This window comes from Pteropus medius, unplaced genomic scaffold, assembly GCF_902729225.1.
Source record: "Pteropus medius unplaced genomic scaffold, Ma_sr-lr_union100, whole genome shotgun sequence".
Classification (NCBI taxonomy): Eukaryota; Metazoa; Chordata; class Mammalia; order Chiroptera; family Pteropodidae; genus Pteropus; species Pteropus medius.
In genome coordinates, this window is record NW_024346062.1 from 3052795 (window position 1) to 3196973 (window position 144179).

The 144179-nt window shown below is 34.7% G+C and overlaps 3 protein-coding genes and 1 pseudogene across 16 annotated transcripts in view; 2 read left to right on the forward strand and 2 right to left on the reverse strand.

The window, feature by feature from the left end:
* Window positions 1-12645: 12645 nt before the first annotated feature.
* ZCCHC9 (zinc finger CCHC-type containing 9) lies at window positions 12646-21034 on the forward strand. 9 transcript variants are annotated; one of them, XM_039874961.1, is made up of 8 exons: window positions 12693-12789; window positions 13223-13270; window positions 13428-13564; window positions 13922-14331; window positions 16888-17038; window positions 17277-17369; window positions 19150-19218; window positions 20432-21034. In XM_039874961.1, the coding sequence occupies exons 4-8, from the start codon at window positions 13948-13950 to the stop codon at window positions 20548-20550; spliced, it is 816 nt and encodes a 271-aa protein (XP_039730895.1). In that variant the 5' UTR covers window positions 12693-12789; window positions 13223-13270; window positions 13428-13564; window positions 13922-13947; the 3' UTR covers window positions 20551-21034. The 9 variants fall into 9 exon arrangements, with proteins under 9 accessions (XP_039730893.1, XP_039730895.1, XP_039730899.1 ...); XM_039874965.1 differs by lacking the exon at window positions 13428-13564 and having other exon boundaries at window positions 12704-12789; XM_039874964.1 differs by lacking the exon at window positions 13223-13270 and having other exon boundaries at window positions 12766-12789.
* A 3957-nt stretch (window positions 21035-24991) lies between these two features.
* Window positions 24992-66380, reverse strand: ACOT12 (acyl-CoA thioesterase 12). The gene is given in 22 exon segments (XM_039875184.1): window positions 24992-25099; window positions 25357-25392; window positions 25394-25495; window positions 26799-26877; window positions 26879-26926; window positions 28690-28710; window positions 28712-28821; window positions 33809-33840; window positions 33843-33882; window positions 34525-34588; window positions 34863-34918; window positions 35420-35520; window positions 35523-35569; window positions 36433-36552; window positions 38081-38135; window positions 38138-38230; window positions 46643-46778; window positions 50641-50742; window positions 51293-51353; window positions 56004-56069; window positions 60865-61112; window positions 66360-66380. Coding segments are annotated over 22 exon segments (1746 nt in total).
* A 19549-nt stretch (window positions 66381-85929) lies between these two features.
* The window catches only part of SSBP2 (single stranded DNA binding protein 2), a 245763-nt gene continuing 187513 nt past the window's right edge, over window positions 85930-144179 (reverse strand). For 2 of the 6 annotated variants that reach the window (XM_039874974.1, XM_039874971.1), the window contains 12 exons: window positions 140317-140376; window positions 130347-130413; window positions 129982-130052; window positions 125431-125498; window positions 121505-121553; window positions 110750-110785; window positions 108928-108982; window positions 105236-105306; window positions 102317-102395; window positions 100220-100248; window positions 93478-93576; window positions 85930-86595 (listed from right to left, as the gene is read on the reverse strand). In XM_039874974.1, coding sequence (XP_039730908.1) covers window positions 86566-86595; window positions 93478-93576; window positions 100220-100248; window positions 102317-102395; window positions 105236-105306; window positions 108928-108982; window positions 110750-110785; window positions 121505-121553; window positions 125431-125498; window positions 129982-130052; window positions 130347-130413; window positions 140317-140376 — 714 coding nt within the window. In that variant the 3' untranslated portion in view covers window positions 85930-86565. Of the gene's footprint in view, window positions 86596-93477; window positions 93577-100219; window positions 100249-102316; window positions 102396-105235; window positions 105307-108927; window positions 108983-110749; window positions 110786-121504; window positions 121554-125430; window positions 125523-129981; window positions 130053-130346; window positions 130414-140316; window positions 140377-144179 lie in introns of all 6 variants that reach the window. The other 4 variants (XM_039874972.1, XM_039874969.1, XM_039874973.1 and 1 more) reach the window with 3 other exon arrangements.
* On the forward strand, window positions 127528-127646 carry LOC120612676 (uncharacterized; annotated as a pseudogene).

Below are 144179 nucleotides of genomic sequence, written 5' to 3' on the forward strand. Positions count from 1 at the left end.
GTTATCTCAAATCTTTTTATTCTTTTCCAGTCATTCTATGATGTCTGTAACCTGAAGGGGCATGATAGAAGAGGTAGGAGCAACTAATTCTGTAACAAGCTATGAAATTGCTTCACATACAAAAGAAAAACCTTGTTAGCTTGAATAACAGGAAGTTCTGAATTCTGTAGGTGTTCCAGTTAAAATAAATCTCTACTATAATGTAAGCATTTGTCTTCCCTCCTGCCATATTGAGAAAAATAAAGTATAAAAAGAATGCACTTGTGCTGGTGGTAATAGGCAGCACACTAACTTTTGAGTGACAAATTGATGTGCGGTAGAAATTTAGAAGCGGAAACCACACTCACTGTAATTCGGGACATGCGAAACACCCTAGATGGGGTGGGGTGGAGGGCTGTTCTACAAACAATGCCTGTAGACAGAAGAGGGATCATAACCTCAGGCAGTGACTGGTATTCTGGGGACAGAGCATAGAGGGTAGAAAAGACTGATGTCATGGCCAACCAGGATGACTCTACAGCCATATTGCTTGTATACAAATCTCAAGTCTCCCACTATATGACATTAAATGATTTACTTAGTCTCTAGGTTCTTCAGTTGCCTCTGTATAAAATGAGAACAATGATAATGCCTGTCCCATAGGGTTGTTGAGAGGATGAAAGTAATTAATATTCATAAAGTTCACTTAGAAGTGTTCAACACATTATAAGTACTATGTAAGGGTTTGCTGAATAAATAATAAAAACAAAGGTATATTATAATCTATCTCTGAATATCCATTAAAACCGTCTTTTAGGGCAAACCGACAGGCCTGTGGTCCCTATTCTGAAAGGTCTTACTCATTAAAGTGGTAAAGGAAAGCAAATTCATACAGCTAAAGTAACAAGCATAAAAGAGTTGAAGAGACTAGATAGAGGCATATATGAACATTTTATTTTTTTAGAAGCTGAAAAACAAGCACTGGCTTAAAAATATATAGCTACTGATATAAAAAGAGAGCAAGCCTTGTCCTCTATATCAGTGGCCCCAAACCCCTTGGGATGTGGACCAGGCCACACAGCAGGAGGTGTGTGGCAGGCAAGCAAGCGAAGCTTCATCTGTATTTGCAGCCGCTCGTCAGCGCTAGCATCACCGCCTCAGCTCCACCTCAGATCATCAGGCATTAGATTCTCATAGGAGCACCGGTACCTGGTGCCAAAATGGTTGGGGACTGCTGCTCTATATCATAACATCCCAAGCAACATTATCAACATCATTAACAAGAATTAACTGAATATCTAAGGTACAGAGTACAGCTAATGTCTTTTCCTTTTTCGTTGCATTTTTATCTAATTCGTTCTCATCTTTAATCATTAAATCCACTTATCAGTAACTATACTAACATTCACATTCAATTTTGGCTTGTATACAGACTGTTAGTACTTAATCTTTAAATTATCTTACCTACATTTGAAACTCTTGAGTTGTGGGGCTGTTTGACCTTTATTTTATCACCAGAAATGTACTCATGTGTGACTTTACTCTTTCAGACAATATTCATAACTAAAGACAGTCGTTTAAACCAAGTCTAAAATGGATTCCTAAACACTCAATCTGGCACCTCACTTTTTGTTGAAATCTTCCATATTCATCAAATATCCTTCCCTGACAGCTCGTCAGACAATTTTCAGATCATGTAATAGCACTTAAATTGGATACTAAAATATCTTTTCTCCTCAAGCATTGCCAAGCATTTGAATACGATCCTGTTTGCAGAAGTTGTGGTAAGTTATACTTTGCCACAAGAAACAAGCACATTGGCAGTATTACAGTGAAAATAAAAGATTTTTTTATGTGAAAGATGAGTCAATTAGGTAGAGACTTTTAACTATTAATTAGAATTCTAATCAAATGCCATATCTTTCAGCCAAAGTAGTCATAGCATACAAATAGTTCCTGTTTACCAAGGTCTAGTTCAATCAATATTCAAGAAGCAACGATGTGAACAGAACATAGTTCTGAGTCCTGAGACCTTTCTAATTTGCTATATTCCTTGCATCTGAGGCAGATTGTAGCTAGAGTAGGTTTTGACGGCTGGGAAATCATCCCGGTTCTCTCCCGTGGGGGAACAGAAACATGGTCCTTCTCCTTGACTTCTGCACTGACTTCTGCACTTATAGAGAACTGGCCAAAATTCATAAAAAGCGTGGTTTGAGAGCAGCCAAAGAAGTTGTTTTGAGGTCAAAAGATTTGCCTAAAATTCAGGCTCAGCCACTAAACACCTATATGACCAAGGGAAAGTTATTTAGTGGAGTCTTGGTTTCATTGGAAAAAGGGAAATAATTCCTGCCTTACAAAGTTTTATGGTGATTAAATAATATAAGGCAGTGACTCACATTTTTTTTCTTTTACTGTAACATAGGGGAAGAAATATATTTAATAATAGAACCCTATACACACATAGGATTGTGCAAGAGTGCATGCGATGTATGTAAAACTCAAATTTCACATAATGATATTTATCCTTATTATTTGAGATTCACTCTGATATTTTTCTATTATGTACTATCTATTCTCTTTCAGTTTTAAAAAATGCTGATTGTGACCCAGTAAATTGATTTCACATTAATAGGATGAAATTCACATTTTGGGAGACACAAATTTATTTACCTGGCTCGATAAACATCAAATACTCTTTCTTCTTTTTTCCCTTCTTTCAACTCTTCAAATATTTTTTACTGTCATCTGATTTCTGTAGTTTTTGATGAAAAGTCCATAGTTATGCAAATGTTTGTTCTTCTATATATAATGTGTCATTTTTCTCTGACTTAGAAGATTTTTCGGCAGTTTGCCTATGATCTGCCTAAGTGGTTTTCTTCATATTTATCCAATTCGTAGGCATCATCATGTAGGCATGATTGATCATTAACTCAATCTATAGCCTCTTTCCCCTTCCTAGAGGATGGAGTGTGGGTGGAAAGTTCCAAGCTTCTAATCATGGCTTGGTCTTCTGACGACCAGCTCCCACCCTGAAGCTATCTAGGAGCCCACTAAAAGTCTCATTAGAACAAAAGACACTCGTATCACCTAGAACATTCTAAGGGATTTAGGAGCTGTGTCAGGAACCAAAGTCAAAGACCAAATATTAGAAAAAAGATGCTCCTAGTACTCTTGTCACTTAGAAAATTACAAAGATTTTAGGAGCTCTGTGCCGGGAACTAGGGGTAGAGATATAGATAGATACATATGTTTTCCCTATTATTTCACAGGCTTTATTCAATTATTAAAGTAGATTTCAGGGAAAAAAAGAACAAAGAAGGACATCTCATACGTAGGTACATATAAATTCATTAAGAAGACTTAAAAATTCTAAATATGAGTTCATCTAATAACAAATTTCAAAATACATGAAGCCCAAACACACAGAACTGAACAAGGAAACAGACAAATACCCAAATTGCTCCTTCAGTATTCCATAAAACAAGTAGACAACGTATCAGGAAGAATTCAAAGGACTTAAGAATATCAACTGTGTTTGGATGTACCAAGAAGCAGATACCAAGACAGGATTCAACATGAAAGTGATTTTTGTGGAAAGGGAACAGGAAAAGGCTGATGCATTCAAACCATGGTGCTAGACTGAGAGAGAAGAAAGGAAGATTAGGGAGGAAATGTCCCTGACTATAAAACAGTTCCAAGAGAGTTTCATCTAGGTTAGTGGGGAGCCTTCATGCCTGTTGGAAGAGTCTTGTATCTCCTAAGGCAAGAATGAGCCTTGCTCGTTTATAAGCTGAAAGCAGACTACAGGAAGCCTGGCGTTAGTATGAACATGAAGGTTAATCCATTGGGGCAGTAACTGGAGTTGTCAGCTCAGTTATGCAAGAGGAAATCTCAATAATTCATTTTCATGGCCACTAGAGTCCACTCTTTGCATCGCAGACTCACTTCTGGGAGAAGCTTCTTTGTGGCTCTCATGGATCTTACTTCGTAAGGAAGATCTTAGAAAAGGGGGATTCATGAGATGGACTAAAATTCCGTTGCTACAACTGGTACTCCTCCTCAACCTTCTCCATTTTAAATTTCCCTCATCTTCATCTATCACTTTGACAGACTTGGGTGGCTTACTTTGTTGTATGATCCAAACCTTTAGTCCTGACCTTGTTGGGCCTGGGTTGTTTCACATCTGGTTATAACAGTACAAGCAAGTACTAGGAGATGTCCAAGTCTATCACTTGGTTTTCACACCTATTCCTCCCAGTCCCACTGTGTAAAAGTAGCTTTCTCTCCTCTCTTGTCAGGATTGATGACCCTTTTCACAATGATGACTCCTTTTTTCACCTGCTATTCCCCAGACATCAGAAGTCTATTGTTACTTTTTGAATGTCAAAAATATTTCATAACAACTTTTTATAATTTAAAATGGAATCAAGCCTAATTTTTCAATGTGAAGGGACACATAGCTGCTGTTAATTTTAATGGAGGAAAACTTGGGCAGAAATCATGGAATATCTACTGTATTTAATCCTATAATCAAGGTAGAAATACTTATTCTTTTTTCTCATATATGTAGGGAACTATATAGTGGCTTAAAATTTTATTGGGAAAAAGAACATATATTATTGGGCAACAGAACATATATGACAAAGCCTCAAAATCCTCAAAAAAAAAAAAAGGTAAATAAGACTGCCATCTGAGATTTAAACTAGAAAAATCTGCACATATGGAGATTAGCCAAAAAACAAAATCAAAGAAATGCCTGGAGTCTCAGACTAAACTCAGACAAGACTGGAACCAAATGATTTAAAAAAGGAAGCCAAATAAACTACATTTAACCCTTTTTGTAAAAAACCTATATGAAGTGAAGGTGAATGGTTATCACGGAACCTAGAAAAAGAGGATGGAGAGATCACATGTGGTAGATGAGTCTTTGGCATCACTGGAGAGAGCTCTGCCCAGTTGCTACCAGCAATCAATTCCTCGTTTGTTCCTATGGTAGGGATGGGGTTAGATAGTCTGACCTTCTTGCTTTGGGCCCATATTTCAACAAGTCACTTAACCTAATGCTATGAAATTACCCACGCCAGATCAAGGGTTAAAGCGGTGTACAATAATTAATCATGCATTCATTCTGTATGTATTACCTATATTCGATAATGAGTAAACCTAGTTTGAGAGATGTAATTATGGACTTATAAAAGCAGGATTTAAGAAGAGGGTTTTTAAAAAAAAATAGTTTTATGAAACATAGTTATGGTGGAAATGCAATGAACTGATATTGTCACTTACCTTTTAACATATACATCAGACTCTCTACTTTTCGAAAATTCATTTGATTCATATAGGCTATATCTATAGTCAATCTTAAGGTTCAGGGAAGAAATGTCATATTTTTGCATCTCCACAAACTCTTTTGTTTGCACAAAACTCAGTTGTTCGTATAAAGGCATTTCTGAAAATAGAAATGTCTTTTAAATAATGTAGGTGAGGCTTCAAAAAAGACACTGGGCTCCTGGAATGTAAAAGCTGTGCTGCTGAAGACATGGGCAAACATGCATAGAGTAGATGTAAATAGAGACATGTAATTGGTGATCACTCTGCAGTTATGGCCTGAATTACTTGGAACTCATCAGTACTGATGAGGCACTAACTGCATTCAGGTGCACTTCAATCAGAACTAGATTATACCATTAAAATTAATGAAGCACTAGAAGACTTTAATGAGTAAAAGAGGGTTGGTTTTAAAGTCTTTTATGCATTTTATTCATTTGACAACAATTTGGTTGACAGTGCAATTACATCTCTCTCTAGCAGGCAGGTAAAAAGTTTTGGTTATTAAAGGTTTTAAGTAATATATTATATTCAACACACTCCAAGGCACATCTCTTCAACACTTAAATGGCCTAATGGTTTAGCTTAATTCTAAAAAAAGATCCATTTATCTGTCTTTTGCCGTCCTGTTTTTTATTTTAAATAAAAACTAAACAATTGTTCTCTCTCAGATCCAAACTTTTCTCATTATACTGTTGAGATCTTTTCCTCTTTTAAGCAGCTAGCACTTTCAAAGCCAAACAGGGCCGTTTTTCATCTTTTCTAGGTATATATTCATCACGAATGTGTGTGGGGAGGAGTCCAACCACCTCCAAATAGGGCTTTCCTATGAGATTCAGGAGAATATGAAATTGGGAGGGAAAAATGAATATTTGCCAGGTGTCAATGTGTATTTTAATATTAGCCTAGCAAATAATAGAATGAAATATGGTAGTCTCCCCTTATCCATGGGGAATACATTCTAAGACCCCCAGTGGATGCTTGAAACCTATATATACTGTTTTTTCCTGTATATACATATTTATGATAAAGTCTAATTTATAAATTAGGCACAGTAAGAGAATAACAACAATAACTAATAATAAAATTGAACAATTATAATATACTTGAATGAAAGTTATGTGAATGTGGTCACTCGTTTTGGGGGGTCCTTTGCTGAAGTCTTCATACAAGCTTTTTCTTCATGTCTTCCACCCACAAATTTAACGACTTTCCATCTTAACTTATCATGCACTGTGGCCAACAGCAAAACTAGCTTGAATTTCTTTTTCTTTCTTCACAATTTCAAAGACAGAAGATTCATTCTTAATGTAGATCTTAGCAATTTCAGCATACAATTTTTTTTCTTTGCTTATTAAATTGAAAAGTTTCATCTTTTCACTTAAAGGAAGCACTTTATGGCTTTTCTTTGGCATGTCCGAATTGCCGGCAGCACTACTCTCACAGTCGATCTGATAACCACGACGGCTCCTAAGTGACTAGCTGTCGGAAACATCTGTAGGGTGGATACACTGCATGAAGGGATAATTCGCGTCCTGGGTGGGATGGTGAGAGATTTCATCACGATGCTCAGAACGGCGTGCAATTTAAAACTTATAAATTCTTTACTAAATTTATTTCTGAAATTTTCCATTTAATACTTTCAGACCGAGGTTGACTGCAGGTAATTGAAACTTCAGAGAGCAAAACCACGGATAAAGGGGAACTACAGTATTATATAACCACAGGAAGATAACATGACCAATAATTTGAGCACAGCAAAGGGATCAGACATTTCAAGTTCTCCAGTTTTGATTAATTTAATGTCAGTTAAACTCTCTGTATCTTAGTTTTCCCTAATTGTAAATGAGTATTACTGTTCACACGTAATAGTGGTTATTATTATTTTAAATGCTCTATATTCCACAAATAGCATTTTCTAAACTTAAATTGATAACTGATATCGTGAAAAGACAAATTATATATAGATAACTTGTTTCTTATATTTCAGGACAGCTTCTTAAATAGTAAATAAAGACATAAAAAGTGAGCTTCAAGAGAATCAAGATGAAAATACTACTAATAAAGAAGTTAAATATCAGTTTGTCTATTTTTAAAATTGTGATAAATAAAATTTACCATTTTAATAATTTTTAAGTGTACAGTTCAGTGGCACTAAGCATACTTACATTATTGTGTAACCATCACCACCATCCTAAATGTTTTTAAACAAATACCCAGTCAGGAAAAGCAACAATGCATATAGATTGAAGATTACATTCAGATCAGCTCTTAATAGAAGTCCCTCTATCTGGTTTGGTCTCCTGCTTCAAAATACAGTTTAAATATCTAAAGCATCATACACCCAAGGTAGCTAATGTACTACCTGAAAACTTGCTAGTGATTTCTATATTGAGCTGCCTTGTGCACAACCAGTCACAATTCCAAATTTCCCCTCCTTCATTTATTCTTTGGGGTATTATTGGCATAACTGTCTATCTCTGCCTCTAGATTACTGATTATTCTGGGGTATATACTGTGTGCAATTCATCTTCATAGGCTCACCATCATATACTCATATATTCCAGAATATATACAATATGGCTTTGTACATTTTCCTGGTCCATTAATGTTTCTTAAAATATTTGTAGGACCTCTTTCCCAAGATCATTTAATTTCTATACCTTATTTTTTGGAAGGTTATTTTTTCTCTACTATGTGGCGCTCTTAAATTAGTTCATCCTAAATCATTAATTATATTTTTTTTGCCCAGAGACTTACAAGTAGATTATTTCTTACAGTTACTAAATCTGTACTAAAATTTTAGATGCTTGATTATATGTATTTTCAGCTATTATTATTAGCTTACATTATTCTCTCTCTCTCTGTGTGTGTATGCACACATGCACCTCATTTACACAAAGTATTTTAGCTTATTGGATGCTTATATGGTTAGATTCTTTCCTTTTTATTGATTCCTTCCCATCACTTCCCTTATCTCTATCTTCAGTTTGTTGTGTCCAGAATAACCAGACCCAACTTGAGTGCTCTTAACCAGGAGACAGTTTATTAGCCGGCGGCTGTCCTTGCAAAGGAGCAGCCTCGAAATGCCAAGATACAAGGTTTTTAAGCCCCAAATCCCATTCCTCATTCTGTCTTAAACACAAAGGTCCATCTTTCTCCTATTCACTACCTGTCAACCCACTGGTCAGGTGTGCAAGCGGGAAGTACAGAAGCAGAAAGCTTGTGTTACAATGTTATGTTCCTATGGGTGATTGCCTATGTTCCCATGGACAATAGCCAGTGTTCCCATGGGCGATGGCCAAACAGTAATTTTCAGCTTATATACAATTGATTATTTTTCATGCCACGCAAGCAAGCAGGGTTACACAGGCTAAAATGGGCAGTTAGCGTATGAGCTCATTGTTACAAGTTTCATGATTAACAGAATGTGGTTAGGGGTTCCAGAAACTAGGCCTAAGTTATAGACTTCTTTTGTCCAGTTTCAGGTTTTAATTATTCTTTAACCCTTTCATATTTCAGCGGGCTATTACAAGTTGTCTGCAACAGTCTATTGTGAGGTTTTCCAAAATCTCCCAGAAGAAATGAGTTAATCTGTAATTTGTACTATCGCTGTAATTCCTTTACTTAGTACCTTACTAGTTGTTTACTAGTCTGCATGTCTCATCCTCACAGGCTGTTGGCTGGTTGCTTAAAGGCAAGGACTCTGTCATTTTTATACAGCTAGCATTTAACAAGGTACTGGCAAATAGTAGATATCAAAAAATGCTTTTTCCTCACCTATTCTATTTTTACAAAATTCTATTTGTAACTACAGACTTCCCATTATTCCCTTTGAAGAGACAGTATAAGGCCCATATCAGATAGCATTTCCTCAGACATAAGGAGGAGGGAAGGAAGTACTCATTTCAGAGAAGAAAGCTTGCAAATCTTACCACTTACATGTAATTTAGGTATAGGTACTCATTTGAAGCACTTGACACTCTAACCACTAAAAAGCATGATTAGAAACTTGAACTTACGAGACAAACCAGAAGTGGGTGAGATGAGAGTAAGAAGGCCACATCATTTTTGTCAGGAGTCCCCAACCCCCGGGGCCGCAAACCGGTACCACTCCATGGTCTGTTAGGAACGAGGCTGCAGAGCAGAAAGTGAGTGGCAGGCGAGCAAGAGAAGCTTCATCTATATTTATAGCCGCTCCCCAGCAATAGCATTACCGCCTCAGCTCCACCTCAGATCATCAGGCATTAGATTCTTATCAGAGCACCGGTCCCTGGTGCCAAAAAAGTTAGGGGCCACTGATTTTTATGATTGATATTTCCAATGCTATTGTTTCTCATGTTTAAGAAGAACATGAAAAATATTCAAGCTTTTCCAGGAGAGAACACAAACTTCATATTATTCCTATTTCTTACTGCTTAGCAACCTCAAGCAACTTCCACTAATAGGATTCTCCTGTTAGACACTTTGGATACCATTTTCTTTCACTCCTAAAATAAAGTAATACAGGCACACCTCAAAGATATTGTGGATACAATTTCAGACCACCATAATAAAGCAAGTATTGCAATAAAGCAAGTCGTAATCTTTTAGCTGGTGAAGGGTCTTGCCTTCGGTTTGTAAAAAACACAATATCTGTGAAGCACAATAAACTGAAGTATGCCTGCACTGCTTATAATTTTGTTACTGAGAAAACCAACAATACAAATGAAAGAATAAAAATAAAAAGCCATCTCTATGTGCATGACAGGTAATAAAACTGTCACTAGCAGTGTGTCCTGTGGTAATCGCTTCTCTGACACTTCGTTTACTGACTCCTTTCCTCAAGTGTGCTTTTATTACTCTTCAGACTCTTCAGGTAGCAGTAATTATTTTGTCGGAATTTACAGTTATCAGAATAAGACATGGTTTGTAGAAATATCATAATAACAAACTATTTTTGTTTAAAACATAAAAGTGTATTGCCCACACACACACAAAAAGTACATTAATAATTCTAAACAATATCTGGCATTCGTCAGCTTCTTAAACTGGGTAGTGTTTATGTTAACATTTGTTTTATTATTACTTCATATTTTATATCCTTTTCTGTATGAGTAATACACTTAATAATTTTCTAAAAATGAGGTACCTCAGCCCTTCATCACTAAAACTTTAATTCCTCACTAAACATTTACCCTGTAGATAATATTGTTATGAAATTGTTTTTTACAGTTATGAAATAGATTTATAGTATTTCAATGGCATCTGAATGGAAATATTTAATAAAAAAATAATCTTTTTAACTGCAAAAGTGAATACATTCTAAAAAAATAAAGTCTCACATGTTCAAGGATAACTTAGTAAAGTCCCTTTTAAAGTGGGTTCAAGAAGGCAAACAATCCCCTGTACTATCATTTCAAGGTAGTAGAGCCCACGCCTTTTCTGAGATCTTGATTCAAATCCTGACTCTGCCTCCTACGAGATGTGTAACCTCAGATAAGTTACTTCAACTCTTTAAGCTTGTTTCCTCATTGTAAAATGGAGAAAATAACAGTACCTACCTCTCAGGAAATTGGATAGATTAATTAGTTAATAAATGCAAAGCATTCAGCACACAGTGCGAGGTACCCACAAAATGTTCAAAATTAGCTATTATTAGTTGTAACAGTATTTTCTTCTGATTCGCAAAGAATTTCTATGACTTATTTAGTCAACTACTAATCTTTACTTGATGTTATTCCACAAAAACAAATTGAGATCATGTTCCTTCACTTCCAGGAATGAATGACCTTTTACAGTTTAGCATAACACAGAAAGACAAATTTTAGTTAAATGCACCCTCTAGTGGTGTACATTATGTGCAAGTACTTGGCTTCTATGAAGAAAATTCCTTTATGGAAATATCAGTAGGTTAGTGCTTAGAACTTGAAGCCAGTTGGTTGAGAACATTATGGTATGAACAGCACTATCCTACATCTTTTAGAAAGCTCCCCCTCTTTAAGAGCTGGCAGATTTATCTTTTACAAAATTTCCTCATCTTAAGACCTAGGATATTTGTGGTACTTACCATAGCAAACCCCAATATTTGTACAGTATTGACTTTAATCTTTCCTCTTAAAGAAAATCAGGTCACTTTCTAGTTTGCTTTAACAAACGTGCAAAGTACCTATTCTTCATTTAGTCAACAAAAATGAACTGAGCACCAACTATATACCAGCTAATGGGGAAACAATAAACAACTTATTACATAATTCCTTTTGCCATTACAAATTCAAAATGCTGTAAGAAAGTACAGGCTACCATAGCCACCATAGGGGATTGACCTAGTTTGGGGGTTGGGAGAGGCATTAGAAGGCTTACTAGTGAATAAAATGTTAAAAGCCTTGAAGGGTGAGTAGAAACAGAAAAAGAAGTACCATACAAAGAGTGTGTATAAAGGCCTGGAGATAAGGTAAGATTCCTATGCAAGGAGCTTAAAAAAGAGGGGGGAGATTGTACAAGGCCAAGCGAGTGAAGTAAGCAGGGACTTAATACTGTGTTAAGGAGTTTGAACTTCATCCTAAGAACAATGAGAAACTATGGATGGTATTAAAGCAGGAGCAATAATGATTTGTTTTCAAAAGTTTACTCGACTAAGGCATAGGAAACGAATTAGAGCAAGAATGAATGCCCAGACCAGCTGCCAGAAATCCGGGTGAGACATGGTGAAACCTGCGTAAAGGGAGGTAGCAGTAGAGACAGAGTGGACGGATATTTAAGTGGTAAAATGAATGGAGCATAGCGATGGGGTTGTGAGTTGCGGCCCTGGTGAACTGAGTGTATGTTGATAATGCCATTTTTCCTGTTAGGTACAACTGGTGGTGGTAACGGCTTCGGAGTGCTTGGTGGGATGAGTTGTTTCGGAGACCAGGGTTTCCTTCTTAAAAAGAGGACTTCTTTGGCTACCAAGTGTAATATTTCCATTGAATGCTTAACTAGCATTGGGCAGGTCAATGATGCACCGCTTTCCACCCACTAGTGCCCCCAATATTTTTTAAATAGATTCCTATCACAGTGATCTACTCCCACAGCGCTAATACTTTGACCATACATCTGCCTGGAAAGTCCTTAATTCCCTCCTGCAGCCAATTTGACCAGATTCGATGTCACCTTCTCAAGGAAACGTTTCCGCTGTCTACCACCCCACCGATCCGTCCCTCTCCGCCACTAAACAGTGAGTTCCAGGCAGCACAGACGAAGCACCCTTCGGCTTTGTGCTGCTGGCGTCCAGCGCAGCACACTTCAAACACTGGGTGGTCCACAAACATTTACTTAGCCGCATTTATCCTCCCGGGTTGAGTCCCTCGCGCGAGTAAGAGGCAGGTCGCGCTTGCAGGGTTTGGGCCGCCGGAAATGACGCGCTCTTAAGGACGACGTGATTCCGGTCCCGAGAGCCGCCGCCGCCGGGGGGACGGGCTCCGCTGGCCTGCCAACTCCGCTGCTCTGGAGGATTCACGCGTGGTAAGGAGCTACGTGCGGCAGAGCCGGATGGTGTCCCGGGACCCTCAGGTGCTGGAGAGGCCCTCCATTTCCTGGGACCTCAGCGGGACTGGCTGCTAGGTCCCCGAAAGCCTCCAGCGCCAGGTGGGGGTGGAGCGCCGAGCTACCGGCCTGCCGAGGACGCCGGCTCAGGAACCGGCCTCAGCTGGAGAGCGCTGGCCACTCGGGCGGGCGCGTCCGGTCCCACGTGCGAGTGGCCCTGGCCGACCCGGGCTTGACACCCAGAGCTTCCCACTTTCCACTTCTCACGTGCTCAGGGGAAGAATAATCCAACTCCTCTTGAACAGCTCCAGCCCCGACTGTGACAGTCCCAGGGTCTGCAGTGATGAGTGTGCGCCTGTAGTGTAAAGTGGTGTGCAAAGGCTCACACTTATTTATTGGCTCCTCTCCTCAGCTTGAGTTCAAGGGATGTTTCCGACGTCAGGAGCTGGGATTAACACTGGTTGGTACACGGGGTCCTGCCTTGCGAGGGGTGCGGTTTAATAATTGATTATTTGAAATCACTTGGGCTAGAATTACCTTACTTATCCTCTTATTAGTAAGAGAGGAAACCCCAGTATCATTAACATGACTGTAAACATTTTTATATATTTTACTAGTCATTCTGCGGGAAAGAGTTGTAATGACAAACTTCACACCAAAGGACAGGATTTCTGTATACAATTTGCTATGCAAATTGCGTTGAAAGGGCAGACTAAGCAAGAAGATTGGGAGAAAATAGCCCTGGGAGTTAGAGGTAAAAAATAAACCTCTAGGAAAACTGTAGAATTTGGGAAGGATAATGTCATTCACTGTATTACTATGTGATTTAGATTTTGTGAAATAACTTGGTTTCTCATTTTCCAGTTTTAAGCAAATACGTGTGTGTGTTGTCTGTTTTTTTACTTGTGTGGTAGCTTCTCTGGTAAGAGCTAGATTTACTCACAACCATATCTATGCAGATTATAAAATTATATAGATATATAAATGAAGTAAAAAATGTTTTAACAAAACTTATAACATATGGGCATATGTGGTATAGTGATATAGCATGTATCTTTAGTTTTTTTTTTTTCCTTTTAAATGATGACTAACTGCCATGCTTGTCTTAAAGATTGATACAGCATCTCTGATGAAACCATGACCAGGTGGGCACGAGTTACTACCACACATAACAAAAGACCCTTGCGGGCAACTTCATGGGAGGACATGAAGAATGGGTCCTTTGAGGAAAAAAGCCAAAACCGACCAAAGAGTAAACAACTCGAAGCCAATAGGCTGTCCCTTAAAAATGATGCACCCCAAGCAAAACACAAAAAGAACAAAAAGAAAAAGGAGTACTTAAATGAAGATGTGAATGGATTCATGGAGTACCTAAGGCAAAACTCACAGATGGTTCACAATGGGGACATGATAGCAACAGACAGTCAGGAAGTAAGGGAAGAAATTGCAGTTGCTTTGAAGAAAGATAGTCGTAGGGAAGGAAGACGATTAAAAAGACAAGCAGCAAAGAAAAATGCAATGGTAAGATTATCACTTCTACCACAATAGTACTTTATATGGCTAGAAACTATTATACACACATATATTTTAGCAATCTAATTGCTGTTCCGTACTAAATTTATAAAGTACATTTTGAGGGCTAGTAATAACATTAGGCCTTTTTTTTTTTAACACTTCCTATATGCTAGGCTCATAAGGTACTGTTGTAATTTTTACAATAACACTACAAACGTGATGGCACTGTTCCTATATTATAGGTAGAAAAAACTGACATTCAACCCCTATTCATTCAAGTATGTAAACTTTAATTATCTTGCTGAAAACCACTTAGCTAGTATAAGAGGCAAAATTCAAATACAGGAAAAGGTGTTAATATTTGATTACTTAGAATAGTGCCTGGCACTATGTGAGTATATGTGTTATTAAACATGAACCTAAATGGGCTGCTAACTATGCAGTCCAGCCCAAAATAATTTTTTTTTCAACCCCACAGTTTGTCTTCAAAACCTATGTTCTCAATTCTGCCTGCCATTTTAAAAAGAGATCAAAATAAGGAGGAAGGTTAAGTATAACAGGTTAAATATGTGTGGTTCCTATTACTTAAAAAAGATGTTCTTTTGTCTTTATCCATGAAAAAGACATAAGAAGGAGTTCTAATAAGAATCATACTAGTTAGTAACAGAGCAGAGTGATAGAGTTAACACTCTTTGAGACTCTTCCTAGTCATTGCTCTCCACCTTCCCATATTACTTATACTCAGCAGAATGCTGGTGGCTAAAGGTTTGTTTCTGTGGTGCTTAGCCCTAGATTTTAAATGATGTCAGACATTTAAAATGAAATATTTTAGTATAACTTTTTCCCAGCTGTAAGTAGATTTCCTGTCTTCTAGCAGGATACTACATAAGAATCAGGATTTATTACCAGTTTTACACTTTCTATTTTTATTAGAATTACGAAGTGTAGAATACTGTACCAATGTGGGCTTGAAATGTCATAGGCGCCATAAACGTAGCTTCTGACTATTTGCAGTGTTAGTTCTATGTAGTGTCATATTTAAAGATAATTATTTAGAGAATGATGAAACATTCTTTGTCGATAAATTGGGATAGAAAGATAATCATTTATGTTTAGATCAGGATAGTTTTGTTTAAATTGTACAATTATTTAAAAATATTTTTAAGTCGAGTTAATTTAACTCAAAGATAATTTCATTGACATAAGCATTATGGTGAATTGCATACTATTTGAAAAAGTTTACTACTGTGACTTTTTAAGAGAAGTTTTGTTTGTAATTATGGGGAAAGATTGTTTTTCAAAAATAAAAGGAATGCTTTAAAGTACTTTAAATAGTATTGCTTATTTTAACCTACTTTCAGCTCGTTTTCATAGAACTTTTTTAATACCTCATACTAAGCATCAGTTCTTAATTGCTAATAAATTAAGATACAGAAATTTATTAGTCCACTCTCCACAATCCCATCTACATTAAATTTAAGGATCATTCAAAAAACTTGTATTTGGTGAGGTTTAGGTAAAAACCTGTCAGGTTATGTTAGCGACCACCTTGACTTCACCAAGAATCCAAGACTTATTTATTTTGGTGATCCATTTTTTAGCATTAGCTTTTCCTCCAATTGTAGAATAAATGCATTTTCTTTGTTTGGAACCAGCTCATTCTAAATGTAAAATTCACTGAAGAATAAAAGGACTCATTCTTTTCCAGTGTTATAAGACAGGAAAAAAAGAGTAAAGACAATTGCAAAATGTTATGTTTTATTTTGAATTTGTTGAATTTGCTTTTTTTAAAAAACCTATGCTTGTTTGGGAAAAAGAATTATTAAATGATGAATGATTTGTTATCCAAATACTATATATACCTTTTTCTAGTTTAAATAAAATAATTTAAATATCTAGCATCTTTGATTATGACTGATATTCTCATTCACTGCAGCAAAAAATATCCTCCAAATTGTGAAGTAGTATGTAAAGCAACCAAACCATTGTTCAATGTTATGCTAAATAATTTATCTTAGAATTATTCTTTTAAAATGAATTGTATATACATCTATTTTTTGAATATTAAAGAATATGTATTGAGTATACAAAAACTGTAAGGTATAATTTTAGGTATGAAATATATTTTATGACTTGAATCATTATTTAAATGGAATCATTCAACCCCTATTCATTCAAGTATGTAAACTTTAAAAGTGCAAGTATTAATTTTGAGTGATAATTTTTATGGCCATTCTCTATTCCAGAAAACTCAGTTTTTCTAGTGCAGACATCCCCATTAATGAAATGTATAGTCCATATTTGCTTAACTCATTTAAGCAGTTAAGATACAAAGCCATTTATAACTTTGTGTCTGAGATTGATGGATTCGTTTTCAAAAACACTGAAACACCAATGGATATGACATTTATTGTTTAGGATTATGTGAACCACTTTTTTCCTACAGAAAAATGTTGAGATATCAAAAAAAGAGCTAGATAACCTACCTTAAAATGAAAAATGTTTTAAAGATATTTTTAATAGCAAGAATTCATAAAGTAAACTCACATTTTGTTTTCCTAGGTCTGTTTCCATTGTAGACAACCTGGCCATGGGATTGCAGATTGCCCAGCCGCCCTTGAGAATCAAGATATGGGCACTGGAATATGTTACCGGTGTGGATCCACAGAGCATGAAATAACCAAGTGCAAAGCTAAAGTAGACCCAGCTCTTGGTGTGTATGTGTGTGTGTGTATATTTTCTATCAGTTTTTGATTTGGGGAAAATGGCCAGTAAGTTGCCAACTGGGATTTTTTGGTGACCAGGTTTGTTATGAGTATGCCACTTTTTGAAATCATGTGAGATAAAATTTTAAATTATGTAAAAACAGATGTTTTCTCAGAGCACTTTAAAATAATATGAATGACATAACATACATAACCAACTTAAAAGAAACTGTTTGATCTTTACAGGTGAATTTCCTTTTGCGAAATGTTTTGTTTGTGGGGAAATGGGGCACCTGTCCAGAGCTTGTCCTGATAATCCCAAAGGACTCTATGCTGATGGTAAGTACTATTACCCTTACATGTCAAAAATGATGATCATCATGCAGAGTTGTGATTTAATTTCAACTCTTACTCAGCTCTTGTATAGTAGCAAAACCTCGAGAATTTCATTATTTTTATCTAGTGCTATTCTATATACTGGACTTTTTGTATAATATGATTTGATATATTAATAAACCAAATCAGAAATAACTAGGGTGTATATTTCCAACTCTTTGTGCTTGCTTCAACATAATTTATGAGAATATGTTGTAACTGTCTACTTTTAAACATAACAGAAGCAAAGGGATTATATCTCAAACTAATGTAAGATTTTAAATATAAGATTTTAAAAATAGTTGTAAATTTCATCTCGGCCTAGCATATCATTTTGTGAAGGGCTAGTACAGACTATTCATATTTGTAGTAATTTTTGTTTCTGAATGTTTTCCTTAATTGTCTGGCATGGGATCATGTAACTTTGTCTTTAGCTCAGCTAATATCTAAAGGTCCCCATAATAAAATCACATTTGTTAATGTGATAGCTGGTACTATCAGGGTCTAGACACCTCTTGTGACATGTCCTGGGTTCCATTGGAGAACTTCAGTGAAAAAGCATAGCTTTTGGAGTTAATCAGATCTATTATAGCCTCAGCACAACGTATAATATGAAGATGAAAAAACTGAACATATTTCATTGATTCTAAGATACACATTTTTTTTACATTTTAATATCTCTAAATTCAAGATGTATCTGAACCATTGGTGGATCCCACATAATTGTCAGGTTTTCTTTTTTTCTGAGAGGTATGTTAAAGAATGACATATCGTATCATGGGATCTTAGATTTGATTAATTATGGTATTTATCTTGAAGAGTTATGAGGATTTAAATATATTATTTCACTATGTTCTTCAAACACTAAAGAGTCGTGGGCCTAGAAAATGCTCTGAAGTGCCTTCCAATTTTGAACTCATGAAACAGATCATATAACATGACTCATGAGCAAAGATGGCTTTGGATGAGCAACCAAAATGACTAGATATAAAAAAAGCATGCAGCAAGGGGAGTAGATCAATAGAAGTGAGAGTTGAACCAGATTTATAGCCTGTAGGGTCATTTTCTGAGCAAGTCACTTAACATTATGAGCATGATCATGATAATGCTTGACCATTACACAAAAGACTCATTTTAGAAACCACATGTGTCTTTATTCACAATCTTGGAATGCTGCTTAAACTAGGCAAATGGGCATTTTCATTAGGTTAGGGTGCCTAGCAGAAGGCACTGAAACAAACATTAATTTTCATTTCTTTCATAACTGTTCACCCCCCTCTGACCTAAGGAACAATAATTTCTAACCTTTTGGGGGGTCCTTCATCATTAGAGAATCTGATAAAAAACTGTGAACATCCTTCTCGACAAATGTATCAACACACAAATTTGGCTCACAGGTTCAAGAGTTCAGAAACATTTCCTATTTAATCACGGTTAAGATCCAGTCTTCTGTGCAGTGGCTCTTGCATACTCCAGAGGACAAGTGCCTTCCATTATATCTTTCTTCTCTTTCTCACTCTCTCCTCCCCCTTCACCCTCAAAGGCAAGAAATGGTAGGTAGTACAGTTTAGAGCTCTGTGAGGTCAAGAGGAATAGGAATGGTGGCACCTACCTACGTTCTTGGCTCTAGTTACCTTGACAACTGAGAAGGTTGTAAGGACCAAATAAGATATGAAAGTGCTTTGAGACATTAAAAGTCTTATGTAAGAATAAGAGGTTTTCGTTGACTTTGTTCTTTTAACAGGTGGTTCCTGCAGACTTTGTGGTTCTGTGGAACATTTTAAGAAAGATTGTCCTCAAAGTCAGAGTTCAGGTGAGATCTCTGGGCTTCCATTTGGAAGGGGTGAGATAAGTATTCCTCTATGTTTCTGCTGCATTTTGTTATTGGTAATTCATTGAGGTACTAATTTTAAGGCAACCTGGTTTCTGCTGCAGTGATAATCATGCGTCTGTCAGCAATGGACACAGTAATAACTGCTGTTCTCAGGTGAAAACAAAAAAGTGACCAGTCAGTCCTAAAGAACCCTGATTTTATCAAATATCTTACTGATAAACATTTATATTTGCTAACTAATTTAATAATAGAGCCAATTCTTTTAAAGTATTGATTCACTAAGTGAAAATAAGAAATATGAAAATAACTTTCATGAGTACCCTCATACATGCTTTGCTTTGTGTATATTTGAAGGATAAAGAGTTGGTTGCAAAAACTGCTGAAAATACTAAAATTATGTTATCCCCACAGCATCTGGCTAGTTGTATATTCTGCCTAATGAAGCACCACATTTGGTCATCAGAAGTTTCATGAATCTTCACTATATTTATGGCAGTTTTGGGGGGATGTGAAGACCATTATTACATTAGTTTACTTACATTAGAATGGTAATCCTGTGTGAAAGAAAGCAAGTCAGTAGGATAGCCCAGGAGTGCTTCTTAGGGAAAAAGCACATTTCTTTTTATTTCAAATAGTCACAGTACTACACAAATAAGTCTCCATTCTTACTTCTTAATCCTAACATATAAATTTGAAAACCAAGAGTTCTTGTCTTTATTACATTGTAGTCAGTAAGATTGAAATGATGAAGTAGAATTTGAATTCTCCCTCTTGGGAGGATTGCCACTTCCCAAATGACAAGACTGACAAGCAGATGTTGTATAATTTCACAGGTGGAATCTTGTGCATTTAAAACTGATGCTTCATAAGTCTTGCTGTTTACAGACTCTTGGAATTCATTGACTCTATAATGATGAACTCTGGGAAAGAATGAAAGCGCTTTCTCATCAATTTGTGCATTGCAAAGCAGTGGCTGCGTTTCCCTAATTGGGATGAGAAATTGCCTGTGGTACTCCGAAATCAAGGGTTATAATCAATTACAGAATTGCTCACTTTCCTTTAGTGATGGAGAGTGTTTCCTCCTTATGATTATTCATGTCAAAACTAGTTCCCTTGCTAAACCAGTACCTATCTAGGTGGATATATTTGATTGCTGTTTTTCTTACATTCTGACTTTTCTGTTGGTTTACAGATCGAATGGTTACAGTTGGTCGCTGGGCAAAGGGAATGAGTGCAGACTATGAAGAAATTTTGGATGTGCCTAAACCACAGCAACCCAAAACAAAGATACCTAAAGTTGTTAATTTTTGATAATGATTAGTATGATCATAAGTTACCACCTCATTGTTAAATTCTGAACTGGGCATTCTCAGAAGTTGGAGCTGGTATCCCTTGGAGAAGCCTAGATTATAGATATCTATGTGATCTGGGCGTGGTCAGTTTCTTGACTACTGTCCATCAAGGAGTACTTCTTCCACAGAGAAAATCGCTGAAGAAAAGCATAAGATATTTAAACTGGATTCTTTAAAAGAACCTATTTTTAACAGATAGAACAGGTGTAACTAAGTGGTTATATACCTAAATGTAACACTCATCTTTTTCTTAAAAACAAAATTATGCATTAATCTGAACCACTCCTAAACAAAGAGTAAACTGCTTTGCATTTGGAAATGAATTTTTGGTTATATTTTTTTCTAGGTTCAAAGTATCAATTTATTATTATAGTAGAAATGTATAAGTTGCCACAAAACCTGCTATATTTTAAAAATATTTAATAAAAACTCATTTGCTATTATTTTTCTGAACATTTAATTTTGTATTGAATTAGCCATTGTGCATTAATGTAACAATCCCATTGAAATCACAATCTCTTATGAGTCCTAAATGAGGTTAATTTTGGTTAATTTGTTTTAGTTTTGACAAAGAATTACATATTGGTGAGGTTAAAATTGAATAGTACCTCATGTTGATCGCAGCTCTTTCTTTGCCTTGATTTTCAAGAAAGCAATTCTAGCCAAAATTCATTTTGGAGCATTTAACCAGAATGATGGCACATAACAGATTGTATGTCAAATTTAATAACATTTTGTTCACATGTTTTAGAGGAGTGAGGGTGAGATAAAAGTATCACCATAATAAGAGTTAGAACACTAATCAGAGACCCATTAGCTTCTTTGTTTGATTTGATGAATACATGCATACTTAATACATATATTTCATGAGGCTTAAGGCTCCCATTGTACTGTATAATGGAATGACTCTGGTGGATTGTGTTTCATTTGGAATGTTACCTGATTGGATCCATTTGTAACTAAAGGAAACAGCTGTGATTAGTTACTGATGCTTCAAAAGCAAAATATTTACCAAATAAGAAAAGAAACACTTTTCTCTGTTTTAATGTCTGCACAACTCAACACTTCTAGTCTTAATAGGAACTGTCTTTTATTTTCATTGAGAGAGGAAAACACGACATATTATGGCTCGGAAAATGGGTGCCCTTTTACAGGAATTGCATAAGTCATGCAGCTGGACAAGGACAGCAGTGCTGCCTTAGTCATTTAGTCCAAATGCACCAGATTTTTTTCACTTGCTCGATTGGGAGCCAAAGAAAACCTGTCAGCTGCAAGTTAAGTTTGATTTTTACAGTTTCCAGTGCAGAGATATTAATGTCCATCTTGTCTTCCTTGGTTTACTGTTTACATTGTAATGATCTATAAATTAGATCATTAGAAATAAATTGCAGGTACCGAATATAACATTAAGAAAGTGTATGGATACTTTTTTCAAAGAAATTCACCAGAAACAAATTTTGACATCCTGAGAGGTTGTGTTTCTTCACAGGAATAATGTTCATTTTCTTAGCTAAAAATGCCTAAAGAGGAAGGCAAACTTTTATGTATTCATTATGTTTCCTGAGCACCTGCTATGTTCCTTATACTTAGGCACTTAGTATGTAGCAGTGAATAAGATGGACAAAGCCACATGCATTCTAATGGGACTGAAGAATGAAGAGGTGACAGGAAAAAAATAAGTGTCAGAAATACCAGAATATAAGAAAAGGATATTTTATTACATTTAAAAAAAATTGTTGAATCCCCTAAAACTTAGTTGTTAGCATTCTTTTCTTCCTTCAGTCCTTTGAAAATGTCATCCCTTGTTAAAAGCTTATCTTTTACTTTTTTATGGCTGATAAAATCTAGCCCTAATATCCTGATTCAGTCCCATCTTCTCACCTGCCTGCTGGACATTCCTATTTGGATGTCACACTTACAAATTCAGTGTGGCTTTAAACAATCTCATCCCCCTGGAAAAAAACACCCAAAGACTAATTTCCCTTCTTGTCTTTGTTTTTTTTTTTTTCACTACAATTATATTCCAAGCTACTAGGCTTGAATCTCAGGTTCCTCTTTTCTTGACGGTCCCTCCTTCCAAGCCCATGGCCAACCTCCCCTTACTTCCGTCAGGCTTCTGCTTTATAGTCAGCCCAGTAGTCTTTCTATAACCAGCCTTATAGGAACTAACTCCTTCCTGATCCCAATAACTTTTCATTCTCTTGCTCTCTAAATTTTCTCCATAATACATACCCCTACTTAACACAATTTGTCCCCTTGCCACCAGATTCTAGGTTACGTGAGGGCAGGAATTTTGACTCTTGCTCATTACTCTTTCCCAAGAAGTACTCAGCACATAAGAAGCATTCACTTTTGTTGAGTAAATGAGTAAACTAAATAAGTGATATAAAGGGAATTACCAGAAATGATGCAAATGACTATCTACTTTAGATTGGATAATCAAGGGAAGGCCTCTGAGGGGCAGATTTTTCAGCTGAAATCTTCATGACAAGACGGAACCAGTTGTAAAGATAATGGGAAAAAGCATTTAGGGAAAGGGAATAGTCAAAGCTCCTAAAGGGGGAACAGGCTTGCCGTAATGTGGTCTTTTTGCAACTGGCTTCCTTTACTTAGTATAGTGTTTTCAAGATTCATCCATAATATTCCACTGTATAGGTATACAGGGAGGTATATAGGGAGTAAGCCTTGGATATCCTGACATGAGATAACAGAGAAATGCAATTATACTGAGGAAGGAGTATGCTCCAGTAGTTGAAAAACAGCAAAGGGGCCAATGTGACTGGAAAAGAGTGAAAGATAAATTAGTAGAAGATTAGATAGTTAATAGGGTCACAGTTTATAGGTTCTACCAGTTAGTTTCTGTTGCATAACCACAAAATCTCAGAAGAATACAAAAATAATCATTTACTTAGCTCATGCCTGTGAGTCAGATCTAGGCTGGGCTTGCTCACACCTGTATGAAGTTTGCTTCTGAGTCAGCTGAACTAAGCCAGGGTCAGATAAAGCAGCTCTGTTCCACGTGTCTCTCTTCCTTTTCCTGGAACCAGCAGGCCAGCCCTGACATGTTTTTCTCATGACAGTGACAGAGATGGGAGAGGGCAAGTCCATGTGCAAAAACACTTGTCAAGCCTTTGGTTATATTATGTCTGTTAATGGTCCATTGACGAGTCACATACCAAGCTCAGAGACAATAGGTAGAATAGTGCACTCCATTCATAGAGGTGGGGATGGTGGTAACGGAGTGAACGTTTCTGAAAAATCATCTAATATACCATAAAGGGCCTTATAGACCATTATTGGGTGTTGGCTTTTACTCTCTGATATGCAAAATTGTTCATGGGTTTTGAGAAGAAATCTGACTGCTGAGTTGAGAGTAGAGTGAAGGGAGAAGCAATAACAGAAACAGAAAGATGTAGATTAGGTTGTAGTGGTGTTGATTAGAAGGGCTCAGGTACTAGCTACATTTTTCATATAGAGCTGTAAGATTTGCTGTGCAGAAGGAGAGATTTGACAAACACTAGGATGTATCTATCTCCTAAGTGCTCTAAACTCTAATGGAGAAGTCCTTCAACTTTTAAAAGTTATCCTGTAGAGGAGGCTAACTTGACATATGCTGGTTTGTCTTATGAGTTAAGACAAATCACAGAGTAGAATAATGAATGTTGAAGTCTAGGGAATAAAGTGCTAATGTAATAGTTATGAAAGAAGAGCTCAGTTAATATTCTCTTTCTCTGCAATATCACATTTTGCAGGTACTTTCTGTGTGTATATATAGCAATAGATACAAAATTGGTTAGCCACCTTGAATATATGTTAAATGACACTAGTAAAGTAGTTCCTATTACTAAAATTGATTGGATTCTATTATGTTTTAATGTCTTCCTAATTTAAAGCTCTAAAACATGTAATACATCTTGTCAGATGCTCCTGACATACAGATACCTGATGTAATGGAACAATTCCACACTATTAATCAACTCGCCGACTTATCATTTTTTACTATATAAAATGTCATAAAATTGCAAACAGAATATGTTTCACCTCTGTAGTCTAAAACTATTTGTGATCACTTAAACCAACTATGTACCATTTTACAGAACACACAATATTGCATATGGGCAGTTTTCTATTGCCTGTGCCCCTGGAAGGGAGCTGAGTCACAGATCATCTAAAACATTTTTAAGGCTTTTTTAATGCTAATCTAAATCAATGGTATTTGACCTGAGATATATTTTGTTTTTTAATCTCTTCCTAACTGCATTTTGCTTAGGCCGATATTAAATTATTTTGTGGCCCAAAAGCTGGTCAAGTGTCAAGGCTAAGGGTGCTTGCAATTAAAAGTGGGAAATCATATGACGGATAATTGAAAGTTTGCCATTTAACATGCTTACCAGCCCATCCTAAGTAGCATTCTCTATGAATTACATACAGAAGGCTGCTGTCTCCTTCAGTGGATTTCCAGCAAAGTATGGCAAGATGCTAGTGGAAATCTGGTTAAAATAAGATACCTGTTTCAAAAAGAAAATATAATATTTTAATTTCTTATTGACTTGGAGCTTTTTCAAGCAGAGAACTGAATCTTGTTGACATAGGAGAAGCTAGGTCCCTACTCTCCTGGGGACCTTCTGGAACAGATCTGAAAGGATGACTTTATTCTCCAGGTGTGGACATACACTGCAGAATTACAGTCAGTTAGGAAATCTGAGTAAACGATTTCTCATATCTGTAGGAGCAAAATAACCCACAGATGTTTCATCAAACTTACGATGCACGAACTGCCGTCAATAGCATGGATGAGAAAATCCAGCACATACAATTTCACTTCTGACGTACTATGGAGAAGGTGGGACTGATGGCAGAATAACTGACTTCACTGCCACTGTGTAAGTGTTACAGAAAGATCACTTGTGAGGAATGAAGAATAGTTGTTAGAAAATAAATTCGTATAGTTAATGTAATTTATTTATATAGGTAGAAGTGAAATTATGAAGAGACGCAGATCTTCTAGAAAACATTCTCTAATGGCTACATTCAAGCACAGGAAATAGTATAAGGGCCACAGGTATTTTCTGCCTAAGAATTACATATTCTTTGTATAACTCTGCAAAGCTGGAATCAACCTCCAAACTTATTTTATTGTGCCCAAATGGGTTGTAATTTCAGTCTCTTCCTTTTTAATGAAAAAGTAATACCCATTATTTTGAAGAGCCCTCAAACAATAGGGAACCCTACAGGCTAGAATATAGAAGTTTTACTTCAGTCTACCTTAGTCACAGTGCACTTCCATCCTAGAAAAGATCACTTTTAACATTTTGCATATCCCTCTAGAACTTTTTATAAATATATAACATTTATGTAAGCAAATGCACATATATAGATTTTTATGTAAATATAATAATTTTACAAAAATTGGTCTATAATTTGAGTTTTCACTTAACAATAAGTCTTTGGAGGTTTTTTCTGTATCAGTACCTCTATAATTAATTCATCCTTTTTAATGCTGGCACAGTACTTACTCTGTAGTATGGCTCTACTATAACTTATAAGACAGAGCTTCAGTTAATTTCTAATATCTTTTGCCATAACAAATGATACTACACTGAAAATCCATGTGCATTAATATTTATACATGTGTGGGATTATTTCTATAGGCCAACTTTGACATTAGAAATGATGCTAGCCAGTCCAGGGGTAGACCTTTACTATCCTGGCAGCTACTACTTCCTGTCTCTGAACACTTGCTCTTGGGACCCTTCCTCTTAGAACCTATACGGTGTTCTCTGAGAAGTCCAATACCCATGGAGAACCTATGGAGAGACACTGATTGACAGCCCTAGCTGGCAGCTGCCAAAGGCTAGCACAATCAAGCCTTTGTAAATTCTAAACCAATTCCAGGTATTTTATTTGATTTTTACTGATAGTGGAATGTTCCAAAGGTTTGCTAAATATCAATTTTTTGCAAAGAGCAAAAGGAAAGGGAACTGCTTTAGAAATCTTTCATGGTGCTTTGCACGTGTCTAGCACTTAATAGATTTTTGTTGTTGTTGTCGTTGTTTGTTTTAGTGATAACTAAAGGTGCATCTAGAAAAAACTCAGATGAACATCATTCGAGACCAGAAATGCTTACGTTGACTTCCTTATTTTCATATCTTTTTTCTTTCTACTTTATATTATAAAACATTGCTGTAACACTTAAATTTCTTATACTCACCCATCTTTGTGAGACTTTCTTCATGATAAAAGTACTACCAAGTCTTTGGGTTTGTCACCATTCACTACAGGACAAGTGATATATCTGATCATCTTTACCCGCCCAGTCTGTGACTTCACAAGACCTTTATAAATAGAACAATAAAAGAAAGGTTGTACTTTTCTATCTGATAGAATAAGGCATTCGATTCTTTCATTTGATTGAATAACTTCATTATTGATGTCTATCTTCATCCTTCTACTCACATAATCATCCTTCCAAAGCCAGGACCATTTCTCAGTCTGTCATTAGAAAGCTGTTTAGTCAGCAGGAATAATTCTGCATGTGGTAGAGAGACTGGTGGCCATCTGATTCTAAGGTCAATGCCTTCAATACTTAGAAAAGGCATTTAGCTATTTTCCACAAGATTATTTTTCTCTAGGGTCAAGCAATACGTTAAAGACTAGCGAATTATATGGGTAGTCCAAGGAGGACTCTTAGGTAAAGGAATATGGTATAGTGGAAAGAGCACTAAGTTTGTAATCAAATAATTTGCCTTTGAATCTCAGATTGCCACTTAGTAGCTATGTTATATCAGACAAGTTACTTTATTTTCTCATCTGTAAAATACCTATGGGGTTATTGTGAAAATTAAATGAAAACACCTGGCACTATACCTGAATCTTAGTAAGTGCATAAAAAAAGTAAGTTGAATTAGAATTCCTTCATCATTCCTTCATTCATTCAAGTTCAATTTGGCTAAAATTTCAGGTGGCATAGAAAATAATGGGAGAAACAATTGAAAAGAACACCAAAGGTTAGGCATTGTTCTTGCTAAATCTCTATACTTACAGAAGAGTACACATTTTCATGCAAGAAAATTGTGAAGTATTTCTTCTTCTCTCAGAGTGTTTCATTATGAGAGTGTTAACCATGATGTATCGTTCTAACATTTATGCAAATGTAACATATGACCCCAGAGGTATTTCACTTTTGTGGTATTAAATTGTCCATTACATGGTATTAATCATAGTGAGGTTTAACCATTTTAAAGATGAACTTCTACCTCATCAAGATTAAGATGTAAAGAGTAACACTAAATATAATAGGAAGCCCATCTCACCAATCCCTTCCTTTCAGCCAGGTGTCTATGAGGCCCTGGGTGCTGCAGCCCAAGAGCTGGAACTCCTTGGAGAAGGGATGTGGCCTCAGTGCAACTGGTCCCTGTCAGTGCAGTGGACAAGGTGCACAGCTCCATGTTCCAGAAAAGGTAGGAGAGTAGAGGAGACTGAATTAGGGATGCAGGAGACAGGAAAGTAACAGAAGAGATGGAGACTGACAGGAATGGGCCCTGATCAGACAGGGAGAGCAGGAAGGAATGCGTTTCACCTCAGTTCTCATACAACTTACTTTCAGTTTCTCACCAGGGAGTGCTGCTTCACAGAAAGAAAAAAAAAAAAAGGAAGCGCCAATTAAATATCAAGAGTGGTAAGTGAGAAGAACAATTTGATAATCACTTCCTCGAAAGCAATGAGGTCGTGTATTCAAGTACAAGAGTGTCAATTTCAGAGCCTGATAGACCTGGATTCCAATTTGGATTCTGTCGCTTTATTGCTTGTTAGATGGAAATAATATCAAACTTGAAGAGTTATTGGTAGGATTACAATAGATGTGGGTAAAGCACGTCAGCTCGATATAGATGATAAATAAGCGTTTATAATAATTTTGGTTTTGTGTCTCTCAACAGCACTTGATGCAGTTTTCTCTGCACAGCAAGCTTTAAAAAATACACTTTAATTAAAAAAACAATAAGTCACATGTCAGGCAACAGAGATGTACTACAATGTGGAAGTCATCTTTTCCATGATGTCAGGGTTGATTAAGAAAATATTTTAAATTTATTCTTACACAGAATGGGGGTCCCACAAAGTGCTTAGTAAAGTCAGACAAGAGATGATAAGCCAAGTGTGCCGGTATTTCCACATTCTTTTCAACCCAAACAGATAAAATATCATGCTCTTCCCGAGTATATATTTTTATCTAAAAGATAAGATAAATTACAAAAAAAACATGGATGTTTTTATTTTAAAAACCACAAACGTATGTAGTCATAGGTTGATGGTACTAGCTTAGGCACCTTGGACCCAGATAACAATGAAGTCAAATTATGGCACTTTCACTTCAAATACTTAGATGTCTAGAGCCCTGACCAGGTTACTACACTCTGTGTCCTCCAAATAATATATGACTTGAGGGTGAGTTATTTAGTTTTCTGCAACCATTTTTCTCATGAAAGATAAAGAATGTACACCTTTCTCTGTTTATCTTTTTGCGATATTTCCCTGCCACTGCTCAGGAACAACAGAAAACATGATCAGACTGCTAGGCAAGTCAGTGCCTCATCTCCCCACCAAGACTCTGGAGCCAAGGCTACAGCCTCGGCCACTTTGCCAGGATGTCAAGTGTGCCTCCAAGTAGGTCAAAGCAACCCAAGGAAGTAAGCCGACCATCTCTGGAACCAACTCAATCTCTCGGTGGTGCAGCTGAAGCACCATGCTTCTTCGGCACAAAGTGTTCTTCCTCTTGTGAATCACAAGGGCACATCCTGCTGGCAGGCCAATTCCCGGGTTTCTGTCTATGCTTAGTATTCCTCAGATAAGAAGTGGCCTGTCTTGGGGAGCCGTTTAACATATATTTAAACATTAATGTATCCCTTGTTATTCTGAACTTTCCTTCCATTGTGCTTTTGCCAATAATCAGATATATATGTTCAGCTAAGAGCACATTTCTATCCTGCCCATTTTTTTCTGTCTCTTTCAGGACGCTTTAAAGTTAGTGTTGAAATTTGCCATCTTATAACAATTCCCATGGCAACAAGCTGTGAGAAGACAGACAAACATAGGGTTAAAACTTCACTGCAGGAATCAAGCAGATGGAAAAATCAGGCCATGAGGGAAAAAAAAAACCTTTATTTAAATATAAATATCTTCAAAAAGAGAATGAAGAAATGAGAAACCAACTGAAAGCAGCTTAGAAAGGAAAGAAGTGACTATTTGCTTATGTCATTTTACCTTTCCAATTGACCTCAGTGCCAAGCTTGCCTTTAAATAGAGCCCACAAAGGAGGACATGACATCAGCTCTGGGCACTTATCAAACAGAAAGATTATGGATGGGGCTCCAGTTGGTGGCTGAAACTCACCCACCACAGACATGCCAAACTTTACCTCCTGTATAGTAGGAGTAGAAGGAGGTTCACTGGTGTAAATTCAGAGGAAAGTCATCTTGTCAAAGCTTAGTGGCCATGTGGCTCTAAGCCAGGTTGATTGGGGCTCCACAATCTTAGTTGAAGTGATGGCAGGTGGCCAGGGTGCATTCTGTTCTACAACCTTGGTTAGATTCTAGCCTTGGGGCAGACATGGTCCACTCTGGTGGATTCAGGATGGAGTGGGATATAATACTGAGCTGAGCACTGGTTAAGGGTTGAACTGCACCCCCGCCCCCTCCAATTCATATGTTAAAGTCCTCACCCCATTACCCCAGAATGTCACCTTATTTGGAAATAGGGTCACTATAGACATAATTAGTTAAGATGAGGTCGCACTGCAGTAGGATGGGCCCCTAACTCAACATAACCAGCATCCTTATAAAAAGGGGAAACTTGGACACAGACATGCACAGTGGGAGAATGCCACATGAAGATGAAGGTAGAGGTCAGGAGATACATCTATGAGCCAAGGAATGCCAAAGATTGCCAGCAAACCACCAGAATCTAGGGGTGAGGCCTGGAAAAGATTTACCTCACTCCCTCAGAATGAATCGACCCTGCCAATGCCTTGATCACAGACATCTAGCTTCCGTAACTGTGAGACAATACATTTCTGTTGATTAAGCCACTCAGTTTGTGGTACCGTTATGGCAGTTCTAGGAAAATGTCAAACCACTTTTCCAGGAAACTTCTCCCCAGGTGTCAGACACAGGCTGCTGCTTCCTATCCTGGACCCAGAGCAAACATCAGGCTAAATAGCCACCACTGAATTCTGCACTTATAGATATCCCTAGACTTATCTAGTGCAAAGTACAGTACTGGATGTGTAAATGATATTTTGATCCTTCCCCCAGAAGGTGAAGGTAGCAGAAAGTCCTTCTCATGGCTCTACTATCAGAATCAGTGACACTGATGCAGACAAAGCAGACAAAGAAAGGCAGCTCTCTTTAAATCCTACTATTTTAGAAAACCCAACTTTTGCTTAGTGAAAAAATTCTCCAAGACCAATTCTTCAAGAAAATGAATTCCCTTTCATTCTCAGAAGAACACAGGTTAAATTCCATTTATAACCAATTCATACATTGTACCAATTGGTACATGGAGAATTTTATTCTATGAAATGAAACTTAAAGTAAGTAGGCTCAAAATCTGCCAGAGTTTGCTAACATTTTATGAATATCTCTATATATTTTTCATACTAATATGATTATGTTTAATAGGTTTAGATGTCATATAGGTATTATAAGAAGAAATAACTCAAAATTATAGAATTTTATACTATCTGTTGACGAATATATTATTGAGACTAAATTGTGAGGAACACAAAACTAGTTTTTACAGGGGTCTCAGAGGGGGGTAGCTAACTTTCCTTGGTGGTGCCTGGTGGTTAAGGGGATGAGATTTGGTCAGAGGGAGCTCTGGGACCAGCTATTCGTGAGCTTTAACGAGAATAACTCCCTTTGGTTTCTTTCCTGTACTGGGTTTTGTCCGATATAAAAGTTTTCAAGTGGTCCCTGCCATTCTGACTTTCACCATAACTTTTACACTATACCCTCAGCTACTCCCTAAATAAAAAGCTACTCTGTCAGGCCAGTCTCCTACCCATGTTAATGTCCACTATGAGGATTTGGCTCAAGCTACTCTCTGCCTAGAAAGCTCCCTTTACCCCTCCAGCAATCTACTTCTTATACTACCTTCAGAGTGAAAAGAATCACCTCCTCTCCATAGTTCTAAGTAACTGTCCTCCCTTACTTTAAATTGCCTAAGAGCTGACCTTTATGGTTTAAACACTACAATCTCTCACTTGTTTATACCTTAAAATTATTCTTCAGCTGTTTCATGTATATGTGATTTTTCCAAAATAAACTATAAGCTCCTTTAAGATGAGAGTATACCTTTTGCTCCTTGTATTATAACTATTATTAATTCCATCATTATACATTGAAAATGAAATAAAGGTTAAAATAGCAAGTACTGCCCAATTTCATTACAAATACCAGAAACCTTAAACTTTTGCCATCTAATTTATATCAAAATAAGTATAAATTAAAAAAAATTAAGTATAGATTTTAAACCCTGAAATAAATATGATTCTTGACAGTTATATTGTAAGAATTACTCAACTAAAAGGTAACAGAGAGAAATAATAGAACTGTATTTTCAAATTAAAAGAATATAAAAGCATTAAAAAGTAGAGAAAAGATAACTCAGAAAAAATCATATTTTTATCATAATATAATCTTCAAGTTAAAAAGAGATAACATAAGAATGTTCCTTTAATTATACAATATCCTTTAGTAAGTATCTCTACAAAAATTAAAAATTAATTATTGATGGCTCTCCTTAGACACTAGTAAATATACCATTTATTTGTTTAGGTTTGTTTCTGGCCCCAGCTCCCGAAGAACTGAAGTTTTAATATGTTTTATGACTTCACTCAATACGCTCTCTTCCTCCATTCTAGACGAGTTAGTCTGTCCTTTCCCATGCTGCTCATATGTGTCCAGATGCCAGTAATGACACAAGAAGCGTATTTCATATTACTAAAAGAAAACAGCCTTGTAGCATTTTTCATGACGGATAAAGAGAAAGAAAGAACTGTCATGTTAAACCTGTGTTTTTGCATCACTGAACCAAGCATAGCCAGAAACCTAACAGGATCCAAAGAGCATAGAGAAGACCCCGAAAGGATTCGGAAGTGAGGACAAAGACATAATAAGAGCCAACAACCCAGAACAAAACACAGAGAGGAGGTCAGAGTCAGAGTTGGAAAGAATCAATGAAGTAGCATCTGAGTTTGCTTCAATTTCAGGGTAAGTGACCATATAATTTATTACCCAAAATGGAACACTGAAGCACTGTTAATTATGATAGGACAACCAGGAACTGTCCTAGGAAAATCAGAAAATGCAGTTACCCTATTTTAGAGGCAACTGTTTCATTGACGATGTAAAACAATACACACTGACACAGGAGCACAAAAAGCCAGCATCTCCTGAGTGCCAGCCACTGCTATGTCCTGGGACTGTAAGTGGTGAGCAAAGCAGTCCTCAGAGAGCTTACACTCTAGTTGGTGTGGGCAACAGCTTCAAAGGGTCTAATTTTGCCTCTGAAATTAGATAAATTTAAAATCCAAATGATATATGTTTATTCAAATTTGATGACACACAAAACATTGTAAAAGGTGTTAAGAGAGATACAAAGGAGTCAAGACAAGGCTTCTTTCTTAAGAAGTTTATAATCTTGTACATAACTGCGACCATGTATTATAAGTTAAATTATTATGTAAGACTTTTATCAATTCAATGTAGCTGTAGAAGAAATGTCACAAGATAGTGCATAATTAATTGACAAATTAATTTTCAAGAAGTAATTGCTAAAGGAATTCCTAGAGGGAGAAGTTCCTTCAGTCAGTGGTGATAGGAGTAGCATTTATAGAGTAGCATTTGTCCTGGGTCTTGAAGATCAGGTAGGATTTGGGCAGGTGGAGTGGAAGAGAGAGGTGGAATCTGAGAACTAATCTCAGAGGTTGAAATGAGGAGGGTGTACTTGAAGGACCATAAATCAGCCAGCACGGAGTAGCAGACAGGGCTGGAAAGGTGTGTGGCTTTTAAAAATAGTTTTGTAGAAGATTTTTTACCTTCTTAAAAGCAGTGTCACAAGCAGAATAACCACCACCACCATGACAACTTTCATTTGCGATGGACAATGAGTTGTGTGTGATGGACAATGAGTTATGCATCTACCTGGATACCTCTTACCTTTTCCACAGCACTGGTGACCTCCCAACCACCAGCTTTTTGAGAGCCTCTGCATTGCCATCACTCAGGGATACCTAAAATGCAAATATTTTGAAAGCACAGATATGTGACCAAATATTTGCTACTTAGAAAATGGGCACTGTTAGAGCCAAAGTAATTATGTTGAGCTTAGAATCATGTTACAAGTAACATCTGTCTCAAATCTTAATTCGGAATTCAGATAAGGTAACGGTAGGCCTGTAAGTTTAGCAAAGTAGTATCATTTTAATTGGTGTTGCAAAAAAAAGACAAGATTACCCTTTAGTATGACTTATAAATTTGGATTTCCCTTTACATTTGGTGGTCAAAAACATTAAAACAACTAATACTTTACTGTTGTGTTATAACAATGCAAGCTGGTGGGCATGTCATTCAGCACAAATCATGTTAAGATACCAGACCTCAGTGTCCCATGCTACCTGAATGCATTTGATGGCAGAGCATCTTGAGTCTGTAATTTGGGAACCATACGTATAATTCAAACCCGGCAATGAAGAAACTGGTTGGTAACCAGTTATCGATAGCCTGGTTTTGTTTCATTTTGACATGACTGGTTGCTATAATTCACCTTTTCATGTAATCTGTGTAGGTACAACCTGAATCACTTAAACAAGGGTGTTTCCATTTTTGTAATGATGTGATTTTTACATGAAGAGCTCCAAATCATAAACTGTCACCTGGTTGCTAATATCCCGGTGTACGCAAAGTAGAATCTCTTCTTTGTGAGAAATAACATATTTTCTGGAAAAAAAAATTAAAATGTTAACAGTTTTCTTCTTGCATTTTGCATACAACAGTAACTATGACATTTTCTTGAACTGAAATCAGCAGTTTTAAAAAGCTGCTTTTACTGGTAGAACACTCAGGAAGAACAATTTCCATCACAGTAGCCTTCACAGTCAGAAAGCATCAGACCTTCTCTTTTTATATTATGTGGGAACAGAGAGACCCAGGGAAGGGCGCTTGGTTACATATGGAAACTATTCCATATAATCTTTACACCTCTGTCCCTTACCTGCCTAGGCGAATTCTCTCGTGTGCAATATCTCCATGATATTGTCTAAAATCATCCTTTAATAAAAAAAACAAATACAATCAATATATTTCTAATATTTCATTGTCAGAATCCTTAAGTCTCTCTCTCCTCAGTCAGTTGAAGAGGCTAACTGGGACACGGTGTCTCTGTGTGAACTCTCCCTGGGTGAGAGTTGGCAATAAGGCAACGGTAGGTTGAAGGAAAGGCATAGTTCCGATGAATGTGAAGCAGCACCGAGACTGGATGCAAGGTGAGAGAAGAGTCAGAAATGGGACACATAAGACCATACGCTTCCGGCAGTAGCACGTGGCCAGGTAGAGGTGAGGTCGTTAGGGCCCCATCATTTCCATGAATGATTAGAGTGACTTGGGAAGAAGTCCATTTTACTTTGTGATGCAGAAAAGAAGGAAAACCAAAGGGGAACAGCCAACGGAGGTTGTTGCTGGTGAGAGGAGAGATTCTTGGCAGAGCTCTGTACCCATAGCTTCCCTCAGAAAAGTAGTCTAATTACTGAACCTCATGTGCTAACAACTGACCTCTGATATGGGTTCAATTCTTGGAAATGTGATCAGTTCTTCCTTATCATCAACAGTATTATAAGTGAGAAAAGCATTGTTGATATGACACCCCAGCCCTACCACCTCTCTTGGCAGTCAGAGGCCTCCATGCACACTCTCAATTCGACACTGCGGAAGGGCGGCAGAGGGCAGTGGGCAGAGAACCAGAGCATGGTAGGCCTCCTCTGCCCACTGCCACCACCACCTCCTCCTCCAAGCAAGAAGAGAAAGAGGATCCTGGGTGTTTTCTTTGTTGTCTGCAAATTTATGCAACTGTTAAAATCCATTTTACCAGGTTGATGGATCTAATATACAAGCTCCTGGGAGCATTTCCACTTTACTTTCCCACTTTTAAGTAGGAAAAAAGCCAGCTGGAACTCTGTATACATTCGTAAATATGTTTCGGTAATGGAGAGGGGGTGTTAAATTGTGCCTAAGTCAATTTTTCTCCCCTAAAACACAATAGTTCAGTAATTAAAAAGCATCAAAAACTAAAGTTGAACAGGAAATATAGATTTTTTTTAAAGAAAAGGAAAAATACTAAATTAAGTCTTTTCATTGTATATTAAGAGTAATAAAAATAACTGGGAAGTGGTTTGAATAAATGACGGTCCATTATGAATTTGTTGACTATACAATCACTGGGACTCTTTTGAGAGTGAAAGGAAGAGTTAATAATTACTACAGGTATAAACCAGGACTGTCCTGGATCAACAGAGACATACAGTCACTTTATTATGAGAGATAAAAACCAACCTATCACAATTTACTCAGTGTAAGGGGGCCTCAAGCAGAACACAGGGTTAAAATGTGTGTCTACAAATTTTGAAGATTAAATGAAGTTTCAAAAAAAAAAAAAAAGAAAGAAAGAGCTTGGTCACTTTAAAGCAGTTCATATACTTATCTCCAAATTGAAATTAAAAATTTTAAAAATTTTTATGTGCAAGTTTGAATTCATTTATAGCAGCCTAGGAGCACTAAACATGCTTTACCAGGTCTGAAATGTATTGTTGACAAGGACATTGAAGACAAGATAATCTCCAACTGTAGATGGTCCCGGGAACTTAAACATGTCCATGGACTTCGGAAATGCGTGAACTTGACACAGGCAGCTGATGAAACAAAGGGAAGGAGAGAGAGAAGAAATCTATCATTTTCCAAAATATTTTCAGGAACTGTTGATTAGCTTAATGGGCTCAACAGACCAGTGTTCAGTGTGGTTTTTAAATAAACATCTCTTTTAACTCTAGTAAAATAACTGGATTGTGTGTGTTGAGAGTGGTTCCATACACTACCTGCAAATATTTTTGGAAATACCATGTTCCTAAGCTGTGGGATCTTTACCAAGATGCTGGTGCTTCTGCTCTTGTGGTGACAGTCCTGATCTTGTTTCTTCCCTCATGGAAATCCCTACAAAAAACAAACCTATGTCTTTTGTTCTAATTTGAGGGTTATGTTCACTCTAACAGATCATGATTACAATCACCAGAAACTGTGGCTTGAACTGCCAGCTGGTGCCATTCTCAACAGTTCCTTAGCTTTATAGTTAGCTGATTCACCCACAAAATCAACAGACTAACTTTTCTTACCCACAGAAAAATTACCTGGATTGCTGCACAAATCCTGAAAGGCTATAAGTTACACATATTATAATCTTTGTGCGTGCAAAATTTTGAAATATCTATAAAGAATATTTAATCTTTATAGATAAAATCTTTATAGATAAAATTACTTCTATAATTTTCTACATTTTACATTCCTACTGTAATCATTCAATAACTCTAAAGAATTGTACCAACACTAAGTGAACAGACTCTGCCATAGTTAATTATATTGTAAGCTTTACAATAAAATAGGTTCAAATGCTTTATTGTCATTAAGAATGACAATCTCATTTTAAAAACAAGCTGCCTTATATTTGTGCATAATTTATAGGAAGGATAACTACAGGTTTCTAAGTATAGTCATAACTAGAGACATATTAATAATAAATTTAGTTTTCAGAAAATAAAACCTTAATATTTAGAGGTTACAAAAGTTGTCAGAAGGGCAGATCTTGTTCAAATGTATTTTCAGAGTACACATGTCCTTTATAGCTGCCCAATTACCTACATAGTTCTACTAAGAATAAAATATAACCTTTTTAAAACTGAGGAACATTGAAAAAGGTATATTTCCAAGCTCTATCCTCCTCTTATCTTTCAGTTAATTCCTTGGACATAATAATTCTAACTAGCACCTTCAAAGGTCAGACATAATTGCAAATTGCCTTTAAAAAAGTTTATAACAACTATTTTTAAGTATAAAGGCTCTCTTCTATTTCTATTCTGCATCTACTTTGTTATACTAGCATTAAAAGGCGTTGCAGTGTTACAAGATCAACATTTATAATTCAGAATAAAGTATTAGAACTGTCATTTCATTTTTATTTTTGAACCAAGAATTTAAACATTCGCCTTCAAACAAAAGGACAGATTAACCCTAAGGTAAACAGTAAATGACTTATTGTTTTCTCATTTTGATAAATGCAACATTGTCCTTTTCTTGTCTCCTTGACTTGCCTAATAACTGGGTCTCAGACCCTTTCTATTCTCTCCCCACTGGTCCCAACATCACACACTGAAGGTCAAAACTAAGAACCTTGCAGAAACAGTAACCACCGTCTCCATCCAAGCCATAATCTGGCCATCAAACCATGACGGTTTGCATGGGGTGGGAGGACAAGTTCAATGCTCTGAACAGAGGTGCCCTTCGTGGAAACTATTCCTTCCTCCTCATTACAAGTGAGACCTGAAAGGTGGATGTAAACATTAATGATGGTGGAGTTAACCACAGGACTTGTGGCTACAGCCCTTCCTTCCCAGCAGCACCGTCAACTCAGGATTTTTAGAAAAATTTAATTATTCCTAAAGACTTAAAACTCCTGAGGAAATAAATAGGTTTTATTCTACAGAGTGACTTTAATCTGCATGGTGGATATTTACTATTTACAGTGAATTGGATAACAGATCAGAAAGAGCCTTTTAGAGATTGCATTCCAACCGATCTTATAAATTTATTGCAACTTTGATTAAAAGAATGATTAAATTTAAATTTGAGTTGCTTGGAGCGGAGGAGGGACAGGACAGGGTAGGAAGAGGCAAAAAGAAATTTGGGAATTCACGGATATGTCATTATCTTGATTGTGGTGATGATTTCATAGGTGTATACATGCCTCAAAACTTATCCAATTGTATTGAGGTGATCACTTTGTAAGGTATATAAATGTGTAATCGATATGTTATACACCTAAAACTAATATATTATATGTCAACTGTAACTGAAAAATAAATTTAAAACAATAACAAAAAACACTTATCAAATCGTACATTTTAAATATGGACCAATTATGGTATGTCAATAAAATTGTTAAAACGAAAGGAGTTGGAGCTGTCAAGGGCCACAGGCACTGAGAATCTGGAATAGTTTGCTGTACTGTAAACTTCAGAATGGGAATGTGGCCTCCAATAGTTGCTGTTTTATAATGAACAGAATCATGAGCAGAAAAGACACAGTACATTTTACTTCTCAGTGTCCTTCTGCTGCTTTTGAATCATATCTGCTTCATTTACTGACGAATTGATTTTTACTCTCAACAATGGAGAAATCATTTACTTTGGCTGCAAAGCAGTAAATGTGTTCAGTTATGCTTCCTGCATCATTAAGTGAATCTCCAGTGAGGCTTAAATTTCACGTGCTATTGTTGAGGAGGTGGGGGAAGACTTACCAATCAGGGGTACCATCCCGATTGTACTGTCACAGGCAGAGCTGAGCTTGTAGTGTGAAAGCACAAAAGTACTTTGGTAACTGGGAATGGGGCCATTCTTGGCACAATCACATACAAGTGAGCAGAGAAGTGTGGTTACAAAGACTTTTAACTCTATTTCCTAATGGAGTTTTTAGATTTATAATGAATCGATGGTCTTTTTATTTTACTTTTACCCCCTTCATTCCACTGATCATTTCAGTCCCCTGCTTAAAAACAGGTCAGTAACTTCTCATTGTCCTAGTATAAAAGCCCAAACCCTTCCCATGGCCCCAAGCCTTTCCTTCCTGACCGCCACCAGCGCTCCTCCCTTCCCCATCGTATTCTCCCTCAATCTCTCCCTCCCTTTGTTCCAGCCACAATGGCCTTATGGCCTTTTTTTCAGTTCATACAGCTAAATGTTGTCTTCAACATCAGGGCATTTGCATATGTTGTTTCCTCTTTCAGCAGCAATTCCTCTAGCCACCACCACCACCTTCTTCCACTTACCCTCTCTTCTCTTTTGGCTCATCTCAGTCATCATTCTCTTCAAAAAACCTTCCCTGACCTTTGCAGCTAATCCCCACTCTTATGAGCTCTTATGCATCCCCCCCTCTTTTTTTTTGATTCACAGTTTTAGTTTTATCTTTATTTGTGTGATCTTTGATTATCTGACCCACTACATCTCAAGCTACTTTGGGCAAAGACTGATTTTTTTAATCCTAATTCCTGAATATGGGTGCTCAGTAAATATTAATCGATTGAATGAAGAGATGAATAAACTTAACTTGGCTGATTTATTCCACATTCACAGTCATTATTATCAACAGAATATTTTTAGGTAACAAAATGATTGTCCTGTTTATACTTTCGTCTGTTATTTATTAGCATTTCACTGCTCCCCATTTTCATTTAAACGGTATTGTAGACTATTTTGTGGGTATGAAATCGTATTTCATGTTGGTTATAATTTGCATTTCCCTGATTAATAATGAAGTCCAACATTTTCCATATGTACATTAAACTTTCTTGTTACTTCTTAATGAAATGTCTGTGGTATTTGCTTCTTCTCTTATGTTACTTCTCTCCCATTCTTTTTATCCTTTCCTTCTGGAACTCTGACTATGCTTATTAGGCTTCTGACTCCATTCTCTATGTCTCCTAACCTCTCTTATACAGTTGCCATTCCTTTGCCTATCCATATGCATTCTTGGTAACTCCTCCAGATCTATATTCCATTTCACTGTCTCATGTGCTGTTTAATTTATTCATTGAGTTTTAAATTTTAAATTAATTATTATATATTCTTTTTGTTTAGAAATTCTTTGTCAAATTTCTTGGTCAGATCTCTGAGGTAATTTTCTTATTCCTGCAAAATACTTTTGATACTATTAATATATTTTATTTCTTAAAATGTATTAACATTCTTACTTCATATTCTTTATATAATAAAGCCAATATCTGTAGTCTTTGTGGACCTCATCCTATTGCTTGGTGCTTCTTCTGGATTTTGGTGACTTATTAATTTTTATCTTTTATAATTTTTGACTAGGAGCGCATATTCCTTGGTTCTTTGTGGGAATTCTTGAGGCTGGGTTTAAAGTCACCTGTGCACAGAGGATGTGCGTTTGTGGCTATAGATCATCTGGGGGTACTACAACAGAACACCATTTTACACTTGGTCTATTTCAGGCCAAACGAGTAATGTGAATTCTGACACCAAATCTGCCTGCGAATGTGCTTCTGACTGAATTCTCAAAGGGAACTAGTTTTTTTTCATTTCACCTACTGTGAAGGCTAAGACAGGAAAGCATCCCTTCCAATGCTTTTCAAGGGTCGGCATTTTTCCAGTTGACTCACTTTGTGTATCATCTTTGGGGGGTTGCACCTCCAGGTAAGGTTCTCTGGTCCAACTTTCTACCTAACATGGGCCCCTGGCTTGGCCTCCTGAGTCTTTGCAGGCACATTAAAATATAAGCTGAAGGTCTTTTAGCACTAACAGGAGTCTCCCAAGCAAATGTCAGCCCTTGTGTCTCCTTGCACTGCTACACTTGTGTTTTCTAATTATTTCTAGACTTCAAGATTTTCTCTTATTTTTCTGCCTGCTGAGATGTGTTTGCAAAGATGTTTGTCAATATTTTATCTAGAAATTTAGTTTTATTCAGACACTGAGTCCATCATATTGCTGTAATCAGAACTGGATTGCTTCCTGAAGTGATCTTTAAAAAGCCTATGAAATTGTAAATTCCTTCCAACTTCTCTCTTTTTAATTACAGATTTTGTTAGCTGATATTCTATAAACATCCAAAACTAGTATTGATTGACGTATTTTTAGGTTAATTTTTCTTATTCAAATGGTACTTTTTTTGTTCAAAATAAATTAATATAAACTATCTTTAAAAAAGAAAAAAAAAGAAGGCTGAGTATTGTTTGAATGTTGTGCTACCAGTATGTGCTGTGTGTGTGTGTGTGTGTGTGTGTGTGTGTAACAGTGGTTGTCTCTGAGAATGGGAATTGGGTAACTGGGAGACACAGATGGAAAAACTTACCTTCTAACTTAGTGCTCTCTTATACCATTTGAATTTTTCACCCTGAATTTTTCACACTATTTATTTTAAAATTATTTTTTAAAAATTATAAAATAAAAAATTAATAGAGGGCCTTATAATGTTAGAGACATTGTAAACACTCATATACCTTGTTTGTGAGGGATAACTTTAAAGAAAAATCTACTCGATTTCTATGAAAACATACATGGCATACACCAGGACACACAGAGATGGGTGCAAGGGCAGGTCATGTGTATGTAAGCATTAGCCATGACGTGCATGCAGAAATATACTGATTATAGGGGACTCTGGGGCAGAAACATGCCCATTTGCAAGTAATTGTCAATCAGTGGAGAAAGAGGGCTCTCCCACATTCAGAGACCAATTCAGGCTCACTATTTTGGCTATGAACACAAGTTAGGTACAGTAAACAGGCCTCATCCTTTCTTCAGGCTTCCAAACGAGGCCATACCCATCTAGTGGTCAATTTCAATCCTTGTACTTTGGATGTTCATTAAGTATTGTGTCATCATCCTTCTCGGACAATTTTACATTCATTCCACATTTTCAGGTCATTCTCGCCCTAGTTTTGTTTTGTTTTGTTTTGTTTTTCTCATAACCAAAAAGGATCAACACAGGTCAACAATGCTTATAAAGATTTGATTTCTAAATAAAAATTATAATTAAAATACTCAATATCTTAAGAAAGAAGTTTTTCCCTATATGCCAAGCTTTCACATAACAATGGTACAAGAGCACATTCCAAAAAAGTCTTGCTTTTACATAATCGAACCTCATCTTCCCTTTTCTTCTGAAAGAGTATCATTTGGATTCAACTTTCTCACTGTTCTAATGATATGGCTTTCAATCATATACCGTCTTGAAAAAGATTCCGATCTTTTATGTCTGATACTACAATCAATATAGAACCCTGTTTTTTTCTAAAAACACAGTTCAATAACAAAGATGACCTAGCCTTCTTCCTTTAGAACATACTATCCCATCCAAAACAAATTCCATCAGATCCACGGGTGGACAAACCACCTACTCTACAGCAACTTCAAGTTTCAGTACTTTGCTCTTACATGCTTAAGAAAAATTGTTTTTATGTTCTGTAGTACCCTTGGTAGCATGAAAGCTACTAAAATTTCTAAAAAGGAGGTCAAATCAATAAATTTAGGTTGAAAAGTTGTTTTGTGCAAAGGAATGTAGAATAATTTATTTTAGAGCAGACTAGATGAAACAGATGATAAAAACAGACTTTAAAAAATCTATAATTCTAAATTGAACCAGACATATATATCTGATCTGCCCAACTTCCTAACAAACTGAAACTAAAGTCAACAGCAATCATTCTACCTCTGTATTTGAATGACTGTAGCATGTGCCTGTTACTAATTAATTCAGAATATCTCTAGTATGCAAAGTACTATTGGTGTTATGGAGATGAGTACAGCTAATTATTTGCTACTTGCACAACACCAAGAAAAGCCAGTGCAACCAAGTTCACTTGGCTCACGTGGGGAGTGAAGGAGGCTTAGATAACCAGGCCTAGCTACACTTCCCAGTAGACTGACACTCGTGAGAAAGGCTAGAGTTAACAGAGAACACTGTAAATTTCCTCCTAGACAAAGAGATAACAATTCTGGGGTTTTTTAAAGTACAAGTTTGATACCAATTATCTCTTTCTCTTTTAATCAATCTCTCTCTCTAATGATTTTTATTGATTAAACTTGATCAGCCTGCAACCATGACCAATATTGTCTATCTTGAAAAATATGCCCCTTGGATCTTGAGGGTCCCTTCTAGTTCCGGACTTTCTTCTCCCCCTCACAGCCAAGTTTCTTGAAAGGACGGTCTTCAACTGTTGCTCCAATCCTTCAATAGCACTTTCTGCATGCCTGACACTGTTCTCAGTGATCTATGTTAACTCATTTAATCTTCACATAAACCTATCGAATAAGTACCTTTATTATTCCCATTTAATAGTTTGTTTTGTTTGTTTTTAACCTTGCCTTAGGGAGCTGAGAAGAACAGAGCAATGTCAGTGGTTTGAGTATGGGAAACAAGAGCTAGGATAAAAAAATAAAAGGAGCAACTTCCTGCTGGCCAGGGACCACTGGTGACAAGAGAAAGTAGATGAACCAATGAGTAGGCCAATGTCTAGTGATCTCGCCTTATGTGTAAGTAAGCCATAGGAGGAAGCAGCTATCTTGGCTATGGGCACCTTAGGGTTGAGTGGAAAGACAGAAAAGCTCCTGCTTCCCATGGGAAGAGGCAGGCCCCACCTGTGATGGCTCATGTGCAGGAAAACACTCTGAAAAAATTGAGGTCCTGTCAAATGCCAGTGCTACGCGGGACACTTCCCATTGGTTTGAATGACACTTAGAGATATAATTCGATGCCTTAGTTTCCCCCCAAAAGAAGGTTTTGAAATAGCCAAGTTGTTCTGAGAGCTTTGATATCCATCACCATCTGCATCTACCGCAAAGGATGACATTCAGACTGTCAGGGGCTAGGAGGCTGGTGGCTCTGCTTCATTCGTTATCCACTGCATCCTAATAAACGCGCTTTAACAAAGCCTGCTGTCAAAAGTGTTTAATTTACCAGGTGAATATAACACAGAAATGATAGTAAGCTCTTGCCTATCCCATTATTCCTCTAATACGGGGTCATCAGAATCTCTCTCTCTATACCCTATTTATTGCACTCATGCTTCCACTAACCACACTCTTGCCAAAGTCACCAGTGACTTCCCTATTCCCAATTCAGTGGACAGTTTTTATTCCTCATGTCCTGGAACATAGCTGACCACTCATTTCTTCATATAACTCTACTCCCTTGACTTATGACACCACTCTTTCCGGTTCTCCCTTACTCCTCTGACCAGTCCCTCCAGGTCTCCTTTGTAGATTCATCCTCCTCCCCTGATTATCTCTTAGACAGCCAAGTTCTGCAGGTTCCATCCTTGACCCACCACCTTTGTGTCCCCAAGCGCCCTCCCTGGGTGACTGAAGGTACTATCTGCATTTGAATTACCATCTGTAAACTGTTGTCTCTCAAACTTAGTCTCCCCAGCCCTGGTCTCATTCTTTTGGTTGTTCCACAGGCTTGTCAGATGAAACTGAACTCATCATCTACCTCAACAAAACTGCCCCACCCCACTCTTCATATTCTATATGTAAGTGCATAATACAACCATTAATTAATTGCTCAAACCAGAAACCTGAGCGGTATCCTAGACTCCTTCTTCCTCACCCTTCTCCCCATGTCAGTGACCATGTTCTGATGATTTTAACTCTTGTATATATTTTTTTCCTCTTTCCCTCCTCTCTCTCCCCACTATCATTGCCTGGTGCATCCAACTCTCACCTCTTGCCTGGTCTCTATCCCTCTAGTCTCACCCAGAGTGACTATATTAAGAGCAAACCTAATCATGCATCAAACCTGCTCAAAATCTTTCGCTGGCTCTCAGCAATTACAGAAAAAAGGTCAAGCTTCTTAGCATGGCCTAAGGGAGCCTCCGTGATACAGTTCTATCTTTTCATGTCTCGCCTCCTTCTACCTTGAATTTTCTCTCTAGTAACGCTCTAGTTGTCATGGGTTAACTATCTGATTACTTTAGCAAAAAGCATCTAAAATATATTTTAGTAATGAGACCATCTTTATCTGTTTATTTTTTTGAATTCTTACAAGAGATTATTTAAGCCAAACTGAAAACATATGCCAGGGAGCAAGATCTCAAATGTTCCCTAGACCATCTTTACAAAAGGAGACTTACTCTTCTTAGCACAGTGAATAAATGATAAAGTCTTCATTTCCTTAAAAATAACTTGGTAATGAGCATTGTCTTTAAAGGTCAGCAATGAGTAGAAACCTTTGAAAAACTCTTTACCAACACAGAGGTTGTCTATGGGGTGGTCCCAGGACGGTGACGATGCCACATGGGCAGGATAATAAAGCCCACAGGTGTTAGTCACCCCTGCCTCTGCCTTTCCTCTTGCCTCTGGCCTTTGCATGCACTCTTCCTCATCCTCCTCTTTTCACTTTCTTATCCTGAACCCTTTGTCTTCTCCTTTCCTTCCTCTTTTTCCTGTGTCTGCCTTGGAGCCACTGGGAGGGTGTTGGATTTTCTGTGAGCCTCCTTGTCCTCCTGTCAGTGGTGAGAGAGATGGGCTGGGGCTGGATCGCTCTATTTCCTCCCCTCACCCACTTTGCTCTCCACCACAGGTAACCTCCACTGGGGCTGCAGGAGATGGAGTCAGACAGGAAGTGATGGGCCAGGTGGACCTCCTTTGCCTGCCATTATGGCCCCATGAGGCCATAAAGAGCCCTCTGGAATTATCTGCCAGAGAACAAGGAAACCTTGGCTCATCAAACACAGTGTTACTGTGGAAAAGCTTGGAAACAGGAATAGAATCTTATTGCTTCCATGCACATCCTCTGTGATCTTTAGCAAGGTTCTTCGCTATTCAGAGTTTCAGTTTCCTCCACTGTTGAGATTACATGCAGCTCATATGAAATAACAGACAAGAAAGTGCTTAGTAAACTGTGAAGCACCAGATCTATATATGGCATTGTCATTCCTTTGTTCGTCTATTATCACTGAGGGCACACTTACTAGAACTGCCTGGTCCCTGTCGCCCTTCTTTCACATCTCCTCCCCTGGAGATCCTCTGATTTAAAGAGGTCTCAGGTGTCAGCAGTTATATTCTGAATGGCTGGCCCCTTTCTTCTCCAGCCACTGGGTTTATTGGAAAAGATATCTAGTGTCACCAGGACCGAACTATAATAAAAGGTGAAAATTAGGAGCATTCCTTCACTTATCACAGTCATATAATTAAAGTTCCTATAAGTAGATTTACTGACCATCAAACTTGCTACTTTCCTTTATCAGGTTTTTAATGGTATCTTCATGTTGTAATCGAACTTTTATTCCCTCAGAAGCCAGATTAAGTTCCACATGATCTCGTTCAGTTAGAAGTGTGACTGGTTTTAAATTAACCTAGAGAAAGAAAAAAACATTTATCTTTCATTGTCTTCTTAAATTATAAAAGCACACATGAGTTTTGCAAAAACAAATGATGTGCTACATTGTTTTCTAACTCAAATAAATAAAATATTTATGGTAAATTTTTTTGAGTAAATTTTTTTCTTAAAATATTTTTTAAACTAAAAAAATCAAGACAGACAATTCTTTCTGCATAGAATAAAATATGTCCTTTAGAAAATTTTCCAACTATTACTTTTCTCTGATTTTTAAAATTTTCAAAAGAACTACAAAATAAGATTTTCTTCAAATTAATGAATGCAGAGATAGATTTTGATGCCACTGAATTCTTATCAAGAAATATTTTCTACCTTTTGCAAAATTAAAACACTAAAGAAAGGGAATAAAGTTGTTCTAGAGAAAGCCAGCACTAAGTACTAAGAGATAGTCCCAATTTGAAACTTTCATCACATGGTGAAAACATCTAATAAGCGAATAGAAAGAATCAACGTGTCAGAATTAAGCTTTTTTTTTTTTTTTTTTGGAGTCTGCCGCTTTGTTTTATTAACCTAGATATGATTTTCGTTTGTTTACTTTTTTATTTTTTTATTATTTTTTCAAATTTTATTTTATTAGTTTCAAGTATGCAGTACATTGCTCAGACATTTATATAGTTTATAAAATGATCCCCTAATTGCTCTTTCTCTCCTCTGGCTCTCCACCTAGCCATTACATTAATGCTGACCGCATTCCCTATCCTGTGACCATCTATCAACTACTAATTTGTACTTCTTTAACCCATCACCCCATTCTCCCAGCCCTCCAACAACCCTCCCCGCTGGCCACCACAGATTGTCCTCTATATTTGTGAGTCTGCTTTTGATTAGTTTGTTCTTTTTGTTGCACTTCTGGGTATTTATCCAAAGAAAACCAAAACAATAATTTGTAAAGATCTATGCACCTCTATGTTCATGGCAGCACAATTCACAATAGCCAAAATATGGAAGCAACCTAAATGTCCATCAACAAACAGTTGGATAAAGAAATTATGGTTCATATATACAATGGAATATTACTCAGCCATTAAAAAAAAAAAAGAAATCCTACCATTTGCAATGACATGGATGGACCTAGAGGTTATTATGCTGAGTGAAATAAGTCAGACAGAGAAAGATAAATACAACACGATTTTACTTATATGTGGAATCTAAGGAACAAAATGAACAAACAGAATCAGAATCAGAATTAAGCTTTAACTGACCTCCAGAAATCTGGAAATATGATGCAGTAGAACCAAGGGCTCAAGCTCCTTCAGAAACACCTATCTGTTAACCTATGCGGATAAGGAAGAGACACCTTGTGGCTGGACTGGAGTAGTTCAATGCTTTTTTCCAGGACACCTAAAGACTGGCGCTAACCCTTGGCCAAGATAAGGATGAAATAGCGAATGCTTTATAATATGCTGCTTCAAGTCTATAATGCCCCTGGTCCGCTGTGTCTAATTTGTTTAGAAATGTATAGACTGATAGCTTGCACTGGTTTATCTGCTTACACACTCTTGTTTTAGTTGCGTGACCCACGGGATAGAAAGACCACCTGGTAAACTAATGCTTTGGCTCTCCAATCCGCAGATAAATTATATTTTATATGACTGAAAGGTACCTGAGAGTGATGCCTGGAAGTCTTAAACCTTCCTGATGTTTGCTTGTGCTTTTTTCTCCATTAATGGACATCTGATCTGTCCAAAACATCCATGGAGACATCTGGTCCATGCCAAAAGGTCTTTGATATTTGGTCCTGTCCAAAACATCTACACTTAGAAAATATCCCTGGGTTCAAAGAGTCTATAATTTAGACTTTTGATTTATAGGGTTACTACATTAAAAATACTATCATGTTTTATTGATCCAATAATTGTGTCATAGTAGAATTGCCAATAATAACCCTCTTGCCTCAGTACCTGGCTGGTCATGGCACATGTGAAGGACCAAATATCAAGGACCTTTTGGCATGGACCAAATGTTTCAGTGGACATTTTGGAAAGGACCAAACGTCCTGCAAGATGTTTTTCCAGCTGTACTATTCCCTTTAGCTTGATCAGGCTTTGCAGAAGCATACTCTATGGAGTCTTGTGAGTCCTTCAATGATCTGGCCTGTGCAACGACTGAACTAAGCCTAGTTAATCATTGTTCATCTTGTCCTGGAACAAATTCACTTTGGACCGAGATTCAGGTAGGCCTGTCGCTTCAAACCAACCATGGATATCTTATGGCTCTCTTCATGATGTGTTGAACAAGTATGTTCAGCTGTATGAACTTGTTCAACTGAATAAGAATGTTACCAACTGGAAAATAAATTAGTCTGGGAAACGTGCTTTACAATAAAAGTTACCTAAGCCAAGCAATTAAAGCAGCACCATAAGGCCCCTGGCTTCCTAGAAGTGCTTTCAGGAAAACATTCTTCAGTCTCAGCAGAGACCGAAGTGTGACTATGATATTCTTACAGGAGTGAGAAGTCTAACGCTAGAGGGGGAAAATGATGGCCCTCATTTTCCCCTTTAAGTGAAGGAACAGGATGGTGAGGTGGACTCCTTTCTGTCACTTGCTCTCAGATGTGGAAACTCTGTATCCACCTCCACATTTTCTCATTCCCAAGAGTTTGGAGATTTCTGAGGACTCCAGGAAAAACAGAATTGTTGACAAACCTCTCAACATCTTAAATTTCAGTGAACATAGGATCCCTAGGATGCTTTGTCAGAGTACAGAGTCCAAGTTCTTATACTAGCGATTCTAATATAGTAAGTCTGGGATGCAGCCCAGAAAACGGCATTTTAAATAATAAAATAGTTTATGTGAATTTCAGTTTGAAAAACAATACCTTTAGGCAATGTAATTTGCCTGTGGCCTGTTTAATCTTGGGCAGAAAGTGGGAGAAGTGTCCCAGTGTACAAAACTCTGCAGGGACACCTGCCACCAGACACCATGGTCGGTGAACTTAGTCCATTTCTGTGTCTCCTTGCTCAAGTGAGGCATAGCTGGTGAGTCTGGCGCTGTTTTCACCTCTGTTGGATCCAGTGAACACATTGCTTTGTCCTGCCTCCAAAGTTTGAGGCCGTCTAAGGAAGAACATTTTGGCAGAGTGAGAAGCAATTCTTGTTGCTTCAAAGCAGAGCTAGGAGAAGTCACTGTGCCCATCTCTGGAGCAATCTTTCCAGTGAAAGATTTAAATCCTAAATTGAATTATTACACTAAAAAATACTTAGACTAAATGGGGACCCTCTCTCAGGCAACCTGACCCTAAAAAGGAAAGCCAAGAAATTATAATAAATAAATCTCCAGAAGACTACAAAGAAGCTGCCCTGGGCCAATGGCCAGGCAAGCCCACAGGGCATGCACATCAAGCCAACATATTTCTTTTAAGGGTGTTTTTACCTTATATGCCCTGAAGCTCATTGTCAAACTTCAATAACTTAGCGACTTTGACATTCTTATTCAGGTATAAAATAATACTTGAAACATAACATGAAACTATTTAATTGCTCTTGCTTTTAAAAAATTAACTCGATTTGGAGTTATAGAACCATGAAAGAACTAACTCAGTAAGCAATATATTTTTCAAAAGTGATATGACCTTTGGATCACTTAAAACACTATTTTTTCCTCTTTCACAAACTGGCTACATCTCCTTTTCTCTAAAATACTTAATGCTATGATATTACCAGAGTTGTAACTCTTATGATAAATATTGATGAAAAACAAATCTTGGGAAAGCATAACTCATGGTAAGATGAATGTCCTTTTTTCAATAATAATTCTGATGCAATTATTAATATGTCCTTGAATTACATGCTAGATACCTTGTCACACAGAAAATTTACCTTTTCTTCTCCAACAGGTTTGGCTACAAATGTAGAGAAGGCCACACTAACAAGTTTCTCAATGCCAGTGAATATGTCTTGTACTATGACTTTGATGCTGATCTAAAATGAAAAGAAAATAAACTTTCAGCCTCAGATAACATAAGATTATAGCATTCAAAATTCAGTTATGCACTTCACCATTCTTTTCTTTGCGTTGTGAATGAAACTAGCATTTTAAATTTATTTTAAAGTAATACTGTTAATACTGTTCTTTTAATAATGTTCTATAAAATTGGAAAAATAACTTCTGATTATAAAAAATATATACTTAGGATGGAAAAGTTGGTAAATATAAACATAAATAATAAAAATGGAATCTAACTATGTAGAGTATATATTATCAATTATCAGTAATCCCACCACCGAGATTAATAATTACTAACATTTAGTGAATTTTTTCCAGTTATGTATATGATATCATATATATAAATATGAAATCTATATTATTTATTCCTATATAAAATATGAAACATGTACGTGTGTACATGAACATAAAATTGTACTGTATTTACAGCTTTATAATTTTTTTAAAATTTGGCATTATGTGATAAGCATTTTCTAATTTCATTATTAGCACCAAGAGGCAGAAGTAAGGAAAGGGGCCTCTTACCTCCATGCTTATGCTGAATGCTCTAGTAACTTTCGTTTTGATGGTTATAACTTGTCTAACTCTAGTAAACAAAAACAAAAAAAAACTCAGTAATCCTAGAACACCTCATTTTATACTTGAAGATTTAGTTAAACACGTGCACAATAGTGCAGTTTCACCTTATCATGTTGATAACATTTGTGTGTGAAAAATCCAGGTTGATGAAAACAGAAAAAGACGGCACTAAAAACAGATGTCAATCGTTGTGAACCACACATATGTTAACTGACTACCTCTATTTAAACAGAAAAGAGCCTTGGCAAAGATTGTGTTAAAAATGACTTCCAAATCTGCAACAGATACTTTGACTATGGTGCAGCTGCTTCCTTAAGGAATGTTAAAACAAACACATAAGCAAACCTATACAACTGCTATTTATTTTTAAATGTTAGTTAACAAATAAATGAATAAACATACAAACAATCAAGCCCTAAAATTGATCAGCTTCACCAGATTTATACAGGCTCTCAACGCTGCTTGAAGATCCATTACTGAGTCATGACCAGTCTGGCATTAAGCTAAGACCTGAGATTACAATGATGAACAAGACATGGTTGATGATATCTAGGAGTTTTCACTTGGGACACCAGCATGTCAACAGATGAAGTGCAACATTATAAAATTTTCTGAAAAGAAGGATCAAATATTGTAAAGGCACCCAGAAGAAATGACTAATTTGAAAAGTCAAGAAAGGAGTCACAGAAGAAGTGATATTTGACATGGGTCTTCAAGGATTAGAATTTTGCCAGGCATAGAAGTTTGGGGTTTCATCCCTCATTTGCTTCGCAGCCACTCCCATCTAGCTGTTGCCTCCACATTTTACTCTGATCTCTCCAGTCGCTTCCTCACAACCAAATCCAACATCTAATTCATTGAACAGCATCAACCTCTTTCTTCAGGAAACTTTCTCTCTCTTTGGTTTCCAAACTACTGTTCTCTCCTCATTCTCAGTTTCCTTCACCGATTTCTCTTCTTTAATCTATCCCTTAAATGTAGACATCTCCTAAATTTCTGCCCTTTGTCCTATTCTTTTCTCATTTTACCCTCTTCCTGGAAAACCTAGTTTTCTTTTACTATTCTATCATCTTTAGAGAGATGACTCTCAAATCTACATCTTTAGCCTGGATCTCATTCTTGAAACTCAGAGGCACACTTTCAAACTTCTCTCAGCAGATTTAACTAATAGTTATGGAGGCTCTACTAGGCTCTGTTAGCTGCTTCTACATACATTACTTAATTTAACTTAATCCCCAAGTTTAGCACATGCAAGCCCAAACCAATTTTCTTTTCCCTTATATTTGTTCCTCCTAGACTTCTTAAGTCTGTTTAGTAAGGTTTCTAGCCGAGATTTACAGTAACAACACTAGCCAGCAATAGTACTTTATACTCAGATACTACCAAAAGTTTATGCTTCTCTGCCTGTCAGAGGAGGGGAAGCATCTGCTACTTTTCTTTGTCCCTTTGTGAACTCTGCCATGCCTTTAAAAGTAGGGGAATTCTCCACCAAACCAAACTCCAGACATCGAATTGTCAAATGAATGAAATGACCGATCCCAATTAAATAAAACCAATTTCACAGCATGACATTAAAGGCCTACTGTTACTCAACCTCAGTCTCCAGCAGGGGCATCATCTCTCTGTAAACCAGGTTTTTCCTGAGCACTCTCTGCTCCTTCCCACCTTAGTGCTGAGGCTCTTACCTGTACCTTGTCTTGTGAAGTCCTTTTCCTATTCACCAGATGAAAATCTATATCTCATTTAAGGCCCACATTAAATGCTACCTCTATCATAAAACTATCATTGATTCTCCAGTCAAAATGTACATTTTAACTACCTCATAGAACTGAGTTTAATATCTCATCCTAAGCATGCGTGCTATCACACTTTCTATTCTGATGATTATATATTTGTTTGACTTCTCATCAGACTGAGTGACTGCCACACTCTGGAAGTGTGCCATAATCATTCACATACCCTATTAAACCTAGAAGAGTGCCTTTTGTGTAAGCAATAAATATTTGTAAATTAAAAAATATCTAATAGGGTTTATAATCAAATTATATGGCTTTCTATATGTAACTCATTTTTTTTCATGGTACAGGTTGCATACAAAAAAATACAAGAAGTTCTCTTGATTTTAGTGCCCACAAATCCTTTGATAATACGAACAAAATGGTACAAAATGGCAAAACCAAATTTCAGTGAGGAGGGTACAAGATTAATATACAGAATTTACAATTGGAAAGTCCATAATAGATATTTTACTACAATGTACTGTCGGCATTTCCAAATTTAATAATTGTGCTTTAATCTATTCTCAAATAAGTTTGAATTTACAATTATTTGTGATTTTACTGAGATGCAAATACATGTCTTTTTTTTTACTTCAGGGGAAAAAATCACATAGCTAGTGTGTGAACAGAGTCAACAGACTTTTGTTTGCATCTATAAGATTCTAGAATGTTAAGGACTTTTACAGAGACACTGCAATTACCTGTGAGAACGAGCATCAGGAGATGTTCAATAACAGTAGCTGATCACAAACACAGAGTGATGGGTTGCAGAAAGCACTGGATTAAGCATAAAAAGGTCCAGTTTGTAAGTGTCCTCTGACCCAAGCTGGCTCTGGGCATTATGCCTCAGTTTCTCTTTGGTAAAAAGAGAAGACTGGGCTGAGTATAAAGGTTTCTCCATGTCTATGATTCTAAATCCTGCCAAAAATTTCTTTGGTCAGGTTTGAAGTAATTTCTTTATGCATGTGGTTTTATTTAACTTAATTTTGTTTGTATATAAATAGATAAATGCCAAATAAATAAGTGTAAGCAGTTAAGATTGGAGAAATTAACTGGGCATTTCAGTGGACAAGATTACTTAGGGTTTGAACACTGGTGGCAACTACCTCATGGTCCTCAAGTACCAGTCCAGGACAGAAACAGATGACTTTAAGTCTTCCTTTTTCTTGTAAGTTATGTTCATGTCTTTGAGAATCGAGATATACAGGGGAATAAAACCAAAGAGATACTAAATATTAAAATCAAAGACATTAAATAAAACCATATAATCTTAATTTATTAAAGATTAACATAAACTCTTTAAAAAACTCATAATTCCTAATTCTGTCCACTGAAAAGGCTTAGAAATAATGACCAACTCTGGACCAATGAGCACCTTTCCTGTCCAGACTGTGATCTTTACTTACTATTTCTTTTGAAGAAATTTCTAAGTTTGTGTGAGGAAATGTAAAAGATGAGCTCATCTTGTCATACCAGAAAGCAAAGGAGTTATTGAAGATGTCTAACTTTGGGGTTATGCCCAAAGGACTTAGCAACTACACTAAAGAAGTTCCCCTTGTCCAGAGAGACCGGGCAGTTTTAAGCATCCATAAGAATAATCACATCAGAATTAAAATGTACCAAATACATAAAAATCCATGGGCTCATTATGATACTAAATAAAGGAAAAGAATTAAGCCTATTTCCTGGACAAAGTTTACCTCAGGGTAACCGAGTAATTGGCTAAAAGGTCTACATAGTATTTTAGAAAATAAATGAAGAAGAAATACAGAATTAGCATATTACCATCTTACCAATATCTAATGAAATAATGATTCTAGGTAATTATCATTAGATATTATGCTCTTGAAAGGAAGTAGTTTTACCAAAATATCAAAACTTCATTAGATCAATTTTTAAATGTAATATCAATTTACAAGAAATACAAAGGACAAGTGAACATGCTAAATAGGGATACAATGAACAAATACATATGTGGTAAATTCTATAGGGCAAATGACCAGGTTTGTTTAAAAAATAAATTGTAAAAGAAAAGGAAGGGAAAATTATATGTTAAAAGACATTTCAATCATGCAGGATCCAGATTCAATAAAACAATTGTTTAAATGAAAAAAATATTTTTTGAGACATTGGGAATAATAATTTCTGTTAATGGTATTGTGATTAAGTTATATGTTTTCTAAAAGAGCCCTTATCTTTTAGAAATATATGCTGAAATAGTCACAGATAATGCCTGGGATTAGCATGAAAATATTCCAGGTGTCTGTGGGAGTCTAGAGGGATATTGCTAAAACAAAAGTGTCCATGAGTTAATTGTTGTCATAGGTGGTAGGTCCTTGGAGATACACAGTACCATTCTCTCATATTCTGTGTATGTTTGAAATATTTGTGTATCTTGAAATTTTCTACAATAAGAGATGGTAAAGCACATGCATACTCCCATACATAAAAAGGTTTTAATAATTTAATCTCTCTCCTCAGACGAATTAATGTTTACCCAACAACCTAATGATGAAATTCACCATCACAGAGATACTTATTATTATTAATTATTCTTCTAATAGAGGAAGAAGCCATTAAGAATTAGCTTTAAGAAATCTTGCTATGCTTTATACATCTAAGAATGCATCTAATGCTCAGAGCTATTTCTCAACAAAATCAGGACTGAATTTACTGTTAACAATATTTACTAAAAGTAGGCCTTGGCAATTATTTTTATTACTGATTTATATTGGGTGAAATGTTATTTATTTTATTAATGAATTAGTTACGACTTTAAATGAATAAGCTTACATGTTGCAAATGAACCTATACACCTAGGAGAAAGGCATGATAGAGCAATGCCACTTAGAAAGGCATGATAGAGCAATGCCACTTACCTAGCTGTCTCCTCAAATTGTATGTCATCCACTGAGGCTGTAATACAGGAAACCCCAGTATGTTTTCAGCTTCGAAAAATAGATAAAAGTGTGCTGCATTAGTAATGTTTAAATATTTTGATATAGGGGAGAAAGAATGAAACTTAAGTGGATTTATTTTAATAACTCCTCCTCTCATTCAATGTTAAGACCACTGTACTCACACTTCTGGATAATTTGAATCATAACAGTTCCTTGGCTCTATAAGTTATAGTTCTGCTGCATGGGAATTACTGTACTTTCTTCTAAGTTTTAATTTACATTAACCTTGATTTGAAATTCAATACCAATACCCAGTATATCTCATTATTTAAACAGCAATTTTAGTACGTTGATAACAACTTTAAATATTTTGTCAGGTACTGCCTTCCTTTTGCTTTACAAACAATGCATTAAAGCCGTATCCATTATCTCACATAACCAGTGGCTGAATGTTTTTAAACCAATTAGCCAATGTAAGCACTAAACAGTGTGAGACACCCTGAGATCACGAACACTAAATCAGAGAGGAACTTCTCTGGACATCAGAGACTCAGAGATGAGCATATAGTAGGTATTTGGTCAATGTCTATTATTTATTATTACCAAATTCACCATGCATTAATCATGTTGGAGGGGGAAGAGTATTGATTGAGTATAGCAGAGAGAGAATAGGGAAGTGTTCCAGGTATTTCCATGTTCTATGTCTACATTTAATTTGTTGAGACATTTATTTTGATTGTTGGTTTTACTTTATATAAAAATATCAGAATTTACTCTTTTTTGGGAAACATTTTTATATGTGCTTCTGCCAGAAATTGATTTTGGGGAACGGCCAGTTGATTTTGGGGAATCCCAAATAGATTTCATTGATTTTTTAAGAACTTTTAACTTCATTTTAATTTTTGAGACTTCACTCATGGTTCCACATTATGAAAAAGAGAGAAATAGTGAATTATACTGAATTTGTATTCTTTGTGTGTAGCGGGTTACTTTAGCTGCAACAGGTATTGATAGTCCCAGGTAAAGAGAAGTAAGAAAATATTCCAGAGAACATTTAAAACACTCCTATGATCTAATTCTGTAGAAAATTGGACATTCTGACTTTATTAGTTGGAAGTAACTAACTATTCTTCCAAATATGCATGTATTATAAACTGAGTTACCAGAAAGCTAACCATAGCAGAACTCTGTGTGAATGGAGTGGAGGATGCCCTTCCCAGAGATAAAGTTAAGCGAGAGGAAGGGTATGCAAAGGTATCAGATTCTAGAAATACTCAAAGTGGGCTCAATTTAATTTAGTATATTAGACATATGTTCTCACTGATTTCCAGAGATTGAGCTGAATCAGTCCTATCTTTTAACATTAACATCTTTTAACAAGTCTATTCAATGGTAGTTAGAGATCCAGACATAGTCAGTGCCCTTACGGAGCTTAAGATTGCCAGAGAACTACTGGACCTTGCAGATATATCCTGTTAAACACTGACTAAAGGGTACCTAAATGGACATTCATTCCAGTTACCTGACACGAGGGAATGGGCCATTGAGCTTATCAAATTACTCTTGTTAATAAAGTGTTAAACCATGTACACCAACATGAGTTACCAATTTTAAGATTTAAATGATAACTAAATTGCAATAACCAATAAAAGACTAAGTTTTCATTGTATATATTGGGTATCATGTATATATAGCACTATACTAGATTGCATTTGGGATCAAGGAGAAACATAATCATAATAACAGTTACCATTTATTAAGCATTTATTATTGGCTAGGCGCTGAGCTAAGTATTTATGTATGTCCATTACATGAGGTTGGTACTATTATTAGTTCCATTTTTCAAATGAGGAAATTTAGTCTTAGATTAAATACATTGTTCTAAATAGTGATTTTGATTACGGAAGCAATAGGAACTCTCAGAGAAGGCCACTCAAGGAATGCTCTCTAAAGAAGTCCTTGACTACATATGGGCTTCAGAGGCTCGACAGCCACAGTTTGTATTATAGATTTTCAAGGACCATTAAATTGAAAATAAAAAAATTAAAATATGGAGAACCAACATAGGACCACAGTTTTTACATGTGATTATGCTTTTATTTTTACAAGTGTGTCTGATATGAATTCAATAGGACCAACTTGCCTTGGCTCTTAATTTTGATTGTTGTTCATACAGTATGCCGATAAAAGTGGATAAACCCTAAAGCTATTTCCGATTCCCTGGGAAAACCGAGAGAAGCTAAGGAATAGTAGCAGACTAGCTAAGTGATTGTGATCTTCCATTCATTCATTCCTTTAACTAACCTTGATTGAACAGCTGTGCTATACTAGCTTCTATGTAAGGTGCTGAAAATATAAAACAGCTACGATCCTCATTCTCATAGAGTCTAGTGGAGAAGCCAGGGTTAAATGAATAAATAACAAAATGAATTAAATGCTCTAAAGAAAACATGGATTTTATAAGGGTAACTAAGGAACCAGACCTAGGTGGCTTGGACTAGATGGTGGCAGTCGAGGCACAACAAAATGGCTGGGTTTGAGAGATTTCTTTAGGGTAACATTGATAGGCCTTGGTCCATAGATTGAATCAGTGGAGGGGGAAGCGAGGTAGAGAGCAGTATCAAAGATGGAAGATTCCTGGATTTCTGACCTGTATAATAGGATAGACTGGGCACCATTCCTGAGAGAGCGAACCCTGGAAAAGATTCACAAATAGAGAGGGAAATGTGAATTTGAGATATTTTAAAATAAAAAATGGATACAGAGGATGAAGAATGACTCAGGAATGGCTTTAAGCCCTTAGGCTTAAGGAGCTAAAAGTACAATGGGGCTACTGAAAGAACGAGGTCTAATGCCAAAATGATAGTGAATGTATTTAATTTTTCTTTAAATATTGAGAAGACATTTTGGAATTTAGCAGTGCCTAGGGGTCATGGAAGTGCTTTGGGGCCATGACTGTGATCACTATATCATAGTGGCTGTAAAGTAGTGCTGGTCAATAAGGAACTTTGGTTGGCAAAATGCCAGAAAAACCAGTTTTTGTATTATTCTTATTATATAAACTAAAACACTATGATGGAGCATTTCTCTGCAGCAGATTTAGTAATACCTTGGCTAAATAATGTCCCTTTGCTTATGTGGTGCCTTTTCTTACTATGGAGTGTTTACTACAGGCATTATCCATTATTCCAAGCCAACTTCATCATAAAGGTTTAATATTGTATTACTAGTAATATAAGTATTTGGGTCCAGGGTAATTGGTTATCAATTGAATCATTGTATGGATTGAGTTTCCAAGATGTAAAACCATAGAAATTTTTATGACAATTGCAGGAGGGCAATTATTTCTCCATTACAGGAAAGAGGCACTAAGTGAGGTAACTATAAAAGTCATTTCAATATTCATGTAATATGTTCAACTGCCTTGGCAATAGGCATCATTATTATTAACGACCTCAGTGATTTCTATACTTGTTCTCCTACATGTGGATTAATTTTATATTTATGTTACCATTATCATGGTATAATAACCTACCTAAAATCCTCATAAAAAACTATTAAGACAGAAACCAAACAGACCTGTCAACAAACAGAAGACAAACAAACAGATTGGCATCAGATATATGACTGAATTTTGCAGGTGGTTAACACACAGGAGATTAGAAACTCTATCAATACTCATTGAGAAAAGCAGGGTTCTGTAATCATCTGAGCTTAACTTTTGTCCTCTGTAAGAGTCCTGGGATACATGATTTTTAAAGCTCCTTCCAGCTCTAACATTTTTATCTTAACATATTTTACTTTAAATGTACATTTGCAGAATCTATTAAGTGTCGTATGCAAAACCTAGCTTTTTAGAAATGAGATTTCAAGTTTTGGACCCATCCATCTACTCACCCATATTATCAGGAGGTTTTTATTTAGTGCTTACTAAACTTTAGTTTACATGCGAACCGGCCAGGCAAGAAATAAAGATGTGAACAAATTAATATACAGAGTAATTAGCGATTGTGCTAAGTAATATGAAGGAAGTTGAAAAGGGTATTGTGATGAAGGTGATGACGAAAGGCTGCAAATGTAAACAGGTGGTTGGAAAACATTTTTTGAGGAAACAATATTTAAACTGAGTTGTGATGTACGGAAAAGGCCAAGAGAAGAGTATGACGGCTAAAAGCATGTGCAAATATCCTGAGAGGAGACTAAATAAGCGTGTGGTAGGCGACAAACTGAATGCAAAAGCAGATAGGAGCAGTGAGTAAGCTTCTGTTAAACCAGATATTAAAGAGATTTGCAGAAATGTAAACCAATATCACTCCTCTAAGTACGTTTTTGTTATGTAGTGGGTTCATTCTTGTTCTTTTTAAATGAATTAAAAAAAAAATTAAGATGGTAAATAGGGATAAAAATAACCTACATAAACAGAAGCTCCCGGGATTCTCATTTATTTAATGGAGTAAAGGAACCTCCAAGATTAAAACGTTTGAGAACCACTGGTCTAGGTCATCCCCAGTGTTGGATGAACTAGCACAGGGCTCACAACTCTAAATATTCTCCTCTCCGGGTCCTGGAGTGGCGCGGGGTGGGGAGCCAGGCATCGACTTCTGCGCTGGGGCGCGTCATCCCGGACGCTCCCAAGTCCCGCCATCCCGAACCCCCACCGTTCCTCATCCCCACATCCCAGCCCACCTCCTAGTTCCCAGACACCCCTGCCATCCCGGACACCCTCTCCCTCCAGTCAGGACCCCACATTCCGGACCCCAGGCACCCGACCTACCCTATTCTGTACCCTCTTCGGACCCCCCACAGTGCCCCTCCCCGGCCACCTTGGCCCGCCGCACCTTTACCCGTAAGGCAGGCGGTGGCGTCGATCCACGTGAGCAGCAGCCCCGCGCCCAGCCCGCCGCGGGAGTTGGCGCGCGCCGGCCGGACGGCCTGGCTCACCTGCGCCTCGCCGGGCGTCCGCCGCTCCGCGGCTGTGCTGTGAGAAGGCCGCCCGGCTCTAAAGGGTACCGGGGGCGCCGCGGTCCCGGCCGGGAATCTCGGCCAGGAATCCCGCCCCTGCCGGCCGCCCGGGCCCGCTGGGTGCACCTGGGGTGAGATTCAGGTACCCGGAATATCGCGAGGAGAGCGGAGGCGCGCTCTCCTCTGTTTCGGAAGTCAAATCTGGGGCAACCGAAAAGGGAGGATAGCAGTCCTCATCTAAGAGGGCTGTGCAGATATTAAAAGAGATAATGTATGAAACTCATAGCATGTCCCTGGCTCAGATGACATAGATGTTTAGTAAGCAAATAGTGAAGGCTGAAGAACTTGACAGGTGATGGGGAGTTAAGAACTAATTAGTTAAATGCTGTCCAGAGAATGGTGAACTTTTGCTTTAGAAAATGATTTTGGAGTATTTGACTATTTTTTTTCCTGACTGTTGACTGCCAGGTAGAGAGGGCACCTGCTCCTCAAGCCTTAGTTCAAAATCCACCTTCTGATTCTTGAGATATAATGGCTCCAAAGAACCCTCTGGTGTTGATCATTTTGTTATGAAGTTACCCCCACTGCAAACCGAACCAAAAAAAAAAAAGTGCTGATGTTTGCAGGCACATCAGAGTCATCCAACAAAGAAAGGGAACCTTTTAGTTTTATTCTAGAGAATTTAAGATTAGAAACTATCACCTCATTACTAATTAGCCCAGCAAATCCCAAGGGAATCTCTTTTTTATAGGAGACAAAAATTTAGAACATTAAACAAGAGTTTTCATTCTCGGCCTTTAACACATAAAAGCTGCTACACTTTCCAGAGCTGAAATCAGTGACTTTACGAAGCAGTTCTCATGAAGGAAAGGGTGACATCAGAAAACCTCGGGCATATAACAGATTCACAGATGTTGTATTGTTAGGGCTAGCTGCACCTGGGAGAGCATTTATGGGTGAAGAAATGGAAGCCTGGAGAGCCCAAGCACAGTGTCAGGCATGCAGCTGACTTAATATGGAGCAGCTAAGGTAGTAGAGCACCTGGCTTACCTCAGCAGCAAAGCAGCAACCACAAAACCTAACTGACTACAACAAATTGGTGATGCTTTTTCATCCCTGTGCAGATGGCTTTGATTAATGGAGATTCTGGTAATTTTTCTTCTCCTTTCAAAGATTCTTTTTATGAAAGAGAAGAACTAAAGAAACATGGACTTAATAACCTTCGGGATCCTCTCTGAGTAGGTTTCCATCCCATATAAGCGTAAATAAGAATTGGATGCATTCAGTTAGGCAAGTATAAAGTTTGACTTTTATAAAAAGCACAAAAATAACCTTTTAAACAATCAAATTAATATACCTCTAAGATGATCCTCTTATGTATTTATATACTTATTTCAGTGACAATGTTATTACTATTATCACTTTTAGCACTCCTCTTTGGAAAATGCCTCTAGACTTCTTAGTCCCATTCTGGAAGATTAGATTATCGTTCATCAGATATCACTCCATCTGCTAACTCCATGGGTGGCACTTCTTGATGCTGTGCATGGTCACATGACTTGCTTTGGAGTGTGGTGAGATGACAACAGTGTAGCAGTTCCAAGCCTAGACCTTCATATCTGACCCCTGCCATGAGAAGATTATATGGCTGAATAGCTGCCACATCAGCATCTGGGAGCCGAATTCACAAATTGCAGAGCAATTCTAGGCAACCTGCAGACTTGCAGCTTGAAGCTGAGCCACCCAGTAGATATACAGACTCGTAAATGAGATATGACTACTTAATGTTGTATGTCACTGTGATTTGTGGATTGATTGTTACTCAGCAATAACTGATGGTTACATGCATGAATTCATTTAGCCAGCTTGATTTTAGGAAATTTAAGTTATTAGAAATAGAGTTTGTGTTTGGGTTGGGTTGTAATATTTTGGGCAAAAATGATGACTAAAGTAATATTATATATATGCTCATATATATGGTTTCTTGTAAACTTGAGGAATTTTGAAAATGTTTTAAGCATAGATGTGAGAAGTTAGATTTCCAAAGTGATTATCTGGAGGGGGATAGCTTATATCTGTATATGCATGTCTAGGGATGTTTGATCAAAAAGCAGACACAGTACACAGACTTACTACTGTGTTTTCTTATATGTATTACCTCCTATTTAGATATCTTTTGATTATGGTTTCCTATCGTTTGTTGGTTTCACACTGATTTTCATTTTAATAGCCTCAGCCTAAAACTACTATTCTTATGTTTTTCTGAATGGTCTCTTTTTCTTTTGCACAATGAAAATGTCATCTGCATGTGTGAACATTTGCTATATCCTTTATTTGTCAAGGATTTTTGCTATTATATTTGAAGAAAAGGCTTTCATTTTTCATTTCTGTTTAGAGACATCTTTTGAAGAGCAGAATGTGAAGCCAGCTTGATTTTAAAAGGTCATGCACAAAAGCAGGAAAGCTGATTGAGAAGAGTGTGGAAAGTATGATAATGAGAACATCTTTAGAATGTTAAAGTGGGAAGGAAACTAGACAGTCTAACCCTCTCATTCTGGAGATGAGGAAAAGAAGTGTTTGCCCTGGATCACATTGCAAGGTAGTGGTCAAGCTCTGAGAAAACAGAACAAGGAGCATGAAATATAAGAAGAGAGAAAAAGTACTTCCCCTAGAAACAGACCCTCCAATAGGAATTTGAGAACAAGGAGTTTATTTGGGAGGAAATTGCAGAAAGCGCTTGTATGGGAGTTAAAGTGTAATCCCCAGACCAGTACAATAGGCTTCAGCTGGGAGCTTGTTAGAAATGCAGAATCTCAGGCCCCAGCTAGACTTGCTGCATGAGAATCTGAGTTTCATTAAGATGCCCAGGTGAGTTATAAGCGCATTAAAGTTTGTGAAGAATGGCCTGAGTTATCCCTTTTAGTGTCATGGAAGCTGGGGTTTTTATTCTCTAACTCCCATCCTTCATTGACTAAAGGCTGCTTCCGGGAACATTAACTCCCAGCATAAGTGAGAGCAGGCTCTTAGGTAGAACTTCATCCTAGTGGGAGCTCGGGATGGAAGCCAGTATGATGAGTGCCAAGGGAATGCTGACAAGGCAGAGAGCCTTGATACTTACGTTATTCTGAACATTAGAGGCAGCTGGGAGCCTTTCCATTTTAGGAGATGAATCCCAGGCACAGTGTTTGGCAATTCAAAGTATTTCATACAGAGATGAACTTTATTAGCTATCAGACTCTATCTCAAATTTTGGTATAGGTTATGAAAGGTGTCAGGTCAATGTCTTCAAATTTAAATTTTTAAGCCTCGAAGTTTAAATACAGAGTTACTAGGCAAACATTCCAGAATGGGCTTTCTTATATTTTGGTTGCCAACTTCTTGCCAGGGTCTCTTGCTCTTCTTTGTTTTATTATGTTTTTTTTTCCCCCTATTTTTTTTAAATTAAGTTTATTGGGGTGACATTGGTTAATACAATTATATAATTTTCAGGCGTACATTATAATTTGACGTATATATAGTGTATTGTGTGATTACCACCGAAAGTCCAGTTTCCTTCAGCTACCATATATTTGATCCCCTTTAACCACTTCGCCTTCCTCCTACTCACCCTGTATTTAACCCCCTTTACCCCGTCTACCTCTCCTCTCCTCCCCCACCCCCTACCCTCTGGTAACCACTCGTCCATTGTCTATGTCCCTGAATCTCTGTTTGTCCTGTTCATTTGTTGCTTTTAGGTTTATATCCCATATATAAGTGATATCATGTGATTTTCTACTTTTTCAGTCTGGCTTATTTCACTTAGCATGATTATCTCGAGGTCCATCCATGTTGTCACAAATGGCAGTATTTCATCTCTTCTTATGACTGAGTAATAGTCCATTGTATGTATGTGCCACAGCTTCTTTAGCCAATCGTCTATCATAGGACACTTCAGTTGCTTCCATGTCCTGGCCACCGTGAATAATGCTGCTATTAACATCAGTGTGCAAATATCTTTTTGGATATGGGTTTTCCAGTCTTTTGGGTAAATACCCAGTAGAGGGATTGCTGGATCATATGGTAGATCAATTCTTAGTTTTTTGAGGAACCTCCATATTGTTTTCCATCTTGCTCTCCTTTATTCCTGGACTCTACTCTCAAGATCACTCTGATCTTGGGGAATTAGACACTTGGCACTTAGAGCCTCAAGCCAATCTTTCTCCTCTTTTCCCCATGCTTCCAGTGGCCCCAGCACCCAGACAACAAGTATTAGGTGTACAACCTAGGAGTCATCTAATGTGTATGGAGTGCAGCACTTTATTTTGTTTGAACAAAAGCCGTGTGTATAGAGTCTAATTTTTTCACTTCCCCAACTTTGCTTGGCCCCAACTTCATGCCAGGCACTGCTTAATAGAGTCCCCTGGCTGCCACCACCACTACTTGTCAATATGCTGAAGTACATTGATTGTTTTCAAATGTTGAACCAGACTTGCATCCCTAGAGTAAACCTCTCTTGGTCATGGCATATAATCTTTTTTATATATTGCTGAATTCTATTTGCTAATGTTTTGTTAAGGATTTTTACATCTTCATTTTTGAGAGACACTTCATTTTTGAGAGAAACCTTTGAAGGAAGTTTTCCTTCCTTCCTTCCTTCCTTCCTTCCTTCCTTCCTTCCTTCCTTCCTTCCTTCCTTCCTTCCTTCCTTCCTTCCTCCTCCTCCTCCCCTCCTCCCCTCCCCTCCCTCCCTCCCTTCTTCCTTCGTTTCTTTCTTCCCTCCCTACTTTTCTCCTTCCTTCCCTTCTTTCTTTCTTACTTTCTTCTGTCTTTGTAAGTCTGGAACAAGACTTCATTTTCATGACCTTGCCAGTTTTGAAGGTTATAGGCCAGTTATTTTTGTGGAATGACCCTCAATTTGGGTTTGCCTGCTGTCTCTTCATAACTAGATTGAGTTCATGTGTCTTCGGCAGGGATGACAAGTAGTGATGCTGTATTCTTTGTGCATCTTATCAGGTGGTGCACAAATTTAATCTGTCCATTTTTGATGATGTTCATCTTGGTCATTTGATAATATGGTGTCCCCAGGCTTTTCTCCTCAAAATTTCTTCTCTGTAATTAATGAGCATTTTGCGTGGCAGTACTTTGAAACTATGTAAATACCTTATTCCTCATTAAACTTTTGATTTATTTGTTAATTTATTTTTATCTCTATGGAGTCATATTTTATTCAATGGACTATTCTCTGTTATTATCATTATTCATTTTGATGCTCAAATTGTCCCCAGTTGGGTGAGAGAGAGCCCCCTCAAGCTGACTTGTGTGTTCTTTTGACATGTTTTTATCATTCTTTTGTAAATCCTCATTTTCCAGTGCAACCAGATGTTTCAGGCTCACCTTGTATTTTTTATTCTCCATCCTTGGAACCAAACATTCTAATCACCAGAACATATGAATGAATATTACCTTATATGGCAAAAAATATGATGAAGGGTCTGAGAAGAGCTTATCCTGGATTATCCAGGTGTACCCTAAACACAATCACATGTATCCTTATAGACATACAGAGGAGAAAACACACAAGAGATTGGAGGGATGTGGTCACAGGCTAAGGAACACATGAAACCACTAGAAGGTAGAAGGGGTCTCCCCAAGAGTCTCTGGATGGGATGTGTCCCTCCCCACACCTTGATTTCACACTTCAGGCCTCTAGAACTGTGAGAGAATAAATATCTGTTGTTTTAAGCCACCTAGTTTGTAGTAATTTGTTATATCAGCCCTGGGAATCTAATACACTATCTATAAAACCACAATTTCAGACTGATGCATCGATCCCTATCCACTACTGCAGGGTTCATTCTGTTTCTCCTTCACCATATTTCTAACTCCATTTTCTGACAGAAGCCTGGCTTACATCGTGCTTAATAGATTGCCTTATTTAATCAGTCCCCCTGTCTGTACTCAATCTTCTACCTCCTCGGCACCCTTGCACCTAAGGGGCACCCCCCTCACAGGCTCAAGCTTTGGCACCCAGCAGGGCTGGGTCCTGGGGCCCACCTCCCCACTCAGTGGTGCCTCCCACTGGGGCACTCCCACATACACACACCTTGCTTCACCTCCACTAATGGTCTTAGGGCCTGCATGGCTCAAAAAGACAAGGGGAGGGAAGGGCAAGGGGGAGAGGAACAGCGAGGCCCTGCCTGGTTGTATGCTCCTCTCGTCTCCCCTTCCTGAGTGCCCTGATGCCCACCACACTGCCCTGCCCACCCTGGGAGATGTGTGTGCTCACTCAAGGCAGTGCTGGACTTGGCTGTGACCCTGCAGCGAAGCCAAGCATGTGGCTTACATGAGGGAAAGGCACAGGCCTAACGTGGGCGAGCAGCAAGAGCAGGTACCCACTGAGCAGGGTCACACCCCAGTAGGCCTTTTCACACACATGGAGTCCTCAGCCAGGGCATAGTTCCTGGGAGGGCTGTTGGGAGGCTAAAACCAACTTGGGGAATAGATTATGGGGGAAAAGGTAGAAGAAGCAAAGTTGGGAGACCATCGCAGATCATTATATGTGTCCCTGTACTGTGTCCTTAATAGAACACCAAGGTCTGGGAAGCAAGGGATGGAAGTAGAAATGAACCCACTTATTATCATTTCTGGTGACCCACTTTGGAAATGTGTGATTCCAGTTTTCGCAACTTGAGTTTTTGTGAATCTAGAGCTCCTGATGCCCAAAGAGAGAACATCTGCTGGGGGTCCAGCAAGAGTCCCAGTCAATTCAGGCTCCTTGGGCCATGAGACCAGCAGAAAAGAAAGGTGTCACCATCCTGGCAAGGGTAACTGACCCTGAACTCCAGGAGGAGGTTGCTCTTCTGAGGAAAGGCAAAAATACTTGGGCATGCCATGATTCTTGGGTCATCTCTTCATTCTCCCTTGCCCAATTTTGGCGATAAAAGACCTATGCAGCAGCCATGGCCTGGAAATGGCAAGGTGATCAGGGATCAACCAGATCCTTCAGGGATGAGGGTCTGGTTTACTCAGTAACCAGTAGTGATGCCAGCCAAGAGTAATCTGGAATAGGTAGTTGAGGAAGGTGATTATTAGTATCAGTCACAGTTCTGAAACCAGTTGCAGAAGTGAGAGCTATAGTTTGTCCCACTTAGCTTCCTCCTATAAATTTTCTCTAGGGAAAGAGACCAGCCAGAATTTGGGAGCAGCTATTCCAAGATGGTACAACTTACTACTGTACAAAGCAAGTGGATCTGAGCAGTGCAAAGGGTGGACTTTAGTAGATTTTGTGGTATGCTGCACAGATACTATCTTTAGGACCCAATGATTCATTTTCTTCAACTGCCAAGAGGGTCTTTGCTCTTGGGTTATATCCGGGCATGCCCCCCACCCCAGGAATTGCCTTAAGTGGAAGAGAACTTTAGGTTTTGTTCCCTCTCTGGGGCAGCAGTATTCATTGGCAGCTTAATTTGGGGAGTACAAAGGCCTGGACTCTTGCCTCGATCTGGTACATCTCTGAAGAACATGTCTGGTTTAGACTCTCCATGGGATTGTCTGAGGTCTCTGTTCCATCTACATCACAGTTCAGCTTCTCTCTCTGCCCAGTCCTGCTCCCTTCTCTTCTGTGGTCAGCAGAATAATGGCCTCTCAGAGATGTGTACAGATCTACTCCCCAAACCTGTAAATATGTTATCTTACATGGCAAAAGGAACTTTGCAGATGCGATTAAGTTAAATATCTGGAGATAATCTTTGGTGGGTCAAATGTAATCACAAGGGTCCTTACAGAGGAAATTAGGAGGTCAGAGAAGAGAGAAGATGCTATGTTGCTGGTTTTGAAGTTGAAGGGAGAGGCCATGACTTAAAGAATGTAGGTGGCCTCTAGAAAATGAAAGTCAAGAAAACAAATTATCCTTAAGAACCCCAGAAGGAATGCAGCCCTGCTAATCCATTTTGAACTTCTGATGTCTAAACTGTAAGATGACAAACTGTGCTGTTACGTCACTAAGTTTGTGGTAATTTGTTACATCAACAATAGAAAACTAACACCTTCTCTTACAGATATTGTTTGGGAAAGCACTCTCTAAAAAACTTCCAGCATGTACATCTTTGTTCAGAGTCTGTACCCCAAAGAATACCCCGCTTGTAGACAGATTTGATTAGGATAGAGTCTTGTAGGGGATCAAATCAACTTCGTGGACAAGAGTCTTAAAACTGGACAATAACCCAAATATGACCGTCCCCACTGAGTTTGGGGGCAATCTGTTATGCAGTAATAGTAACCAGTACAGGAATCCAGCCCAGAACACATTCTCTTCATCGCAAGCCTGTCCCTGAAAACTGTGGATCTTAGAGCAAGAGTCCAAATAGTGGCCCACACACCATATGCCTAAATATTTAAGATTATAAGTAAGTGAGCAAATTGTTAAATGAAATATATTCTATCCTCCTATCCTAAAAATATATTCATGATGAAAAATTAGAAAGTTCGCCAAATAGAAAACAACTGAATTTTTGTTATACACATCTGTTGACTGGCTGGTGATGTTTGGATGAGTAACTTTCAAATTGTAGAAAGTTACACAGCTGCTATGTGCCACTGTTGCAAATACTGCCCTGATTCCAAAGCGTCTCCTGCGTCAGGAATTGGAATATGAAAAAAAGAAAAAAAAGAAGAAAGAAGACAGCAATCCGGAATGCCTCAGCATGCAATAGAATCTATTTTATAGAAGACCATCCTGCAGCAAAGTTTTGTTAAGTGAATTAATTTCTCTTTTCACCTGAGAAATTCTCCCATTCAGATTCTCCAGCCCTCTAAAGCAGTGTTCCCCATGGACACTGAAACATCACAAATCTTTACTGAATTCAGACATGCTTCCTTTTGATTGAGAACATACAGCAAGCAAGGTGGGGAGGCATTTCCTTTGGGCCTGGACAGTGTTACCTGTCAGAGTAGATACTTAGGGTTAGGGATGGTGTCATGTCAGTGCTGAGTGCCAGATTCCTTATCTTATGTATGGTTTAATAAAAATTTGGGTGACTGTGCTTATGACACTCGGAGCCCTTTAAAGTATGGGACAAGGGTGGGGGTCCTTTTTGCTGTAAAGGCATTGCCTCTTCATTTTTCCATGATGTAGAGATAGGTATCTGTGAAACAATGGTAGGAATCTAGCTATGCAATTTTACCACCTCCAACCCCCACACCTTCAACGATGGAGAACAATGATGAGGCTGCAAACCTACTGTTTAGTGATTCACATTCAGCCATTGTATACATTCATTCATTCATGTGTCAGATGCTGTTCTAGGCACAGCAATGAGTGAAGCAGAGTTCCTACTCTCCCAGAGTTCACATTCTAATGGGAAAAGGTCAAAGATCAACACATAAACTAATAAGTAAGATAATTTAGCATAGAAATAAGTCCTATGAAGAAAATAATGCATGAAATGGGGTGGGGGCAGGCAACTTTAGCTAAGGGGTCAGGGAAGAACTCTCTAGGGGTGACATCTGGGCTGAGATCCAGGATGAGAGTAGGAGGCAATAATGCAAACATCAGGCAGATTAGCTAACTGGATTTCCTGTTATCAGAGGGTTATGAAGAACCACTTTTTAAAATGGCTATTTAATTAAAATTTTTTTTTTATTAAAGTATAGTTGGTATACAATATAGTATTAGTTTCAGATATACAAACTAGTAATTCGACATTTGTATACCTTATGATGTGATCGCCATACAAAGTCTAATAACTATCTGTGCAGTTATCACAGTATTATTGACTATATTTCCCTTCACCTTTTTCATCCATCCTCCTAATCCCGACTGTAAATGGTGCAGCCATTATGAAAAACAGGATGGAGATTCCTGAAAAAAACTAAAAATTGAACTGCCATATGACCCAGCAATTCCACTTCCGGGTATTTAACCGAAGAAAAAACCCACTAATTTAAAAAGATATATGCACCCCTATGTTCATTGCAGCATTATTGACAATAGCTAAAATATGGAAGCAAACTAGGTGTCCATTGATAGATGAATGGATGAAAAATATGTGGTACATATATACAATAGACTATTACTTATCAATAAAAAACACATTTTAAACTTCAATACTTGATGAACATCTTTCTCAAGTACATTGGGCCACTTTCTTGATGCAGTCTATAATGTAACAAAAATTAAATCTTTCTTATTTCTGGATCTTCCTTCACCTCTATGATTAGTGCACAGAATACAGATGTAGAATATATTGTGATTAGACCAAATCTAACCTGAATCCAGAATATACCCAACAAAACATATCACCTTAATAGAATTTTTATATCAGCTACTTTTCTGCTTCTTTCTCGAACTGCAGTAAAGTAATAAAAAATTAAAAATCTTTCCGATTTCTCTAACTGATGTCAATAGATTTTAATAGAAAAGACTTAATTTATCCAGGTAAGTTTTTTAAAAGCTAAATCAACAAAGAATGTGATTCTCGGAAAATTTAGTCTTATACACATCATGAGATTTTTAATTAATGAATACTTGAAGTTGTAAATTCTTAGTCAATGTACCTCATTGACTGAAACAGAGCAATACTTTAACTTTTTTCAGTTTAAAAAAGGCAATTTACCAGTTTGCTTTAAGAGAAATATGATGACTAATTTGGGATTTTTAAATAAGTTCTAAATATTTTATTCATAAATAGAAGAAATCTAAGAATTGTTTTTGTTTCCACTATTTTCTAATTATAATAATCATTAGATTTTATTAGTAGTAATTATAGCAACATTTATTGTTATGTGTGCCAGACGATATACAAAGTGATTTATATGCATCATTTCACGTAATTGTCAGAAGACCCTGCATGGATTGGTAGAGGGTATTATTAATAATATCTATTTTATATTCAAAAACATAAGTACAAGTTAAGCACCTCTCCAAAGTAACAGAGTGGGAAATGGTGGAACCAGGAATGGAATCTGAGAATTCTGACTTCAGAGTCAACTTAATGCTTGAGATTACGACAGTACTTTTCTGGATATTTTGGACTGTTTTGTTATGCTTTATAATGTCATAATTACATTCTTATTTTCATAATTAATCTGAAATTAATTTAATTCTTGGAGTTTTAAAATAATTTTAACTTCAGAAATTCAGCATAATCAAAATTTTTTTGTAAAATGAAACTTTATTCTAAAATGTATCTCAAATTGCAAGACATGGTACCATTGAAACAGGTAAATGTATGTGTATAGAGAACAGTGAAATGAAAAGAATATAATTTCAGCCTTTTTAAGAAGTCTTCATCAATAAAACCCAACGTAAAGATTTTTTTGTTTCAAAACAATTTAAATTATATACATGAACTCTAGCATAATTCTAAAAACATAGTCAAAGTAAAATACAAAACTACACAAAACTGAATTCAAGTATAAAAGCAACACATATATGTACATTTGTTGAGTCTGTGCAGATGTAGAGTGCATCGAATTAACTGCAGTCTAATCCAGGACAAACTGTACAACCAAGTAAAAAAAAATGTTCACAACAAATCATAGAGTGATGAACGAAGATTTCATAAAATGACTGTCAAAGGATTTACTTCCAAAATCTCCTGTATGATCTGGCAACTGTCTCCTTTTCTTCTTTCCTGCCTCCAAAGTATATCAGGTTCTGTCAAGTCTGATGTTGACCACTGCATGGCTTATTAAGACTTTGGGCATTTTAATTAAGACATTTTCATTAAATTTGCTTTCCTGTGACATTTTTTTCATCAGTATGTCTTCTAAATTCATGTTCTAAACAAATATTTCAGTTACTATAATCTCATTACTACATCAGTGTATATTATGGTAACTTCCTCCCCTCAAGTGGATATTTAGAGTTCTCTTCAAATGAATGAGAAAATGTAATACACAATCTCCACCAGAACAAGATGACTTCATAAAAATATATTTTTATGCTTTAATACTTCAGTTCTTGAAATGTTATCACTTAATCACCAGGTCAGAGTTTTAGAGCTTAGACGTAATAAAAGTTCAGAATGTAGTTCAGGGGACAGAGTTAGTCCTATAGAGATGTAGGCATATTTTTACAATTCTTGTTAAATATGTGAATGGGCTTAATGCTTGGGCAGAGGACATATTTAGTCATTTCACTTCCGACTCTCGACACCTCTTACTTGCTTCTTTCTTTAGGAACCTGAAGTTATCTAAGACGATTGATATTAATTATTAGACTTTTCCTGGCATTTTCTCTTTCTTTCTCTCCTTCCTTCTTTCCTTCCTTCCTTCCTTCCTTCCTTCCTTCCTTCCCCTTCCTTCCTTCCTTCCTTCCTTCCTTCCTTCCTTCCTTCCTTCCTTCCTTCCGTTCTTCCTTCCTTCCTTCTCATTCTTTGTTTCTTCTTTTTCTTCTCTCTTTTTTAATTTTTATAATAATTTAGTTAAGCCTAACTGACAACATATGCAAGGGAGCAAGATCTCAAATGCTTTCTCTGGCATTTTCAATGAGCACTGACTGTTAACATAGGAAACTGAACTCAAAAATAGTGGTAAATATTCAGAAAAATCAGGTCTCCAAACTTGCTCTATTATTAGGAAAAAAAAAAAGATTTAAAAACTATTTTTCAGATTGTTTCTTTACATTACTATTCAGATTATTTCTCTATATTACCTTACATCAGTACAATTTTCTATTTATAGGATATCACCTCAACATTAACAATGTTAGATATTGCATTATTATTACTATCATCAAAATGTAATAACATTAAGAAGAGATATTTTATCATTGTTACTTCCTTGAGAAGTTTATGGTGTTTAGACATTTTTCAAATCAATATTCTTATTTTAGAGCTGCATAAACAGGTTCAGAGAGAACATAAATCAACTGTTTAGAGTCATATATATGGTGACAGCGAGATTATAACCCACATTTTCTGTCTGCCAGTATTGTGGTCTGTCATTCTGTGACACGATTTAAACTGCTTCTAATAAGAGGTCATTTGTTTCTTAAGTTTTTAATAATAAAAAATACCACAATAAGCAAAAGTAACAAAACTTTAAAGGTCAATATCTGAGGTACTTTTTTGTTTTTGCTAGAGGTTATACATATTCCTTATTAAGAATATATCTCCATTTTTCTGTTTGGGATGAGTCAAATTTTTATGTTTTGTTTCATTTAAATGTAAAACCTGAAACCATAACACTCCTGGAAGAAGACATAAGAGAAAAAGCTCCTTGACATTGGTCTTGGCAATGATTTTTTGTTATGACACTGGTAACAAAAGCAAAATAACTGAGCTTATATCAAACTAAAGAGCTTCTGCACAGCAAAAGAAATAATCAACAAAATGAAAAAGCATCCTATAGAATGGGAGACATTATTTTTCAAACCATAGATCTGATAGGGGTTGATACCTGAAATATAAAAGGAACTCCTACAACTCAATAGCAAACAAACAAAAACCTGATAACCTGATTAAAAAATGGGTAAAAGACCTGAATAAACATGTTTCCAAAGACAAGTGGCCAATAGGTATATGAAAAGGTGCTCAACATTATTGATCATCAGAGAAATACAAATCAAAACTACAATGAGATAGTAGGATCATTTGGGATGTCACCTATGAAAAAATAAAAGGTAAGTTTTGGAAAGGATGTGGAGAGAAGGGAACCCTTGTACACTGTTGGTGGGAATGTAAATTGGAAGAGCTATTATGCAAAGCAGTAATTAAGTTCCTTCAAAAATTAATAGTAGAACTACCACATGGTCCAGCTATCCCACTTCTGGGTTTTTATCCAAAAGAATTGAAATCAGGATCTCAAAGAGATACTTGCATTCTCCTGTTCACTCCAGCATTATTCACAACAGCCAAGCTATGGAAACAACCTACGTGTCTATCTACCAGAAGAATAGATAGGAAAATGTGGTATTTACATATAATGGACCATAATTTCGCCTGAAAAAAGAAGGAAATCCTACTATTTGCAACAACATGGATGAACCTGGAGGACATTATATTAAGTGAAATTAGCCAGACGCTGAAAGACAAATATTTATCATTTTAATTATGTGTAGAATCTAAAATAGTCAAACCCATAGAAACAGAGAGTAGAATGGTGATTACCAGGGGTAGGGAAGGGGAAAATGAGAAGATGTTTAAAGAGTAGAAAGTTTTGGTGACCAAAGATAAATAAATTCTAGAGATCTAATATACGGTATGGTACCTATAGCTAATGATACTGTATTATATGTTAAAAATTTTCTAAAAGGGTAGATCTTATGTTAAGTGCTCTTAACACCGATAACATTACACATTTAAAATACTCCAGTAAAGCTCATATATAAAATATTAATAGACACTTGTTTCAGTGTTATAACATGCTATGTAGCATAAAAAAGTAGAGCAAACTCAGGATCTTTAAGCATCATATGCCTACTTAATATGACATGCTTAACATTTATAAGTAGAAACCAGTAATCATGTTCAATAAAACAAAATACAATCAGCTCATTGCTGAGTTCTCATTTTCTACCAGTCATGAAACATTTTGTTTGTTTTTCTCCTTAAAAACTGCTAAAACACAGATAGTGAAGTTAAAAAAAATCCCCTAAACAAAACCAAGATGACACAATGCAAACTATACATTCCTAAATATATCTTAATAAAGAATTAGAAGTTGGAAGTAAATTTACAAGTTTTGTGGTTCTCTGCGGGGGGAGAAGGGGGGTCTGGTGCAAGGGACGCTGTGATGTCATCCATTCTAAGGAGCCACTAAGAGTACTGTATTGACTGGAGAGATCACCTCCTGCTGATAAGTGTTTACTAACATTGCTCATATAATAGGACTCTAGGGACTGCTGGGGAGGGATACAAGTAGGAACCAACTGAGAACGATTATTGTCAACAAGATTGAATGTAACAATGGATCTTGTGGTAGAGATGACTAGCACAGTTAGCCCCAAAGCAAAACACCTTGAAAAACTGCTTAATGGATAAATGAATTCTTTTATCAAAATGTAATCATTCACTATGGGGAAAGATTACAGAAACTGTGTATGTCATTACCACTTGTCACAGGAGCTTAAGATCTGTATCGACTTGAGTTTTAGTTAATTATGTTTTCCTGGAGGTTTTTTTGGTCTTAATAATGTTCCAAAGAAGGTCGGACTCTGTTTTTCCCAGTGCCTAAGCCACTCCTTGAGAAATAAAGTAGATGTTTCAAAAGCCACATTAATCTTTCTGTGCTACTTATGAAGGCACATTAACTTTTTAATAATTCTAAATAGTACCTTAACTACAAAGACTAACTGTAAGTACTAGAGATAACAGGACTCCTGAATTCTCTCTAGAGAATGGGGGGAGGGGTGTGGGAAGAGAGTGGAAATTTAATGCCATTCAACTCACAGAAATTGTGTATTTCTTATTAAGCAAGTTTTTTAATTGATCAAGACAATGCATGATTAGAAAACTAATTTCTTCATAGACCTGTAAGAGTGTTTTCTATGTACTCTCCTATTGTAAAAGGAAAAATAAGCTTTTTTTTTAGTCTCTTTTTGAAGTTTCCATCCCATCTCCCCACCTTAATTCATGCTTGCCTTAAACATGGCTTGAGAAATAAGAGTGCCTGTGATGCAGGCAGAAGCTGTCAAACTTTCAGCCACAGGAAAAAGAGTATTGTGCTCAGGTCAGGTAAGCAAATGGAATTCATTCAAAGAAAGACAGAGGAACCAATCCTGCAAATAAATGTCCCAGTTCTTTGCAATAAGACTCCTCCTGTGGCCACATCTCTTCTGGAATGTAAAAATCAAAGGAAACTTTCCACATCCACCTTCACATCTCAGCACTAGCTAAATATTTCAGGATAATAAAGATTTCCTAATGGGAAACTAATCTTACAATTCTGTGTTTGCATTCCACAATTATGCAGACTATGCTTTCCAGTTGAAATAGTTCTACATACATTCTCAGAAACCAATTCTTTTACATTTGATTGATTTGTCTTATAATTAAGGGTCTGAAAAATATTTCCATACACTGTTTTAACATAATCACTGAAAATAAAAAGTAGTAGGCAAGTAACTAAATAAGAAATGTCTTGAACTCTAAGCATATTCTAAATATTTAAGTTGATTTTCATCTTTTAAACAAATGGTAAAATATAAATTCAGCTAATGAAATAAGAAAGCATTTACTCAAGAATTGGAACGTTAAAATATATTAATAAATCACTATTTGCACATATATACTCTCTCTCCCCATTGTCAAAATTACTTAGGTATGTTTCACAACTCTCTTTTGGTTAAGTCCATAGTTTCCCAGCTCTATAGATCTTCTGTGTAAGGTTTTTATGCCAAAAATAGATCTGAAGTTTTTTAAATGTTGGCATTTGCATCTGAAAACAGTCGGAATCATGTGGCTTATTTTTGGCAAGCAGAATAAAGATCACCACAGAGATGTATAATATTAAGGCTATCATATACATTTTCATCTTCAGCAGGAAGAACCCCCTCCCACAATAGGTTAGGAATGAACTGTATGTTTTTAATTTCTGAACTGAAGTTTATGTGGCAGTTTAGTGGTCAAATGGAAGATGATTTAATCATCTGTCAGCTCCCAAACTCCTCTTCAGTTGGGTAAACTTATACATTTCCAGTGCCACTTTCATGCATAAGTGAGATTAACAGAATCTTCTTTTTTGAGGCCCAATGCAAGAGCTCAAGTCATGACAAATTGGATGAGAAGCAATACTGCCAAGTAAACCAGAAAGATATTTTTATTTTAAAAAGATTTCAAATGAACATCAAAGTTTTCTGGAACATATACTTTTCCCATCCGTATTTTATGTTTCCTAAAGTGCCTACTGCCAGAGCAAAACGAAGTATTCCTAGTTACTTGAAAGAAAAAAATGTTGATATTAATTACTCATTTTTTGCAAATCATAGTTCAGTAACTTTCTTTTACACAGAAACATTATGCTAGTCTTTCTAGAACTTGAAAATAAGGTAAGGAATATCTCCCCAAACAAGGTTTTAAATCATCTGGGAAGTGAAGTAACCAAAGATGACTTGCCAGACCATTTCCCACCCCCCCCCGCCCCGAGGTGATTTAAGAGGCTCATTTTAGAGATAGTCACGTCATACAAATGCCACAGAGATTTGGTCTTGAATGCTTTACATTCTAACGAGAGCTTCACTGAGCCATGTAATTTTGCACCCAGAAATCTTTCAGCAAGATTACTATTTTTGAGAAATGCCTGAGGTTATCGTGCTGCCCGTTTCACATGATATTTTTTGCTAAATAACCTGAATTTTAAAATCAGATGACTCACATTGAGGATTTGGTTATGGTCTGATTTTGTGGAGATAATTATCTTTGAAATACTGGCAGTGGATTTACTAATACATCTTTGGTGCAAATTAGATATGGCCCCTATGTTGGTTTTGATTTGGTTATTTATTTGGTCCAATAAATTTCTATTAGTAACTGTTATAACTGAGCATTCTGAGTTTGAATTTGGATATTAGTTTGAGAATTGTAATAGTGAGATGAATCTCCTATAATTGTTAGTGCTTCTATTTCATTTAACACATTCATATATGGCTTATATTTTAAAAAATGTTAATTGGATTCTCTTTTTCCAAAGGATATAAGTTTAGCTCTATGGGTGTTTTTTATTCAATCAAAAAGTATGTATAGGTAAGTACTTCTCAAATAAAGATGAGGTAAATATATAAAAATTTGGCTAGTAACTGTTTATTGTAACAGAATGCTGAGTTCTCAAAATTAAAACTAATATTACTTTCAATGATTAATAATGTGTTCCATTAAAACAATTTTGAGACCATTAGTATCCTTTCAGTCATTAGTGAATGATTTACTCGACAAAATGGTGAGTGCCATAAAAGACTACATAGAGAATACATTTGACTTTCCAATTCTTGAACTGTTTCTTTCTCTGAAATATTTACTAAACAAGCAATATCGAATTCTTTTATACAACCTATTTGTCATATACAATAACTGGGATTATATTATAGCACATTTAAAAGTGAATTTTTTTCTTGTGATGCGACTAGATATCAAGAGTTTCCTCCCTATGACCATTAAGAATTACGAGTTGTAAGATTCAAAGACACAATATTGTGAGAAAAATTTGAGATGATTGGATACTGAGAAATGCAGCTATAGCCAAGCAGAGTCCAAGCAGAGTCCAACGTATACTTCAAGGGAAGCTTTGTGAACTGAGAAAGAAGCTAAACATATGTACAGTGTGTACTGGTACCAGATCTTTCCAAAAAGTGACACCATATTTCTCATCAGACAATTTGTGTAGGGAATAAAACTTCTGGAATTTCTTTTAATTTTTATGCATCTTTTGACGTAAAGCAGAGGTCCCCAACCCCAAGGCAGTGGACCGATACCGGTCCAAGGCCTGTTAGGAACCTGGCTGCATAGCAGGAGGTGAGCGGTGGGCAAGTGAGTGAAACTGCATCTGTATTTGCATCCGCTCCCCAGTGCTAGCATCACCACCTCAGCTCCACCTCAAATCATCAGGCACTAGATTCTCATAGTAGCACGGGTCCCTGGTGCCAAAAAGGTTGGGAAAAGGGTTTCTTTACTTTTAAAAATACACTGAGCTATGAGAACAAACACTTGAATATTCCTATTGTTTGGGGCTAGGTATGCAGACAAATGAATCTCTTTCCCTTCATTTTTGACTGCTTCCCTGTTATTGCATTCACCAAGAGGAGCTAGGGGGAATTTGACTAATTCTGCTGGTTTTTATTGAACTAGACTACTCTTACCCCAAATTTACGTACTACTACCACTAATAACCATTTTTGCAAAGTTAGAAATAATTCTAAAAAAGTTCTTAGTTATATGACTTCTACTTGTTTTAAATTCAGAGACCCTTCAGTTGCCTTGCTACCCACCTTCATTTCCCATAAATCCAGACACCTTGCTAAAATTGCCTGAAAAGCTACTTGAGGTGACCTTTGGCTCAGTAAGGTATCTGGTCATGGAGATTTGTATCATTTTTCTTTCTAATCACTATGTACAAATGTGCTGCATCACTGAATTAGAATGCTTTACATTTGGATCAAAACCATAATACTAGAAATAATACTTAAATACTCTTAAATACTATGGAATCAGCATTTAATAATTCATTGAAAAATGATTTATGTGTTAAATTAATGTCTAGGATGAATTCCCCGCCCCTTACTTCTTGAAACCACCAATCTGTTCTCTGTATCTAGGAGTTTTTTTTTTTTTTAAAGATTCCACATATAAGAGAGATCATATGGTATTTATTTTTCTCTGTCTGACTTATTTTACTTATATTTTTATTTATCCATAGAGTAGTGTGCAGAACTTACTTCAGAATCTTTATTTGGGCAACCATCTGTACAAATCATTAGAAAGATGAATGTACTTGAGGAAAAGCAGAGGTTTGCATGAATTACCTGCATAATTGCTTCAGCTTTCCACTTTATGTGTAATCCTATTTGTAATAAAATACCAGACTTCTATCCATTAACAAATATCTACTTGATAATAATATTAGTTATTTCTTGGTATTCAATGTTTAGTTATCTGACCGCACAGAGCCAATCACTCATTACAGCCTTTTCTTAAATGCGTATATATTTTTTGATATTACAGACTCCTGCTTTTTATATAAGGCATAATATCTTATGCAATTATATATACAGATGCCATATTAGTAATATTTTGATTTATCATTCAGAAAACATTTATGCTAGCTTCATATGAACAATTTCCTCTTCTTTTTCAATAAGTAATAAAGCAGAGGCTAGAAATGAAAGGGTAGACACTAAATGAAAAGTTGTATTTTAAAAATTAAATGTAAAAATGTGCCAAATTAAGGGACATTTATGTACATATTTATGGCAACTTTTCCCATCACATGAATAGCTCAGATATTTGTACAAAAACATTAAGTTATAAATCCATTTGAGAAAAAACATAATCATGGACATGTAGTACAAGTGCACATGCACACGCACACATACTAAATTTACAAAATGTGTCAGGTTGCTGGTGGCCATGGTTGAATTAAGAATAGTAGATTACTAATAGTCATCCCAGATTCCAATTACATTTGTACATACATTGTGCATTTATAAAAAACTAACAAATAATTCTATTTTCCCAGGAAGACATTATAGGTAAAAATTTAATACATATAGAAAGAAAACATCTTAAGTTCTTAAAATCACAACGAGATAAACAATTCAATAAGCTGATGGCTATTATGGATAAAGGATTCTGTAATAAAGACTTTTCCATTTTTCACGTTTGAAATAGTAGCATGTCCTTTATTCATTCATGTAGTTTCTGTTAAGTTTTTAATTGTCTTAATATAAGGAAAGTAAAACATTTTGAAATATAATCTGATAGAAAGCCATATACGTATTTTAATTAGTAGTTTATATTAAGAAAATGTTGTTGCTAAATATAAAGTAGATTTGTTTTCAAATTATGTAAACTGGACAGATTATTTGAATTGTTGTTTCCTAATAAGTGAATGGTTAATCATATTTTACTGAGCAATTTTACCAGGACATGATAGAAATTTAGCTGACAACATATTGTATTGTGTTCTAAGACACTGTGAGGAATCCAAATTTCACTTTCTTGGCAATGTATTGAGGTCATTTGGTGTAGAAGAGAAGGATAAAGTTTTAAAGTTAACTGGGAACAAACACCTTATATCATTTTTTTCTAGGCATATAAATACTCACCTTTGTCATGTTAAGTGCATATTGCATTTTAAAAATAAAATGCTAAATATTCCTAGGAACAGATTGTTACATTTCAATAACCACCAAAATGAATCCACTTTATCTTGAGGATAGTAAATCCACAAAGAAGGAAGACACAAACTGTAATTCTATACATGAAAATGGTCCTATTTTAATATTTATAATATCTATAGATAGTGCTGTATTTCATTTTTAAGGATGTAGACAGCAAATATATTCACATTAAACTACCTACAGAAATTATTTTTCTTCTATTCAGGAAGACCAATTGTACTCAGTTAACAGGGGAAACTTAACAGAAGAAATTCTCCTTAGGTGACTTATTCAACTGAGAATTTCTCTTTAGAATATAGTTTAGAAGAGTAATTAAAGAGGTCTCAGGTGTTTTTCATCTGCAGGTTACCTCTTTCAATCTGAATTGCAGTTCCATGGGTAATGGTGAAATAAATCAATAATGTCAATTCTATTTATTATAAACAAATGTCAACATCACAAAACTATATGTAATTATTGCACACGTCTTGGCAGTGAAGTGACCAATGATTAACTGATTATTTATGTTCTTACCTTTAGATGCAGTGCTTTCATAAGAAGGCCTAATGTGATGAGCTAACATGGGTATGTTAAAGCTGAGCATAGGAGATTCATCAGCTTATGTCTTGTACTACTCTCTTTTCATCCCAAGTCACTTTCATCACCTACTTTACCAATGAAATAAAAAGCAATGAAAGGAAAGAATTATGTTTCATAGTTACCGGCTGTGCTATCACATAATATAAATCATAGTGGGAGTGTTTTGTGAGCAAACTTCATACTACCACCCCCAACACATATATGCACACAAACACACACACACACACACACACACACACACATTTCGTATGCAAAAGGAAAGTGTATTAATAGTGGTTTGCCATTCTTTCTTTTACTTTTCCAGTATTTCTCAAGGTTCACAGACCGAGAGAGCCCCTTACATGTGCTTAGGACTCGGTGCCATTGTTTTAAGCAAACTCAGGCTCCTGCTCCTCATAGCAAATAAGAAACAGAGAGGGGGTTAAAAAAAAAAAAGGACTTATTTACATTTTGGAAATTAAGTGGTAAGTTTTTTCCTTCCAAATCGAACTTCTCCCTCCCATATGATACACTCATGTACTACTTTTATCAGTTAGTGTTTTCAAAGAAAGAGAATTACAGTACACAACACATAAAGATGACGGAAAAACCAGAGTCAACATAGTATAATGCCTTCTAAAGTCAAGTAGCTATGATTTGTGCCACTGTTTCTAATTAACAATGACAATCAAGAAATGGAAATTGCAATGATTTCCCCTGGGAAAACTATATACTATATGAAAGAAAAAACTGTAAGGATTGAGGATGTAAAAATGTACAGTCTGTGTCTTATTTCTCCTGGAGGATGCAGGGATTGAGAGGAAGGTATAGAGAAAGTCACGGAAGAAGCCAATCAAGACGTCAGAGTATTAAGGACTGTGGCAAACTTTCTACCAAGGGAGCAGTTCTGGACGCTTTGCTGCATCTTCCTAGAATGACAATGTGAAGAAGTGGTGTGGACAGATGTAGGGCTTCCTCATGTCCGAAACTGAACTCATTTATTTCATTGGCTGTCTTTTAAACTACAGGAAGAATGGTAATTGTGTGATCCTATGAACTGCAACAGAGTGCAGGTATCTTAGAGAATCGTAAAAATAGAAATGGAAGTTTCCTTTATTCCTAGAAGGAAATAGGTATTTGGGGGCACTTTCTGTGGCTCAGGGAGCAGAATTAATTAGTTAATCTTTGGCAAGAGAAAAACCTTAACTTCAGATTCCTAGCTGTGTAACCCTAATCATCAGCAACTGAGTCCAAACTGGAACATTTGTAAAGCGGCACTAAGATTCGCCTATTGACTATGTGGTGTATTACCAGATCAATGTCCTTCCATAGCCTTTGTTCCCATGGGTGACTTTGCTGGAAGACAGCTGGTTAAGATTATACATACCTTTGAAAGAATTTAACGTGTATTTTCAATTGTAGTGAGTTAGGCAGAATGCAAAGCAGAGTAATGAGAATTAATGTTTCATCTGCTATTTATTTTTACATTCCATATGTGTATATGTTTCATGTAAGGAAGAATTATTGATATTATTACTGTGAGGTGAAATGTGTAAAAATAACTCAGGAACAGGAAGTATATATCAAGACCAACACAAATGCATGAATGGAGATAGAAAGCATGAGAGAAAAAGGTTAAGTGGTCTTATTACAAAAGGATAAAGTTTAAATGATTCAAATCTCAATAAAAATTAATATACAGACATACTATCTTCCACTTGGTACATGAAAAAATTATTTGACATAAAAGTGTCCTTATTTTCTGATTTTCTTGAATATAATTTTTGCCTCAAAAATAAATTTTCAACTACTTCTGGTATTAAAAAAAAAAATTGAAGTAGCTATTTTTAATCTGGGTTCCAAAAGAGAAAAAGAAATAAATACTTATGATGAGTTGACTATTATACCTTGATAAAAATCCAATTTTTATTTTTTTGACCAAATAGGCTAGAAACAACAGGGCCTATGTTGCCATTCACATTCTAATATTACCCCTAAAATAAGGGCGAATAAAGTCAGGTTCATGATTCTTTGTGATAATAAGAAACAATACCTTCTTAGAAGGAAAACAAAAGAAATTCAAAATCAGTAACAATGGAGAAAAGAGTCAACAAAATGTTTGAAAATGCTAGAGTAAGCTTAATCACAGGACTGTCATTGTTCAAACAATTATCACAAATAATGAAAGTTAAATTTTTTTTTGGTAAATTTATATGTCTGTACAAAGTGTCGTCTTTGGGTTACCTTGGCTTGAATTAAAGATTTTTCATGAAAAATCCCAACAGCTCGAAAGCTTGAAGCTGTTCTTCAGTATGCAGTCCTAGGTTCCCACACATTGTGATTAATGGCAATTCATTTCATTAGAGTTTAAATCCACAACATAAATTTAATTCAGCTTCTTTTTTTCATCTCAACAGTTCTGCCCAGCATCCCTGTCACGCACAGGCAAAATCTTTATTTTCTGGAGGAATAAATCATTATGTATTTGAGAAAAGTAAGTCATCTGGGACCAGGAACCAGCAAATATACTGCCAAATTTTCATTTAGAGACCATAGCCTAAAAGAAAGAAGGATTCCTCTTACCTGAAATTAAACAATGCTTTTCAAAGTCTCTGGAGTTTGGAAATATAGTTGATGTTTATCAATGGTTATTCGTATCACAATTTTAACAGAAATGATCACCAACTTATCGTTTAGAGTCTACAATTGAAATCTTCACTCTTTTCTATTATGATTTTCGCATTTGTACATATGATTAAACACAGAAAAGCTCAAAGACTGGGAAAGTGCCACAGAGCAAGGTGCTTTCATAAGAAAAGTGTTTTTTTCTTTTTAAATTTTCTAACATTTACTCATTTTTTCCCCAAACAGTTAGTTACACAAGGTAGATTAAGCCTGCTGAAGTCAATAGCCAGATGAAATATAGTTACTATAAATGATTTCCCTCTAAATAAAAGTCCTATATCCTGGGAAGAGAGCAGAAAGGTGAAAACATATGCACAGGAGGGACTATTAGCAGTCAATTCTGCTGCTCATAAGCAAGATATCTGGAGAGAAAAGCAGCGCTTTCGAGCCCCATGGGTACAGTAAAAACTCTTTTCCCCTTGTGTTGAAAGTCTCAGTAATTTGAATGCATCTTCTTTGCAATGTCTAAGTGGAAATGTTTACAAGAAGGCAGAATGAAAATCAGGTACCATTTCACGTTACAATGTTATTAAAAATTTAGCTCTGGTATTTTTGATGAGAAGTGATGAATTCAAACAAATGTTTTTGTTATCATTTCTGGGCTTTATAACGTTAAAAAGAAAATATGTGCTTAAAAATATGACAGCCCCGGTCACTTTATTGCTATAGTCTAAGCAACTGGGGCTAATTAATGATTTTCTGCATCATCTAAGACAAATAAATCAAGAATTCCATCTAAAGTAGTTATTGCAGAAATATATTGTGTTAGGCCCCCAGTTAAGCTTTTGTTGATTCGAATGACTTTCCCTAAAAAAAAGGTACAAAAATACTTTTTTACTGAAGGTAACTGAGAAATTGTTTGATATGACATAAAGTTAATGACACACCTTTTTTTTTTTTTTTTTTGAGACAGTACACTTTGTGATTCACAGGATAACTTGCATCGGACGCAATTTAATGAAAGCTCTCAAATAAGCGATTTTATTCCTATCCATGATTGCAGACATTTACAAAACCATAACATCTGAGTTCACCTTAAAAAATAACTTATATAAAGCAGTGATATACACAGCACAAAATAGTTCAGGGAGGGGCAGGAGCAACTTTTAATAATTAAAATGTAAACGTGAAAAAAAGGATGGAATAAAAGTCCCTACTTATTTCTACTTAAGATGTCATGTGATAATATTTTACAATGTCCTGTGGGTCAATGTATGTATGTGTATATGTCCATACAACATACACATATACAATACATTCTCTTTCCCACACATATACATACACAGATAATTATTTGAAGTTCATTTTAGGGCAATTCTAATATGCCACTCCGTACAGTTGTTTGAATCGTGTTTGAACCCGCTTTCTTCACAAAATAGGGGAGAGAGCAGGAAATAAAAAGGTTGGTTTGGTGTGACTGAGATTCCTTTGTTTAACTGTACACTGTGATGAATAATTTTCTTCCGTAGTAGTTCTGTGAAGGGCTGACTCACTGTGGTTTTCATGAGGAGACTTGGTAATGGATCACACACTCATTGTCATGCTAGGGGAATACTAGAAAGAAAGAAGAATTCAAATTTTAACAATTGTTTTACAGACTACTAATGTTCTTCTTGGTAAACAATAGTAACTGAATTTTAATGTCTTATAATCCTTTATGTGCGAGCTTTTAGCTTCATACAACATGAAAATCTATAAAAAGAATAAGTTTATATAGAATTGACTTAGTCCTGAAATTTTCAGCACTTCCTCTGGAAAGCAACCAATCACATTCTCACTCTGGACTTAAGTGGTTGATAATTACCCAGTCCCTTAGCCTTCTCCTTCTGGCCAGATTCTTGTTTCATGGGCACTTTTGGGTAAATTCAATTACAATAATAAATAACAATTTGGGTAAATTCAGTCCATGGCTGAATCATAAGTAAGAGGGACAGCCTTGCTATTTACTAGTTATGTAAATTTAGGAGGTTACCTGATCTCCCTGTACTTCAGTTCCCTCACCTGTAAAAAGGATTTAATAATAGCATCTACCTTAAAGGGGAAGATTAAATATATAACTCTTAAAGCCATGTATTTATTTAATAAACAGAAAGTGCGTGGTAAATATTTGATTAACAGTGTAAGAGAAACAAAACAAAACAAAAAACAACTCCCAGCTGCCCTAAGAAGTTCTCATTAAAGCATTTAGAATACTTAAGAATCTGATTTATACTTTAGCATGTAAATCTCTCCCCCTAATCCAGTCTCAATCCACAATCATTCTGGGTGCGAGTAGGGGCATTACTGTTACATGTTACTTGCCATTTTGATGAGAGTGACAATTGGAAAGAGGTGAGGCTTTCAGAAATTTGGAAAAGTGGTCTCAAAAATGACTGAGAAAGGAACCAAGAGGAATTATTTTGATAATTATGCCAATCTACTCTCATATTCTTGAGAAACAGATGGTGATAGAAAAGTTCCAGGGCAGCACTGTCCAACAGAACTTTCTTCAATGATGGACATGTTTTACAGACTGTGCTGTCCAACACAGAAGCTACATGTGGCTTCTGAGCACATGATATGTGGCTAGTGTCACTGAGGAACTAAAATTTTAATGTTATTTGATTTATTTAAGTTTAAATATCCCCATGTTGCTAGTGGCCACCATTTTTGACAGCATAGCTCTAGATCATCTAGATCTAAATCATCTAGATCAAGTTCTTGTTTATATATTTAAGTTTAAATAGATCATCTTACATGTGGTGAGGGGCATCTACTCCCAAATAGTAATGGTCCCCAGAGGGAGAGGGTTTCCAGATTAAAATACAAATGTGGACCCTTAAAATACTATAAATGCTTTATTAGAAACCTATGAAGACCAGGGCAAAGGAGAATTACTTTCAACATGCTAACAATGATTGTGCCTCATGGAAAGAGGCAGATAAAAGGGGATTGGTCTCAGGCTGGATCAGTGATGACTCCAGAGAGGGAGCAGGAACTTTTTAAAAACAGAGCAGGCAGGACAGAAAGAAGTAAGTTCCACGTAAACTGAGGTACTACAGGAAACAGAAATGAGGTAAAAGGTGTGGTACTAAGGTGAGGTACTAAGATGTGGATTTATTAATATAGAAAAAACAAGATTCCCCATGGAAGAGCATAGGGCAACGACGGCCTAGCTAGCAGAAGTCTGGAAAGTCACTAGGAGTAAATCCAGGGCTCAAATAAAAAATCACATTGATTCTGAGTAACGGTGTTTGATAAGCCTAAAAAAGGGTTGCTGGACCTTAGGGGAGGATTGTTAATCCTTGAAACACAGGTCAAATCAAGAAAAATCTACTTGTTAATCATTTAACAGCCTCGCATTTCCTTTCAGTTATAAGAAAGTTAAATTACATATGTTACTGAATTGGAGTACACTGAGTAGGGTGATTAAAAAAAAAAAAAAAATAGGAGACTGCCAGAGAAGAGAAAGGGGATTTAGTATGACAGAAAAACCTCTCCTTCTTCACCCTTGATAGTGACAGCAAAACAAAGCAAAACAAAATTAAAAACTCAAAACAACCATGGACAAGGACAGATGAAATGGAGCCCACCCCAACCCCGTGCTGGAAGGGAGACATACACCCATTTCATCAGAAGATACCATCCAAATCTCCCATTACAAATAATGACAGCAATCTTCAATGAACTAGTCACAGCTTTTGATGATTCAGAATTATGCTGTGGTATTTGACTTTTGGGGTTACGAATAAACAACAGAAAAATAAATGGATACTGAGGTTTTATTTAAAGTAGAAAAATTTAGAGAATAAGGCAAAGTGGGCACAGAAAAATTAATTTATGCTTTCTATAGCTACTGTTATTTACAATAAGAATCGGTGATCCAGCTAGTGCTGTCCAATAGAACTTTCTGTGGTGATGGATACATTCTATTCTGTGCTGTCCAATGCAATAGGCATTAGCCACACATGGCTACTGAACTTTTACAGTGTAGCTAGGACAATTTAGGAACTGAAAATTTAGCTGTATTTAATTACAATTAATTTAAATTTAAATAGCACAGCTAGATCATCAATCATGATTTCAAGACAAAGATTTTATTGAGTATATTGTGCCAATATCTAAAAACAGTAAAATATACTAAAGGGTTTCAGAAAGAACATCAAAGGAAATGTCTGAAAAAGACTTTATGAGTAAGTCAGAATTAATTCTAGAGACCATCTCATTTAATGCAGATCCTGAATAATCGGAATTTTAAAATTTCTTGAATCCTTTTTTCATAAGGATTATTCCAGTTCATTTGCATGTCATATATGCCATGTAACATTAGGGAACACAGTTAAAAATACATGATAGACTTCATTCTAATATATATTGTTAAAAATATGGGTATATGTAAACAAATATATATGTACATTCTCTGCTATCCAGCACATTTCTTGCTACTATCTCTTTTTGCTGGCGATTGTTAAAATTTTTAATCTGTGATATTTCAAATGTCTTAAACAAATCTTACAGAAAAATAAAAATTTGTAACAGATTCATTGGGAAATTAAGAGAGCTAGGCTTGTCCAGGGAGGAAACTAAGTGGAAAAATGAGGTACAACAAGAGAAAATAAGAGCTAGATTCAGTCAAAAAAGAGGAGAGCAGCAGCTCCAAGCAATACAACTCAGAAATATTAGCAAGCATCTAATAAAATTTAATTTTTGAATAGTACAAGTAACTGTAAAATGATGTTTGAAATGTATTTGGTACAGTAAAATAGATTGCATTGATGTGTGTCTACATAAGTGATGTGCTATCTACACTGCTAAGATTGTAAACTACTTATCTGCTGCTGTCTTCATTGAAACCGCTTGCTTCAACTAAGTAAAGTTAAGGGACATCACAAAATTTCTAGAAAAACTCACAGAATGAGCAAGTAAAAAAGGAATTTCACTACTGATCACTACTCTTAAGTAAAAGAGAAGTGGCTTACAGTTTTCCAGAAGGAAGAGTAGGTGTTAAATAGGCTATCAGATTTAGAGACGTAAAATAGTCATTTGTACTGTCCTGAGACCTCACTGCAATGTTTCTAGTGTACTGCTGCATCAATATGCGATGACATATTGTAATGCTTGTGCCAGGATGCTGCAATATCAGGCTGCCCTGTTTTGAAACTATTCTGTGAGACTGCTTCTCCTCAAACAGATGATAAAATAGCTCTTATAAAGCTGTTGATAGCATTAGTGTTTAGTTTAGGAAAAAAAAAAAAAAACCTAAAGGTATAATCTTAAACATGTACTAGCTTACTTTATCTTTTTATGTAAAATATATTTTTGAAACAACATGCCTTGGTATGAACTAGAGAATTTGTGATTTTCCCTTTATTATGCCCAGTTCATGTACCATGGAATCCATCAAACATATCCATTAAATCTTTGAACGAGTGCATAAGTTCCTGTTTATACATTTCAAGAATACTTCAGATCTCACTACATATCTACTTCTAAGCATCTATGTAAAATTTTATTTTCTTAAAGAGAGCTAAGTAAAGAATAGTGCAGCTACCTTGAACTAAGCTAAAGCGAAATAAATTTTGTGTGTATGTGACTATTTAAAAAGAATTTGGACGTATGTGATTTCTTTACAATAGCAGAAATGACAAAGGACAGTAAGGATAATAGGAGATGATCTACCACCTTGTTTATAATTCCTATTTGATACCATGATTTCAATATCACGTTTGCTCAGCTGGTTATAGTTCAATTCCATAGAGAAAATATTTTGCTAAATTAATTCAAGAAATAAGACTAATTGATTTACTTGAGAAACATGAAGTATCATTTTTTGATATGTCTTTTTATATTCTGTATTTTCAAAACCAAACATTTTACAGAGTTTACACTAGGGGAGCATCTTTCTTTATTGAAATAAAGGTCTTGTTTATGGTCCTCCCCTTCCCCAAAGAGGCTGATTAGTGAAACATTTTTTGATTCACATTTTTATGTGTAAAGCATGTTGACATTGCAAGGTTTCTGACTTTGGGTTGGGCATTTTTGTTTCTATATTAATTAAATGAAGCAGCAGGGGTGAAGTGACTAGGATAGTGCCTACACAATAAGCACTCAAAAGATGTTTGCTCCCTTCCCCGGCCTCATTTTGTGGTTTAATTTCAAGATAATAACTGACAAATCCTCAAAAGGCAGACTGCTCAATAATATGTGCTTTTCCGAGTTATGTGCATTAAGAAATACTAGAATTTTCCATGTTTATTCATTGGAAAATGTTTTCTTTTGGAATTCATTAAATAGGTCTGCACAGCAGTCTGATAGTTTACCTTCTTCTTAGCCTCAAAGGTAGTGAGGTTGGGCCTGAAGTCAGGGACGGGAGAAGCCCTCCTTCAGTGGTTCTTTTCTATGCACAAATCCACAAAAGGATCTGCTGTTTGACGTGTGCATACTCCAGCTGAGGTTAAAGGGTGAGGCTGGTATTTATTCTGCACAAAGAAGTTTTTAAAGTCCTGTTATATGCGATTCTCTGATCCCCATGAAGAGCTTACTGATGCCAGCTCTGAAATGGCACTCTTCTACCGACTGTTAAACAAGGCAGCAGTTGGCAATGACAAATTTGGGCAGGAAGGAGAGTAGAGAGTTCCTCTGAAGTTAAAGTCATGTGGAACCTTTTTAAAATGTCTTCTTCTCCAAGCCAAAATTAATAATTTCCTGTGCTTTTAAAACACCTGGTTTATAACTATTGTAATACTTATTAATCTGAAATACAGTTTAGTTAGTTGTGTAAACTTGTTCTCCCCATCTGACTGCACTCTTTGAGGTTAGGGATATGTTATATTTATCTCCTTATACTCTGTCCTTATCCTAGTGCTTTGCATAAAGCAGGCTCAATAAATGTTGACTTGAACTAAATTAATTATCACATACCTCACCAAATCATACCATTTTATTGCTGAAAGAATTAGCAGAAAAGGGAATAAGTGTATCTAATTAGATAAAGTGAACATTTACTAATTAATTAAAAGTAACTAATTTGTCCAGTCTTGCAGGAAACTAGTGAAAGAACCAGTATCTAAAAAATAATTTTCATAATCGTAAGCATTTTGACAGACTATATAGTTTCTCATGTTTTTCCTATTTCCATATCACTGATGGGCTAATCTTTTGATTTTTTTTGCATGATTTTTTATGTATACTTTTTTTTTGGTCCTCACTAATCATATATATCCTGTAAATAAAACAGACACACTAAAGATCAGTATAATTTTATTTCTAGTTTTAACAGAAGAAAACTCCAAATTCAGGGGAAGTCTCATCCCATGCAGGAGTGTGAGGCCACTACCGAGAAGTAAAAGAATCCACAGAACACTCAGTCTTGGGTTCCATTTTGGAAAGTAGCTATTTTGTGCAAAAGGAGATGTGTTAGTAGCCACTACTTCAAATTCTGATGGTATCATGTCTCTGGTAGGGGTTGAGTTAGGGCAAAATGAGGGTAGTTTTCTCTTCTGAGTCTGTTCGTAGCTTGGTATATCCTCCATAATCAATTTTAATGATGACAATGAATGTGTAGAAATCAGTTTAGTATGAAATCAGTTTGGGTTTTGAAACCCTTTATGCTGTATTCCAATGAGTGTTTCTTAGCAGAGAATGTACATCAATATCACTGACAAAGCTTTTCCACATTCAAGTTTGCCAGGCTCCACTCCTGGAAATGCTGATTCACTCGGTCTAGGGAGGGTTCTGGGAAATTCTATTTAAAAAAATTCTATAGAAATATGAGCTTAAAAATCATTCATTGTCTTATATAATAACTCCTTGAGAAAAGATACCACATTGTCTTTTGGGTCTCTCCAGTGCCTAGCATATTGCTTTGGTCCATGGTTAAGTGCTCAGTAATTGTTAAATGAATGAATGAATTTTATTGCTTTTTTTTTTTCTTTCCGTCTATTTCTCTGGAGATACGGAATAATACCATCTTTGCTTAACACTATAATCAGACTCAAAAATGACTCGGGTATCCAGTTCAGGTTAAATGTAAATAGCAAGTTAACAGAGTAGGCAGTGAGATCTAGAGGAAGTAAAGACACCTTATAGATAATTTTCAAAGCCTTAAGTATAGCACTGAAAAAAGACCTGGTTTCACAGTGATCCAAGATGTTTTAGTAACGTGAAAACTTATAAAAACTACCAAATATGCAATACGTTTCTAGTGTGTTCTTTAAAGTGGATGTTCTCTATAAGAAAATTAGTGTTATAGTTTTTGTTTTTGTAACTATGTATAGAGGATTACAAAGAAAAAGTTTATTTTTCATTTTTTTCAAAGAAATTCCACTTAATTTCTAACTTTTAAAAGATCTATCGACTGAACTCTAAACAGTTGTAATAATGTCTTTATGCATTTATTCCAGTAGAAAAGCTTCAGAAGTGAACTCGATATAATAATGTGGTCAAGGGAATACTTACACTCTCACTCTGAAAAGGATTTAAGAAATTTCCCCCCATTTCGCCATCATCCCTTGGAGTGCCCGGTTGATTACTGAGGCTCATATTATTGGGAGAATTCTGTAAACAAGATTTAGAAAACAAGGCATTGTTGAAGATTTTAATTTCCCTCTTGCATTGTACTGTTTCAAAAATGGAATCCATAGCAGTATCTCTAAGGACAAAGCAGACTTATGAGTCTAATCTTAAGACAGCTATCGTGTATTCTAGTTTATTCTTTGAACCTTGACAAGTACTAATGCTTTCCCAAATGAAAATGAAAAAACAAACAGAAAACCCCAAATAACCCACCACAACTTTTTTTTCTTGGTCTCAGAATCAATATTTATTCAATTTCCCACCCTCAGCTTGTAGAGTTCCTAGAACACCGGAGAGTTTAAAAAACATTCCCAGCAGGGGCATGATGAAGAGAGCCTACCCGCTGATCAGGCATGATGGAACAACAACTTCCTCTGGTCATTGTACTAATCAAACTTCAAAAGGTCACCATTTTCATAAACATTTCCCTTTATTTCTACATGCAGTTTACATAGTAACAGTACTTTAACCATTATTTTTTCATGAACCATAAGGAAAAAAGGGAGATAGTGAATGACTATAGTTAAGAATAAGAGAAATAGCACAGGGCTTGAGAATTCAACATGCATTTTTAGAGGAAAAGAAGGCTCAAAGGTAAACCTGCTTTAGAACCTTTTTCCATCATTAGCTCAAAAGTAGGTTTACTTTGAAACTTTCCTTTGAGATAAAAGGACTGATAATAGCAATCTAAGAAAACATAAGTTAACTATATATTGCTTCATATTCTATTTAAATTTGCTAGTCTCATTATTACTGTGCAATATTAGCCCTGTGAGATTGTCTGATTGTCCACATCTATAGGATATACCGACATAATGGCATTGACATATAAAGCATGTTCACATAGTACTGCAACTGTGACTGAAGGACTCTTTTGAGGTCCAATTTATTCACTTGTAAAAATAAACTTTGGAGTTAAAAGTTTGTTTGTTATTTCAAGTGGAAGAAAGATTTTAGATTTTTTTTCCCTGAGCCATTGTCACTGTATACTGTTTCTGAATAAGTTTTTAGCTTTTTAAAAGAAAATTGCTCTGAGGATTGGACTTAACTAAAACCAAGTTACACCATAAAAATTAAAATTTCATAAATAAGAATGTACTTTTTTAGAATATGGTTCAATTGTAAAGCAGAGACAGGTAGATGAGCTGGAGGAAATATAATCTGTATGTTGTCCCACTATGTGCCCCACAGGGAGGATCTGAGAACAAGGATCCTCTGAAGTCCATAGGGGTTCAATTTGCCAATGAACCCTACAGGCTGGGGAACCGTAGTTTAATAGCATAAAAAAGACTTTTTTTTTTTGGATAATTTTTTCTCTGAAAATGTTAGTTTCTCAAGTATATAGAATGTACTTTGAAGTGAACATGGATAACTTGATTTCCTGAAAAAAAAAAGTAAGTAAAATTTAGCTAAGTGCAACTAAGCTATAGCTCATTCACCATTAAGTTATTAATTAATCAACTATGTTTTAAAAATAGGAACAATAATGCTGACTTAGCTAAAAAATAAAAGTAAATTCATACAAATATTATAAGATTTACCCCAAATTGGTGAAAGCAGATTTCTGTCATTTCATATATAATGGAGAAATTGATAATTTTGGAATAAAAAACAATCTAATACATATACATAAGGGAATTTGAAGATGCACTTGGAAGTTCATACGTCCACGTACTCAAAAAAACGTATGAAATGAGCGCTCTCCATTCTAGCGTAACATCCACCCCCAGCAGTCTCTACGGTGCCCTGAGAGGAGTGGCATGTCTCTGATTAAGCTGGGGTGTTCTTGGACTCTGCTGCACTTTTGCCATGTATCATTTCTTGATTTACAATTTTGAAAGTCTGACTAACTTCAAATCTGATTCCTGACTCAAAGTGTTCATTTAAAAATTTCAAATTTGAAGGTAACATTGCATTACTAATTTAAATATTTGGAAAGAAGTATTTACAAGAATATATAGAAGAAATATTTACAAAATACTTCCAGTGTTAGCATTTTTGTTTTGCATGCATTCTTTTCATAGCATGGTGGCTCAGCATCATATTCTTTTTTTTGGAGGTGGGAGGTGGCATATAAGAACAGTGAAAGGAAGATTGAAAGAACACATTCAACACACAAAATTGAACACATTCAACACACAAAATTAATATCAGATTTCTATAACCTATTTCTATTCACATTTGAAAACCTTGAAATGACAGGATAGTTTTTTAAATATCTGGAGCAATCTCTGCAAAACATTGTGAAAAACAACAATGGTTTCTCGATGGGCAGACTTACAGAGCTTGTGCTGCCCATGATCACTGAGTGACATGATGAAGATGTAAGGTAAAGTTACACTAACATCGGCATCTGAGGAACAACTAAGACAGTGGTTCCAAACACCAGCCCAAAGCCGGTTATGAGAGTGGGTGGTCATGAACCGTGTGTATATTGCATTTAAATGTAGGTATGTTTGTGTTCAGTGTCTCCAGGAGATTTCATCATCAAGGCAAAGATAAAATACACAAAAAGGGCTTAAGTTGGTCAAAAAGGCACTCCAATTGCTTGAGAACATGATTAGGGAGTAGGGAGCTCAAAAGAATACAAGATTACTTTTAGCTACATTATGCATTTCGGTTGCATTTTTTACTTCAGTTAATGTATACTTTATTCCCTACTTATACTGTAAGAATGTAAGAATTTAGCTTGGAAAAGTATAGTTTGATTATACTGATCCCATTTTCAAGGAATTTTATTACATTCTCATTCACCTTTTCTTCAAACTGCAATGTTTCCCTTACGTAAGCTAGACTATCACCTACGAATACGCACCCACATGTGCACGCATACACACACACATGCACACATGTACACAACTTCTTTTGGCTAACACATTTAATTCTCTTAAGTGTTCTATTCTCTGATTTAATTTTGCCAGTATTCTTTCATATCATCCCTTAATTAGTAAGTTATTGTCTCTTCTTCTATCCATCCCCCCAAATTTTTCCAAACCTTTTCAAACTGCTATTAAAAAAGTGAACACTTGAAGAAATTTTGCCTCTGCCTATAACTGGAAAAAAAAATCATACTGACATTATACTAAGCTCTTCGGAAGAAAATTTTGAGTTGATTTTTCACAGGCTGCCAATAACAAGTTTTATAGAGTGTTGTTTTGACACTGTCATCACCTAAAAGAACAAACTGCCACTCCTGGTTCTCCCAGAGGCAGTAAAGGAGCTAGAACTCAGGCCCACAATCGAGATGGTGGTGGAGATCTGTAGTCAGATCAGCTCCCCTGTGAATGATGTGGAATCTTTAACTGGAACTAAAGTTCATGAGGTTAGAAAGCTTCAGGGTGAAAAAACTCCTTTGATAATGTATTAAGCATGGCATGATCAGAACTTGCTTTCTCTGATATGGTTCTTTTCAAACTCAAAAATATAAATGTTAAGTACCTTAATGTGAACTGCAGAATTTACTTAAGTGAGCTCCTTCTAAGAAAACAAACCATATGCTACTCTCTACCTCAAGCTCCTAAAACAACTCCGAGGCAAAACATTTATGTTCCACTGATTAAATGGGTGACTTATTAGTTGTAAAAGGGATGACAAAAACTTCACATTTCATTAAAAAAAAGGCTTCTAAAGTAAAGGTCAATTCTGCATATGAGAATTACTAGGTTATACTCAACTGAGCAAGGAATAATTTTAAAACTCTTCATTTGGAGCTTTGAGCTCACTTTGTCACTGAAATAGTGCTATCTAAATGTAGTTGACGGTGTGAGTTCCTTGCCTTCCCCAAAGATTTAGTATAATGCAGAGGAAGTTCTTTAATATCTGTGCAGCACTTCATAGCTCTTTGCATATATTCACACTTGATTCTCGACAATTTTATGAACTAGGTAGTGAATGAACTACAAGCTCCAGTAATATGTTGCCTTGGCTTGTAAGTAGTAGTACCAGGCTTTCTGATTCTCAATTTGGTACTCTATCTTTCATATAAAATGCATAAGATAAGAATGTATTTACAATAAAAAAATTAAAAAAAGAATTGAAGTTGTACTAATATACAACATTTAAAAATGGAGTAAGAAATGTAAAAATATGTAATACTGATGCTTGACAAAGTACAGGTTTAATTGGTGAACTGGGGAGATGTAGCTAGAGACTGAGGAGGGATTTTGAACAAAATTTCTGAGCAGTAGTGGTCAAGATTATCTTTTGATTCACAAACAAGGATAACTAGAAAAAGAATAGGATGGAAAGGAATAAACCCAAGAAACAAGATAAAAAGGACAGAATTTCTTTAGATAGCTGGGCATGTGTTGGAAAAGTAAGAAGGTGGGGAAATGGGATTAGTGACAATGTGCATAGCTTGGAGTAAAAGACTGAAATAATTTTGCTGTGATTAGAAAGAGGGAGAGAGAAAAATAATCAGGGGAGGGAAAAGACAACACCCATGATGCTGCTGATTAGAGAAAAAATGACTATACTGTAGTGGAGATGCAACAGACACTAGTGGGCACCATCACCCAGGCAGCCTGCTTAGAGGCCAAAGCCAACGAACCTGAGGTGGGGGCAGTGCAGACACAAGCTGTTTAGGAGCTCATCTGAAGGCTGATGCAACTAGTTATTTCTAGTACATTGTTGAGTGGCATGTTTATTACTTGAGGATAATTCTTATGTTAATTGAAATGTATTTGAACTTCTCTTTGTAAAAGTTTTTCCTTACTGTATTTGTTTGGTCTCCTTAGTTACACTGAGTTTCTTGAGGGCAGAGACCATATCTTGTTTAACTTTGGATTTTCAGAGCCCAGAACCATGCTTTGGTACATTAATGTTTACTGAATGATGGAACTCCTGCCTAAGCATAAACCACTTGAGGGCAAAGATTATGTTTGTATTTTAAGAAGTCTTTTGTATCTTCCCATAGTGTAGGAGGCAACACCCAGTACACAAAGGTACACAATAGGTGGTCAATTAATGCTTAAAAAGAATAAGCAACATATCATTAAGCAAGAGAATGTTATCAGCAGTAGGCACAGTATAGTGGAAAAACTTGTCTCTGGGAATAGAAATGGAAAAATAAACATAGAAGGAATAGCAATAGACCTGACATGAAAGCAGATTAGAAGATGGTATTTAATTTGTCCTTATGACACTATTTAAAAATTTTAAAGTGCTTTAAAATTTTAAAGTGCTCTCCCATATAGAATTGTGTTTACATCTATCTAATGTACCAGATTATGGGCTGTTAGTGGAAATTTTAGGATGATGGCCTCAGTCAATGTGGATGATCCATCTTTGTGTAATGAAAAATCATCTTTAGATACTAGACTGTGCTACTCAAATATAACATTCAAACTTTTACTGGGGACTACAAAGCACGATTCAGCTAATATCAATTGTCAGAAACTTAAGATAGCTGATACAATCACAGTCATCTGCCTTGCAAAGGCGCTTCCTAGAGAAAAGGCTCTAATGGCATTATACAGTGGATCTGATTTTGAAACCAGGCTTTTTGAAGGTGTAGCTAATACTATTTCTAACAGAGGTAAGCTAGTGTCTTATAAATTTATTTAATTTATATAATTTATAAAATTATAAATTTTAAAAAAAGAAAAAGACTTTCCTGACTGCTCCTAGACATAGATATCCAAAGTACATGTAAAACTTGTGAGGCTAGGCAGCCAGATGATGTAGATTTAATGTCAGAATGCCAATTATACTCCCTCTTTATTTTTTAGCTTGAAGTCTTAATTTAAAAGGTTTTGTATCTCAATCTTGTTTTCTTTGGATCAGGAATTTTACATTACTATACATGAATATAAAATAGAAGGAGAATTAAAAATGAAGTAATCCTTTAATGAATTTCTGTATTTAGTGTTATAAAGCAGATTTCTAAGAGAGTCATTCTAGTGGTAATTAATAATTAGTTCTTATCAGCCATTCTAAATATATTTTTGACCCACAGAGAACTATTTTACATTGATCATGATCTAAAAAGTATTTCGATACACTTTCAAAAAATAAAAGCCTTCTTGGCGAAGGATTAATTTTAGATGCTCAAACTATTGAAACTTCAGAAACATGCTATTGGAAGGCTTACTTTCCTACTTATATTAATATAATTTTCTTCTAATTATTTTCTTACTCTATTTTGGGGAACTAAAGATTGAGGATGTCAGCATTGCCTAATGAAGGTTTGAAAGACAAATGAGATCTATAAATGCAATACCATTATAACATATAACAATCACTTTTTAAAATTTACCTCTTCTTATGTTGCTCTAAACTTCTTTACTTCTTTAAAAGATTATCTAAATTATGTGAGTTTGCTTTACAAATATGTAACATCATAACATGATTAAATTGGTTATCACATAGGTATCAATCAATTGTGTACAGTACATCCTGTAAATGAATGTTAGCATGTTTAGGAAAATTTTTAAAAGATGCATTTTACCCTTTCCCACAAATTATATACATTAATATTTTAAATTTCCAGTTAATTATATCTGGCCTTCTGCCTTCAAATTCTTATTCAAGAGCAAAATTCATAAGGTCACTCTAATAATCTTACTGAGCGTTTTGTGTATCATAAAATATAGACCCAAAAACATAGAAAATACAAAGTACTTACCTTGGAAATACTGTCCATATCTCCTGAGCCTGAAACAAAATGTGAAAAGAAAGCCTATATTAGGTAATGACTTCATTTATAAATTATTTCTTTAATATCAATGCAGTATACTGTATGTATTTTCCAGTGTACATCTCCTGAATTTATTTACATTTATTTTTTATTAAATTTATTGGGGTGACATTGGTTAATTAAATTACATAGGTATCAAGTATACAATTCAATATACTTCATTTGTATATTACATCCTGAATTCTTTAATCTTAAAAGATTCCCTTTCTTTTACACTGTATGGTAAATAAGTATTATATGATGGCGAATGCAGTGAAGAGTTGTACCTCTAGTTTCCAATCATCCACATTTTTTTGTAATAGCAAAATAAAGAAAACCACTGTTATCAAAAATTCCTGAGAATAAAATATTAGAGATATGTATCCTACTCAATTCAAAATTTTAAAGCGTATGTATATGTGTGTAACTAGAGAGCAAGAAAGAGATCTCTCTATATATTTTCTGAAATGATGCTTTTAAATGTGATAAATATAAAAAGGACATTTGCAACAATACCTGACAATATTCCGAACTACATCTTTGCCCCAATATTAGCTTTATTTTGAATTATTTTAACAATTAATTTTCCTAGTATGAAAATATTATAATGTTTTAACGGTACGACATTCAGTCAAAAATAAAGTTTGGGCTTATTAACATAATTAATTTTAAACAAGCAGGCATAAAATTCTTAAATACTGAATGTATATGTGTAATTATGAACATTATAGAAAAAAATAAGCCACATGCTAAGCGTCTTCTGCAAATTCTATTCTAGGGCATAATATAATGAGAATCCTCTATAACCAAATGTCATCTTTTTATGAATAATTTTACAAAGTAAAAAATTGCAAAGTATATTATTCTGCAATAATTGAAAAATAAAATTCTAGGATGATGCTGTCCAGTAGAACCTTCTGTGATGATAGAAGTAGTTCTCTGTGTTGTCCATCATGGCAGCCATTAGCTACATGTGGTTCTGTGCATTTGATATGCAGCACTGCAACTGAGGAACTGAACTTTAAACTGCAAATTAAGACCTTACAATTTAGGCAAAATAACTATAGATCCTTAAAAGGACAAAGTCTATCAATGTGTTGTCAATAGTTTCTTGATATGGAGGTTACATAGCTTTTCAGAGTCTCAGAGGGTAGCATTTCCTGACCTTTGGTGGGGTTGTGAAATCTGTGCATAACCTGTTACTCATGGGCATAGTTCTTCCTACCTAAATAAAAGGTGGTCCCTTTTCGAAAGAAAAAAAAATTATCACAAACCTCAACCCCATTTTCAACTCTTAAATTAGTTTTGGATAAGGTTACTTAAACATATATAAACATAAAATAAATGTCTTGTTTTTTTGTTTTTCGGGGTCGGGGGTGGTGCGTTTGGCCTGACCTAGTCAGTTTTGTCTGTTTCTCACTATTGTGAAACCTTTTATTTACCTTGTAGATACCTGGCTTCATTTGGCAAGAAGGTATCATTTATGAAGTATGTTTTCAACCATTAGTCACACTACTTGAAATCAGCTTTATCATAAACACAGACAATGTGGTCAGTGTTCTCTCTCAAATGAATCATTCGGATTGCCCAGAATGTAATACCAATTTTATTTTAAAATAGACACTAATATTAAAATACAGAAAAAAATTAAATTCTTGCAGAGAACTAAAGTTCCTCTGAGGCTCTGCCTATAGCCCTTCGGAGACAAAGAAACTGTTTGGGAGGATACTGTAGTCCTCCAGGCAAGGCACGTGTATACAAAGCAGCAATGTCTCCTTTTATCATAAAACACCAGATTTTGATAGGTTAAGGTAATACCTGTGAATATGAGCTAGGTTAGAATAAATCTCATGTTTCTGATTTTCAAATGATCTCCAGTCATCATAACCAATACACTGTAGATTAAACTATCGATGGGAGGTAAAAGTTGAAGCATTTCAAAATCAGTTCCTATATACGGAAGAACTTCGCAAACCATAATATCCTCTATGGAGAATTAGGTTTTGTTTTGAATTTATTTCTAAACATCGAATTTAATATCCTTACCTAAAGAGCCATTCATGTGATGTGACTCCATTCCTCCTAATCCACCCATGGGTCCATCTGACCCAGGGCCCATGGGAAACTATTTAAAAAATGAAGAAAAGGACTATGATCACAATGAAAACAATTGTTTATATCACTGTTACAATATCTGTCTTTAACATTATAAGGCCATTCCATAACTTATTTTCATTTTCAAGTTATGAAGATTATTTTCCTGGATTTTGTTCAGCCTAATAGATTCCCTAAATGGACTGCCCTACCTCCCTATCCCATACTCTACATGTTTTGGATCTTCAGGCTAATCTTCATTCATAACCAAATTTTCCTTCTTCAGATGCCTTCAACTAGAAAGCACATACATTCCAGGGCAAATGAGAAGATAAGCATTTTCTTTTATGTTACTGACAAGTTGTTATATAATAAACAAGAGATGATTCTTAAGAAGCTGCTAAAGGTGCTGGCTTATTAATAAGAATGATTAAACACTATTATGCCAACATTAACATTTTTTTAGCAACGATCTATCATTGTTCAAATAGATATAACTAATTTCATTTTACAAGTTAAATACATTTAGTTCCTTGAGAATAGATGAACACAGCTAACTCTTTTGGCAGTCTCGACTGTGTCAGTTCAATGATAATCAGTCATTCTATAGCAGTTATACTTAAATTTTTTAAAATTAGTGGTCTTATTTTATTTTCAAGTGGAGTCTTACATTAGAAGCCTGGTACAAAATAGCTGTGAACAGATGTGCTATGGAAGAGCTGGTGAAGAGATCATGGCCTCTCACTCTGTCTTTTGCTCATCTCCTTGGAACACTTCCAAGGAAACCCAGACCCCAGTTTGAAGACAAGTTATCCATAATTATCTTATGCTTACAGTTAAGACAGCTATGGAAAACACTTGCTCTTACAATTTCCCAAGCCCAAAGTATTATTTCCATGTAGTATGGTATGGAATATTGAATGAGGTATGTGTATGTGTACATGTATTTATGTGTATAGACAGGGTGGTGGTGGTTACTAATCACATAGGCTTTTTGGGGAAAAAACAGTTGCCCTCAGCAGACAACCTGTACACCAACCAACTCAGTGTGGAATTAAGGTGGCTTTCCATCAACTATGATCATACAAACCACAGGCTTATACAACATCTTCCCAGAATAATACCAGTTCTGCTGCCTAAAATTTTATTGTCTAAAAGCACGTGGATTGATTTACAGTAAATAACTTGGAATGTGTATGACTTAAATGATAGGTTAGAGAAATAAACTGTGAACTTACTGCTGTTATTCAGCTTTTGCCAAAAGTATAGTTTAGATCTGGGATGAGAAACTGGTGCCTGTGGAGGCAATAGCCTGTGAACTTTTTTAGTTTGGTCCTTTTATCTGACCGCCCACGGTGTTTTTAAAAGACCCTAAGACTATAGGTATATATGCTTGAAGTGCATAAAATTCCAGTTCTAGCCCTCAGCAGGCATTTGCTTTTATTACCTCTGGTTGAGATGAGAGACTTTTGAAAAAGTGACATGTTCACCTACTTTTCTTGGCTCTCTTATCTTTGTATCGAGTTAGAGAACCAGAGTGGAACATACTTGTATGATGTCAGCTCAGCTGCCCACAGAAATATCTTCAGTTCCATAATCACTTGGTTTTCTCCCTTGCTCCCTCCCTTTCAAATATCAAGTTTTAAGATATGAAATTGCAGTATGAAGAGCTTTTCTATTTTTTTGCTGAATTTCTAAAATAAACATGGTTCATTATCATATTCAATGTTCTTTAAGATTTATGTGAAAACACTGTTTAGACATCGATAGAAAATTGTTTCTTTTTCTCGAAAAGCAATTTATTTGCTTATCTAAAGAGAATAGTAAAAACTGAAGGCAGTGCTCTTAACAGAAATAATATGCAAGCCACAAATGTGAACTTTTATACATAAATTTAGATTTACTAGCAGCCATGTTTAAAAAGAAAAAAGAAAAAGGTGAAATTAATTTTAATAATATATTTTATTTATCCAACAAATTGTTATCATTTCGATGTCAGTATAAAAATTTTAATGAGATATTTTACATTATCTTTTTCATACTAAATTCTCAAAATCCACTGTGTATTTTATACTTATAGCACGTCTCAATTTGGACAAGCTATATATTTCAAGTACCATACCATATTGGACAGATTTAGTTTCTCTTTGTTGTCTTTACTGCTTGGAAACTTAATTATAATAATTATTTCATTCTCGGTTTTCAGTGTACTCATGATTTTTACGTCTTCTGGTTTTTCTTTAATTTGAACTAACCTGTATTTAGATATAGCTATGTATTAACCATACTCTGTGACAAATATTTGTTGTTAACACATAGGTCTTAAGTCATAGACAAATAAAATATTTTTCTGTAAGCTTTTGTGGAAAAATCATAGCCATATGCTTTATTTAAACACCCAAATTATTTCTGTAGAACTGCCTCAGTTCTATATTTAAACTCCAGATTTCAAAAATCTAAATAAAAATAAGTATATCCAACTTCCTAATTTATTTTCAAGTTTATCAGGATAAAAAAAATAAACAACCACAATGAAGAAATTAGTGATGGTAAAATGAGGTGAACACAAATGATTATATATTACCTGTCATTTTCAAATACTATTAGTTTTAAGCATTTGAGATAAAATAAGACTACACATCAACATTTTATAATTGATAAGGTTCAGTTTTACATTTAAATTATATTGAAATGAAATCTTTTGTTATATTTGTTATGTATTATGTTTTTTTAACCAAGAATTTGAGGGTTTTTTTTTATATCTAATAAGCTCCTGGATTATAAAATATAAAGCTTCAACAGTCTGAAATGCACTTAGAGTCTGAGTCTTCAAAAATATATTCCAAAAAAATTTTTTAAAGTCATATTTACATTAGGTCTGTTAGGTCCAGGAGGTACTGCATTCATTAAAGTATACATGTTGTCTCCAGAGTTGGTTGAATCTGAAACAAAATATTACTTAATTAACATATTTTTTATTATTTTATATTAGTTTTCAGGTGTACAGTACAATGGTTAGACATTTATATAATTTATGAAGTGATACCCCTGATTACTCTAGCTCCCATCTGGTACTACACACAACCATTACAATATCGATTATATATCCTATGCTCTACTCTAAATCCCAGTGACTAATTAACATCTTTTTTTATAATCTACACCCAAGTCATCACAAAGCAATAATTAAAGAGGATCTGGACACACACAGACACATACATAGCTGCTGCACTTGAAAGTCACTACCGATGTTCAGAAATGAATAAATACCTGTAAGTCATTCTCTCACCCAGAATCATCATTCTGAGTGTGAAACAGAAATATTTACCGAATATGTGAGGTGCAATCACTTGTATGATTCAGGTCAAAAGAAATTACCTTAGAAATCTAATAGGTTAAAGTTTTTCTTTTTTAAAAATCATGGATATTTTTTGACTTCTCTAAGCAATTCGTATGCATACATATTAAAAAATCTCTCAAAAATTCAGATTCAGTAGGTTTTCAGTTTTTATTGTTTTCTTAGACATGTCAACACCAATTTAAAAATACTTTATTTACCTAATAATTAGTAAAAACTGGTGAGACATCCTAGCATATTCCAACAGAAAGAGAATAAAACTATGAAATCAGAATGAAAAATTCTAATTGAATTCAGCTTCCTCAGCTTCCTACAGTACAACTTTTGATCATTTTTTTACTCATTATATTCTTGATTCATTATAGCAAAAGTAACTGTAGTGTATATTGATATAAATATATGTAACATTTTATAGTATTTTAAAAAATTTACATTTCATGTCTATTAGTTAACTCTAATTAAGTCTCTAAATATATGGGTTTTTAAAATGTATAACCTAAACAGCTAAATAGTTTATATTTAGGAAACATTAATTATCAAACTTTTTTCTATTTTTCCACAATTATACAGTTGTCTTAAATAAGCAGGCCTCTCTTAAGTAGTCCTCTCTATTTTGAAAAGGACGTGTTTCAAATTTTTTGTACTGATTCCAGGCAGAAGATAAAAATCAATGGTTTTCTCATGGTAAAAACCAGAATGGGAAATGGGCAATGACATTTCCTCTGATTTTGTGATTACTTATCAGACATTAATAAGTTTATCATTTTAGTGTGCACCACTTACATGCTAGGTTAGATATTATCGGTTGTTGTAAACAATAATTAATAAATCTAAATATTATTGTTCACTTCTAGATTAATACATCGCGCTGTTGGAAAAGTTGAAATGCCCACCTCAAGTTGATCTATGGTGTTAACTATTTTTACATCCTTATGTATGCTATAGTCCTATCCACTCAGGGTACTTGTTCTTTCCTGCATATGATCAAACTTTTCCATCGCCACATTTTTGCTCTTTCTTCCTCAAGCATCTTCTACCCAATCCCCACCTATTGAAATTCTACTCACTATTCAAATATATTGAAAATGCTATAAAGCTTTTTTTCCTGATACTTCCAAGTGCTTGAATTCTGCTTTGCATTATAGTTAGTATTTTATTTGTTTTATTCTTCCCTCCTGCTTCCAACTAGGTCATAAGTTCATTGAGAGAAGGAAAGGGACCATGTCTAACTCATGTTATGTGCTACAGGCAATAAATATCTGCTAATTTAACTAACAGAATAAATTCTATACCATAAAAACTTATCTTTCAGAAAATCTTTGTTTTTAAATATAGAAAAGCTTCAAATGGTTTTTCACCTTTATTAGGTGAAATAAATTTTACTTCCTAATTTTACTTACTAATTTTAGTAATTAGTTTGAAAGGAAAATGGGCTGTATATTCTAAATATGCAGAAAGAAAAAGAAATTTATTGTTTTTAAGACCAATCGAGAATATAATTTCATTTGAAAAAAAAAAACACATTAAGAGGAATAAAGCTGGTATTTTCTAGGAAATGTCTGACTTTTTATATGCAGAAAAACTTTACAATTAAGTCGACCTTCTGGCACCTATTTTTTGCGGGTGTGGATGTTGGCTTCATATTAGAAGAATGACTGTGATAAAGGACAAGTGCATAGAAGAGTATGCAAAAAGGACAGAAAGATACACTGGTGGCAATTTCTAGCTTGAAAGGAATGAGTGATCAGATTACTTATCACCTATAAAGTTTAGTGTTTCTCCAAAAAATTTCTTTTAGTCTTGTAGTGAAGTGTTATTAATCGCATGCTACCTTCATAAATAAACTTCGCCATATAGAAATGGCAAATGTGGGCAATATATTCAATTCCATAATTCTGTTTTCAAAGAACTCAGTTTCACTTCAATAAAGATGCTCTGAGGACAGAGATCTATGAAATATTTATGATATATTTCAAAGAGTTAGTGGAGCAAAGTAAAATTTTGCATTAATTATCAAATTTATGCCTTTTCGAAATTAAAGATTCAAAACTTAAAAATTATTATTTATTGGTATAATTAATGATATTTAATTTCAAGCTTCCATATATCTTAGATTTCAATCAGTTAAGAACATATGAATTTAACAGAACGACATAATTAAGAACTTTTTCTAATTATAAAATTGTCCCATCTAGTTCATTATCCAGAAGTTATCACTGATAAAGTCTTAGCCTAGTTGTTTGTTTTCTACTTTCTAGATTTCTGTCATATATATTTTAAAATAAAATTGTAATCATATTGTATTGAATCATGAACAATTTATTCTCCATGTCATTAAAAATTCTTTGATAATAATTTTAATGTCCACATTATACTGCACAAAAATTAATTTATTAATTTCACTAACTTAGATGTGGTAGGAAGGGTGAGTACTATCTCACTATTGACTATAACGAGCATCCTTTTACACAAATCTTGGATTGTATCTTTAATTATTTGCAGTGGTAGAATTATAGAGGCAAGGAGTATAAACTTTTTCATGGCTCTTGATACATGTTGCCAGGGCACTTTCTAGAGGGGCTGTGCCAGTGTAAACTGCCACAGTTAGAGTCCTCAAGACACGACACATTTAATAGTCTGTATTAAAGTCTCAAAAAGAAAGGATAAAGCTATTTAAAATAATTATATTAAGTAATTATAAAAATATTGAGGTACTTTAATTTAGAAGATAAAAAAAACCTTTCCACACTATATAGTATATTTATTAGCTAACTAATAAATACCTATAGATATGTAGGGTAAATAATATTGTAAGTACATCTACATATATCTTAGCAAAATAATAGATTTGTATATTAAACTTGTATTTCATGCATTACTTATGCAAAATTTTTCTAAGTTATAAGATCTGGATCTTCTCTATAGTCTCAAAAAATCTTTTAGTGAGATAAATTATTGGGCAACCATACAGATCAACACAATTTACATCCTAATTATATGTTATCCACACAACAGGAATTTTCTAAATGCTTAAGGTAATTAGACAATAGTTATTTAAGAACACTTTTTCCTCCTACTTGCTATCTCAACTCTACTCTGTATGCATTAGTGAGACAATGAATACTACTAACTTTCAGAAGAATTTCTCTATTTGTGATTTTATTCTAATAATCAAATGCCCATGTGGCTAGTTAGATTACAATACCTGCTGGACTAGGCATGATGGGTGTTCCTGGTGGCCCTCCACCTCCTGGAGGACCCTAAATAATTATACAAAATTTCAGTAAAAATAAGGCATTTCATTAAACAATATAAGGAAAAACAGAAGAAAAATTAGACTTTTCTCTATAATAATCCAATTTGAAAATAACAGAGGAAATATGTTTTCTCCATAATTTATTTTCTTTAAATGTATAATTATTTCATTCTTATGCAAAATGTAATTTAGCTTAAATATGTTGAAATTGTTTTGACAAATTTCTCAAAACAATAAGCCTGTAACACTGTTTTATTATTCAAGACTTAATCACGTCAGGTATAAAGAAGTTAATGAGAAACCTTTTAATACTGTTGTTACAAATCTATAAAACAGAAATAATTCAGGTGTGTATTTTCTTATATTTTGTATCAGTGGCTTTTATAAGAAGCTAAATACCAAAATATACTTATATGTTTAAAAATACTTTGATTCTATTTCTTTTTTCTAGCGGTACTAATTGTACCACCATCTATCACATCAATTAGAAATGAGAGGCAATATTGACTAAGGCTGTGGGTTACTAAGGCTGCAGCTACACAATCACCCTGAAATGTAGATTAGGATTTTCTAACTTTAATTCAGTAATTTCAGGCAACCATAATGAGTAATTCAGAAAATGGGTTTTAGAATTTTTCAGATGTACACTGAAATAAATATTAAGTATCTAAATTTTCACTTTATTTTGAATGTGTAGGCATAGCCCATTAATCACTCCAAATAACATGTGTTTTCTATTTAAAAGCAACTTAAATTTCCATTCAAATAAATGTCTATAATTTCACAAAACTATATATTGGGTTTATTCTTAAATGACTTTAAGAAAAAATTGGTTTTACCAAAATTTTCTTACTTTCATTTTTGTTTCATAGAAAATGTATATAAAAAAATATGACTTTCTTAGCTTGTATCCCTTAAGGATGCCTTGAACACTAACTTTACAGGTCTAAAGCAGTGTGTGCTTTTCATTATGTTAATAAAACACTATTTCTATGGAGGTAAAAATGCTTAATGATCTCTTCTTTTCCTACTTCAGTTAGCCACCACTTCTGAAAATTTCTTTAGAAAAGATTTTTCCTTTTACCATTTTATTCTTGCTTCTCTCTTAGGCATTTCCCCTTAAATATTATAATAAATTATCCTCTATGATGGCCTTGAGGTGTAGCAAGAATTATAATGTCATAATGGTTAAAAGGTCATTTATAAATTCAAGGGCTCTTGTAAAACCTGCTAATTGGACTTCAGGTGTGTATGAATTCTTGAAAAATTTTAATATGTACTAAATAATAATAAGCAGAAAAAATGTGTTTGCTATATCTAAGAATGAAAACATAACTAAAAAATCCCCCAAATTACTAGTCATTATTCTGCTCTCTGATTCCCTTTGTGACTGGGAGAATTTAATGTGTGTGGTGAATGGGGAAATGAGTATATAGATTATTCTCCTGCAGAACTGCAAATTCAAGCATATCATTGTGTAAGTGGGGATGGCTTTCTTCATGATTGGACAGAGTGCATTGTACTGGTTTACAGAAACATATGCTGAAGTAAGACACAGTACTCAGGGTGATCTTGGCCAGATTGATAACTGTTTCACTAATGAACATCAACATATGTACTGAGGTTGGCAGACAAAACAACTCAATACAAATCAGATGTTCACTTCTTGGCCAATATACAGGGGCTCTTCTTAACATCTGGACAACTATTTCATTGCCCAAATAAAATGTAACATCAATTCTTATGAGCGAACAAACCCCAAAGTACTTACTACATAATTCCCAGGAGATGCTGAGGAGTATGGTATCTGGAATATGAACAGGACAAAAATAAATAAATATTTTGATTCATGTGGCAGTATGGAAAATGACCTAAAATGATTCTATTTTCTAACTTTTATCAAGTTTTAAAATGTAACACAAAGGATAGTAAAGGATAAAGTCCTTTATAACTGTCTGAATGCTAGAAAACAATAAATGCAATATCATCTTGAATTTACAAAAAAGAGTAGACTTTAGTCAAGAGGAATTTAGAATTACAGCTTCAAGTAACATCGGTTTCAGGCCAGTTGTACTCACTGCTTGATACTAATGACACTTATTCTGTAATTAGAAAGATATATTTGTGCAGCTAAAACCCAGAAACCAGAGTTTTTCAAATTAGCAGTCTTTATAGAGGCAACTTCTAATTTATGTGTATTCTGGAATGCATTATTATTTTTTTTAAAGACAGCTTTCAGCCTAGTACAGTGTGGGTCAATAATTGATATATAGACCTCACCTTTCCCCCTTTCCTTTCTAATTAGCTATAAAAAGAAAAATAATACAATAAATGCAAAAGATTTTGTTAATGTAAATCTCCAAAGACTACTAATTTGTGGGGATCAGATATGGGTAACAAATTTCTTCTTTTCCTTCAAATCAAGCTCTTAACCAAGCTCTTTTCTCGTGATTAGAAAGTATAAATACAACATTGCTATGATAATTCAAAAAACAGAAAATAGAAAACAGATAAAAAATTAAGCCCTTGAGTGTGAATATTAATAGAAAAAATTAAACCCAAACATTTCTTTCTTCACACAAGCTCACTAGCTCACTGCATGAAGATTCTGTACATCCAGAAGAATTATTTTTGCCTTATTCTGAAAAAAGCCAATAAATTACTATCTTCTTGGAGTCAGACTGTCGGGGCCAGAAGAAGACCTTGAAAGTAGTGAAAAGATTACAATGCTTGTACCTGAAACTCTCCTTCCTCCCCAGTATCTTCCATATAATTAAACATAAGAATAATATGAAACCATAAAGTAAGTAGAAGGAAGTGCAACAAAATTACGATTTTCCATTGGTGACTAATTCTTTGATTGATTTAGGGGAAATAATTAATATTAAGTTATTTGAAAATTCTCTCCTCATTGTTTGGTGTTCTTACTTTGTCTTAAGCACAGACCATATGTCTCTGAGGCCCTTGGCTGGTCTGCCTATGAGTGACTCAGGACTGTAGATGGCCATTACCAGAGTGCCCAGCATCGGTGATGAGGATGACTTCCACTATGAGCACTAGCCAGGAAACATTTGCTCAATTCGGTGAATGAATACAACATCGCTCTATTGGGCCCCCTCGAGTTCATCAATCCTCTACTTCTTATTTTAAACATGTGCTTTCCATATGATCAACTTATCTATTGGTGCCAATTTTTATCTCCCTATAACTTTAGCACCTGGCTTGTGGTCTTCCATCTCTCTCTACTGTCTACAATCATTCTTAAGCAACTTCAAGATACACTCTAACCACCCTTTAGATCTTTGGAATACACGCTTCACTATCTTTCTTTAATTTACAATATACTCTCCTCTCTTCCATTTATGAAAATGACCACAACTTGAATTCTTTATACAGAGATCTAAACAGCTCCCTTGCCTGATCTCTTTCTCATTCTTCATGATGCTCACAAAAATTATTCTATATTTCACCCAGAATCTTTTCCCATCACAGTTCCTCCATGTTTACTAAGGCCATTATTTACCTATTATTTTCCTACTAAATTGCCTCTTCCCCTTCCCATGCCACTGTCAGCATTTTATTTCTCTATTTTATTTCTTAAATTCTCTAATTTGTTTATTAAATTCATTATCCTAAAGCTTACTTTGTTAATTTTCACCTCTTTGGTCACTTCCTAGGTACCTTTTCTGTTTTACAGTAAAGATTTCCTGGAGAGAAACACAAAACAAGCTTGACAGGGTCCAAAATATAACATTCTCTAACTTTAACCTGGTCTTCACTAATATGTGGCAGTATTTTGGCTCAGTCTTTATGGAATCCTGGAAGCATTCTTGTAGTATGCTAGTAAATTCAGCAAAGTCAGGGGGAAGAAGCCCCAATGCGTAGCCAATTTCTGTGGTGTTTTCTCATGTGGCAGATTTAAGCTACCAATGATTTAATAATTAGCTCACAAAATTCCTCAATATTTACCAACTGACACTTGTGAGCTGGCTTTCATAATGGTTATACCATCCTGAGTTGGTATTTTGCCCTTCTGTCATACATTAAAGGCATCAAATTGTTACTATGCTTTCATATTTAGCTCAATATTCCATTATTTATAGATTTAAATATTTACCCACTCATCTCAGGTAGGAAAAAAAAATCTTTGTTTCTAAAGCTAGCCCTTCCTGATGATCCCATTTCTTCTAAGTCTTTGATCCTTTTATATTTTTAATTTCTTCCTCTTCATGGCTCCTTCACAGTTAAATATAATAAATATTTAAAAAATTTATCTCATCTAGTTGTTCATTTTCTTTCCATTTTGCCCTGTCAAGCTCTTTAATTTTGCCTTATATTACTGTTTCTACTTCATATTCTTTGATGCCCTCTTTAAAAGAAAAGAAGCATTTGGACTCCCTACCCAGCATTTTACTGAATATGAACTTTTGAAAGTTACCAGCAGTATCTGATGGCCTCGTGTGAGAGACATAAAATATAACAATGTAAGTGGAAGTGTTATGTAGATACAGAAGATATATTTGAGCTGGGACTTATAGACAGTGGGTACCCACTAGAAAAACAAAAAGAAGGAACATCATTTGAGAGAGAGAGAAAGAAAGAAAAGGAGGAGGAGGAGGAGGAGAAAGGAAGGCGGGAAAGAAGGAAAGAAATGTCAAAGTTTATTAGGAAAATGGTTATGTAATTTTATACAGCTGTTGCAGTATGAGACATGGGGCTGCAATAAATGATGAGGCTATATGGTCAGACTGTGAATGATTTATGCTGTAGGAAATAGGGAGTCACAGGTTTTAAAGAAACATGTTTAAATTTATGTTTTAGTCAGATAGCTCTAGAGGCATCATGTAATATAAATACAAGTTAGGAGACTATTGTAAAAAGTTAGGCAGGAGACGAGAAAGAGGCTTTTAGGCAGTGCTGATTAAGATATGTAGGAGTAGGAAAATTTGAGAGACTTTTCCCAAATGTACACAGCAGGACTTGGTGACAACTGGGTGAGGTGAACAAGAGAAGGAAGAAGTTAAGGTAATTTCTAGGTTTCCAGCTTGGTAACTGGGTGGATGATAGTGCTTCTAATTTATTATATACAGGGAATTCAGGAAGGGGGAGAAATGTAGGGAAGTGTCTAACATGTTGAACTTGAAGGCACTAGCAGACATTGAGGCAGAGTTGATCAACAGATATTTAGAAATATAGGTCTAAAACTTATTAGAGATCAGGACTAAAGATACAGCTTCATTTGAATACATTTCCATTCAAATGGGCATAGTACTTGATCTAGGATGTAAGTAGATTTCATAATAGTTGAAACCACATGAAAACATTAAAAAAAAAAAAAGTCCAGGATTGGAATTAGAGAACATTACCACTGAGAAGGGTGAATAATGTGACTGGAGGAAAATCAGGAGAAAATACCTTACAAAAGTCAAGCAAATTAGACTTTTAAGACACAGGAAGTAAGTGTATCTTATCTAGAAATACCTAAACTGGACTTAATTTGAGCACTGTCAGGCTCAAGCCTTTCAATCTTTTTGTGACACATATAAGAATAAACAATAAGAAGAAATATGTTAATACGAATATGGAAAAATAAAGAAACATTATTAAAATGAAGAAAATAAACTAAGACAAAACCAAGGTGTCAAATATTTCAGAAGATAGGTATGATGAGGACAGAAAATAAGTTATTGTATTTGGTTGGTAACCTTCAGAATAGAACTTTCATAAGAAATGAAACTGTGAAGAAGTCAATTCAGTAAATCTTAGGCATTACCTGCTACGTTTTAGGTACTGTATCACTACATATAGTAATGAAAAAGACGAGGTCAAAGGATTCATTGTCTAGTAGAATGATGGTGAGGGAGTGAAAGTGTGAGAGACATGGGATGGTGTTTTGAGACTCGGGAAAGGTTGAGAGTATTTGTTTTGTTTTGTTTTGTTTTGTTTTGTTTTGTTTTTAATCAGCTACCATCTCCTAATACTAGAGGAATGAAAAATTAGGGGTTTAAGGTTCTTTTGAGATTTTGTTCATTGGCATAGCATACAAGGAACGTTCCAGTCAATGGAAAGGTATAGACTTAAGACTGCTTTGGAAGAATGAATGATATGAAAAAGATATTCAAGATATGAAAAAGCAACAAGAGGTGGAATAAAGAGAATAAAAGGATTAGCATTGAAAAAAAAAACGTATCTTTTTCTGAGATAAGAGGAAAAAAGATGACTAAAGGTCTGATAATATTGGAGGTGAAGGATAGAATCTGAAGAAATTTGAGTCTGATGGTCTTTTTCTTTTTTCTCTGTAAAGTATAAAACAATTTTAGCTGAGGGAGAAGGGGCCAAAGATAGTGAGAACAGAAAAGGTAGCTAACTAAGGAAGAGTAAGAAACTGCTGGCCAAGCATCTGTGAGGATTCAGCAGAGGTTGAATGTTATAGATCTAAATCATAACACAACATGTTAAGGACCATTATAGAAATAAGCTTTTAGGCACTGTGGAAGAATTGGAGGTGGTATTCTACAAATACTTCAAATTTAACATTCCATAAACAAAGCTCACTGTCCACCCTCTAAACGTGTTTCTTCTATGTTCCTACTAGTTTCCTTGATACCTGGATTCAAACATTTGAAATTACTTTCAACCTTTCCTTCTCTTTATCCCCAAATCTAACAGGTCACCAAGTGTTTTTGATTCTATTTGTGAAATGTATCTGCACTATTCCTTTCACCACCACTTCACCTTAGGCTCTGACAACATTTTATAAAGCCTATTACTAGAATCTTCTAATTTTGTTTCCCTACTGTATCCATGTTATATACTATCTTACTAAACTATAGTTCTCTTCTGCATAGAAGATAAATTCCAGATTTCTCAACATTCAAAGCCCTGTACACGTCATGGTCCCCTTTTACTTCTTTCAGCTTTATAACACTTTAACAATCCCAAATAATTCACAAATACTCTATCCTCCCTAATACTCTGATAATTTTTCCTCAAGTGTTTTTTGCATCTCCCCTTCTCTTTATTTTTGTCCAAGCTTTTCTCTAACTCTAGTGTCCAGATTCTTCCCAATGTAATCAACCTCCTCCCTCTACTCCTCGCCCATACTCCATATAAAATAGCTATTAACATGAAATAAAAGATAAAAATGCAGATGTAGAAGCTAAACGAAATCACAGAACTGGAGATTAGAATCATGGAACTAGAAGCATCCTTTATTTAACTTATGAGAAAATTAAGGGCTTTATATATTGTCTGGTTAAGCTAGACAGATAATTCAAGAGTTTTGATGAGAATCCAAATATTCTGAAATATTCTGACTTCTAATCTATAAGACTGTGTTGCTGTGATAGGGGGTAGAGCAGAGTCACTAGAGGTTTTTGGCCTTGTTTTTATGAAATGATTACTAATATTTTACCTAAGTAGCTTTCTTCAAGTATGAAGTTTAAAACTACTTCATAAGCACAGGGTTACTAGAAATAAGGATGGGAACATCAAGACATTATCTGTGTCAGTGCAAAGATGAAAATATTCTATTATCTTTCAGTGCTTTTTTTTTTTTTTTTAATGAGCATTATTTGTATAGAGCAGAGCTTATTTGGAGTAAGATATTTGTATTCACTTAGGCTCGATCACTATAATAGATGCTCATTTTTTTCCTTAAGTGAGTTTCCTCGTTTCCTGTCAAGCTAGTGAGTTGATGAATATAATGCTATGTTGAATATGTGCTTATCCTATATTGTTTTTGCTTATTCTTTCTTTTGATAACAATTCTTTGATTTTTTTTTTTTTTGAAACCATACCTCCCTTATTTTCCCATGTTGCATGGGTAGGGCTCAAGGAGTGGGCATGTGATCTTGGTCTGGCCAAAAGAGCATGTATCCTCTGGTCATTACTGCTCCATGAATGAGCATATGATCAAGCTAAGCAAATCCAATTCAGTTAGTTACTCCCACTACTGGTGCTTAACTGATAAAGAGTTGTGCTCTTTTGTGCTTATCTGGGAGCCGTAAGGAGATAAATCTGGAGCTTTATGCAGCCTTCTTGCCTTGATGAGGTGAACAAAGGTAAGCAGTGAATAGGGTTCTGATGATATTATTTGAATTCTTAGAACCAAATGTGCCAACAAGCAAATGAATATCTGGACTTTTCATATACATGATCCAGTAATATTCTCTTTTAATATGAGCTTAGTTTGTTTGTTTTCTGTACCTTCTAATTAAAAGTGGCTCCAGACAAAGACAATTAGGATATTCTCAACACAAATATTTATTACTTAATTATTAGAACTTGTTGTTAACTCAAGTGCACATTTCTTGTGAAAAATATTAAACAAAATAGTTGGTAGATTTGTAAATAAACTTCCAAATAAGAATGAGGCCAATACTATAATGCCCAGGTTGAAGGAAGTTAAAAAGTACAAAATCTTACTTTTATTTCAAATTAAAAATATGAGTTTGTCCTTAAAATGCTTCCCCTACTGCTATGTAAAAGGGTGATTTTTTGATAATTTTTGATCAAAAACACTTTTATATGACAAAACTCTGGATAAAGAGTAAGCAAATAAATAAATACATTTCAGATAATGGTAGGCAAATTTCTCACTTTCAAAGGAGTTACAAACAGAAAAAACAGAAAGCAGAAAGACTAGAATAAACTCTGTTGTGTTGGATTGAAATTGAGGCATTCATATGTAGTCATAATTTTAATATATATAGATACAGAAAGATAGAGATGTGTGGGGGTATGTATATATACATTCATCTATATCCTACTTGTTGGTTTAGAAGGTCTACAAGCTGTATTACTTTGACAGGTTCTAAATATCACTCTCCACTAAAAGGAACGAGGACTCCTCAAAGAATGGCTGTTTCTAAGGCTAAGGCTGGGAAAATATAAGTAAGCTTCAAAGTGCTCAAAGAATAATGGAGACAGGTCAAAAGGATAAGTGATACAGACCAAAGGAGTTCCTACTGGCCAAATCTGGAATGATTTTAGCATCAAAAAACATATTGAATAAAATATGAATCCACAAGTACATCTGATACACATGAATGAATGATGAATGAATGGATAGAGAAGAAAGAAAAACTCATTAACATAGTAGAAAATGAACTAATAAATGGTGAAGGAAGTACAGAATTAGAAAACAGCCATTTGGCAACCAATTTAGTAAAAAAACAATTTGAGCAAGAATCATCAATGGATACAAAAGGTAGCAGATGAAAGTATGAGGAGAAAGAGGATACTTCTAGTTTGAAAGCATGTGTCTACAATTTAATCATTACAAAAGAAAAAGAGTAATTTTACTGTAGAGAAACCTGACAAGCACCACCTGAACTAAATAATCAAAATTAAAATTACAAGTAATGGCACAGATCACCATCATATGCCTCCTGAAATGATGCACTGAGAAAAACACAAAATTACTTCTGTGTTATTCCTGCCAAATATGCATAACCTGACTCAAATTATGAGGAAACATCAGACAAAACCAAATTATGGGACATTCTACAAAATAACTGGCTTGCATTCAACAAAATTGCAAGGTTAAGAAAGACAAAGAAAATTTGAGGAACTATTCCAGATTAAAGGAGACAAAGAGACATGACAGATGGATTCAACAGTACAATAAGTTACAAAAGACATTGCTGGGACAATTGGTGAGATCTGAGTAAGGTCTGCAGATTAGAAAGTAGCATTACATCTAAACTAATTTTATTTTGATCCTTACACTATGGTTATGAAAGATAATGTCTTTGGTTTTAGGAAACAAACACCAAAGAGTATGGGGATAAAGGCCCATGATTTAAATAAAACTTAAATAATTTAGGAAAAATATATGTACATGCAGAAAGAAGAAATCCTAAAGCAAATGTGGTAAAAGTTTAACACTTGAGAATCTGGGTGAAGGGTGTATGGGAATTCTTTGTACTATTCTTGCAACTTTTCTGTAAATTTGAAGTCAAATCAATACAAACATTTAAAGGAAAAAAACCGGTATATAAAACATATTTGAAAACAGCAAAGAAAAAAACAACCACTTAATATACTGTCCTGAGGAATCAGAGACTTACAGTATTGATACAAAATGAAACGTGTTTCTAATTTTAAATGCGTACAAGTAGTCTAAGGAACTTGGAATTCAAACTAATACAGATAATTTGTCACTACAATGTAATCAATGGTATTTAGGGAAAAAAATCCTCTTTAATATTTTTTGCTTGGTTTCATGTAAACCCTATGTTTTGATAAAAAGTCATCAGTTTTCTATTATTTTTTTCTTGTTCTCATAATAAATCTTTTTCAGAGGAATGCTTTTCCTTTCTGTGCTCAGGATAATGACTGCTTTCTCTTTCTGAAGAGAAAATTATAGGCCTTCCTCCACTTCTTTTCTTATTTGTACTATTTAAGCTCGGGGAGATGTACCCATATGTAGTATATATTAACAGAAGGGATTGCTTTCAACTCCATTACTTGCCCACATGCGTACTGGTCAAATGCCCATATTCAGATTGACCACTGGAAGCAGTTTGATGTGCACATCTCCTATTGTAATTCCTCATGTTTTTCCAGGTCCAAAATAATGCAGAGCTGCTGGCCTGATACAGTGCATTCTCCTATCCACAGTGTTTGGCTCTATAAAATCTTGAAGAGATAGAATGCCCAAAACTAAAAATCATCAGAATGCAAAACTCTCCCCTCATCTCTGCCTCTATCTAATGTTCCTAGTTGGATAGTATACCCACTAGGTACACAATGCGCCAACCTCAATATCAAATTCTGCCCACACCCCTAAGTGGCTTCTGGGGGAGAGTCTCTAGATGAATGTATAAAAGGAGGTACTGTAGGAGGTGGGCAGTGGCAGGTGTGAATTGCGCTCCGGTTGCCTGCAATAGGCCACAGAAGGGTGGCTGGCTGAGCTGACAGTGAGAGAAGAGAGAATCTTCATGCTCCTATGTGGGAAGGCTTACACAGGTAAGGTGAGCGATCGATTGTGCTTTTTAAATTCTGTTGCATCAATCATGCAGATAATAGAAATTCTTTCCAGATTCTGGTAATAGTCAGAATTTTCAGTGTTATAAAACATTTTTTTTTCTGTATCTTTACGGATACTTTAATAGGGAGTTGAAAGAAATGTATTTTGAGCTTAGGCAGATGCCTTTTTAAAATGAAATCTTGAATGAATTTGAAAGGCATACAGCAAGAAGCAAATAGAAATGTGAACTCTTCAAAAGCAATAAGCAAACAAAAAATTTTAGAGGAATGAATATATTCACATTATAACATAATCTGACAAAACAATATCTTAGAAAGATTTGTCGAGATTAAATAGTACATTGAAGACCCAAAGAGAAACAACATCCTCAATTTCTCCACCCCATATAATTTAATAAGCCAGTGTCATAGCTATTGAAACTGAGAGGCAGATAATATAAACTAATTTTTTCCCCTAGAAATATGACTATTGCTTGATTGAGAAGAAAGTGATTTCTGCTTTATAATAGATGTATTTAGGATGATTCTTCCTATATCATACATAACTTACTTTAAATCTTGAAGCTTAAATTAACCCTAAACACTGGATAATTTCATGTTTATTTAGCATTAAGGTCACTACTAGCTAATGAAAGTATCCTTGTGTATATTTGCAAAAGGCATCCCTTCTGGGCAGATATTCATAGACTTCACAAGTGGAACACAAGCTGTATTTCAGCTCCCTAGTGTCTCCCTTGACTCAGGCACCTTTGTGCATGCACACACTATACATGTGTACACAGCAGACCTCTCCCATATATTGAAGAACTCAAGATTTCAAAGTCAAGAAGGAAAAACATCTCCAGGACCATTAAATTAAAATACTATTAATTTTAAGATTGTAAGCTGAATTTTCAACCTGTGCATATATTTATGTGACATTACTGAAGAAGAAAAATATTTGTGCAATCAAATCACTGCCACAAAATACGTAAGAAAAATTCTCAGGATGTCAAATACATAGATAGATGTGTAAGGTTGGCATTTCAGCCCACAGGCACAAGGAAAATGTATACTTGCTTCTTGGGGCAAAAAGAGAGGAAACCTAGATGTAACTAGTACAGAAACATCATAACCCTGACTGAGATTGATCTTATCTGGCAATTTAGCAATTATTATAGCTATTTTAGAAAATCAAATCTTTTTTAAAATAAATACATTTTATGAAAAATATAGGTTACTATATCCTTAAATCATATTTGTAAATCATACTTTCTTTATTTTCAAAGTCTGTTAATCTACACAGAATGCATGTTTACATTAAACATTGATATAAAAAATTACATAATTTCAAAAATTATGCATTTTATGCATGTTTAAATATATATACAATTATGCATGTTTAAAATATATATACACAATACATTTGTGAATGATTACTTTTTAAAAAAGGTTAATATAACCAACTGCAGGGCTTTCAAAACCAACAGATTTTTGTTGTTGTTAAATGCTAAAAAGTACAAAGAAAATTTTAAAAAATACATTTACTCACTGAATTGGCATTTGTTGGGTTTGGCCAAGGTCTACCACCACCTGGACCCCTACAAGAAAATACAATAAATGAAATTTTAACCTATGCTTTGAATGTTTCACAATAAGTAATAAAAATTATAAAATAGTAACATAATTAAGTTACCAGGCAGTTCTAGTTCAACAATCGAATTATACTCTTTATACATTTTTTACAGCTTTTTATTTTCTTAAACCAAAAAATTTTATCATTTCATGAAGTAATTTTCTTTCCAAATTAAACTAGTTTTGGTAAGCCCAGTTTTATTTTAATATTAAGTTCAATTATTGTAATAACCACTAAAAGTAGTAATCACCTATAGCAGTAAATATATATATACCTAAATTATTATGAAAACACAGTTTTAGAGTAAAGAGTACTTACAAAATAAGTACTCTAAACCATAATCTTGAGGCATCAATATAAGTGCCACCTGTATCTCATTCAAAATGAAAATAAAATCATTTATAAAATATCAATATATAAAAAGTGATTGCTCTTTTTAAGACACAAATAAATGTACATAGAATGTGTCTAAATTTGCCCCTTTTCAAAAAAATCATAGATGATCACACATTACATTATACATTTATATATCAATCTGCCTTTTAGTACTATTGAGAGTTTAGTTACTGTTAAACAAGGAAGTCATATTTTTTGTTTTAATAATTGTAGTTCAATACAGTGGCCTGAGTAAATCTTGGAAAAAATAGCAGGTAACCCATGCCAATGTATGTCAATACATTACTTCATTTTAGGGTGGAGGAGAATGGTTTGTGTTCCACAGCTTAAAAGGACATAGAGCTTTTAAAACAAAATCAATGCCTAATTAATTAGCTTGAGTGAAAATTTCTATACTAGATTAGTTTGAAGTAGAATAAGGTTAGTCTCATTTAAAAATAAAGAGGAAAATGGAATTTAAAAGAAGTCTATATTTCTTGGTAAGGGTATGTGGATGTGATGAAATCAAAGCAACCATGATTATCATAGAGAAAAATTATCTTTTCTTCTGTAATTCATGGTCATTTTATTTCAAGATAATAAATATACAAACTTTATGATTATAGGATATAATCTAAAATAAGAAGGTCTCAATCCTTTGAAATACTTTGTCCTCTTAGTTTCTATAAAATACCAATGTATACAATGTTGCATTAGAAGTGCTTTAATGCTAAATTCTAAATTCTTTGGAAATGTGTAAAAATGTAGTTAATTTAGAAATATAGTTTCCTTGGAAAAATAATCTATAATGCACTTGAAAATATTTATTTTGTAACTGTTGTTGTAAATTCTACTTTAAATTACTAAACTTGATATTAAGTTTTTACTTCTAAAGATATACTAGTTATAGAAACAATAAAAGTACACTATTATTTAATTTTAGATGACACTAAGTATAATTTATCCCGAGTTTACAGCAGGAAAATGTAAAATTATATCAGAATAACCAGTTTTTTGGAGCTGACCACTGTTTTTTTTTAAACAACAAAATTATTAAAATTTTGTTCCAAATGGTTTATTCTTCAATAAAGAGATATAGCTGCTAGTTAGAATACAGTATTTAATTACTTTAGTGACCAGGGTTTGGTATTTTTCATTGTCATTATGCTTTCATTGAAAACAAGAAAAAGTGATAAGCTAAAAAAATACTCATCCAGATAATGATTCTCTGGCGAGTCCCTCCTGATCCAACACATAAGTATCTTAGACTGTTAAAAACATAGCTTAAGGTACCACTACTATAATGTCTTTTCCTTTCATTTTTAAGTTACTCAACACATATAAAAGTGACATGAAGAAAATGACAAATACCAGTTAGAAATACTTAATTGCCATAACACAGTAATATTTACTTTGTTTTAAAGATAATACATTTTAAAATGAATTTCAATAAAGCTTAATCTATTGAGTACAATGGAGATAATAATATATATGTATATATTTATGTCTCTTTAAATTATGTCACTTTTGCTTTGTTGAGGCCAATATCAATACAAGAATGATTTTCTCTAACTGGATTGTCCGTAGATCAGAACTTTCCTGGTCAGAGGGAAATATTTATAAATGTAAATAAGTAAATATTTACAGTTTCAATGTCCTTGAAGGAATCCAAATTTACAGAAACTGAAAATGATTTATGACCTCAAATAAGTCAATAGTAACAAATAATGGAAATCTGAGTCTGTAAGGCTGAAAGTTTCCTTAGAAACCAGAAACTATATAAGTAGAAAAATATTATACAATAAAATCATTTTAAAGTATCTGCATATATTTAAATGAGAAACCCAAATTCAAATAAAAATAATCATATTAAAATTTTCAGCCATATTTTTAGTTTCCATAGATTATGGAATTAAATATACCCATATTTAATTCTATTTAAGTGTATGTAAAAAAAAGGAAGTAGATAATTTAAAGCAGCTGAGTCTCATGATTTTATATAGACTCTAATTATAATTATAAGTGATAATACAAAATGATATTAGATACATTCTTAACATTTAATGATAATTCTGGGCTGTTCATAGTATTCAAAATGTACACTCCTTACACGTATACGCAGTATTTGAAATTATATTCCTTAAAAGCTACTGCATTTTAAAGTCAGAATCAAAGATAGGCAAATTATATATATATCTAAATCCTATTGGTAAGATTTTCAGCTTTTGATATAAGCACAAAATGTCACTCACTTTTTTTTGTAGCAACCATTAATAAAGGTAAGCCTTTGAGGAATTTAAGAAAAGTCAGATTTCATGTCTATCCATTTTTACTTTAAAAGTGCAAAGACGTGATAGGAAAATTTGACCTACTTTTTCCCCTTGTTCTGTTAGTTTTGAGTCTGGCTGATACCCACCTATTAACCTATTTTCTATTTCAGACAAAATTGCTTTCCATGAAAATGGTTTTAGAAACTTAAAAAAAAAATCCCTGTGTACATCAAATGAGCTTATCTCACAGTATTAAATGCCATTAAGTGATGGCAGAGTTGTTTAACTTGATATGTAAGTGACCAAAACATGGACTGATGGGAAATACATTAGAGGAGACTACCCACAACCTGATATTAAACATTTTCATCATTTCTGGTAAGCTTTCTTTAAGCCACATCATGGAACTGATTCTCTAGTGAATTAATCAGTCACTATAAGCACCTGGTATATATGAAACTTTGAGGGCAAGTTTCATTAAATAATGAAAACAAATAAAAATTCCTTAACAAACTGTATTATATTGGCTGATAGAAACAACCTACTTTCCATGGGCTTGAAAGGCCTTTTCAGAAAAAATAAAACAAAACTGTTAGTTTACACCTTATCTAAACACATCTTGAATTTTCAAAAGGAAATTCATCCTCTACCATGGAAAGTTCTTTAATATAGATGATACTACCACAGTGAATTCTTCCTGTGTTGACAGTGGCTCCCAAAAGGAAAAACAAAGACACATATATATTTATAAAATTAGAAAAATTCCACTTTTAGGAATCACTATGTATCTGTTAAAATGCAGTTACCAATGTTCAATTGTTCACTTCTATAGAGTTAAATCATGGTGCTGATATCAGCCACCTCCTCATACTTTTGTATAGACTATATGGAAACTAGGTGCTTATTTACAAAAGGCTCATTTTTATGATAAATAAAACATGAAAATAAAAAAGAAACAGGCTAAAAGTTGGCATTTATGTCACCTGAAAATGGAAAAAAAAAAGTTTGCAAGGGAAGGAAGAAAAACACAGAGAATATGTTCTGAAAATGAAGAAAACACTACAGCTCATTTTTCGTCCATTTTTAGAACATTTATACAGACATCGAGGAGCATAAATTGTTTTACAAATTAGTGTGACTTTCGAAGACCAAAAATAGGACACTTTACTAAACAGGATAATATAGCATTTTGCTTACATGTTCATTCCAGGCATTCCAGGGCCACCTAAAGCATTCAGTGGGGGTCTCATTGCACCTCCATAGTTCTGTAATGATAACCAAGGGTCAGACTACCACAAAACAAAAAAACAAAACCAAAGAGGAGGGGGGAAAGAAAGGAGAGTAGGTTAATGATTTCCCTACATAACTCCGGATTGGATAAGGCCTGTGCAATTCATTCTCTGAAGGGTCCACTCTTGTACTTTTGTTTCTATTTTAACAATTACTTTGCTTTGTGTCTTTTAAAAACAATGTGAATATGTAAGATCACTGGAGCATGTTAAAAGATTAAGATATAGTTGCAATAATATTTATTTTTATTAATTTCCTAAAATCTATACAACGGTGAGCTTTTAAAAATAAAACATTTCACAAATTCAAAACTCTGTTTTTAAAGAAAAAACAGTCAACATGCTTGAAACATGTTTGAACAATTATGGTCTGGAAAAAAAAAACAACCCAGGTGAACCCAACATAAGAAAGTTTAATGCAAACTTCTGTTTATAAAATAATATACCAAACAAAGAAATGCATTTATAGATATGTAGAAAAATATATGAAAACTAAAGTACACTCAGAATATGTATGTATGAATTATATGACTTAATAGGTTTCTGTCAATATCTATTACACGCATTAAAATGATAAAAACATTTAAATGTTTTAACATGCATATCATATTATCTTACTTTAGTTTCCATAAGGGCCAAAAGATTAAATTTAACAGTATCATGTTATATTGTGTCGCTATGAACTACTTTCATGCTTGACTTTCTTACACCAGTATTCCTTCAACTTTTTTCTGACTACTCATTTTCAGTTTCCTTTGCTGGCTCTTTTTACTTTGCTAACTCTGTAATGTTGCTTTCTCCCATGTTCTAGCCGCAGCATTCTTTAAATATTCTAAGAATAATAATTCTTACTACTTCAATAAATGCACACTTATGGGTAATTTTAGCTGCTACCATTAGTTCAACAACTATTTATTTGTTAGGATTCCCAAATCTTTTATATTTTGTCATGACAGATCTCCTAAGCTCTTAGATAACTTATATGCTGAACTTCACATGAGTTGTTTCCATCTGGATACCACTTCGTGCTCAACATAACTAAAAGTAAACTGAGTATTATCTTCTCATGACTGTTCTTTATACTGCCTTCCTCAGTCAGTTCTGTGACACAACAGTCCAGGCTAAGAACCTCTAGGAGCTTTGATATCTCTTCCTTTTCTTTTGGTTTCCATATCTAGTCAGTTACCATAAAGGCTATTGTTTCTATCCATAAAATAGCTCTTGAAATAGTGCTCCCTTTCATCTCACTACTCTTTGCCATTTACTAAGACTAGTGTACTGTCTTAACTGGTCTCTCTGACTCAGTCTCTCCCCGTCCCAATCTATTCTCCCAACGGCCTCCAGAACTACACTAACAGTCCTCTTTACGTCACTTAAAAGCCATGACAACGCACACTGCCTACCGAATGAAGACTAGACTCCCCAGCATGGCTCAACGAGATTAGTCAAAGATCAGCTCAGCCTACATTTCCTTTTCTTATTTCCTATAATTTTTACCTTCTTCCCTTTCTCCCAAATACATCCTGCAGCCTACTGAATTTCTTGTGGTTCAGAAACAAGCAATACACATTTACACTCATGTTAACTCATTTGCTGTGGCCTTCTGTGTAGTAGGTGCTAAGATGACAAGGGGGATATTCAGTGCGAGAAAGTCTTTTACAGAGAATAAGCCACAGTTTATAAATAAATTACCTAGTTACATGCTATATATTGTTTATTTCTTTTACTTTAAGGAAATCTTATTTTAACATCCAAATTTGGTTTGCTATGAAGAGAGTGGAATGGTTTCTAGCCACACTTGACTTACTAGTTAAAGCGATCGCCATTACCCTTAACCTCTGGATCAAGCACGGTGGGGACAGCAGTAGCATTAGCAAGGAATCTCTGAGAAGAAAGTCATTGGGAAGAAAGTCTGAACGGTATAGCATAACAGAAACGCTTCATAAGGAAGCTGCTCCTCAGTGTTGGTCTTAGAAAAATCTGTGTTTTATTTTATCAAGGAAATGTCTATGGCCATGCCATCCTGAACAAGCCTTATCCCATCCGATTTTGGAAGCTAAGCAGGGTTGGGCCTGGTTAGTACTTGGATGGGAGACCACCTAGGAAGACCAGGTGCTGTAGGCATAAAAAATAAAAAAATAAGGGATTGTAAGCTGACAAGGTCCTTGCAATCTGTGAGGTCAACCAAGGGTTGCCTCGCCTAAAAAGAAAAAAAAAAAAGGAAGAAAGAAATTATCCAATACATAGTTTAATAGATTTACAAAATATTTTCATTATTGTGAATAATCTGAAGCAAAAAGAAAACAGAAAGATAAGAAAGAATAACAACTGGCTTTCCAAGTGGTATCAACAAAGGCAGAATAGAAAGAGCTAATTTAGAATCACTGAATTTTAAAGCTGATGGCAGCTATACAATTCCATCTGGTTTAATCTCTCTCCCAATGCAATGTTCCTGACAAAATGGTTGTTCAGACTCTACTTGGAAAGTTCATAAAGAGTTTTTCCATGATTGGGCAGTTTAATTTCTGGAAAGTTGTTTATCTTGAACTAAATTCTACCTCCCATCTTAGATTTGAAAATACAGAAATCAGTTTATTCTCTCTTCCTAAAGAGCCTATCACATCTCGTCATTTCTCTACCTCAAGTATTTGATTTGGAAATATTGGTATGTTTTTACTTGTAAATAACTCATTTATCCTTTAGATTGCTAGAGGAACTAGAATTAGTTGGGTGGTATTGGTGAATTTTCCTGTTAGTCATATGACACCTGCTAAGCCTAAGAACACAGGCAAGCTAAGCATATCTTAGCACAAAAGTAAGTAGAAAAATGAATTCAAATCTAGTATTAGTGAAGATGTTTTTCTTGACCAAATAGATAATTTTGCTTTTCTATTAAAAGGATACTGATATAAATGTAAAAACTCATGTATTACCACTGAACTTAGAATTAAAAGAGATTAAGGGGTGGGAAAAATAGGCTGGGATTTGGAGCAAACTTTTATTTCTTCATCCATGAAGTAAGTACTAATCACATGTTTACCATGTTCTAGGTGTACTTTGCCTAAATTGGCATTATCTAAGAATCATTAGATAATATATACATTTTTTGTTTTTCAATTGTTCAATAACTTCAGTAGTTAGATTGTTCCAAAAGATAACTACTGTCTCTCTTTACTACATTGATATTAAACTAAAAAAAATAATGGAAATAATATCTATGATAAGAAAGAGATGTGTGTTTCATTTGTGCATAAAGCTAAAGACAATATTCCAGAGACTGTTTCTATAATCCTACTACAAAAATGTGGATGCATTCTGCTCCTGGGTGGCATCTGTATGATTTATTTTCTTCTGACTTAGATAATCTCACATATATTTATATATATTTATATAGTAGGTTTTTTCCCATGTAATATGGTATTCCAAACATTGGGTTATATGCACATTGTGTTTCAATATAGTTGATATATATATATATATATTATTGTGCATTGGTTAGAAACTCCTAACTCTAAGTTATATTATCTAGGTGTTTGATTCTTAATTCTCTAAAGAGGTCCTTTGGGAACACAATAAAATATTAACTTTTTTTTTTTTTAAGTAGATACATAAAATAGGCTCCAAAAATGGTCACTTATAATGCTGTTCTTGGAAAGGATAAAGAAAATAAATTAATTCATTCTTTTAACCAGTGTTATGACATGCTAACCTCTGACCCATGAAGTAGAAATTTTAAATTCTGGATTTTGGATTAGTTTCTTTGAAATATGACATTATACAATTAATTTCTACCCCACACAGTTTTCTCAAGAGAGACAAAAGGATGTTTTAGCTAAAATAAGTGACATCCTGGAGGAGCATACTTAAAAGATGTCACCAACCTCGGTATACACTTCTGAGAAATAGTCATAGAGAAGTAGGCTAACAGAAGAGGTATACTGATAGCATTATGCTTGCCCAATATGACCCATTTAATGTTTATTTCTAAATGGTTCTCTATTGTTTTCATATTTTATAAAGAAACATGGTTGTATAAAATAAATTGTCAATGGCATTTTCTAAAAGACTTACAGAAATATATTTTATGTCGCTTATTCTATTTAATATTTTCAATGAACTGGGTTTCATCTAACTTATTTAAGTGGTTATCTTTTAAAATAATTTTGTTTCCTCAATATAACTAAAAGGGTAATAGTTTTTTTTAATAATAATTACTATAATGTATTTCTATGCAATGTATTTTTTTCAAGTGTACTGAATGCATATGTGACAGTATGTGTTAAAATATGGTTTGTTGTTATATCGATTTGGACATGTCACAGATATTATGTTCTTAAGAGCCTAACAATCCTTATATCAAGCCTTTAAGATATATAACAAAAGCTAATAGATAACATAGTTTGTTTACATAAAATAAAGGCAAAAAACTCAGCTTCTACTTTCTGCATTGTTTATTTACCTGTGGTCCTAAGGGCACCATTCCTCTTGGAGGAGTCATTCTCTGCATTGGTCCACCCATATTTGGATGTCCTAAAACAAAAAAGCATGAAGCAATCACCAATGTAATAAATATGAGTGCTAACCCAGGGGTTAGTAGTCTCCTCTATGCTTGGTATTTATTCCATTTTTGTTGTTGTTGTTATCACCTGCCCTCACTATCATGCATAATTACGAGTTAACTGAAAATATAAATCACTTGGCACCGTTATTTGCAAAAATGCAATTGGTATAATTATGGAAGACTTATTCCAATAAAAACTTCTTTAAAAAATAAAGGAATTTCTTTGTGATTCTGCATATCCATTTCACTTTTAAAGTAGTCACCTTGTTGTCGAGTTGGGTCCATTCCACTGGGAAGTAATGGCTGACTTCCTGGGACACCTCCAAGTGCCTAGCATATTTAGTAAAACAAAATTAAAAGCAATATTATAAATATTTATAAAATAAGTGCTTTAACAATTCTCTTTTAAAATTCTTATAATTACAGATTGGATTTGAGTATTTCACAAGATTTCTTATATTTGACATTCATTTATAAATTTTATAGCTCTATATACCTAGTATGAGTTCTTAGTTCTAAAAAGATTCTATTTTGCCCATTTTGTGTCAAACAAAATATGTACTTTGGTGGGGAAATCTAGGCAAAAATTGTTCTATATTTTTCCGAGAAGTATAATGCCTGCCTCCTAAATTAATTTACTAAGGGTACTAAAATAACTAATTTTGCTTCTTAAATGTAAGCTTTCTGTTTCTACAGATTATTTTACTCATTTGGGACTGCAAGAGCAGCAGGGCTAAAATGCCAAAGGACCGATGAATATTTTTTGTAGTCACATTTTCCCTAAGAAACTATTTGGAAAAAATAATACTCTAATTAAGTTCAAACAATTTGGCCATATAAACAAAGAAAATTAGAACTGAAAAAGATGGAGATTAACAGAGTTTATGTATGTAGGGTGTAATTCTGGAGACATACTGAATTGCAACTTCTTATAGTTGTCTGAGCAGTACTTAGAGCTGAACAAAGCTGTAAGCAATTTCAACCTGTTGATCCTATGAAGTACATAGGTACACACATATATACATAATCTTGACAATAGGCAAAATTTTCTATAAAGGATCACTAATTTAAGGATAAATCTTGTTTGTTAAAAATTTTGAATATTAAAAAAATAATATTAAAGAATTTATATATCCTGATCAGACCTGTTTCTTTGTCACTTGGGATACAGTAGAGAGCTGCCGTTTCCCTTGTCCCTTTTATAATTATTTGAATTTTTTTTTTGCTTACAAACACACTCAATACATATTTATTGAGTCCCTACTACATAATCTGTTCCTTGCTTACCTTTCCAGCCTAATTTCTTGCCACTGCCACAGTGACATTCTAACGTTCAGCCATACCAAACTTCTTTCAGTTTTTTTTCAATTCATGCAATCAATCAACAATATCTAAATGTCAGCCATTAAAAACAAAACAAAATAAAAACTGAAACTAAACTAAATGATCTCTCCTCTCAAGGAGTTCAAAGACCCTGTAGTACCTATGGCTGACATATTTTAGACCTCAGTTTAGGGATCACTTCCTAAAAAATTCTTCCCAGCAACCTTTGTCTGGGACAAGTTTTCCTTTTATTTATTTTAAAATATGTATAATTTTTTTAAATTATAGAAAAATTGCACAAACAGTACAAATAATTCCCATATACTCTGACACAGACTGCCTAACTGTTAACATTTTACCACATTTGCCTCATCACTTTCTCCTTCTCTCTATGTACTTTTATCCTGTCTTTTTCAGAACCATGTGACAGCAAGTTGTAGACATTATGCCTTCATCACCCCTAAGTACTGTAGAATATAAGATATTCTCCTACATAATCACAACACAACTTTCATGTCAGGAAATGAGCAATGATACAACACTACCACCCAAGCCATGGACGTCATTCAAAATATGACATTTGTCTCAATAATGTTTCTTTTTCTTTCTGGGACCAGGACCTCATGGAACACATGTTTCACTTAGTTGTCATGTTTTTTCATTCTCTTCCAAGCAATAATAATAATTCCTTAGCTTTTCCCTATCACGTCCTCAACAGTTTTAAAGAGAATGAGTGTTAAATTCTACAGATGATATTCTGATGGCTTTTTATGACCCAGACGTGGGTCATATTTTCTTAGCAGGAATACCACAGAAATGATGTTGTGCTATTCTCAGTGATCACATTAGAGGGCACATCATGTTGATTCATACCACTGTTGGTGATGTTAACTTTTATCATATGATTGTGTTGGGGTATGCCAGGTTTCTACACCATAAGATCATTATTTTTCCCATCTGTAACTGATTACTTTCAGTATTAGAGCTATTCGAAGATTGTCACTATCCCATTCCTCATCGATCCTTTATCAACCCACCAGTTGGATGTTGTTAGCATCCACTGACAACTCTTAAGCACTATGGTCATTGCTAAATAGACATATCCCATGTCCGTCATGCTTTCTATGTTTATTAGCTAGCATTCCACTATAAGAAAGAGCTTATTTATTTATCTATTTATTTATTATTTAATTATGTAAGTATAAACCTATGGATTCCTATTATGTTTAAAGGGTTGTAATCTACTACTATCATCTGAGATTTGGCCAGTGGGAAGCTCTTCAAGCTGGCTCTTGTGTTCTCACTAGCAAAACATATTCCAGGTTCATCCCATACTTTTTCTGGCCTAGGCCTGAAATCAGTCTTTTCTCTGAATGGCTCTGATTCCTTCCAGTGGAGAAAAGTATTTAGGCATCAAGATCTGGGTTCTCACAGTGTTTGCTATTAGGTGAATATATTGCTTCTGCACCCTCTCAGAAGATTCTGAGCTTGAAAAACTATGTATGTGTTTATGCACACACACACATATGACTAATTCATATTCTCTCTCTTTCTCTCTCTTCCACGTCCCTCCTCCCCCCACATAAACATACCACATACCATAAATTTATACCTCTAAACTCTCCAACACCAGTTTAGCATCTCCAGTTTCAATCCAAAATCTCAGGGTTATTTTTATTCTTCTCCCTTTCAATGTTTGTATTTTCTCCAACATGGAGAAACCTTTTATTACCTTCAGTATCTTTTACTTATTTGTTCAATCAATGTATTTATTTGCTCAATATTGCCAATCATCCAACCACAGAGGCCATTGCTTCTTTTGCTATCTCTGTGTGACTCCTCCCTGCCTCCTTGAATGTCTTAGCATGCAAGGAAAGTAAGGGCATTTTATGTGCTTTTATAGGATCTTGTAATTCACTTTCATAAAACTTAAATATGATCATGGCTTGCTTTTTTCTCTGTATGTCTGATAGACTGTAACCTCTGAGAGAGAGTATGGACCTTATTTATGCCTATTGGCTCAAAATAATAAATATTTATTGAAGGAATAAAAGAAATAGGGTTTATATTGGACAATCTTAGGAATCATCAGTGTTAAACTCATAAAAATGGAATAGACTTCAAAGAGTATGAAGAAAGAAGATCAAATATATAATTATTTAAAAATACCAAGAATAGGTAGGAAAGAAAACAAACTAAATAAATGTTAAATTAAGGAGTAGCGGGTAGGGGGAACTTAGACCAACAGTTCAGAAAGCACAAGCAGAGTTTCAAGAAGGAAGTGTCAAAGGTATAAAGAAATGAATTAGAAAGAAGACTAAAAATATATGACTAATCAACATTATCTTCAATTGCAAGTTTGCTTAAAAAGTTCTTGCTTTTAAAGTCTCCAAGTGGTTAGTTTTACACTCTAGACTTTGATTCTAAATTTCTATATTTAACTGGAGAAATAATATTTTATCACTGGAAATCATTTTCGAAATTTTCAAAACCAGATTCAAAATTTTGCTTTTTCTTGTTTATCTTGGAATATAAGAATAATTGACATCTTTCTGTTTTTACTCATCATTTTAAAATATAGCATAATCCTACAGAAATCTTGATCAATGTCAAGTTGTCTTTCAAAATAAGTGTCTTTATCTAAATTTAACTTTTTAGTCACCAGTTGTTTTCTTTTAGAAGTCAACTCTCTAACTCTTAAAAATTTTTGTCAGTTCTGGAATGACCAGATTATGGTTTTGAGCATCAACAAGGATATAACCACTGCATTCTTTAAACCTTCAATGACAGGGGGGAAAATTTATATATCTTATAGTTGATATTACTTCCACATTTTTAACATGTTATATGTGTTCTATTCAGACTTATATAACTGGTCAAAATTTCAGCACACATTCTTTGTTCTATAAGAAATCTTCATTCTGACAGAAAATAAGTAATGATAAAGGTGCTTAATAATAACAAACATAATAACAATAATATATACTTGTAAACCAGTATATTTGTGCTAGGACTTGTGCTAAGCTCTTTATATTTATAATTTCACTCAATGCTTACAACAAAAAGGTTACTATTGATTCTTTTTGCTAATGAGAAACTGAGATTTAATACATAAGTAATTTGTTCATTCATACATGGTTATATTTTCAGCATGTAGCAAAGCCAGGCTTCAAATGATACTCTAAAAGACAAGCCTTAAATTCTAGAATTTAAAATACATGAAATACAAAGTTTTATTAAAATAGAAATAATTAAATGGAGAAACGTCTTGCTTCATAAAAGAATTACTTAGTTTACAAAGGATTCATCATATGATTCCAATGCTAAGCCCCTCTGCCAACTTAAGATTCTGATGTATATTTCCTTGAATATTATTATATCTATTTATAGAGACTAAATGGTCACTGATGATGAAAAAATGGTGAGTTTATCAATGTTTTTATGATATAATTCCGTTAATCATTTTGATCTACGCAAATTTTTAACGGCCCTCTTCAATTATATGAAGTGAAATAGAATAATATAATCAATAAAATTTAAAACTAGAAAACATTTTAGAAATATCTGGGTGCATTCTCCTTTTACTTATTTAAAAAAAAAATCAAGGCCCAGAAAGGTTAAGTAACTTGCTCAAAGTCACCCATTACTTGGCATTGCTGGCATTTGAACTTAAGATGCTCTTCACAATTGAGTGGAGATATCACTTTCATTTTTATTTTCTGTGAAAAGGCAGTATCAACAGAAAATTTATTAAAATACAGAAATGTTACATTCAGTGTAGGAAAACTTATCTCCAAAGCACAACTCACTCTCTGTTATATATATTTACTTATTTATTACATGTATTACTTATTTGTCATATATATTTACTTATTTATTACTTATTTAATACAGTAGCACTTTGCCAGGTGTGGCTATTTAAATTTGAATTAACAAAGTAAAATTTTAGTTCCTCAGTCACTCTAGCCACATTTCAAGTACTGAAAAGTGCTTAAAGTACCAGAAAGTTCTGCACATAACAGTGCAGTAACAGAACATTTCTACCGTCCCAGAAAGTTCTACTGGGCAGTGCTGAGTTACAATGCTAAATCCTCAAGATTTTCTTTAGTTTGTTTATTGATGTAGCTCCACATCTAGAATTGGGTTTGGTACTTAGTAAACCTCAACACATACTTTTTGAATATTTTTAAAAGAGATTTTGTATAGTTCTATGAAATTTCCAATCAAGCAGATGCAAATGCATTTTTTTGTATTGGCTTATATCCCAAAAGGGTATATCTGTGACAAAATGGCTGTAACGATAACGAGAAGCTTTGGCAAAAGTAGTAAATATTGTGCCAAAAAGCTCTGTGTAACTATAACTTAAATTGCGTAAGACTGCACAGAATTCACTATGTAAACTTTCTCTGGTTTGAGAGGAGAATGAATTTCTTTTTTGTCAGACATTGAATTTGTTAATTTCCTTTCTACAATTGTAGAAAATAATTTTAAAAGATATATATTCCAGGATACATTTACAATTCAAATTCTTAAAAAAATAACACATTTTAATTGTGTTTCATCAGATTTCAAATAGTAATTTAAATACATTAATAATGTAATTATCAATAAGAAATAAAGAAATTGGGAGATCCCAGTTGATAGAAAGGAATATTCTGAACTGGCAAAAAAAGCTACTTTATGCTTTCATCATTAACCACTAATTTACATTAACCAGGTACAAAATATTTAATTTTTAAAGTTAGAGATTTTGATATATTCATTCTCCTTACAATTTTAGTGAAGACTCCTACTATTTACTTAATGTAAAACATATTTCTCTTTATGCGGCTGAAGTCTTTCGTTTTCATATTGATATCATTAAACAAAAGTCAATTTCTACATTTGAAAATTTTTACAAAGACAGAAAATATTGGTAAAAGACATGCTAAACAGCATTTGTCCTAAAAGGAGAACATGGGAAAAAGACTTAAGTATGTAGTTTGTTTAAAATACCTTGGTTATTTGAGGATATAGTAAGTTTGTTTCAGTATACAAGTAAATGTCCCAACAACATTTTTTTTCCCGCTCAAAAGCCTGTTGATATTTTTCCTATCTGAAAAGTGATGAAGAAAAGTCTTTTTAAGATTTTCCTATCCTCAGTATCCATTGCTTTTCCTTCTATAATGTAAAAATGATACATTCAACATTAATTCAATATTAATAAAGTATAGATATTTTATTCTCTGGTTATTTAATATCTTATTATATATTTAATATATATAATATTATATATTTAATATATAAGATATATATATAATATATAATATATATAATATTATATATTTAATATCTTATTATATATTTAATATATATAATATTATATATTTAATATATAAGATATACATATAATATATAATATATATAATATTATATATTTAATATCTTATATATTTAATATATATAATATATATAATATTATATATTTAATATATAAGATATTAAATAACCAGAGAATAAAATATCTATACTTTTATTTATCTCTCTATATAACTAATAATACCTTTTCCTAATCACAAATGAAATAACTGCTCAATACAAACTTTAAAAATACAGAATAAAAAAAATTCACTCATAATCCTACCACCCAGAAATAAAAGCTATGGTCCTGACAGTCTTTCTGACAAGTGTGTGTGCATGGAGGTGGGCCACATGAGTGGGGGAAATTCTCTGAGTACATACAGTGGCATAACATAGGTGATGTACTAAATATGTTTTGTGCCTTCTTTTTCACATTTGGTAATATAACATAAACATTTTATCATATCAATAAATTTAATTCTATAACATGACTTTTAATAGCTGCATACTATCTCACCATTTAGATATGTTAAAATTTATTTAACCACTCATCTGTTATTGGACAAATATCTTTGAGAGTTTCAGTAAAATAATTAGATGTAATGTGCTTTTAGAATACCAAAATCGGCTTTAGAATACAAAATGGTCAACTGTACTATGTATTATCTCAGTTCATATACCTGTTGACAAAGTTTTAAGAATGGTCAGAAATAGAGTATAAATTCTCAAAATTATATAGGATTGATAAATCGATAGTTTATTCCTGGTGTTAATTAACAGTCTGTATTTCTGGCTTCATTGGTTTCCTTACCATAGTGTTGAATGAATATTATGAATTTTTCCAATTAGAGATTTCATCTAGGAGAAGGATAAAGATCTGCTACACTGCAAGTTATTATGGATGCTTCAACACCAATGACCCATTCTGACAGTTAAACAAATTTCAGTGTAAAACTGTAGTCAAAAATATTTTCTGGACTTCACTTCTGTGTTTCATATGTTCTTTCATATATATTTACTTTTTGCCATATTGTATAGTTTTGTAATTTGACTTTTATTTCATCATTTTACTATTTCATATATTTCCTGGCATAGTGATATTATACCATATACTAAATATCCAGTCCTATGAATATACAAACAGTATAAACCATGGTGAATTTAGCCCAGAACCATGAAAACGAGCTCAGGAGAACTTAAATTAAAATCTATAGTCTAACATAATAATTATAAATTCTGAAGGATCTGCTTATTAACATATTCAAAATGATTAGTTAACACCATTGAAGAGGTTAATATTTTTCATTTTTTATTTTCTTAGATACATCCATCAATAAAACAAAATTTCATCCATTTGTGATCATTTTAAATGAGGACTAAATAAAAATATTTAAAATTAACTTGCATATATATCTTTCAAATCAATCACCAAAAAGTTTTGCCAAGTCTACTTTAATGACTCCAAAATAGAACTGGAGATCCATTTTGTTGTTTGAAAGGGTTATGCTCCTAAATAGGTTAAACATTTCCTAAGACAATATGTTTACACTATTAACCCAATTAATGTGTTCAGAAAATTATTTTTAAAATAGTATAAATGTAAATTATTATAAATTTGAAAGTTAGATGTTTGAATTAATAAAGCTTAACTAGCTATCTGTTGGTTAGGGGACAAAAAAGAGCCATTCATAAAAGAGTACAATTGTTTTAAAATATGCTTAGGTAAAGATTTTTAAATTCTTGAGGAAAAAGAGTCTGTATCATAACAATTACCATTAACTTTTTGATTTCTTTTTTAAAAAATCCGAAGCCATTATAAACTTGTTTTTAAAAAAATTTCAAACAATCTAGACTTACAGTTCTGCATCCCCACAACCCATCCATGTTTCTTCCTAAAAGTGTGTCTTTCACTTTGCCAGTCGCTACAGGTATGAAACCTAGTATAGTATCTTAAACACCGTAGGATGTCAACAATGTCAAATGGATGTAGCTCCAATAACTCCCCCAGTTAGTCATTACTAATATGGAATATATGAAGTCATAAAAATTCTAAAAACACACTTATACGAGAAATTCACATTTCCCTAATTTATATTTTCAGGAATCTCTTAGATCTGAGTAATATACAAAACTCTGAATGGGATATCTGAAACATCAAGAAGACTCCAATAAAAGATGTAACCTTCTGTCCTTTAAAAAGAAATTTAAAAGACTCAGACACCTATGTAAGTAGATCTGACTTAATATATACAGGTTTACCCACAGAGAAAATAAAATTCCCAAATGTTCAAACGCTTGGCATCTGTGCACTTCCCTTTCCTATTTAATGCAATGTTCCCGTGGCCCTATGTACTGAATGCAGATTCAGTCTGCAGGAGAAAACTCTTCCAGCTGCTAATAGGAGGGCTTCCAACACTGCTTCCTGCTTAAAGTCCTCCCCTGGGGGTGAATGTGGGGGTGCTGGCACTCCTTGCTGCGCACTTGAACCAGAGAACACTAGCAAACTGGGACACTTCAAAGACACTGCATAATTTCAGTAAGAGTCAGTAAGGAGAAGCAGACTCTGTTGCTATCAAATGTATTAGCCCAACTTTCTTCCATTTCTGGTCAGGAAAAAAGTGGAAATAAAGAAAGGAAAAGAATTTATTTTGATAACAGGTTTACTTTAGATGTGGGAAAATGCTGAAGTATACAAATGACAGAATTAAAGTGACAAAACAATGATCTTGATATAAATATTCCATATAATTAAGCATTTAATTTATTTTTGTGTTATATATGTGCATGTTGTCTATACCCTAAAACTAAACTGTAAACTCCTTGAAAATTAAAAATTGTTCTTTATTTGCTTTAGCAAATAAATATTTATGATATTGCTTAAAAAATATCTGAGGACAAAAGTTTATGAAATCTCAGAGCTTTTGTAGGTAAAAAAAATCGGAAGATCTATTGTTAATAATTGTTATTGTTAATAATTTGTTAATTTATTTATTAATAGATCTAAACCTTCTAGAAGCAGCTAATTATATGCCTAATATGCCAACATAATTGGGCAAAATTGATATGAATGTTACAGCCATGATATTGAAAATATGTAAAACTAAAAAATTATGTTCATAGAAAATTTTATTGCCATCCTTTAAATGAGAGTATAATTAACCAAAATTATGCGTATTTAAAACTTAGTTTCAAAGTACATGGTAGACTCCGCGGGTCAGCAAACTTTTTTCTGTAAAGATCCAGATAGTAAATACTTTAGGGTTGCAGGCCATATATGGTCTCTATCATGACTGCTCAAATCTTCTATTGCAGTATAAAAAAAGCCAAAGACAATACATAGATGAATTGAGTGTGGCTGTGTTCTGATAAAACTTTATTTACAAAAACAGTCAGCCAACTTATGGGGCATAGTTTGCCAACACCTGAAGTAGATTATATATTACTAGAAGCAGCATTAACTGGAGTAGAGAAGGGATAAAGGTAAATATTTGTGACATTTTCAAGACCTTTATTGATTCTTTAAAAAGCACAACAACAACAACAACAAAAACTTTAGCACATAAATCTTACCTGGTTAGGTATCCTCAATGGGGGCCTTGGACCTCCAGGGTACCGAGGTGACATAAAAGGCTATTAAAATAAAACAAACAAATAAACAAAACAAAACAAAACAAAAACGGCACAATGTAAAATACACTGAAAATAAACTGCTTTAAATTTTTTTAGAATTATACAAAACATAAATCAATTTACTGTCTGCTTTCAGTCAACTAATTGCTTTTAAGAAAAGTCACTGCTAAATTTTATTTTTTGTAGACTATCTGGAAAATTTTCCAAAGAAAAAGTAAAAACATCAAAGATGACTAAAGTAACTATAGCAATTTATTTAAAATGTTGAATTATTTTTAAGAGAATAATGCCTAATTGGCAAAAAGGATTAAGAAATTTAGGCAATTGAATCTCCGTGCTAAGACTTCAGGAACAGCCTTACTGGCTACATCATTAACAAATTGGGTCTTGAGTATATACTTTTGGCCGATTTATCAGCTTTGGTTATCAATTTCCTTCAATAATTTTAAAGTTCACAAATTTCTTCACCTTTTCTTTTGTAGCTCTGTTTAAAATGGTAAAGAAATTTCTTTTCCAAGAGTTACTGTGGCTAAAGAAGTTTGGTTTTCCTTGAATGAGGGTTTGGTGTGATTCAAAACTGATTATAAATTTTAAAGATGTAATTTCTTTGCATAGTTTGAGCCTAACTGTTTATGATGTGTGTACTTTCAACAAAAGAAAAAATGGTCTTATATTAAAACTCAATTCAATTTATCTTATTAATGAATCAGAAACTAAGATATGTTGACTCAAAAAATAACTATTTGAAGAATATCCTAAAAATATCATTTTAGTGATAGTCCAAGGTTGAACAGAAGAATATTTTTGATCACTCAGATTTAGGCATCAAATTTTTTGAAGTTATTCCTAAAATCATTCAAAATTCCATTTTTATTTTTTTCTATAAGCTATATTAAAATAATATAATTTTGTTTAATTACTTCATGATACATAATTCACTTAAATGCAAGATTATTCCTTTCATGAAACATAAGCGAATTATTAACTCAAAAAAGTTGAATGTTATAAAGTAAAATATTAAGAATAAATGTAAATAAAGAATCAATTTAACTAAGGTTTGGGCAAGCCAAATCTATAATACTTTACATAATTAAATTCCACATTTATAATGTATTTTCTACAAATATTTTTTAGAAATTAGGCCTATAGTTCATAGCTACATATATTTTCTAGGGCTATTTTAAAAGCAGCATCTGAAAAATAAAATCCAAGGTCTGGACAAACCAACAAGAGGAACTTTAGAATTAAGCAAGCAATATGGCTTTCTGCTCACTGTAGTATTATGTGTTAATGTATTCCCAGGAGATCATTTTAAATGAACAGAAACAGCGGATCATTCAGGTAATATTGTCACCTCCAGCTGATATAACTTAAGTGGATTTTCCAAGCTTAACATTTAAAAAATGCTTAGTTTACACAAACCTGATCAAAGTCATCTCTTTTATCATTTCTGAAACTCCAAACTGGATTAATTAGTTTAATATACTATCAACTAGTATATCCCAATATTCACACTTCCTCTGCTATTTTCCTAATCACCTAATTTCATTTCTGCAACTGTCTATTTAAATTCTGGACTCACTTAAAAATGTTTAATAATTAAATATTGTGTCATTGGTTTTAGAATGGTTGCCTTTCTTTCACAAAGTAATGTTTTATGACATATTCACTAATCCAAAGTGTAATTTCGATTTAGTTTTTGAAACATGGGGAAAAAAGAGGTTACTAATAATTCTTATTTATAATAAATTCATTTTGAAATGAAATACAAGGTAGAAATTATGTTAAAAATATTACTAAATACCAAATACTGAGATAAACATTGAGATGTGCCTTATTTGAAACAGAGCATTTGAGCTTTGCATGTTCATCTGAATGTAAAGTGATGCTATAGAATTAGTGTAATGAACTATTTGAAAAGAGAAATTTTTTCTGCAATCAATGGCATTGTGAGTAAATATGTTTTAATGGGATTGTCATCATACTCTCTTATCTGACTGTGAGGCTTCATCAAGGGACTGCTGAGAGGAAGAAGCAGTGCGCATAACAGCTGGGACCCTGCAGGTCCTGACAGAATAAGATTGGGAGAGAGACAGAATCTCTCTTTAGCTATCTCCTCTTGTATGTCCTCCTCCAAGAAGTTCAAATTTGTGTTTTTTTGGCAAAAAAGAAAAGAAAAGAAAAGAAAAGAAAAGAAAAATCACTTACTAATTCTAATCTGTATCTACATAATTAAAGCAAAAAAGTGACAAAAATCTGGTTAATTTAGACAAAAATCTACTACTTTTATCTAAAATATAAAGATTGCTATGAGTAAAGCATTTTCAATATCAAATTTGTGCTGTTATAACATAAGCTCATAATATCCAGGTTGATCCTTACCTTACGCCATGTGGTTAACCACATAGGTCCTTGACTGCCTACTTGTTGAGGTACAGATACAGCAACAGAACCCAAGAGTTTGTAATATTAGCAACTGAGAATATTCTGTACAAATATTTGTACTTCACTATTCAGAAGTCAATTTGCTCTCAAATGTAATTTAAGATATTAAAACAAATTTAAATTCTTTTATGGTAAATTACTAATCTAGGAGATTACCTACTAATACTATAAAAGTACATCTATTGACAGACATGTGAATATTCTGCATTAATAACCTCGGAAGAACAGGTTCTCCAAGACTCCTTGACTATGAAATGTTCTTATACGTTATATTTGGGGCAAAAAAAAATATTTTTTAATAGTTTGGGCATCACAATATTTGCCTGAAGGTATCACGATGGTGAATCAATATATTAACTGGAAAAACCCTTTCCTGGAAAAAGATATTTAAGTGTGTGCAAAAAACATTTGACTGGGAGTCAAAAACCTAGATTCTATAGGCCTTTTGCACCACCAATAATCAGCAAAGGGGCCCTGAGCAAATAACCTTTCAGGGATTTAGTTATCTTAACCTTAAAGTGAGGAAGTTAGACTAGATGTTCTCTAATGTCTCCTAGGAAAATCAATAAAATAAAACCCTATGATTCTGTGTTAATTATTCCCAGCATTACCTTTAAGTATAAATATTAGTATATTATAAATATCTATAAGTATTTGAAATGTGTGGGGTAGGGGGTGAGGATATAAGCACATGATCCTAAGGCACACACCATCTTTATCAATGAGTTGGAGAAACTTATTTCTATGCTTTCCAGAGAAAAAAAGAAAACCTAATTAAAGGAAAAAATACACCAACAATTATGTTCTGTTCAGATCAAAAGGCAATTGGGAGAATAAAAAAGCTGTACTTATTGATTAAAAGGTATGCTAGAGAGCCAGTCCTTCATTCAACAAATATTTATTAAACACCTACAATGGCATTGTTCTAGTGGTTGGACATATCAGTGAATAAGGCCGATAAAGATCACTACCCTCTGCTTAGGGTTTTTCAAGGATCGCAGTCTGGTAATAAATAGGAGGAATAATTTTCTAGAAAAAACTGTTTTCTACTATCAGTCCACTAATCTGGAACAAATATAATGTTCTCTTCACCAAATGGCAAGTATCAATGAAAACCCAAAGAAAATAATATTTCAATCTGGTGCCTTCCCTCAAAAGTCATATTATATCATCCTTATTAGAGCATGTAGTGCTATGAATGACTGAAAATCAAGGTTATGTTATTAAAAAAGTTTTCAAAATTAGACAAAACTCATGGAGTAAGATTATAAGTTGAGTAACACAGTTGGCGCTGTTACATATGGAAAGTACATTTATAGACATAAATTCTTGTTTCTATATGTTTCAGTTGTCTGCCC

What these genes read in the sequence shown, in the direction of transcription:
- ZCCHC9 (XM_039874959.1), top strand. Translation starts at nt 13,948, where the DNA reads ATGACCAGGTGGGCACGAGTTACTACCACACATAACAAAAGACCCTTG. An exon ending in CAGCAAAGAAAAATGCAATG is followed by an intron (nt 14,332 to 16,887) that starts GTAAGATTATCA and finishes TTGTTTTCCTAG; the next exon opens with GTCTGTTTCCATTGTAGACA. An exon ending in TAAAGTAGACCCAGCTCTTG is followed by an intron (nt 17,039 to 17,276) that starts GTGTGTATGTGT and finishes TGATCTTTACAG; the next exon opens with GTGAATTTCCTTTTGCGAAA.